General features: G+C 46.9%; 7 protein-coding genes across 15 annotated transcripts in view; 3 read left to right on the top strand and 4 right to left on the bottom strand.

The window, feature by feature from the left end:
- The window catches only part of RXFP4 (relaxin family peptide/INSL5 receptor 4), a 1228-nt gene extending 561 nt beyond the window's left edge, over positions 1 to 667 (top strand). Inside the window, exons 1-2 of the mRNA XM_036755581.1 lie at positions 1 to 502; positions 603 to 667. The exon at positions 1 to 502 is cut by the window's left edge and continues 561 nt beyond it. Of these exons, the coding sequence (XP_036611476.1) occupies positions 1 to 502; positions 603 to 667 (567 nt within the window). The remainder of the gene's footprint in view (positions 503 to 602) is intronic.
- A 3053-nt stretch (positions 668 to 3720) lies between these two features.
- Positions 3721 to 45702, bottom strand: ARHGEF2 (Rho/Rac guanine nucleotide exchange factor 2). 6 transcript variants are annotated; one of them, XM_036755146.1, is made up of 27 exons: positions 45302 to 45702; positions 39053 to 39333; positions 36975 to 37092; positions 35055 to 35169; positions 34327 to 34369; positions 32906 to 33017; positions 16705 to 16849; positions 14495 to 14562; positions 14109 to 14172; positions 13619 to 13748; positions 13282 to 13391; positions 12999 to 13145; positions 12086 to 12336; positions 11767 to 11892; positions 11405 to 11522; positions 10985 to 11233; positions 9424 to 9500; positions 9019 to 9188; positions 8631 to 8698; positions 7868 to 8068; positions 7461 to 7580; positions 6986 to 7053; positions 6787 to 6822; positions 6529 to 6579; positions 5818 to 6270; positions 5258 to 5456; positions 4534 to 4910 (listed from the first exon to the last, which is right to left on the bottom strand). In XM_036755146.1, exons 2-27 carry the CDS (start codon positions 39310 to 39312, stop codon positions 4837 to 4839), a joined length of 3573 nt encoding a protein of 1190 aa, XP_036611041.1. In that variant the 5' UTR covers positions 39313 to 39333; positions 45302 to 45702; the 3' UTR covers positions 4534 to 4836. The 6 variants fall into 6 exon arrangements, with proteins under 6 accessions (XP_036611045.1, XP_036611041.1, XP_036611043.1 ...); XM_036755148.1 differs by having other exon boundaries at positions 34327 to 34366; XM_036755149.1 differs by having other exon boundaries at positions 36975 to 37089.
- A 2912-nt stretch (positions 45703 to 48614) lies between these two features.
- SSR2 (signal sequence receptor subunit 2) lies at positions 48615 to 56692 on the bottom strand. Of its 4 annotated transcripts, none has more exons than XM_036756555.1 (6): positions 56611 to 56692; positions 54979 to 55133; positions 53009 to 53107; positions 52179 to 52287; positions 50517 to 50594; positions 48615 to 49164 (listed from the first exon to the last, which is right to left on the bottom strand). In XM_036756555.1, exons 2-6 carry the CDS (start codon positions 55131 to 55133, stop codon positions 49054 to 49056), a joined length of 552 nt encoding a protein of 183 aa, XP_036612450.1. In that variant the 5' UTR covers positions 56611 to 56692; the 3' UTR covers positions 48615 to 49053. The 4 variants fall into 4 exon arrangements, with proteins under 4 accessions (XP_036612450.1, XP_036612451.1, XP_036612452.1 ...); XM_036756556.1 differs by having other exon boundaries at positions 54979 to 55299; positions 56611 to 56673; XM_036756557.1 differs by having other exon boundaries at positions 56562 to 56672.
- A 7646-nt stretch (positions 56693 to 64338) lies between these two features.
- UBQLN4 (ubiquilin 4) lies at positions 64339 to 77620 on the bottom strand. The gene is made up of 11 exons (XM_036755354.1): positions 77443 to 77620; positions 76300 to 76451; positions 72497 to 72756; positions 71410 to 71672; positions 70187 to 70345; positions 69426 to 69651; positions 68426 to 68565; positions 68163 to 68246; positions 67571 to 67686; positions 66748 to 66931; positions 64339 to 66331 (listed from the first exon to the last, which is right to left on the bottom strand). Exons 1-11 carry the CDS (start codon positions 77614 to 77616, stop codon positions 66179 to 66181), a joined length of 1911 nt encoding a protein of 636 aa, XP_036611249.1. The 5' UTR covers positions 77617 to 77620; the 3' UTR covers positions 64339 to 66178.
- Positions 77621 to 79193: 1573 nt separating this feature from the next.
- LAMTOR2 (late endosomal/lysosomal adaptor, MAPK and MTOR activator 2) lies at positions 79194 to 81721 on the top strand. The gene is made up of 4 exons (XM_036756199.1): positions 79194 to 79387; positions 79944 to 80106; positions 81097 to 81186; positions 81522 to 81721. Exons 1-4 carry the CDS (start codon positions 79320 to 79322, stop codon positions 81576 to 81578), a joined length of 378 nt encoding a protein of 125 aa, XP_036612094.1. The 5' UTR covers positions 79194 to 79319; the 3' UTR covers positions 81579 to 81721.
- A 1893-nt stretch (positions 81722 to 83614) lies between these two features.
- Positions 83615 to 95907, top strand: RAB25 (RAB25, member RAS oncogene family). Its single transcript, XM_036757501.1, has 5 exons — positions 83615 to 83657; positions 86974 to 87169; positions 92614 to 92807; positions 95265 to 95345; positions 95780 to 95907. The coding sequence occupies exons 1-5, from the start codon at positions 83615 to 83617 to the stop codon at positions 95905 to 95907; spliced, it is 642 nt and encodes a 213-aa protein (XP_036613396.1).
- Positions 95908 to 102331: 6424 nt separating this feature from the next.
- Positions 102332 to 108447, bottom strand: MEX3A (mex-3 RNA binding family member A). The gene is made up of 2 exons (XM_036757785.1): positions 107994 to 108447; positions 102332 to 103461 (listed from the first exon to the last, which is right to left on the bottom strand). Exons 1-2 carry the CDS (start codon positions 108445 to 108447, stop codon positions 102332 to 102334), a joined length of 1584 nt encoding a protein of 527 aa, XP_036613680.1.
- Between the last annotated feature and the right edge of the window lie 16849 nt (positions 108448 to 125296).

Below are 125296 nucleotides of genomic sequence, written 5' to 3'. Positions count from 1 at the left end.
TTTCGACTGTGCCTGCTTCGCTTCCCTAGTATTCGATGGCTGGGTGCTTACCACTTACAGAGGGTTGTGTTGGCCTTTGTGGTGCCCCTGAGTGCCATAGCCTTGAGCTATCTGCTGCTGCTGGCATTTCTTCAGCAGCAACAGCTGAGGCGGAGGAACAGAGTGGTGGCTCGATCTATCCGGATAATTATTGTGTCCTTTTTCCTCTGCTGGTTCCCTAACCATGTTGTCACACTCTGGGGGGTCCTAGTGAAGTTTGACATCGTGCCTTGGGATAGCACCTACTATGCCCTTCACACCTACGTCTTCCCCCTTACTATCTGCCTGGCACACAGTAACAGCTGCCTCAATCCTGTGATCTACTGCTTCTTGCGCCAAGAGTCCCGGAGGGCACTGGGCAAAGCCCTGAGGAGGCTATGGGCACAGTTGCCTGGTAGGAGACACGCTGGGCCAGAGCAAGTAGCCCTACGAAAGAGAAGACAGCAGAAGGTGGTGGACACCCGTAAGGGCAGTGGGTTTTCCACCACTCTCACTAATCTGGATAAGGAGGGTACAGAAACAAGACCTTCTACCATATAAATTTTATCTCCCTCCCTTCCTAGCATCTACAGGACACCAGACCCTGGCACCCAAACTCTGTCAGGCCATGACACCTCGGGTTGTTTGATCTTTGATCCTTAACTTCCCTCTGGGGTGGAGTAGATGAGTTCAAAGCGCAAAGCAGGATTGGGTGCCAAGAAAACCTAGGTCTCCATTTGTTGTTGGGGTGGGGGTGGAGGGAAAGAAAAGGGGAAGAGTTGTGAATAAACTTTTTGGTTTTCTACCATCTCTGTGTTTCCATCTCACCCAGTGGCACCACTGCTCTGTCTGGGGAGGTATTCTTGACTACTTAGCCCTTCCTGACCTCTCGCTACAGCGGTACTCTTTTTCCCACCATGAATTGACCCTCAATAGAACCAGCTCAAAAGGGTGAGGTCTATGACTAGCTCCAGCTGATCATAGCCACCCCCACCTTCCTTCTTCCTTCCCACCTTCTATTCGGACTATTTTCAGCAGTTCCAGCTAAAATCCAACCCCCAAACTAGTGTCCCCCTTGTCCTTGAACATTAGCTATGACTAGACAATGCCAGGGTCATAGATTTACAGCTGTTAAGCTGTAGAAGTTGTCCAATCACCTCATTTTACAGATGGGCAAACGGAAACCTAGATAGACAAAAGTGTCTTGCCCACATTATTTAAATCCTAACTTAGGAAAACTAGATCTCCCCTAAACTCAGTGCTCTACCATACTGTTTGTGGGAAACACAACCTGCAGGCTAGGGTTATCCCTATCCCTGGGGATTCCTGGGGTTACTACAGGAAGCCTGTTGCGAATAGGAATGGCCAAGCCTGAAATCCTCCAGGAACATTAAAGTGGGGAAAGGGGAGAAGGGAACTGAATCCTTAGCTTCCCATCTAGCAGCGGTCTCTCTAAGTGCCAGCTGGAGCAGGATGGGTTTAGGGGCTGGGGGTGGAAACTGGGGGGGGGGGGAAGGAGAGCAGGAAATAACTTCTGAGGAATAATCTTCCCCTCCATTCTCTCCACATTTCCCTTGTATACCCCAAAGAAAGGTGGGAAAGATGATAAAAGGAGCTCCGAGATGCTGTTTTATTCCCTGAAGACCCTCAGAAAAGGAATGAAATGAATGCCCACTTCCTAAAACACTTGGTGGATTGTTGGGGGAAGGGGAGAGTGAGAAGCTGCCACTGAAGCTGGGAGAACAGCAGTCAGGAAGATATGAATTATCTACTGGATCACAACATGGGAGCTTGGAACCATGGAAGCCTTTCAATTGCAAAGGTCCAGGAACCGGGAAATGGCAGCATGCAAGGAAAAGGAGACTCCTTTGTTTTCTGTAGGTGTGTGACAGGGGGCCTTACTGAATACCACTTAATGGCAAAGCTCCAGAGTAAACAGATTACCTCCAGGTAGTCTCAACCAACTTCATCTCTATCTAGTTCTTGGAAAAAAAGTGCATTAAACAGTAACCTAAATTGCAACTTGTTAAGCAATACTGCCAATGAAGTATAATTGGTGTTTAATTTCCTCTTTTCTGTGTTGAAGCCCAGCTCCAAAATTATGTTCATTCTTAGTCAATTCAAAATGGAAAATTCTCCCCTGGCCCCTTAGGTATAGGGCTTTCTCTAGCCCAGCAGTTCCTCTGAGGGCTATCTATACCTAAGCACCAAGCACCAACTAGATACGGATTCCTCTGGGGGCACCTCTGGTCAATATTGACAGATGAAAACAAGGAACAAGCCATGTGGGTGTGGCCTGGGACTGGAAACAGCTTGTGTAAATTTGGTGGGAAGGAGGGGAGGGAGGAATGCAGAGGACAAGTAGCCCTAGACAGAGGCCTAGGGAACAGTTGGGCTCCTGGCTCCCCAAAAAATAGAATAAGAGGTGGTGAGGTGATTCTACAACAGTAGGGGTGGGACCAAAGGAAGCTTTCTAAAGTGTTATGAGGAGGAGGTGGAGATGGGGAAGGGTGCAAACACCCTCCTCTACAGATTATGTGACCTTGGGCAAGCCATTGACCTTCTCTTGGCCCATTTCCTTATCTGTGAAATGAAGTACTAAAAGTGTTGAAGATCCCTTCTAGCTCTCCGATGAATTTAGGGCAGAATGGTGGGGAGGATTGGAGCAAATGTCATTGAAAAGATTTCTAAGATTAGGCTTAAGGGTCAAATAAGGAAATAAAGCAGGATCCTAGTTTCTAGACTTTCAATGGTGTGACGTATTTTTCCACATACTTCTTTCAGGGCCTTTGCCAGTCCACACCTCTCCCTGTATCAGGGCATACCCCATTTGTTTTGCGCCTGTTTCTGTACTTCTGTTTTCTAGTCGACTAATCCAAGATGTCACCAACTCACTCTCCCTACAGACCACTCTTCCTAATTTCTGGCTCCTCTTTCCATTTAAATTGTATTAAGCTTCAGTTGGGAAATTTTAGTTGAATAAAGAAAACTGCAATGTAATATACCAATAGATCTTGGAACTCTGGTACTTTTAGGAAGAATACTAAAGAGAACAGGCCAGTACCCTGAGCCTCACTCAATTTCAACCTCATATTCTGGGTCCTTAAAAGGCACCAGACTATTGGGAGGTGGAGGTGGAGAAGTAGCAGGGGAGGGACCCTTCTCTCATCACTACTAACCTAGAATATGAAACTGACTAGAAACAGGAAGGTACAAAGGACCAAAAAATGAGAAGTGAAAAGAATCAGCTTCTTAGTGGGGCAAAGAGCAAATAAACAGCTCACTCTGCTTGGGGTGGGGTGGGGCCATCTTAGTGAGGTCACCTAAGGGCTTGTGGCAGGAAGGATAGGGTGCCTGAGAGGGAGCCTGGTAGCGCATCGATTTTGTACCTCCTTATATACCATCTCCCCAAGTGGAACGTAATATTGTTTAGTTTTATATCCCCAGTGCTTGGTACACAGAAGAGCTAAAGAAATGCTTGTTGATGGATCATTAAACTGAACTTGACGTGAGGAGAGATGGATGGACTACGGACGAGCCCCCTAAAGATGGTCTCCAGCTTAGCAGCTCAAACCTGGCTAAGTTCTCTTACTGGGAACTCCAACTGCCCATAAGAGAGAACCTGCCTCCAAACACAGAGTATTTTCCGGCCGAAAGCTCCTTTAAATTTTCATTTTCCTGCATACAACAAAAGCAAGTCCATGGGGTTCCTTGTCTTTAATTCTGTGTGCTTGGTCTTTTTACAATCAAATCATCAGAAAAGTGCTGGGGCCCAGGGGGGAGGGTATTTGACACTTGCTAACAATATCCCCCAAACCAAAATTCAAGATTGGTTTTCAAACCAGATCACAAGGCCCCTAGATATTTCCTACACCTCCTTGATGCATTCCCAACTGGTTGAGTGGAGACAGGCTGGCGAGAGGGGCCAGAAAAGGTCCCCCACCAGGGTAGATTATGATGAGCAAGTATTGTTGCCCAACCTTATTCCCCAAGCTTCTTCTGAAACATGGGGTAGTTGGAGTCAGCATCTCTAATTGCCTACGATCTTCTCTTAAAAATATAAAACACGTGCAGTCAGCTTTGGTACAAAAAACAAAATGAAACAAAAAAAACCACCAAAACATTGTGGTCCCAATGGATCTCTCATCATTACCACTGGTCCCACCCCAATCTCCACTCCAGACCACTCTGGGTTCCTAGAAACCCTGGATGCCCCCAGGAGCTACAATGGAGGTTGGAATGAGCAGCATTAGGAGGTCTGTAGTGGGAGGGACACTTGCCCTGTCCATATCCCTTTTTAAAAGGCAGAAGGGTTCTGGTAATTTTGGCCCCCACTTAAATATGAGGGTAAGGGGTGCTGGGCTGCAGTCCAGTAACTGAAGGGTTAACCCCTGGTTGGTCTTCCCTCTCCCCCCTCCCCCAGTAGTGTTAAAGGGCCAGGTTTTCTGTCCCTTTATGGCTTGGTTCCCTTGTCCCTGGTCCTTTAAGTCCCTCCCTCCCACCCACCTAATAAACAATAAATAAATAAATCTTTCCAGATGAGGGGGGGTAAGGGTGGGGTCTGAAAAATTGGCATCTACGGTGCTGCTTGTGGATGCCACCAGAGGGCATATCCCACAGCTTTCTGACCCCCTCAAGCAACCCTGCTCTCCCTGAGCTGGGAGGTTCTGGGGTGTGGGGGTGGGGGACACACAACAGTTACAGTTCTATTAGGTGTCCCCCTCACCTATGTAACATGGACATCCAAAGGCTACTCCCCCAACTCTTCATCCTCCAGTGATAGCCCTGGAGGGGATCGGGAAGGGGGGAAGAGCCCCTTTAACTTTCTGAGGCAATAGGTTCTCCATCTCGACTCTCGCTCTCCTCTGGGATGTCCTGCATTCGGGGGAAATCTGCAAAAAGAGAGGGTGGCCAATGGGCAGTGGCCCAGAAAGGAAATGCCCACCACTTCCAACTTTCCTGCCTCTTCGGAGGCCCCGTGGTTAACCAATCACAGACAAAACAGGAAACTCGCCTCCCAGAGTACTCCTTTCCAATCAGCACCTGAAAAAACGGGAAGACCAGCCTGCCCCCATCCCCAAGGGTCTTCTGCCTTCAGAAGAATTCTCATAAGCACTGCCATTCCAGGGACCATGAGTGAGCTGAGGCAGTCAGAGATGGAAATGAAGGGAGCCCCCCAACCCATCCCTTACTATCTTCACGTCCCAACTGCCTTCCTTTTGACCTTCCAGAGACTCACCTCGGGGGCTATGTGGTGGGGTCAATCGACTGCAACAGCTCTCCTCCTCACTGCCGGTATCAGGATCGCTGCTGTCTTGAAGCCGCTCCTCAGGACTGCCTAGCTCAGGCCCCTCTCGGTCCTCAAAGGTACGATGAATAGAGCGGGTAGACAAGGGCAGATCTAGGCGGTCGTGGCCTCGGCATATCTGGGGCACAGCCTGGTAGGTGGGGGAAGAGGATCCAGACTGACTGCCTAACTCTACATGGGTGGGTTCAGGCCATGGGCTGGAAAGAACCCTCAGACCCTACTCTGTGCTCTCTCCCCATCTTCTACCTGCCCTTGGCTTATCTGCTCCAAACACCAAACACCTTTTCAGGAAATACCTTAGGATTTCTTTCAGGCCTACCACTCAATTTCTTCTCAGTCTACTGTGATGGAGGGATGTCCAGTCCAGCCCATAACTGAGTAGGCATCCCCTCGATGCTAATAAGGCCCAGCACAACCCACTCATTTTAGATTCTCCAATGTCTGTGTATCGGCAACTTCCCATCAAAACACAAGGGAGGGGCTCTGCTCACCTGGGAAGGGGGGGTGAAGCTCAAGTAGAGGGCATCCCCTGCAGGGAGGCTTCGACGCCGGGGGTCCAGAGGCCGGCGAGCCCAGGGAGCCTCGGCTGGGAGTGGCTCAGTCTGGCCCAGGGCAGCCAGTTGCCTTCTCGCTTCTTCCGCCTCACGCTCCAGCCGGGCCCGGGCCTGCTCGCTCTCCCGAAGCCGAGCCTCTAACCCGCCTGCCTCGGCTGCCCTCTCCTCCCCCTGACGCCGGCATCGACGGAGCTCCTCTTGTAGCAAGGCATGTTGTCGCTGCAGCAGGGCCAGCTCTGTGGCCTGCTTCTCCGGAGCCACAGGGGCACCCCCAGGCCTGCCTGCGTCCCCATCTCGAGAGTTGGCGCGTGACAACACTAGCTTCTCTCGTCGCTCAGGGCCCTCGGATAACCTTGCTTCCATCAGGGTGTCTTGCTGAGCCACCGCTGCCTGGGGTGGAGTGAGTAATGAGGGTGTATGGGTCCCAACTCTCCTTCCCTGACCATCCCGACTAAGGACTTGGTATAGTCAATCCTTCCTGGGATACCCAGGCTGTAAGTACTGGGAAATATTCTTGAGAATAGTGGGTCTACCTGCATCCCACCTCTATGAACTGGCTTTCCATTCTGATTTTACTTCCCCTCAGAGTCAGACTCCCTTCTACCATGCTAGACCTTGTTCCCTATACCCCAATCAGTCCTCACTCACCTGAAGGCCATGGAGAAGTCCATACAGGTTGACTAGTCGCTGCAGGGCCTCCTGAGGATAGAAGAGGGGTGGGAAGAAGACACATACATTCAGATTCAGGGCTAAATGAGGGGTGGAGGGGAACATGTCAGCTGATCCCAGATAGGTAATGTGTCTTGCCATCACCCTAAATTAGGCTCTAATTGCTTTTCTGGTCAGGGGCCTTGATTCTCCTGATCCTTTCATCATCAACCTTATTACCTTGTCATCCCATCTTACCTCCTGAGGAGACCTCAGCTGGTTCCCATTTCGATCCTACAGTGAAGAGAAGGACAGGGAGTTAGAGACTATTCAGGACTCAGCTCCTTAGCCCTCCACGGTATTGGCCCTCGGCCCCCACAGAGAGACCCTAGATGAATAGAGGCCAGTCATCTAGTCCCCATCATGGCCAGGTCTGAGACCCCCACCGAGGACTCACCCTCTGACTTGAATCTGAGTCAGCTCTGCAGAGCTCAATGGAACCATTGAAGGTCCTTGTTTCACCATCTATCAGGGGAGAAAAGAAAGAGATGGGCCTAAACTCTTGGTAGAGTGGAGAGGGTGCTGGATTTGGAAGACTGGAAGATCTGACTTTAAACCCTGCACCTGACATGAACTAGACAGGTGACCACAGAAGAGTGACCTCTGTGCTGTAAAATGTATACTAACACCTGTAATACCTACCTCACAGACTTCCTGAGAAGCTCCAGTAAGGTGAAATAGGCAGAGGGCTTGGCACACTTTAAATGGCTGCATAAGTGCCTGTTACTTATTATAATTTCTCTCAATCCAATCTCCTTCCCCTTGGTCTCTTTCCATTTTTTCCCTTTAACTCCTCCCATTTTGGTCACCATCTTCTGGTCCTGCCTACTTTCCCTCGGAGTCCTCCAACCCCCTTAGCCCTGGACACTCACTGGTAGTGACCCCAGGGCTGGTGTTGCCACTGCTGTCAGGCTCCAAGGACAAGGCTGATTCCCGCGGTGGCAAGGGCAGATCTAGCCCAGGCCCAACTAGCAGGTCCTTCAGACTTTCCACTAGGGGAAGGAAAGAAAAGAGAAGGTCAGGGGGAAAGAGCTGGGTACTAAATAAAAAGGGAACTAACCCTAACGTCTAAGTATTGAACATCAAGGGGAATGTCAGATAAAATGAAATAAGAGGCATACCCATGTGAGGTAGGGATGGGGGAGGGGAAAGATAATGGCCATCCCAGGCACATCAGAGATAAGGTTAAGCACAGTGTATTCAGGCCTATGTCTGTGTGTGCACATCTGGATTCTGGACGAAGTGTGTCTTTGTGGTCTATCCCTGAGGGCTCTCTTACCTTCACGGATAGCGTCCTGCAGCAGTCTCTCCCCACGAGGGGATTCCAGGGACTCAGAGCGGAAGAGGCCACGAGGCAAGGTGGGCAGTGGCCCTCCACCCCCTCCATCTTCTTCTGCCTGGAACTGGGTCATCTCAGCAAAGAGTCCCACCTTCTCCTGCAGCAGCTCCACCAGCGCCCTGTCCTTCTGCTGCAGCTCCGCTGAAGACACAGGGCAAGCAGGGAGGGAAAGACAAAGGGCAAAGAGGGTGAGAGGAACCAAGCCAGAAGGCTCCAGGATGAGCAGGAGTCAGGGACAGAGGAAAAGAAGCTAGAGAAACAAAGTGAGTATCCATCAGTTGGGAAATGGGTGAACAAATTATGGTATCTGAATGTAATGGAACATGACAGCACCATAAGAAAAGATGATGGATTCAGAGAAACCTGAGAAGACTTGTATAAACTAATGCAGAATGAAGTCAACAGAACCAGGAAAACAACTTTGAAAGACAAGAGTGTAATGACCAAGATTGATGAAAGATGCTTCCCACCTCTTGGCCAAGAGCTAATGGGTTAGAGGTGCAGAGGAGACATCTTTTCAGAGATGGCCAATGTCTGGATCTATTTTTCCTTTACTATACTTGTTACAAGGGAGGATTGCTATTTGTAGGGGAGGGCTTTAAGTGAAGGGCACTTGGTTGGTAGTGATTGTGATGAAAAAAAAAAAAAAAAGGAAGAAAAAATTCTAGAGTGGGATAACCAAGGGCATGGGTATGATGCTTACTTTTGATCCGTCGAAGATAGGCCTCGTCTTCTGTTTCAATCAGGGGGAAGTCCTCTCTGGATGGACACCTATGATGGAGAGATGGGGCAAATTGGAGATGAAGGTGGGAAAGGACTTAGAGGCCAAAGGTTAAGGTACACCTATGACCTCTCATGTCTGCTGTTTCCTCTTTCCAGGACACCACCTACTTATACCATGCTCTAGACTGACCAACTCCCTAGCCCTGGTTGTGCTCATGTAGTCAATCTTTGCTTTACAAAAGAAGGCAGTAGATCTGGTCTAGGCTCTAAACAGCACCTCCCCCCCCAATATATAACATTCAACACAATAAATACTGTTGATTGACATACATGGAGAGGCAGACACGGGCCTTCCCTTGAATACTCACACACGCACACTCTGCTGGATGACACGGATCCAAGTGTTCCGGTCCTCTCTAGAGGCTGTGTGGACCTCATACATTTCAGGGGGAGCAGCACTGATCAAAAACATCCCCTTTTCCTGGTTAGCAATGTCACGAACAATCAGGTTCTGCAGTGAGATTACTGCTGGCTTATCCTGACAGAGAAGGGAGAGAGAAAAGAGGAGGGAGTTGAGGAGTCCAAACATCTCAGACTTCCTAGGAAATTTGTCTTTTCAAAGTGTTTAAAGATCTGTCAGAACTATGGGGTTGGGGTAGGGGCCTGGTATCTTGCCAACTCAAAGGAAAAAATGGACTCTGGAGACTCTAAAATTCTTTGGGATTGGGATGCCTACCTGACTGAGAGGTAGGAAAGGAGAGAGATGGTCTTACCAAGGCAGGAAAGATGTATTTCTGGTCCTTCTCCTGAAGGAACACTAGCACATCTGTCATCAGCAGCATCAGCACATCTGGCAGAAGGGGTGACAGGTCAGCATTGGATGAACTAGAAACCTGATTTTCCTTTTCTCTTATCTCTCAACTCAGACCAGTCTTGCCTCACTAGGTGATAGCTCCTAATTCCTCTCCTTCCCCCAATCTTTGCCTTTCTTCTCAAATTCTTCAAATATCCTTCCTTTCTACATTTCAGAAATGCGGGTGAAGGGCAGGGAGGAAGTGACTTGTGAAATTCTAGGTTCACCTTGGGCTGGCAGAGGACTTGAAGGCTCATTCAATTTATTCCATGCCGTTGGACAGGACAACTGATGCCCCATCCGGTCCGATGTGACTATCTCCTATAATCAAATTCTCCATTCCTTTTTAGACTGCAGTTCCCATACTTTCCAACTCACTCAAGTCCTTTTTGATACCTAACCTAAATCCCTCCTACTGCAGCATATGCCCACACCCTCTCGTTTTATAGTCAGTGGAGAAGAACAGCAGGTCCCTCTCTGCTGCAGAAATAACCTTCACAGACTCTAAGATCCTTACCAAATCTTACTGCCACCACCCCCAATCTCCGATTGATCTTCAGGTTAAACAATTCCATCTTTCTTCAGCCCAACAGCTCCCTTTTCACAGTCTTTCCAGCTCCCTCCCCTGAACTTTTCCTCCCCTCCCTCTGACTCTGTGGGGCTCCTGAGCAGGAAACAAAGGTCAATCCTATAAAATGGAGAAATCAGCTCTGGAGAGAGACATCTTCTTCCCCCTTGCCCTTAGGGACCTTACAATCCTTTGGGCATGGCAGGGAGAAGGGGAGGTGTTTTGTCAAATACTTCAGAAAATAAAGCTCTCCAGCCTTGCTATTTATAACCTCCATGGTTTATATTCTTAGCTGCAGCGTGGGAGGGATGGGAGAGAGGGGAGTGGAAGGAAGGAGGAGGTTGGTGAAGACTGACAAGATCCAAGGCAGAAGCTTGGAAGTTTTATAGAGAGTACAAAGGTCCAGTTTAGCTCTGGTGGAGCTAACTTGAACCAAGGAGAATCTATTCCCAGTGCAAACCAATTCTGAGAAGAAGGGGAGTGGGAAAACCTGCCCTCATTCTCCCACTGGAGCCACTCTGCTCTTTGTCCACTCCTGTCTTTCCACTGCCCTCCTCCACAAGCCTTCTTGCAGGAGATCAAATCCCAACAGCCTGCTTAGCACTGGGATTTTAGGGCAGACCTTTTTGTTCCATCCATCTGTGCCCAGAAGAATTGTCTCTCACTGTCTAAAACTGGGAGCTCCCCAAGGCTTCAGCATTGCCTCGGAAGCATGTGGGGTCTATAGAGGATGATGATGCTCTCATAGGGCAGTTTATCTTTCAGTTAACAATAGGAACAAGGGCCATAAATTTACTTAACTGACAAAAACTCTCTCTCTTCCTCTAAGGTTATCTTCAAGGTCGGATATGAACTGCCTGTCTTTCTTTCTGTCTGTGTCAGATCATAGGCCACAGGGTCATGAAGAACTGACCTTTGAAACGCCCTGTGGCTGTCTTCCAGAGCAGGCAACCATCATGTATCAGCTTTCGACGAAGAAGTTCTTCTCGGCCAAAGGGACCCTTGCCAGGCACTGGAGCTTGGGCACGGGGGTCTGTGCGTCCATAGATCTCCTGCAGGCGAGCTCCCTTCTCCAACTCATGTACCTCCTGGTCTACTGCTGACAACAAATCCTTCACCAGCCCCAAGGCTGTTGTCAGGTCCCGATGTTCCTCTTCATTGCCTGGGGGACAGCAAGGGAAGTCAGGAAGAAGGAGAAGGTCTCCCTCCTACCCATCTTCACTCTACTTGACCCTTCTCCCAAAGGCTGTCACTAGTCCTGTCAGCTTCCTGGGATTCCAGGTCTACCCCCATAGGCTGGTTCTGCCCCATCCTCAGGCTCTACCCTCCTTACCACGGGAATGCAGCAAGATCCGGTCGAGGAGTACAGGGTACTTGGTGATACGCTGTGTCACCAGCAAGATGCATTCCTGCACCCCATGCCGCCGAAGCACTGTGGAGCGGGTCACCTTCTGCAGAATCAGGGTCAGACCAGAAGAAGCAAGGTCAGATGGGGTGGGATTTCTGGGGTGGGGTGTGATAGGGCAGAACAGAAGGGACAGGGTCAAAGACAGGGAGATCCAAGACGGTCAATGGAGCTTCCAATCCCAAAGTCCTTAGTTCCCTAGCCAATATATAAGCTAGGGATAAAGAAAGTCCTTAGAGTTAAGAACCAATTGGAGTTCTAGGTAGAGGTTGTAGCAAAGTCTTACTCACTCTGATGAACTGCTGGAAGCGTTTATCCCGAGCATATAGTTCCTTGTATAGTTTTAGTGCCTTGGTGTGACGGCTACAGAACTCTGAATAGGCCTTACGCATTTGATCTGCACTGGAGCCTGAGAACTAGAGGCAGAGACATAGGTTAACATACCTGAGGCCCAGACGATGTGGGGCCTTCTCCTTCTAAGGGAAGTCTGCTTTCCCTAACTCTCCTCTTCTCTTGCAATCCTTGAGGTTGCAGAAAAACTTCTGTCTCCACAGCCTGTCCTATTCCCACCACCCACACACTCCAGCAGGCCCGCTCTCCTCTCCTCACCTGGCTAATGAGCAGGTCCCCTAGCCGGTGGATGACAAAGTTGCGGGTGCTGCCTGGGCAAAGGGCCTGGCGCCTGCGCTCCAACAGCTGACTGAGGAAGCGGGTGTGGATATCGCTGAGCTCGTCCACACAAGGAAAAAGGCCTTGCACCAGGGCTGGCTCCAGCTGTAGCTCCTCCAACAGCCCCGTTCGGAACAGCCGGGTCATAATCTTCAGTGTCCTCACATGGTGCAGCTCTGTCTGGATCAGCTCTGGGTGAGGCAGGCCAAAGTGTCAGGCAAGGAGCAGGGGGCAAGCCGACTGACCATTTACTATTCTGCATCACTATCTAACTGTTTCAGGCCATAATAATGACAACAATATTTACAAAATGCTTTCAGGTTTGCAAAGCACTTACATCCATTTCTCATTTGTTTCTCACAATGGCCCTTAAGGTAAGAGTTACTGTTATTTCCATTTTACAGATGAGGAAATAGCCTTGGGTTAATGGATTTTCCCAGGATCATATAACTAAGAAGTATCTAAGACTGGATTTCAATTGAAGTCTCCCTGACTCCCAGCCTGGCTCTCCATCCACTATGTCATGATGCTTTTAGCTACTTGGCTCATAGGCTCAGAGATCTTGAGGCAGAAGCAGAAACTGAGGCCCTGGGCCCTGCCCAAGGTCACACAGATAGCTCTTCAGGGAAGATCTGTATCCTTCATAGTACTGAGCACAGTCCTAGGCTCCATAGCAGGGTTCCATGAAGAGCTGGTGGTTACCCAAGTTGAATGAAAAGGACAGAAAGAGGCTAATAGGGATTTAAGTAGTGAGTCAAAGAGTCAAGGAAAGGGTCCTACCCAGAAACCAACTGGGCATTGGGGAAGCAACTGGGCATAAGGGTCCTTAGGTTCCACTTGGGCCCCTGCTTACCATAGATGACATCCTGACGTTTCATCACCTCTTTTTTGTGCTGCTGTAGGAAGCTACTGTCTACTGCCAGACTCCAGGAATCGGCAGCAAAGTCCTTCTCATCTGTCTCAAAGTCACTCATCAGCTCATTGTAAATCACCTCTGCACCTGCAGGAAAGGCATGATGGAGCCCCAGGGCAGTGTTTTCTCCCGCTGGAGCCTAGATTCCAGTTTCCTGAGGCCCCCAAGCACTCCCAGGCAGAACCTCCTCTGGCCTGGCTTTTGGCCTGTTTCCACTCCTTACCCTCATCTATGAGAGACTCCACAGACAGTGTTCGGTTTCGCATGTTGAGGGAGTCTGTAGACTGAGAAAGGATCCTTCGAAGGCCCAAGGGGGACTCATCATTGAAGTGCCTAAGGGGAAAGGGTATATGTATTTCAACTGAAAGGAACTGAGGCAGAAATACCTGGAAGCCCCTACTCTATGCTTATCTCTAATTCTCAAGTCAGGGATAGGAGAGGTACCTATCATGCCTCTCATCTTCCCAATTAAACAAGAAGCCAGGAATGCTTCTGGCATCCGCCTTCCCATTTGTCTAGACAAATACTCCTTTTCCCCAGCAAAAGCCCCAACAGCTCACCCAGCAATGTTGGTAGTGGAGACGCTCTTAGACAGGGAAAGGGAGGACCGGCCTCGTCGAGAGCCAAGTAGGGACTGGCGAAAGCTGTCGGAGGGGTAGATAGCAGAGCTAGGGCGCTCCCGGATGGTGGCTGTGGGAATAAGGAAGTGGGGAAAACCCAGCCCAGGTAGTGAGGAAAGTAGGGGAGACACATGGGTCTCTTCTTTGCCTGAGGCAAAGCTCCTTCTCTATCCTGACTCAGAATTAGATATCCCTACCTCACCACATACATCCTAAACAAGGCAGGATGTAGGTTAACTCACCCTCCCCAAGCTTCTTTCTTAACACTTATTTGGACACTAGTGTCCTCGCCATCAGCCCTATCCAGGAGGACTCCAAGAGTATCCCTCTAGTTCTGCCGCTGTGAAGGAGGAAGGGAGTGGCCTGAAGATGGCAGCAGAGCCCAACATCTAGACAACCATATGGGGAGTGGGATGTGGGTTGTACTTACTCTTGCTCCGAAGGGAGACGGACTGCAAAGCCGTACTGTTCTTGAGCAGGGCAGCCTTCTGTTGCTTTAGGTCAGCAGGGCAAACAGAGAATATCCATTACCCAACAGCTACAGAGCTAGTTAACTGGCCCCTTGGCTGACGCTCAAGTAAAGGGCCCACCTCCCTCGGGTAAGCCAGGGATGGGAGAGCACTGCCCAGAGAAGTTGTTCAGTTCCTAGCAGGTAAAGAGGGGCACTGGGGCCTCAGAGGATAGCTTTTCAACACCATGTCTGGACTTCCCCAGGGAGACTGGAGGAGTTTAGAGACTACACCAACCCAGCTCAATACCCATAGGGGCATGGCCTTCTTCTCTGGAACCCTCTGTACTTGCTCCCTGCCTTCTCACCTTCTGCTTGACCTTGGTGCAGTTGGCAAGAGCGTCTTTACAGCGGTTATGGATGGTCACGTTGCAAGCTGGAAGGACAGGATAATGAAGATGAAAGGAGGGGAAACACACACACACATTATATACACCTCGACCCACAGAAGGACAGTCTCACCCTTTACCCTCACCCCCAGTTCTTCATCTACTCCCCCTCTTCGAGGTCTCAGCCTCCTGTTTCATCATTTCATAAAGTAAAGGATAAGGAATGCCCTCACCTGCCCTTATGCCCTACTTGGCTCCTTCTAGTCAATAGGGAATAAATAGAGAAGGGAACAAGTTCTGGGGGCTTAGCTCAAAGATGCCTGGGGAGATGAAGGAAGGGGGCGGCCTACTGCTGGGCACCAGAGTTAGCACAGGGTTGGGTACAGAGCACAAAGCCAGCTGGAAGACAGAGAACTCAGAGGAGTGGTTGTTGCAAAGGCAGCAAACTGGCACCAACATGGGAATGGGGGTAGGAACGTGACCACAGATGCTTTCTTTAGGCCTAAGCAGCTCAGAGGTGAGGCTGGGGAAGAGTGTGGACCTCTAGGGTAGGCCAAGGCCCCGAATTTAGTCTAGCTCCACCTTTGGCCTGTTTCTCTTTCCTTCCACCACTTGGTTCCTACCTCTAAGAACTCAGCAGTACTTGCCCTTCCGGGACTCAGGCCCTGAGAGTCCAGTCTTCCAAAGGGGACAAACCAACCACATCTGCCCTACATCTGCCTCTTACTCGCCAGGAGCGATTTCTGAGGTGGGGAAGACCCAGGTGAACAGCAGGCAGGCAGGAGGACAATGACACTGAAGCAGGGCTGGTCAAAAAGCCAAACCTAAGAATGAGACTGACCAGCCCTCTCCTTCTCCATCATACACTCCGCCTCCTTCAGCTTCCCCTTCCCCACCCCAACCCACTGCATCAACACCGGAAACTCTGCTAACTCCTTCAGACAATACCCAGAACCCTGTTCACTTCCACAAATACAAGTCAAACAGGGTGGGGCCAGAGGGGCAGGGGAAAATAGGTGCTGGGGGAGTTTCATCCCCTCCAGAGAGCCTTCTTCCAACCCCCATCCCTTGGTGTCTCTGGATCGAACCTCCGCATTCCACCTGCTCCCAAAATAGCGCCACCCGCCTCCCTCTGTTCCCGTGGTAACAGGCTTCCGGATTGGGAATTTTCTCAGGATCTCTGGAGGGATCTAGATTGGGGATCCCTTCTCACCTCCACATCCTTCTGCCACCCCCCACCTGAACTAGGGAAGAGGTCGGGAAGGTCTCTTAAGTTCTACTTCAGTGTCCCTTCCCCAAGCCCCACGGGCATTTGATGAAGGTCCCTTATATTGCCAGACTAAAAAACCTTTTTCAGTGCATTTTCAATCCAGTCCTTAATCAAAACCATTCCTTTGGCTCCCCATATTTTTTTTTGGAGGGGGGGGGAACCTGGGAAGCAAGGTTAAATGGCTCTTCTCTAAAGCCTTTCTAGGGGTCTCAGGGACAGAGTGACCCCTCTTGATCTCATTCCAGCCCACTAGATGTGGATCTACGTGAAGGTTTAGGAGGTGGCCTGAAGCGAGCATTCACATCATACACTTGATGTGCCCTCCCTCTCTCATAATGGAGCTGGACTAGAAATTGGGGAAAGTCAAAACCCATAATCCCATTCTTTTCTCTAGCCAGAGATCTCAAGACCTGTTCCCAGCTTAAATGAATAGGAAAGAAAGGGCAAATGGATCCTAGAGTCCTGACTCCTAGTCATCTCCAAGGGGATTGACAGGGCCAGCTGCAGAGTTGGCAGTTTTCTAGTTCCACCCCCTACTGCCCCACATTCCTTATCTTCCTTCATCCTATTACCCCCACCCTTCCAGTTGTTCCTGGGACAGATGTTACAGAACTGAGAACCCAAGGAAGAGGAGGAAAGTCACTGGGGGGGATGCCAGAAGAACAGCTGCAGGGGAGATATCCCACCACATGTTTTCTTTCCTTTCCCCATCTCCCTTTGACATCCTCTTCAGACATGTTCCCACGGCTACCCACCCCTCAGAATAAGAAAGGGAAGCAAGATTTAAGCCTCTGACCCTGATAGTTAGAGTTTACAGAAGCAGGGAATCTTTAAGGTTCAAAGAAGGAAAGGAGGGACAAAGACATACAGGCCAGATAAGAGCAAGCTGGTAGCAAACCTCAGGGTCCTGGTAACTTACTTGGGCAGATAAGGGCTTCCTTGGCTGTGATGCTTTTGTTACAAGCATAGCACATCGTCATGCCTGATACAGAGATGGTGGTGAAAAGGTGCCCATTGGTGTAGCGGGCATCCTTGGCTTCCTTCATCTTCTCTTTTTCCCGGTTCTGTAAGGAAGATGAAAAGATGGAATCAAGCTAGAGAAGACCTGGGGCAGAATTCCAGAGGGTCTAGAGAGAGAGTTAGATAGACAGATCACGGTTATTGGTGATCAGAAGGACCTTCCCGGGGACTGCCAGAGAGACAGCAATTTGGAGCAGTGATTCCTACCCAAGGACGCCAAGGAAACAGCTAGCTGCCCAGAAGGGCCCTCCATTTATCTTCCAACCATCAGTGACTTGATCCCAAAAGAGTCACCTGGCTTCCCCTACCCACCTGGCCCCGACGGCTTGGCTGCCTCCGATTGCCACTCATCTTTTCTGCTTTGGTCTTCAGAATCCTCACCCACAGTCCACCCTCACCCCCAAGGCCTGGGCTCTCCTTGTCCCCTTGAGCTTCTGTGTTCCCTCTGCCGGGAGAAGATGCGCAGAGAGGAGGGTAGTGCAGGCAAGGCAGAGGATGCCAGCTCACCAACTCTGGGAGTTAGCTCCTCTTATAACCATGACAACCAGTGTCAGAGCCGCCGTCACTGTGGCAGCCACAGCAGGGGGAGCAAGGAGATTCCCCTGATCAGACTGGGTGGGGGTGGGACTCCCACCCCCAAGACCAGCAGTCAGAATCTCCAAGCTTTGACCCCCCTCCCCATTAGAGGTACACTTTTCCCCCTTCACTTCACCCTAAATAGATAGGGATTTTTCCTGGGGGATGGGGGTGAGGTCATTATGTCTATCCCCCTGTCTCTAGGCAAGATGAACCTTTTTTCAGACTGAACCAATTTGGGGTACTCTTTTTCTTTTAGACCTAGATCTAGGAAAGGAAATTCTAAAGTCTCCCTTGCTTCTGTCATAAAGTCTGTCCTGGAGTCTAACTCTGATGTCTTTTATCAAATTAACCCCTTCACTTTTACTTTACCCTTTTCAGAGAGAGGAACCTCTTTCTTCATTTCTCTTAAGTTTTTTAAGCTCAGAAATGCCCTTCTGCTGTCTGGCCTAAATCCCTTCTCCATGACAGTATTAGTTCTAACTTCACGGATATGGAAGAAAATGCAATTTCCCCCTATGTACATACATACCAACCTGAGAACTTTATGAAGTCTCAGGTGCCAGATACTGTCAACCCTCCTTTTAGCCTTGTTTCTTCTGTTTCAGTAGAGATTAAAAGTTTACAAAGCCATTTCATCACTCCAACCTTATGAGATAGGTATCATAGGTATTATCTCCATCTTTAAAGATGAGTAAATTTGAGGTTCAGAGCACAGGAATTTGCCCAGGGTCACACAGCTGATAGAGTTCAAATGTGAACTCAAATCTCTCCTGACCCCAGAAGGGCTGTTTCACTATGGCACACTGCCTTGTCCGTTTTCCAGACCCCTGATTAATTCAGACAATTTCCTAGTTCTAAGGCACTCTCCTCCGAACTATCATCTATCAATCTCCAGCACCCTAAACCTCCCCAAGAGCCCGTGAAGATGGAGGGATGAGATAACCATCATTTCTATGGGTCCATATACTCTAGGACCCTCCTAAATGGCTTCCTGAATTTGATCCTTGGATCTCTCCTTTACACTGGAAGGGAAAGGGCGAAGGGGAATAGAAAATGCCAGTCTCTTGAGAGGCATCATGATATGGAAGAAAAAACACTGACTAGACTTGAGGGCAGGAAAAACCCGGACTCAATCTTCACTGACATTTGCTAGTTATGTGACTACTGGCCAAATGACATAACAACATCAGGGCTATTTGCTTATCTGTAAAATGGGCATGGTAATATTTATAAACCATATAGTTTTTGTGATGCTTAAACCCTAAAGTATTATATAAACATTAGCTATTTTCCTCCCCCAACCTCGAAAACAGAGACTAGAGATACAGCCCTGAGTCTTCCTTAGATGGAGATATGGCCACAAACCCTCCAAGACCTTCAGTAGCTCCCTACTTAACCAGGCAAATTCAAACTCCTTTGTCTGGCATTTAAGATCCTCTGGTCTATCTTTCCAGCCCCCATCAGTGTAGAAAGCCCTCCAGGGATGTTATTTCCTTTATTAGACACAACTATCATTTGGAAATAGGTTCTAGGTTTCACTATTCCCCTTCTCATTCTGACTTTTCAGATGAAGAAATTGAGACTCCCAGAGGTTAACATACTCCCCCATTGTCCCAGAGTAAGTAACAACTGGAGGCAAAATCAAACAGAAGCCTCCCCAATTTTAAGTCCACCAGGCCACTGAACCATGTTCCCCTTAAGCACTCTACACTCTGGCCAAACTAAATGAGTTGCTCTCCTAAACCTCAATTTTCCTTAACCCCTGTACTTCTGCCCAAATTACATTCCATGCTTAAAATGTTCACCCTGCTTCCTTTATCCAGTGAATTCCTAACCTCCTTTAAAGCTTAATTCCAATGCTCCCTCCTTCCCATTAAGCCATCCCTAAAATCCCTTGTTAAAGGTAACTCTTCCATAGGTTTTTGACTTTGGTCCTAGTGCAATACCTTTATTTTACAGGTGAGAAAACTGAGGCCCAGAATGGTTAGGTTTCTCGTTCAAAGTCATAGAAGGTAGTATGTGCAAAGCTGAGGTTCAAATCCAGGTTTTAATTTTTTTTTTTTGGAATGGGTAAGGCAGGGCAATTGGGAATTAAGTCACACAGCTAGTAAGTGTGTCAAGTGTCTGAGACGGCATTTGAACTAAAGTCCTCCTGACTCCAGCGCCGGTGCTCTACTCACTGTGCCACCTAGCTGCCCCAAAATCCAGGTTTTCTGACTCCAAATTCTGCATGCCTTCTCTCTCAGACCTCACAATACTTTTATATTTTCCTAATATACTTCATATGTATATTGCAGGTAACAGTAATCATTTTATCTTATCCTCCTACTAGACTGTAAGTTCCATGAAGGCAGGGCTACATCTTATCCTAAATGGTGTCCCTCTTACATTATGGCACTAAAATATCTAAAACAGTACATACATACACGTACACATATGTACACACACACAGACCCAGGTACTTCATTATATTGCTGGTAGGACTGTAGACTGGTACAAACTTTTTGGACAGCAGTATGGCCATATATAATGAGTCACAAAACTGATCACACATACTCTTTGACAGTTAAGACTTTATCCTAAAAATACCATATAAAGAAAAAAAAAGAACTGTTTTGATGAACTTTTTATCTTCCCTAGCACCTGGCATACAGCTCTGTGCCCAAGAGCTCTGCAAACTCTAGATGAGTGCCAGGTATAATTAATGACTTAGGAATTCTAGAGGACTCAAACCCACAGTCTGGGAAATTCATTCAGAGGGATTATATAGCCCTGGTTCCCAGTCTGAATCAACCTCGCACAGAGAGGGTTAAAAGTGGGGAGAGGGTTGCCATGGTGCCTGGGGTCAAAAAGAGGAAGTAATGGAAGGCTGAGTCACAAGCAGGAGCTGTACAAGGGCACAAGACCTGGATTGGGGGTTCCACTAAGCATTCTTGGGGCACCCCAGAATTGTATCTCCCCTTCCTTGCTCTGAAGGGTCTCCCGTATTTGGTCAGAAATAAGCAGTCAGTGGTCCCTTATATCCTCCCTATTTCTTGCCTCTTTTCTAAACCTCAGTGTCTCTTCCTGCTCCATTTTTTCATCCCCTTCTACTCCTCCTATCTCCCTCTTTTTCTTTATTCCTTTCCTCCCCCCACCCCAGTTCCCATCTACCTTTTTTTTTTTTTTTAACTCTACCCACTGCCTCCGGTCCTCCCCATACCACAGTCTTCATCTACTGTATCCATTTCTTGGCCTCCGTGTAGATTAACTTCTATCTACTACTACTTTCATGATAACTGGAAATCCACCTTCCACTCCCCCATTCAGAAACCTCTCACCCCACCTGAAAATCCTTCGTCAGCAGTTTAACCTCCCTCCAGCTTGATCTAGCCTCTCCAGTATTACAGGTCCCCCCATAAGCTTTCAAATCCTTAAGGATTCCCTCCAAAAAAATCCATCCTTATCTTTCTTCCACCCTCCTTTACCTGGATCAGGGTTGGCTATATAGTTATGCCATCCTTATAGCATGGTGCTCCTGAATGGCCCCACACTCTGGCACCTCTTTCCTTCTTTTCATACTCCTGCCTCAGATCACAATTTTTCCAACCCCCAACTCCATCTTCAGACCTCCAACAATTTCACTGGCCCAGATCCTCTTGTTGTCTTCTACATTTCAGATTTTGGAGGCAAAGAACCCATGGAATTAGGGAAGGATACAGACAAAATCAAGGAAGTAAGAGGCTTAGGGACACACCTAGAAAAGGGAGACATGGGATGAATTCCATCCTTCCTCAGGTATCTATGGCCTTGAGCCCATTGGAAGCCTTGAGTGGCTAAGTCCACTGGCACGCTGGTGCTTGAGATGCTGCCTAACTCAAGCTCCAGGAACTTACCCTCTCCTGAAGTGATCCCCTTTCTGGCCCGGTAAATAGTGGGCAGCAGCAACAACACATAGCGGCTTGGGTGCTGCCAAGAAGGGAGCTGGCCCCTGGTACTGCCTAGTGCTATTGTAGGAGGTAGTTTGTGCCCGCCCTAGTGTTCTGGGTTGGAGGGGATGAACCAGACTGCCAGAGGAGCAGCTCTAGGGTAAGCCGGACAGTTTTATTATTTTTTTTTTACAAAGCCCTTCTGGTATTATCACTCCTTCAATAATAAGATGGGACCTCCTCTAACCCACTTCCCTCTCCTCTAAGACCTCCAGGGAAGGGAATGCTATTCTTAAATCCAGGGTCTCCCAGCTCTAATCATCAGAAAACCTTTCATGCTAATTTCCATCTTTCTTAATGCAATGTTCAGTCCTTTCTGCCTAGTTTGTTCCCTATGGAGTTAAAAATACATCAAGGTCTCACCCCCTCATTTCTGGTTTCACTCCCCAAGGTGTCCTCCTTGTTGCCTTCACTTCTGTTGCTGTAAGGCCAGCCCCTTCCAGACCACAGGATCATAAATTTAAAGAAGAAAGAGATTTATAAGGCATCTAGGTCCCACTCTTTCACTGTATTTTTTAATTTTTCCTTGCACAGGGTGGCCTTTATCTCACCTCACAGAAAATGCATTAAACATGATACAAAAGACTTACAGAAGTCCACAGAGCAATATAATTCTTCTCCCTAGCGAGGTCCACCTTTCAGAAACCACACAGTCCCCAGATCCTACCAGTACCCTGTGCGCCAGGACTCCCCTTGAAAGGAAGCCAGCTGGGTTTGCTAGGAAGGAAAGCTCCCAACATTCTAGTGAGTGAAAAAGAACTGTAACTGATGTTGCTAGAGTCAAACTCCCTTTTAGCTGGACCTGATGGCCAATTAGCAAAGGGCAAATTCCGGGTCTTTTGTTGCCCTGTGTTATCCCTTAAACTTCCCAGCTGTTCTTCCAGTTTCAAATGCTGTGCTCTCAATCCTCTCCTCTAAGAGGCTGGTGCTAACCAAGAACTTGCCTTTCTTTTAAAGATTAGATTCCAGAACTCTTGAACTTGGGAGTGTCTAGAGAGGCAACCACAAGACTGAGGCTAGAATTCAGGAACTCTTCCCATTTGGCCATTTGGTTCCCCCTTCTCCCAAGGTTGCTATTTATTGGACTGAGAACTTGGAGCCCAGGAACTCTAGCCACACTTTCATCTTACAAATTTGTAAACTGAGAGCTGGAGAGGTGGAGCAACTTGTCTATAAGTGGAAGAGTTGAGGTTTGAGCCTCTGATGGGCCAGAATAGTCCCCATGCTCTAGGGCAGGGTTCCATTAACTTTTTTTGTGTCTTGGACCCCCCTCTGGCAGACTGGTGAAGCCCACAGACCTGATCTCTGAATAATGTTTATAAATTCACAAATTAAAATATATGAAATATAAAATAAACCAATTATATTGAAATAATTATTTTTTTTAAGTCCCCTACTCCAAGTTGAGAACCCCAGATGCAGAGAATCTTCCTTCAGGGTCCTAGAGCCCAAGATAATATTTCCCCTTTGCCTCTAGTCCCTGGGCTTTATTTCCCACTCGCAGGTCCTTTCCTTGCTCCTGGTCCTTTCCTGCTCCTTATTGCTCTCCTACCCAAAGCCTCCTTTTGGAGGTCTTTGAATGGGGAAGGTTGAATGAAAGGGAGAGGGAATTGTGGGTTATGGCCAAGATGTTTTCTCTTATCTCCTGCCATTCTCCCTTTATGTTGTCTCTTAAAAGGGGACATGAGGAAAAGGATGACCCACAGGAAGGGAAAAGCAAGGCCAAAGCTTAGACCTTCGCTTCCTGCTCTTTACCAGCAAGCAGCTGGGGGCCTGGGGAGCCTCGCCTGGGATGTCTGGGAGACGAGAAACAGTAAAGGCCCTGGTCCCCAGCCTCTCATTCTTCCAACAGGGCACACCCCCCACCCCAACCATTGGGAGATTTACCAGGAAGTCTAATTTCCCTCTTTATTGCTGCCCCCTCACTTCAGACAATAGCCTTCAGTGTTTTCAGGAGAGACCTGGGCTTGTAAGAAAGGACTCAGGCATCCTGGCTCCTGCTGGAGGACTCTATTAGGGTCTGGAGTCACCTGTGGCTCCGCCCTATGACTACAGGACTGGGGTCATCCATTAGGGAGGCAAAGGATCTCTAACTGAAAGGATTTTGAGGGAAGGCATAAGATGATCCCAGCAAGGCCTTACCCTCCTAACATTCTAGAAATCTGATCTCTTCACTACAGGAGATCATTTGGAGGAGGGGAGAAAAGTAGAACTAAGGCATTCATTTCAGAGTAACAGAAAAATCCCAGAGAAAATGCTGGATTCAAAACAAGCACTTCATAAATGTTTGGTGGATGAATGAAGTAGAGGTCACTGGAGCAGAGAGACAAAGGAGGAGAGGGGACTTTGAAGCACAGGGGCAAAATGAGGTAGAAGGGGATGGGGAACAGGGGTCCTAAAGATAATGGAGATGTAAGACTGAGATAGAGACAGGTAGAAGAGTCACTGAAAGTCTGCTTTAAGACCCAGACATTCTGGCCCCTAATCATTCCTCAATCCAGCTGCACCTGTCAGGCCAGGAGAGAAGGCTGAGCAGGGGGTTGAGGGGGGAGCAAAGCAAACAGACAGGCATTTGTGCAGATGAACAATGGCTGTGCCAGTGCTCCCTGCCCTCCTGGCACAGGGCAGGCCCGCTGGGCTGCGGGGGGGCGGGGGGCAGCTGCTGTCTGCAGCCTATGCTCTTGTCCCCCCAGTCTCCTTCAACAAACCCGGCAGGGCCCAAACACCCCAAAGCCAGTTCACCCAAACTAACAGACGAAATGGACTACCTCTCTCCCTATCTCTTATGACCCGTCCCCACAGACTCCAAACAATTCCATTTACTTTATTCTAACTTGCGGGAAATACTGTGGTCTAAGGACTGAAATTGAGGCTGTGTGTATTCACAAACTATCTTCCATACTTAAGACTCCAGAGTTTCTACCTTCACCTCCTCCTGTACAGAAAGCTTTCAATCTGGTTGCTTCTGCCCTACCCCCCACATTTGGAGATGAGAGATCGTAAAGGCCCCCACCTGATTCAGGGAATCAAATGAAATACACACAGGTACATAAAAATACACACACACACACACACACACACACAAAATGCTTACAGCCTTGGGCTCTGAGCTTCTCATTTTAAATTCCTTCAACCTATAAAGATTCCTCCCTAACACACCTTAATTCCTCTTTCCCCAGTTGATTCTCTAGTCTATTTTCCTTCCTTTCTCCAGGCTCCATAACTCCCTAGATTGTCCAGTGTTTTTCTAGCTCCCAGAGTGTCAGCCTCCCCTAGGGAACCCCAATTTCCTCAGCCTTCCCTCCAGGACTTCCGGCCTCTTAGTCCCCTCCCCAGCTTTCCCAGCCCTCCCCCTAGCTGCGCTCAAGTCCCTATACACAAAGCCAGCCACCTCTCTCCACCACTCAGAACAAAGAAACCTTCTCTCTCCTCTTTCCTCACACCCTCAGTTCAGCTTCACACCCAGATGCCTGGGTCCTAGAAATCCTAAGAAGATCCCCAACTCCCCAGCGCCATCCTTTACATCCTGTCTCCTGGCCCCTGACCTTTCCTAGTCAGAAAAGGGGCCTTTGTCCTGGGAAGAAATCAGGCTCAGGGTTTGGGGGGCTGGGGAGGGGTGGGAAGAGAAAGAGGCTTATGGGAATTGGGGAGATTTGTGGAACAGGGGGATGTTGGGGGCAAAAACGTTGGTGATGTTCTGAAAGAAGAGACATAAAGAGTTAAAGTATTATTTAAGTGTTCCAGAAGAGAAAAAGGACAGTTGAAGAGGTAGAGGAGAGTAGCAGAAGAGGAAGATAAAAGCAGAGTTCTCCCCTCATGGGTGACCACAAAAGATGGGTAAAGATCTAGATGAAACTAAAGACCTAGGTACAAAGCACCATCTGCCCCAAACTAGGGATTATGGAGATTCATCCTTCCATCTCCCCCCATTTCCTATCAAGTATAAAATGAAAAGAGAAGGCAGTTAGATTGGAGAGAGACTTAAAATATGTTGACCAAAGGGGTCTCCTTTCTGTAACCAGTTCCCTGGAGGTGGCCCTCCCCTTCCAATAAGCCCAAGCGCACAACACTTTCTAAAGGCTCCCCCTTTTTTTTTTGGCCCCAGTGGGTTTTAGCCTCCAGGTCTCAGTTTTCAATGGGGAGGAAGAGACTTATGAATCCAGCCACCCCTATCATCCAGAAATGGGGGCTGAGGAAGGAGTAGAAGGTGGTGTGAATATAGACAACCCAGGTGACTGGCCTGCTAGATTCCAAACATCACTCATGGAAGAAGAATACTGAGGCATCTGACTTCCAGGTTCCCAAATCTCACACCCTCTCTCCTCCTCCCCCCAGACAGAAGACCAAGTAATTCTGCCTACTCAGAACCCTTTAACACTTGCCTAAGTCCTTTCCTCCCACCCTCTGGTCTTCCCCAACCCCCCCCCCCCTTCCTTTTTAGGGTGGAACCCAATTTCCGTGGTTTCAAAAAAACCTCTCCGCCCCCCTTGGCCTCACTCCAGGGTCTCAATTTTAACGGCCAAAAAAATAAACAGACTTTTGGAGCATAAGCCTGGCCAAAGTGGCTGCGGAGAACAGGGAGAGCCTGCTACTCTCTACTCTCCCTATACTAGTTTTTCCCCCAGGCTGTCCCAACCAATGCCTCTATTGATCAGGACTCAACTGAAACCTCAAGTTTTTTCCAGGATACCAGATCTTCTGCCCAAGGGTCAGGCTCTCCCCTCATCCCTCAGGCTAGCCAAATACAAATCACATTAGATTTGGCCCTTAGACTTGGGAGCACAGGAGAGGCCAGGTGTCTAGGGGCCGGGGAGAAAATACAAAGGGGGGGTTTCCATCACCTTTGGGGGTTCCCAGAGGGCACAGCATCCAAGCTTCTGAGTGATCTTGCTAAGCACCTGGGCCTTCCAGGGCAGCAGGGTGTGGGGGATGATGATATGTCAGAGATTAAACCAACTCTGAAATTTTAGTCTTGGCCCAGATCACAATGAGGCCAGTGTGAGTGAGGAATGGTGTCTGTCTACTGAGGAGGTGGGAGGATTGTCTAGCCTAGGCATGGGTCTTCCACAAGCCCTTTTCCAGGATCCCACTTACTCATGGTAGAGTCAGTCCTCTTATTTCCTAGAGGCTAAGGAATGGAGGGATCATTGCTCTTGGGAAGTGGGTCTAAGGTCCCACAAGTGGGAATTAAATTTACAGCTAGAAAAGGGGATTCTTGGGGAGACAGGTGCCCGGGTTGGGGAAGAACGGATAAGAGGCGAGAGGCGGAAGGCCTAAGTCTGGGAACTTGGGCAGTAGAGGGAGAGCCTGGGGTCCCGGAGGAGGGGGAGAGGGGAGCACACTGAGTTGGGGAGTAGGATACAGCTCTCCAGAGGGTTCACAGCTGGCTAAGTAAATGGAATACCCACACAAAAGACATTAACTCCCTTCCTCAGCGGCGTTGGGGGTGGGGAATAATGGAAAGGAGACGAACCCTTTTCCTCCCCCATCCCAGCCCAGACTGAATGTGAGTGTGAGTGGCTGTGTGGGGGGTGGGGGGAAGGTTAGAGAGGGTGAATCACAGCTGGAAAGTCCATTTGTGACCGCGCCGTGTGCAGTTTGGTCCCGGGGAGAGAGCGCGCAGGGAAAGCCCCCAGCGCCACCGGCGGGGACAAAGGTGGGAGCCCGGAAGCGGCGCTGGCCGGACGGCCGGGGTGGGGGGGCTAACGGTGCAGTGGTGGGACGGGGAAAGGGGCTGCGGGGAGACCCCCCCAACCCTGCGCTTTACCCCTGGCCCACCGCGCTGCCGCCCCGTCCCTGCCCGGTTCAACTTCCTAGGCGCCCTGAGCCCCTGCTCCCGTCCACACCCCGCCCCCGAGCCCCCCTTTCCCGTCCTGGGCCACTATAAACCGCTCCGCCCAAGTTCAGCACCCCAAACCCGGAGGGGAGGGGGCGCCGCGGGCCAGCCCACCTTGATCGCCTGCTCTCGGCTCCGGTCGATCCTCGCCCTTGTGAGGGATTCGATCCGAGACATAATCCGGGGGGGAGGGGGCCGGCGCGGGCGGGGGCCGCCCAGGGGGAGCCGGGACTCGGCCTCGGACCCAGGCGTGCAGCTATTGTCCGAGGGTCAGGATGGGGGGGCAGGGGGAGGGGTCCGCCCAGCACGCGTCTGTATCGGGGACAGGAAGTCTGACTCCCCCAGCTCAGCACCCAGCATCAGTTCCTCAAACCTAGTCTCCACCCCCGCCGGAGCTCGGGAGGGAGGGGGGAGGAGCGGAGCGGGGGGGGGGGGAGGGAGGCGGGTGAGGGGAGGGGGCAGCCGCGCGCCTGCCGAATGGGGGGCGCCCCTCGCCCGGACTCTCTCCCTCCCACCCTCGGAGCGCTCTCCTCGCCTCCTCCTTTAGCCTCCCTCAAACCCGTCCGATCACCCCCCGGCCTCTTCTCTTACCTAGCCCCTTTCCCTTCAACTTCAGGCTTTTAGAACTAGGGGTGAGGTGCCCGGGGCCCACCCCTCCGATAAAGCTGGGCTTTAGGAGACTCGGAGGGTGGTGCGAGGGGGGGGGTGGAGGGGAGAGGAGGGGGAAGGGATCCCAAGAGCTAAATATTCAGTGTTTAAGAAATGCAGCCAAAGGGTCAGGTGTGAAGCGCCCGGTAAACGTGGTCCCTTATTTTTTTATAGGCTGGCAGAGAATCCGTTGCCCCGTCACTGGGGGAAGGCATGGCCCCGAGAGTTCTGGGGCAGCCCTCATGGTCGGCGCAGCCAGACTTTTCTTCCCCGGTCCCAGCTGGGGAAGAGTCCCTGACCTCTTCTGAAGGTTAACATCCGTTCTGCTAAGGAAGTCTGTCCTTATATCTAAGTCCCACCGCTCCTGCTATAGTTTAATTAAGTCTTGTGTTTAAAACTACGAGCAAAGCCTGCTCTGTTCCCTTCACTTTTCCCTTCACAGGCAAGCCCAGGAATGGATTTTTTTTTTTGCTCTTTCTTTGTATCCTCAGCGTTTAGCACAGTACCTGGCCCATAGTAAACACCTAATTTTTTTTTTTTTGGTGGCTAAATAATCCTCACCTTTGAGAGATTCTTCCTGAAGAATTCTTTTGCTTTTAGGAGAATTCCTCTTTGAATCTAACCTCAATCCCTCACCTTGCAGCCTGTGACTGCTTCTCAGCAGGTTCCACTTTTCTGGAGGAGCCAAGAGAAGGCAATTGTATACCATCTGTGCTGGGAATTGGCCTGGTTCTGGTCCATGAGGGTGTGGCATGCGTTAAAGGGGGACAACCTGGCCCAACAGCTAGCTGCTCTCTTTTCCTGCCCCCTCCCCCCAATCCGGTTTTAGCTCCTGCCACTATTTTGGGAACCTTCATCTTTTCATTGGCTGGGTTTGGCTTGGCCTCCCCCCACACCATCAGTGTGTTTTCTCCTCCCTAGCAACCACTTTCCCAGGGTCACTAATTATCTCTATTTCCAAATCCAAGGGCCTTTTCTCAGTCCTTATCCTTCCTGACCTCCACCAAGTCTTTCACACTATTGCCCACTCCCTTCCTCCAAGGTTTTTGCTCTTCCCTGGTTCCAATTCTCTCCATGATGGTTCCTTCTGAGCACCTTAGCAGGATCATTTATCCAAGTAACACCCACTATGTCCGGTTGCAGCGCTCTTATAGATTCAGTTATTATCTATATTCAAATGACACTCAGACCCACATATCCATCCCTCCTCTCTCCCCTGAGCTCTAGGCCCACACCACCTGTATGGCCTGTAGATACGGCAGACTCAGCCTGGCCAAAATTGAATTCACCTTATTCCCCACCTCAATAGATCCCTAGCTTACTTTTTTCTGCCAAGAGCACAACAATTCTCAATTCTTGACCCTCTCAACTCCTGACAACCAGTCACAGTTGTTAAGTCGTGTTGATTCTGCCTCAGTAACCTCCTCCCTCACACTTGTCCCCTCCTGTCCATTCACTCAGCCACCACTCAGTCGGGCGCTCCCTGCCTCCACAGTGCACCTGGGCAATTGCCATCCATGCCGTTTGTCTCTGGGCCTTCCCACTCCGTGCTTCTCTGTAGCCAGTCATGCCCTCTCCACATCCTCTGCACAGCTGCCCAGTCTCATCCACATGTCAATTCCCTGCTCAAGAAGTTTTGGTAACTCCTAATGTGTCTTGCCTCTAGGATAAAATACAGACTGCTGTGTTTGGTATTTAAAACCCTTCCCACATCCGGTTTTGGAGCTCCACTCAAGGCTCCGCTCAAGTACCTCCTCCTACCAAAGGCCTTTCCCTACGACTTCCCCTGCTTGTTATTGAAGGGTGAGAATAAGCATTTCAATGGGGCCTACTAGGTGCCAGGCACTGTGCTAAGTGCTTTCTAAATATCTCATTTGATCCTCAAATATAATTATCCCCATTTTACTGATGAAGAAACTATTAAGTGACTTGCCCAGGGTCATACAGCTAACAAGGTTCCCATTTCACTGGCTGTCCTTTATGCCTGGAACTCTTTTTCCTCATCTCTGATCCCTGGCTTCCTTCAAGTCTCAGCTAAAATCCTGCTCTTCAAGAAGCCTTTCTTGGTCTCCCTTAATGCCTTCCCTCTGTTGATTCTCAACACTGTCCTGTCTATAGCTGTTATGGATATAGTTATTTGCCTGCTGTCTCCCCACTAGACCTTGAGCTCCTTGAGAGCAGGAACTGTCTTCTACCTTTCTTTATTTCCCCAGCATTTAGCACAGTGCCTGGCACATAGTAGGTGCTTAATAAGCGCTTCGGTTTTTTTTTTCCATTCCTGCTCTGAACCTAGAGGAAGGACCAACAAAAAAGGCACAATAACCCCTTACATCAACTGGACCCAAGCATCTGGACTCTGTCTCCCCCAAAGGGCAGCCAAGCCTGACGAATGAGCTAAATTTAAAAACAGCCTGCAAGAGGCCAGAGTCAACCAGCCCCTCTTTCCCCTTCCCTGCTCCGCCCTCTAAGGGGCCCAGAGGAGGGGACAGGCTATGGCTCCGAGTCTCCTCCACAGAGCTGGGCAGGCTCTGAGGCTGCCAACCTACAACTGAAGAACATATTTACGCAGACTTCCCCAAATGTACCTGAACAGAGATCTGAACCCTAATCCTAAATAAGCCCTAGAAATCAGTAAGCCCCTTCTCACCCTTGGCCCCTAAACTCAGACTAGATACGGGGAAAATGAAAGGCGCTACTCATTTCTATCTCCCACTCTCAAACTCTATCCCACGCATTGCAGTGTCCGTCTGTGATCTCTCATGGAGCCTTCCCTCTGTGAAGACAGAGGAAGAGAAGGTGAGGCAATCTGCATGAAATCCAAGGGATTTAGTCTTATTAAAAAACCTGTACTCTGGCCACAAAGATAAGCCATAGAGGTCGTTCTGTCTCTGCTCTTTCTCCCTCAGCGCCTCCCAGTCCATGGTTATTACATAGACACTGGGAAATCAATCCCAACCTACCCAGTGACGCATCTCAGATGAAATGATATGTTAAAATGCCATAGCTCCCAGTATGATGCAGTAGAAAGAATACTGGTGCTGGAGTCATAAGACCTTGGGTCATGTCCTGCTTCTAACACTTATTTGTGCGACCTTGGCCAACTCCCAGTTCCCTTTTCTATAAAATAAGGGGCTCTAGATTTATTGTCCTACCAGACTCAAAGTAGCACTACTTTCTTTATCCCATCCAACATGAGAAACATTCTATCTCCTGTTGGAGAATAGGGAAAAGGGGATCTGGATAACTGGCAACACCTGGTCTTTTAAGCCATATGAGCAGTTGGGCAATGTGGACTGTCGGCTCTGTCCCTTTTACACTGACCCTTAGTGAGGGATACGGGAAAGGAGCTAAGGCATGGGTAAGCAGAGAACGTAAGGTATAAATGAGACCCAGGGGGAAGTAGACAACAGTGCCTCAGATTTCCTCAACAGAGAAGCTTACAAGGTTATTAGAGAGCCTTGAGAGAAGAAAAGCTGACATGAAAGGCAAGACAAGGAATAGAGAGACTTCTAACACTCTTCTTTCCAACTGAGCACTCAAACGGGGTGATGTGGGTCTTATGCCCCACAACATCTCATGACAAGGTTCAGCAACAAGATGAGAGATCTGGGGGTCAGTGCTGGGGCTGAAAAGAGGGACATCAGAGGCTCTCCTACCTCCTGGGCTTTGTCCTAGCCCTCGAATATCTAAGGATGAGGAAAGTATAATTATTGCTACCAATGCAACTCTGAAACATTCCCAAAGTCACATCTTTCTCTCTGTACTTAGTAGGACTTCATCTCCTGGAAGACATAAAAGGTTCTTTCCCTACCCTATGAACCAGGACAGGAAGGGAGAAAAACAGATAAGGTTTGAAAGGGAGGCAAAGTAAATATAGACAAAAGATATATACAATGAGGGAGAGACAGAGGAAGAGAGAGAGCTGAGACAGGAAAAAGATAGAAACAAAAGGAGTAAGCCAGAAACAGAGTACCCTAGAAGGCAACTGAGAGCTAGAAACAGTGAATGTAGGGAAGTAAATGTTGGGTGGCAAAAATTCCCTGACTTATTCTATTCCCACTTGAACACCAGGGTCCCTAAACACCCTCTGCTTTATCAGGACTGGCCTTTTCAGATCCAGGCTGGGTAGGGCCAGCTTCCTCAGCCAAACGCCACCTTATAGGAAGAGAGGAATTCCATTATCTAGAACTTATCTGTCTGTCCCTGAGCCCCCAGGAAGAGGAGACAGGATCTTAGGACCTTGGGATTCCTGATTTCATTCTCTAGACTCTAGAGTCCAGAGGTTTGCATTTCCTGAGAGGAGAGAGAAGACCTCTTTTCTTAAAGGTTTTCATATTCCCCGCTTGTTTCTCTTCCTCCCTCTGTCTCTGTTTTCTTACCTCTTTCAGCCTCATCCCACCCACAGCCCTCTGGTGAGAAGATGCTAACACAATGGTTTTCTCATCTTTACTTTCCCTCCCAACTAGTCCAGGAACAAGGGGGTGCCCTGCCTAAAAGAGCTGCAGAGGAAGCTCTCGTATGTGGTTGGGAGGCACCTAGAGATGCACAAATGGCAACAATCAGACTTCTTCCCCTTCCCTGTAGAACCACACCACCCTCAATGCCCTGCAATACACACAGTTGGGAAGTATGTGTCTGAATCTACATCAGCCTGGGATACAGGATTGAAAATAGCCACAAGTATGTGTATATGTACACATGGATACAAGAAGTTCTGCCCATGGTCTAGACACCAGTTGTATCTGCCCCGAAGCAGGGCTTACGTCCTTTCCTGCCCATCTTTCAGCTCTATGGGGAAAAGGGAGAAGAGCCATATCAACCTTAAGCTTATGGAGCTTTGCCTTTCCCTTAATCCAGCTGTCTACAGCTGGCAGCTAAGGGGGAGGAAGAGTTGGGGAATAGTAGACTGGGTGGGAACGCAAGAGAAGTGAGTTGTTGGGAAAGGCAGCTTGTTTGGCTCTTTCTTCAAAACTGAACCCATGTCCAAAGTCTCTGTTTACAGGGATAGGAATTGAAGGGAGAGGGGAAGAAGAACAAAGATGAAGACCTGGGTTCCCAGTGGTTCCTACCTTGGCCTTGCCTGTCATGCCCCAAAGGAGGCTGAGGGTCCGTTGAAGGGAGTGGCCGGCCCGTTTTCCTGAGAGCTTTACGTCCAGCTGGCTGCAGCTGCCTCCCCAGAGACTGAAGAAATAAAGAGACAGAATTGGAGACGGAGACAGGATGGAAGGAACAAAGCCACCCCCAGAAAGTTAACAGATAGAGAGACTAAAGACACCATGTTGTAAAGAGAGAGAGAGAGAGATAAGAGATGAAGACACCCAGAGAGTGAGTGAGAAATAGTGAGAAAGAGAGGAGAGTCAGAGGAAAAGCCTCAGAGAGAGAGATACCAACCTCTTCCCTCCCCTTCCAGTTGTCTGGACCTCCCAGCTCTGGTTTATTTTATCCCTCTGTTCCAGAGGGTGGCTCTAAACTCCTCCCAGTTAACCAGAGACTCCCCCCATCCTCCTGAGAAGTTAAGGATCAGGGCTTGGCTTCTCTTGACCTCATGCAGACCCCAAATAGAAGCAGTATGGAGTTTGGGCGCCTCAGGGACCATGTTTTTCCTGTTGCCAACCTCGGTGGTTAGGGAACCCTCAGTGACCTATACCTGCCCCCCCTTCTTTGTTTGAGAATGGTCCCTGGGCTCATTGCCAGTCAGAGCTGAGTTTCCCGGGATTTCATCAGCCCTATCCCATGAGCTAATTCCAAAGCCCGGAGCCAGGAGGGGGCTGTGTCAGCTGGAGACTTAAGGGACCCAAAAGCAGAACTTAGTGTTTTAAAGGGCCCCTTTACAATGCTGTCCTACTAAACAAGCCACAGCTGTGGGATTCAAACAGGTGCTGATTTGCATGCTCATTTACATGATACTTATTGAAATCTTCCAGCACAAGGTTTTCTCACCCAGTGGGGCCTCTAGCCCCCTCCCTTCTCCTCTACTGTTCCCTCAGCTCCCACCCAGTCCTGTTTCTTTCCTGTATCCACTGCCTTCCCAACTCTTGCCCCATCCCACTTGTCAATTATCTGAGTCCCTTAATGTCTGACCAATGCTCCAAGGTCACTGGCTCTACCTACTCTCCCTCCCTAAAAGCTAGCTTTCCCAGCCATTTTCCACCCTCTAGCCTTTTGTTGCTGGCCTTCCCACCTCGAACCCCATCCCTGTATCCTGGACACCCCCTTCCTCCTAATTTCTCCTCCATACAGTAGTGAATCACCTAAGTCTCCTCTCTTCATCAGCCCTGGGAGAATGGGTCAAATTCCAAACCTTCCAAAGAGAAAGGGGTTTCTTGGGTGCTTGGAGAATTACAAGCATTAGAAGCAGAAGGGGTGTTGGTTGGGGAACAGTGTTTCTGAAAACAAAGTGACCCCTGAAGGTCACAAAGTCCACCACCCATGACCCCTTTGACTGACCTACCTTCAGATTTCTGAGGGGCTCGTTGAGCTCTACACTCACCCGTTGTTGAAGTCAGGGCCAGGAGATTCGGGTAAATTCTCTGCTAACACAAAAGGAGAAGAGATGTGTCTGGCTAAAGCCAGACAAAGGCACCTACAGCTATCTCCCTTCCCCCCCCCTACACCTTGGATCAGGTTCCCAGGGCTACAGGTGCCTATGACTCCATCTTCAGGGCGGGCACTGAGGACTTCCTGGAGGGAGGTTGAGGGTGGAGTCTGAGCAAAAAAAAAAAGGGGGGGGGAGGGAAGCTGAGAGCTAAATTAGAACACTTAGGAAAACTAAAAGGAAGCTGGAGGTCCAATATCTAGGCTCTTAATGTTGTTTCTGGTAATTGGGAAAGCTGGGGAGTGGATGGATGCGTAGGATCCAATTCCCCATCTTGGATAGAAGGGGAAGTGAGGATTGTACTCTATCTATGGTGAAGACATAGGCTGGAGCTCCAGATGCTTGTGTCCTGAGTCCCTGGTTTTTGATGAAAGAAAAGGCCAGGAAGATGTATATATTCACTCTCATTTTGGACAGGAATTTGGGGGAGCTCCAAAGGCAGTATGGTTAGGGATAGACCAAGTTGTAATGAAAAGCCAGGCTACGTCCCTAGTACTGCCTAGCCCTTAACTAGAGTTCCTGACTCAGATAAAATAGTTCAGTCTGGTCTCATACTTCAAGGAAGAAGGGGACACATCCATTGTTCCCTGCCTACCCCCTTCTGGCATCTTCCCCTTACTCACCATCACCATCTAGATCCAAGTAGCCATCAATACCACTCATGGATACAGATTTGGAGAGGATGCCACAGGCAGAACCATTCAAGGGACCAGAGGATGGATGGTGGGAACTCCGAACCTATAATCAGCCCAACACCCCCAAGAGGTTAGAGTTCACCATTCTACCAAACTCTCCCCACCTTACATCATTTGATTCCTTTCTACATATGGGCCTCCCGGATAGATGCTACTCCTTGCTTGTCTACCCACTTAGGATCTTTCACTTTAGATGGCTGGGAAATTATTATCGCATCCCATCCTCCCCACCAGGTGCAATCCAACTTTAGGCATCCTTAATGGATGAGACCTTTAAGAAGAAAACATTATTTTGAATGACCTAGTCTTGTGTTTCTCAATCTGATTTAGTGTATAGACAACTCTGGTAATGCCAATGATCTTGTGAATCACCCAGTCTGATTTGGGGTGGAAGGAGGGAACCTTATTAGAATCAATGAGACAAATGGCACTAATTTAATTAGGCAGAAAAGAGGAGATGGAATAGAATGCTTGGAAAGAAAGGATATGGGAAAGAGGATTCTACAGAAAGAAAAGGAGGAAAAGTGGAAGACAGCTTAAAAAAATAATGAAGAAAAAAAAATGAGCAGAAGGGAGAAAGATGGTGAGGAGAACAAAGGAGGGAGAGGAGAGGAAAGAAGGAAGGGAAGGATGAGAGATGAAAATGGGGAATATATACTCAAACACTGGTTGAGGGATGCAGGTGTCAGGGATAGCACTGCTACCTGGCTATCCTCCTTAGCCATGGCTTCCTTTTACAAATGAAAGCAAGGCTAGATTACCCTTTGGCTGTTTGGGAGATAAACTATGACAAGGCTTTGAAAAGACCTAGGTATCCCCAGGTCTGGAAGGGGAGAAGGGGCAGAAAAGTTGGGAGGATGGGGCACTTGGGCCCCAGACTGGATAAGGTCCCAATGGTTGCAGCAACCAAAGAATCTGATGTGGAAAATGCAACTAGGCTTTCCTGAAGCTGGCTGCCCTCCCCCTCCTCCGATTTAGATTTCCAACAAATTAAGCATCTTGTCTTGATGAGGAAACCCTCAATGAGCTAGATTGTTTCTCTAATTCCCAAACACTGGGTTAGTGAAGAGCTGAGGTGGGGTAGCACAGGACAGGAAAGGCTCTAGGTACATTGGCCAGACAGAGGTGGCAGAAATGATAGGTTCTCCCCTACCTAGTGGACCACTACTATTTAACTACTATTGTTTATCAGGGTCCCAGATACCTAGGCTTACCTACATAATACTCATAAAGTGCACTCATAGTTAAGAAGGAAGGCGTTTGTTTCAAAAGCAACAAGGGGACTTGGGGGTCCACAGTTGAAAGGGCCACAAAAAGGGGGGCCGTTTCATACCTCTGGGAAGGAAATCCATCTGTTTTGGAGAAGTTCCTCACCCTTCAAATTGTGGGTGATTTAGGAAGCAAAAGATTAGAGCAATCAGTAGATGAAATCAATGACAGAGAGACTCATACACAGACAGGAAGCATAGAGGCCCAGAAAGATCCAGAGAAAATAGACACAACGGAGAAGGATACGGAAAATTGCCGGGATGGGGGTGGAGGCAGGAAGTAGAATGGAATGGAAAGAGCCCAGCCCTGCTACTTAGTAGATGTGACCTTGGGCCTCTATAAAATGAGGGGCTAGACCCCAAAACTTCTAAGCTACTTTCTAGCCTTAACTACTCAATCCCTATTAGATGAAGAGATAGAGAGACAAGGTAGAGGGAGACAAATGGGCACAACCTCTGACAAAAGCCCAGAAAGGTATAAGATAATCAGTGTTTTGAGGAGGGGAGTGGGGAAGAGGCAGATGGTGCCGTAGTGGGGGGGGTAAGTGCCCAGTGCCCATGGAGAGGAGTCTATCCATACCAGGTACTGGGACTGGGGACTCTGGTCCTGTAGCTTCAGAAGTGTCTCCAGCTCCTCCTGACTTTGAAGTACTGGAATTCTCCGGGGGTCCCTGGGCCCCAGTTTTTGTAGGTTCCTGCTGAAACACATTTTCACTTTACTAACAATATTCCTTAGCACCATGCATACCCAGCACTTGGAGAGATACCAACCAGCACCAGATCAATAAACAAGGCATTTATTAAGGTCTTACATACAAAAGAAAAAAGCAAAAAACAGTCCCTGCCTCAAGGAGCTTACATTCTAGTGGAGGAGACAAAAACCTATTTAGTATACAAAAGATAGTTACACTAGATGGAGGAGGGGATAGCCCAGGAAAGGTCGGCTGCACAAGGTGGCACTTGAGCTGAGTCTTGAAGAAAGTCAGGGATTCCAAGAGGTACAAGTGAGGTGAGGGGGCACATTCTAGGCCCAAAGAAGGGGTAAAGGGCAGGTACTGCAAGAGCATGCACACAAGGCAAGCATCTTGTGTAAGGAGCATCAAGGAGTCCAGGAGTGGAGGGAAGGGAGTAATGTGTAATCAGACTGGAAAGACAGGAAGGGGCCAGGCTATGAACTGCACTGCCCGAGTTAATCCCTAGCTAGACTCTTCCATCTCATGTCTATGGCAGGGGACACAGGCTGGCCTAAACTGGCCTCTCCATTTGGCTCCTCCCAAGCAAATAGAAGACAAGGGCGGCCCCTGCTGGTCAAGAGCGAGCTCTGTCCCAGAAGAAAGTTAGAGATGGGGCTGGGAAGGGAGGGAGGGTGGTAGTGCTAACTGGGTCTCCCCACTTCCAGGCACCTTCCAGTTTTTTTTCTCGGCTATTACCTCCAAACCTGCCTCCCTGATTACCTTACAATCTCGGCCCTATATACAGATGTAACCTTGGATGTGGCACTGTGATGACTGTGGAGCAACGAAGGGGAGCATCGCATCAGCTGGGGAGGTTGCGTGCCTTCTTAGTCCCTAGATGCTGGAGACATGCTTGGTTCCCCAGAGCCTTCACTCCCACCTGGCTTAGCACAGGGATACAAGTTAGGTATCTATCTCCTCAAATTCAGCCTAATCTAGCCCTGAACCAACAGGAGATGGGTATACTTACCAAAGCCAGAGGAAATATGCCTAATCCCAAATGGCAGGTCCCTACATTCACTCTACATTACTCTGTTTCAATCTGACCCTGGATCTTTTCCTCCTGACTTGTTCTGTCTTTGGAGAAATAGGGATTTTCCAGGGGAGATGCCTCCATCTGCCTCCCTCCTGGGCCTAACTCGGGAGGTGTAGACTGTTCTCTTTACCCATATCCAAAAGACCCCTAACTCCTTAGAATATCCCAAAAGCTGAGAATTTATTCTGTCAAAATGCAAGTTTAGTCCACTAAATTTAAAATTATTGAGAAGTTACTTTTGTGCTAGCCTCAGGGGGTCAGTGGGCTGGCATATTCCTGAATGTGGGGTAGGAACTCAAGTCTCCCTAGAAATCTCCCAAACAATTTAACTTCTCTCTTTCCCTGTTTTTTCATCTGAAAAATTAAAGGAGTTAGACCAGATAAACTATAAGGTTTCTCTTGGCATTGTTCATGATTCTGTGAAATTCAAAATTAAAGACGTATGTCAAGCTTAGGAAGTAAGGGAATGAATAGCAGCTGAAAAGAGGGATGGAACCCAATACTGACAGAAAATAGCTAAGAAAGGGAATCCTGTTCTCTTCTCCCTCAATTTTCCCAGTTCTACAAAAAGCAAGAAGAAAGGATCATTGGAGGAATTTAGGGCTACTAAGAGAGATCTATCTCTGAGACCATAGGCAGGAACCCCCAGAGTCCAAAAGAGATTCTGAATTAGATACCTGGATTTTGTCCACCTAAGTCCCTTAGGCAATAACTAGAGGTCTCAGACTCCCCTATGCTACTCATCTCCTGAATCTGAGGGCATCTGTATGCAGGCGATTAAAATGCCAAGACAACTTAGTCCTTCTCATTATTCCATCTTCTTCTAGGTCTAGGGATTCCGAAAAGATAGGTGGCGAAACAGAGTACTTAGGTCCCTTGGGGGCTTACCCTCCCAGTGGATCATTTGTAACATCCTGGAATACACTGCCAGGTTCCCAACTATGACGTCTGAGAGGGTCACTAATGGCACTTCGGGCACGAAGGGCTTTTGATCTTCGGAGGGGCACTGGCTGGAAGCCATCTTCTTCTTCCTCCTCTTCTTCCTGAGACTGCCCACTAGACTCCACGGCTGATAGGCATCTCCGAGTTCTTCCTTGAGGCACTGGGTTTCCTCCTGCCAGGAAGGCCTCTGGGATTTCGTCATTCATGGAAGTAGCAGATAGGCTGGCCTAGGCAGAAGACAAAGAGAGGTTGGGGGAGGCAGGCTTGGGTCCTCTCCTTCAAGGAGGCCCCCCACCCCGAACTGGGGATGAAGAGGAGCAACTCTCATCCTTCCAGGCTAGATTCCTAAATATCTTTCATGCTTGCTTTTTTTTAAGCCAGGGCTTCCAACTTTGGTTTCTGCTCCCCTGAGACAAAGACTTCTCTCACCCTGTCAACTGCACCCTCTCTTGAATGAATGAAGAAAGCATTAAGTACTTACTATGTACCTGTCCTCAAAGAGTTTATACTCTAAGAGAGGAAGACAATACATATAGGAGAGTGGTGGCCAGGGAAGCATACTTTAGAAATCAGAGGGAATGGTGATTGAAACTATGGGGCAAACGATTGACATGTTCTTCCCAGGAATGGTAGTGTTGATATGAATACTGTTCCCAGAGCTATTGTTCAAAAGGGGTGGCGTATAATCCAGGTGATTTGTCATGGAGATGGGTTGCAAAGTGGTAAATGGGCCCATCCCACCTTCTTGGAGGCAGACACTTTGGCACCAGTGCTCATGCTAGAGTAAATCAAAGATCCATGAACTCTCCAAGGACTCTTGACATTGAAGGTGATGAAGTCCCAATCCATGAAGCAATTGGAACCAGTCCACAAAATGCCACACACCTAGTCCACAATTTTAGGCCCTTTGCTGTGATGGAGATACAGGCATCTAAGCTTCCAGGGACTAATTCTCTAAGGATTATACCTCACTATCCAGTGAGATTTCAGGAGTGGTTATGAAGAGCTGAAAGGCAGGATGTCTGGGTCATTCCTTCTGCCAGGTCCACCAAGGGAAGGAGTATGAGAGTGGGGCATAAGCTTCTCCCAAATCCATTACCCCAGGGATCTCCTGAATGTTAAAAAGTTCTTCCTATCATCTATTTTCCCTCCCTCCCAATCCAATCTGCCCACTATCCCTGGCCATACGCAGAGGCTACAGAAAAGAAGATTCTTGGCCAGTCACCAACCTTGTGACCCTTTACCACCTAAGGCAGACAGGGAGTTAGGACCTTAGACTTCTGCAGCTGGTAAGTCTTAGTTCCTGACCTGCAGTACCCAGGGATGGAAAGGGAAACTGGGTGCAGCCATTGTGCCCATCCATGCCCTTCCTATGCCAAGGAGGCAGCTAATGTGCAGCCAGCTACCAGAAGGGCCTTTCTTCCTTCTCCACACCTGGGCCTGATGCCATCTGTATAAGCTGGCACCTGATCATGTTGGCAGCCAGGATAGGTATGTCTGAAAGGAGTGAGAAAGATGGTGAATAGCTCTGGGGTCAGGGAAGGATTCTCTGCCAACCAGGCACTTTCCAGGGAAAGGTAGATACAAAATTGTGTGGAACTGTGTCGGAGAGAAAAGGGACAGGAACTAGAGAGGGACTGGAGAGGGGCAAATGAGGAGAGAGCTTTGTTATCTCTAGATTCCAATGTAAATAAGTAGAGTCTCCACCCCTAGCTCTAGGCAGCTAGGTGATAAAATAAAGTGCTAGGCCAGGAGGCAAGAAGACTGGAATTCAAATCTGTCCTCAGATACGTACTAGCTGTGTGACCCTGGGCAAGTCACTTAACCCTGTTTGCCTCAGTTTCCCCATCTGTAAAATGAGTTAGAGAAAAAAATGGCAAACCACTCCAGTATCTCTGCCAAAAAAAAACTCAACGGGATAATGAAGGGTTGTACATAACTGAACAACCACCACCACCCCTATCTCTCTCACCTGCTTTTCCTCCCCTCCACCCCATAGCTCTTCCTCTAGAATTAAAATAGGAAGGGGCATGGCAAGCAGAAGGAAATGAACTGAAGTATTTTCCTGTTTTCTCTCCCTTCCTGGAGACAAACCACCTGGTCCCCTCACCCTACAGACACAGCCCCTGATCTTGATATCATGGGCTTCCCATCCCTCTTCCTCCCAAAGCCCAGAACTACAATCAGTCCCCACTTCCCCGGTGCCAGTACCATGCTGGTCCATCCAGTGGAAGGCCTTCTAATTCCTTCTACCAGTAGTGTGATTCCTTCTGCTCTCATTCTAGCCTCTCTGAAGATGGAGTCCCCAGAAGTTCCTCCTCCCTCTCATGATATAGAGACATAGGACTTAGAGCTGGAATGAATCTTAGAGATCATAATGACCAATAGCATCATTTTACTGATGAAGAAACTAAAGCCTAGTTAGGCATTTCTCAAGCATCTGTGAGGCAAAAGCCTCTTGGTTCTACTCCCAGAAAATCCTTTCTTTTGTCCCAGTGATGTAACATAGGAGCCTGACTCTGCTCTTCAAGGGACTGGGGTTTAGCTGCCTCCCCCACAATACCAGCTCTTGGTAATTCCTCCTTGGTGCTCCCTTCCCCAGACCCTGGCCCCCTCGATGTATTTCCTTTAATGTTCCTTGATCTTCCTTCCTTCCAAAGACTCTCCCTCAACCCCTCTCCCCCCACAGGCCTCCTGAGCTTAGGAAATGGAACAAGAGAGTAGTAGCCAGAGCTGGGTCTCACACAATGGCTTTATTTAGCTTCAGAATGAGATCATATAATGTCACATCGCTGTTTCCGCTGAGCATAGATAGGAGGTTCTGAAATAGATCTGGGTTGTCAAACACTTTGGGGGGTGGGGAAGAACATCAGGAAGAGAGTAGGTCATTTCGTTCATCCCCCTCAGGACAGGATGGTTCTCCAGCCCAGAAGTGTCAACATGCGCTCCCTTTCAAGCACCATCTCTAACTTCTAGGAAGCCTTTTGGGTGTTTCACCTGCATTCCCTCTGCTGCAGTTAACAAGCAAACTAGTCACTCAGTCAACATTCTTTGAGCAATGAGCAAAGTACTCCATGTTGGGTGATAGAACAATTAAAAAGAAAAGAATGCAGAGGGGAGAGAGGCATTCACTGAACTGAATCCAGGTTGAGAGGAGGGGAACCTTGTCTCTAAACTGACCATGGTACTCAAAGAGGTTACCACCTGAGATATAAGCTTTGGGGGGGCAGGAGAGGAGTAGGGAAGAAGGGAGAAAGTGTTACTCCATGTCGCAGTTGGAGAAAGGGAGTCCTGAGGGACCTGGCCAAGGCAGAGAGAGTCAGGTATGGGAGTCTGAGCGTCTGCAGTTATTACCTGAATTACATGATAGTGAACCACAGTCTCCATCTTCATAAAGGAAAGAACAGAAGACAAACAGCCTGAAATTAATGCAAGGCAGGTGGGACAGCTACCCAGTAGAAGGAACTTTCTGATTGACTAAAGTAGAAGAGACCCAGACCATGGAAGGAACAAGAAAATAATAGGTTATATTTATGACTCTTCCCTAGGGTTTTACATACATTATCTCTGTAAGGTAGGTGCTATTATTATCCCCATTTTAGAGATGAGGAAACCAAGACTCAGAGAAATGACTTAATTAGGGTTACACAGATGGTTAGTGTCTGAGGCTGGATTTGGACCTGGGACTTCCTGATAGCACTTCCTGCCCAGGACTCTAACCACTACAGGAGGCTGCCCTGGGCACCCTGAACAGAAGACACAGTGCCTACCCACAGGAACACACCACCAGTCTGTCAGTGTAGCTTGCAGGTGTCACTGGGTCCAGAGGCAGACACTCACTGCCCCAGTGTATAGGGAGAGACTTGGGCAGTTGAGGGAGTGCTGAACCTAAGGGGGAGTATATAGAACCAAAGCATGACCAGCTTCCAATCCCCCTCACCTCCTCTCTCCCCCGTTATATAACTGGAACGAAGAATCATCTCCTAACAAACCAGGAGACAAGTCCCTAAAGAAACCAAGCACGTCCTAAAAGAAAGCACATAAAGACAGCCCCTCCACTGACCAAATTTGAACTTTTTTTTTTCCTGCTCATCAATTTCCCTAAAAAGCTGGGTGGGGGAATGAGTGGAGGAACTGAGAGAGAGAGAGAGAGAGAGAGAGAGAGAGAGAGAGAGAGAGAGAGAGAGAGAGAGAGAGAGAGAGAGAGAGAGATGGGTGTAGGTATAGAGAAGAGTGGGAAAGGAGGCAGGGAAACACAGGAGAGTAGAAAGATGATTGTGTCAAACTAATAACCAAGCACTGTCCAGCTGTGGGCAACTTTGATCTTTTCTCAGGCCTAGGAGGCTCCTAGGGGCTGAGTTTTAGGTTTTTAAATCTTTTCAAAGGAACTTAAAAAAAAAAAAAGATACCTCCTTCCTCTCCCCCTCTTCCCCCCATCCCCTCCCTGCTCCAGAAGAAGGAGGGGCTGGATGTTATGGTTTAGTGGCTTCTCTACAGGCCTTATAGCACTGGGGAGAGGGGCCACAGAAGGTCCTTTGATGGTTCAAAATTTAACTACTACTCCTCGTCTTTTTGGGTAAACCATTAATCCGAGTCCTAGTGTGAGGGCTAAAACATGTACACTTAAGACTCTCTCCTAAAACACTCAGTGAGAAAGGTCCCAGTAGATCCTGTATTGTCTCTCCCACCTACAGCACATGGTTACTGTCCTAGCCTAGGGCTGATCCCAGGAATCCAGGGCTCCAGGATTTCCTCATTACTCTGGCAGTTTTACATCCTGAGATTACTAGGACGCTGGGCTTTGTACTCTCAGGTCACAACCCCATCTCTGAGGACCTGAGAAGAATTTCTGACAAATCTTAGCTCTCCACCCTGGGTATCCTGGCACCTAATTAAGCACTTAGCCCCAACCTCTCAGTCAAACACTGACAAGAAATGCAGACCCAATTCTGAGATAGGAGGAAGAAGGAAACAGATGTGACTAGAATCCCTAAATCCAGAAACCCAGCCACCTCCTGACACACAGAGACCATGAGATGGGGCACAGGCACTAACTCTGGAAGGCAGCAAGGCTGGGGATATAGCAAGTACCCCTGCCATCTGCTCATACCAGTTTCCAGGTTTGCTTCCTGCCAGTCACCCACTCATATAGTCCAGGGCCAGTCACCAGCTCTCCAGCAATGATCCCCAGAAATTCAGTTCTATTAGGAAGGGAGCCTCTTAAGACTAACCACACATTCTGTTGCTATAACATCAGAAACCAAGGCATCTCAGCTTCTTCCCCTCCACGATAAGCAGCAGTTTGGCAGGGTAAAAAGGCTGCTGGACTTGGGATCAGGAAAACCTGCTGTGTTCAGATCCCATCTCTGACAATTGCTGAGTGACCGGGGTAAATCACTTAATCTAAGCCTGTTTCCTCATATATAAAATGAGGAATAGTAATTACAGTACCTACCTCACCAGGATGTTGTGAGGCCCAAATGAGTCAATGTAAACTATTAAGCACTGTGGGTATCAAGTTTTCTTATGATCATTAACCATTACTATTCCCACCATTCCAGAGCTGCCTTTACCTTGAGAGAGCAATTCCCTTGCAAGAAGCTAAGAGACAGGTATGGAGGTATTCACCGAAGAGCATATTAAGCTGGGGAGAGAGGGGAGAACATCTAGTCCTCTTTGATCCAAGGCTGCTTTCTTGGCACTGATTCCAAGTACAGTGGTAAACAGGTAGGGCAATCTGAGGTTCAGTAGGACACACATGAAGGAAGAGACTTTGGCCAGGGAATGAGTAACCCTAGAATTTCCACCACCCCCAACAAAACATTTCTGGAGAACAACTAGAAACAGGGCTGGCATCCCCAAGTCATAGGGGCATAATAACATGGGAGCTGGAAGGCTAGCGTCCCTGTTGCCTTCCCCACTTATACCCAGGGAGGAGAGACAGTATTTGCTTGGGGGGAGGGGAAAATGGCTTGATGGCTGATTGAGGAGCTCCAACAAGAAAACATACATCACAAACATACTCCCAAAGACATCATAGAATGTTAGACATGGGTGAAAGCCAATGAGGAAACAAAGGGTTTAGTGATTTATCAGGGGACTAGAGAGGCTTCTTTCTAAAGGCTGCCACTTTTCTGGTTACCCCTGCTTTTGGACAAAGAGCCTGGGTTGGAGGAAAGGGAGGAACGAACTCACCGTTGTTGGGGAACCTACTCCAGCCCCTTCCTGATGAACTCCTTCAGGAGGAAATTCTCTTCCCAGGTGGCCTAAGCAGGTTTCTGTCCAATTCGGCACCTCAACTGGGGATCTTTCTCTTGAGCACAGTAAGAGGGTCCCCCATGGTCCAAAGAATTGCCCAGAACAAGGGCAGAGAAGTGGGAGACTTGCTTGAGTCCAAACTAAGTGCCTATTCAACTCCTCCTGTCCTTACAATCTTCACTTACAAACACCAGACAGTACTGTGCCTGACTCCTTTAACCCCTTGGATTCCACCACTACACTGAGAACTCCGTAATCCACAGCCCTGGGCACTCCCTGGGCAAAGGGCAGCTCAAGGACCCTGCCTGGGGCAGACTATACATAAAGCCACGAAAAGTTTACCTGGGGCGGTGAGTGGATAGGAGATTGCCCATGGGACTCACTTTCCTGGGGTTAGAGGTGGAGCTTGCAAAGGGGAGGCTGAAGAGGGGTGGGATTAGAAGTGGTGATCTCAGGGAAGGGAGCCACATCTATATCTCACTGCTCAACAACAGGCAAGACTTCAATATGGTACAGATGCATGCCTCTGGCCCTACCTCATTTGGTTTAGAAGCCCGGTCCCTTTAAGAGAGAGATTATGGCTGGTGGAGGGGAAAGATTGTGCTTTCATCATTTAAAAAAAAATACAGGGAGGAGCAGTAGCTGGGGCTGCTACATCTGGGCAAGGCCCTAGTTCCAGCCAACAGGAATTAGGATTGACCTAGTGCATGGTCACATAGCTTGTTGTGGATACTGTTGGGAGGATGTTTGACTAGCTCCCCTCCCTGATAACAGCCTCTCCAAGGGGCTGACTCACTCCCCCACTCCCCACCCTAGGCACATTTTGGACAAGTTCTCCTGGGGGAAGGGAACAGTTGATGCCTGACATGGAGACCTCTTGCTTCTTTCCCTGGGCCACAAGCAAAATCTGGGGTTGGGGGTGGGTGGGTGGGCAGTAGTGGCTGATTCCCAGGCTACAGCCACAAAGGAAAGCTCCTGCTTCATCTTACTGACCTGGACCTATGAGAGGGAAAGGGCACGAGGTGGACAGAATTGCAGTGTTCAAGGCGGAGATCTTAAACACTAGTCCAATGTTCTCATTTGGTAGATGAAACTCCACCACAGAGAAGCTGAATGTCTTGTCTAAGATCACATAGTTAGGACTAAACTCCAATCTCCCAGGTCTGGTATTTTTTATACCCTACTGCTTGGTGTCCATCTCCACTCGAAGATTACCTCCCCAGCACGTCCAGCTCCTTGTAAAGTTTTGTCCATACTTCCCTTTTACCCCCAATTAGGCATGGCTCCAAATCCCAGTAAATAATGAGGGTGGAGGTCCTTAGACCTCTCTCCTCCTGATACCAGTGTTGTTGCGTGGGTGAGGAGATGCCAACTGAAAGGACGGATGATGTAGTAGTGAGGATGGGGCCCTGGGCTGACTTCCAGGGGACAAAAAAGCTAGAGATGGGCTGCCAGCCTCACTGCCTTTTAGGGAAGGGCCCTTTAGTTATGGCCCCCCTCTTCTACAAAGGATAGGCACTGTGTTAACAGCCTTTCCTCCTCCCCAAGCTCCTAGCTCTCAAGAAATCAGGACTCAGATCTCACCAGGATGACTCTGGGTGTGAATAAAAGTTGCTTCCTGCCTCCTTCCACCTCAAACAATCTCAAGTAGCTTTGAGAGCTCAGACCAAAAGCCAAGAATTCTAAGTTATTCTGTCTATAGATTTTAGAGACTCTTAGGTGCTCCACCTCACCACTCAAGGGAGTTTTAAATTCCACTCTGGCTCTGAGGAAGCTGACTTTTCCAAAAGATGAAGTCTCACTATGACACTGAATGCCGACTTCCCTCCCTTGACTGCCACCCTGGTCATATGCTTTCAATTCCCTTTTTATCATCTCTTTTCTGTCTAAGAAGGGTTAAGTTACAAAGTACTTTAGGCTCTTCAAGGAAAGGTACTTATGAAAGCCTCCCTTGGTTTTTAGGCAAGAAAGGACATCTAAGTTCAGAATGACTTAACATTAGAAATGTTTCCCTGCACCAGGAAACCTGTTCTAATGTCTAACCAGAATTCTTCCTTCTGTAAGGATGCCTCTCATTATGCCTTCTGTGAAGAAGGCAAACAGCAGATTATTCCCTCCTCTTTCAAACCTAGAAACCATGATAATTCTTCCCTTAACTCCTATCGAGACCCCAACCCTGCTCCTCTTCTCTCCCTTTCCATTGGACTACACTCACTTTTTGTCATTCTCCTCTAAACATCTCCCACCCTCCCATCTCCCCATCTTCTGGGAAGCCCCAGCAACTTTTGATGTCCTTCTTTGCTGGTTAATTGAAGAACCAAGATAATAACTGCCAAAACCAAATCCATGCTCCACACCCCCTCTGACCTGGCCATTCCTAGGGTGTCCAAGCTGCAACCCCTGGAAGAGGGAAGTAAGCTGGCGGAGAGCTATTCCATTACTGGCCTCCCGTTGCCTCCATGTTCTTTTCATCCTTCCTGGGTCTCAGAATTGAGATTCTCTGGTTGCTGGGTGAGTGAAAGGTTAAACCGGTTGAGCAGGGGAGAGGGGGAGCAGAATCTAAACTGGGAAACTCAGTGGCGGGAACAATGCGGGTTTTTGTTGGGTTTCCCTCCCGCCTGGGAGGTTGTTCTCGGACCACGGCATTCCTGGGTTGGACAGAATCAAGCTGGGGTGGCTTCTCCCCCTTTGCTGCTACAGCAAAATCCAGCTTCTTCGTCACTCTTTTACCCTAAGATGAAGTTAACAGCGTGCTAACTCAGGGGGCTTCAGCACTTTTCCTGGCCCTGGCTCAGATCAATGAGGCATTACAAATGAAATCACAACTCAGGAAGATCAAGCCTTGGACAAGGGGATCTAGAAACAGTTGGGCAAATGGGGAACAAAGCTACCATCCTTTTAACTTTTCATTAGCAGGCAATCAGTTAAAATTAAATGACATCTGAAAGAACAAAGCTCAGAATCTGGGGTAATGAAGCTGGCTGATATCTGGACCATCATAGCCCTTACTTCTCTGGCTAAGAGGAGGGACACTAATGACAAAGAAGGAGAAACAGGAGCAAGTGATATGAGAGAACAACAGGGAAGAAAGTAAAGGGTGAGGGAGTATTCTGAGGAGGAGAAATCTCGGGGATGAGGCTCCACAGCTGCAGGCACTAAGCAGCTCAGCTTGGCTAGCAGCATGGTTTTCAAGGCCTGGGGCTGCAATCGAAGCTGAGGTCACCAAGCTGGGGGAAGGGAAGACACACAATTGAGGTGGAGTTTGTTTTTATTAGAAAACCCATTTCAGTAAGCGCTTCCCTGCCCCCAAACCAGGAGGCCTCCAAGAGACTAGTGAGTGGTTCTGATTTCCTCTTTCCAGAGGTGGTCAGGCAGCCTCTGAAGTTCCCCCTTCTAAACCCCTGAGAAAGTCCTCATTGCCAGCTTTGCACCGAGCAGCCCCAAAGTGAGGAAAAGGCCACTTGGGCTCAAGGTCAATGCTGGGGTGTTTCTGTTTATATAAAAACCCAACGGATGGCTTCAAAACTGCACCAAGGAGGCTCTCTTGGGCCCCTAGGCCTGTTCCTTTGCTCTGTGTGAGAGCACGGCCATGGAGAAGGTGGTGAAGGACTAAGGGAAGAGATTGCATTTTGAGACATCCTTTGGAGTCTGGAAAGCACCTGGATTTCTTGGGAGGGGAGGGTGCACATTCAGTTCTTCTTGGTCTTGGGAGTGTCATATTTTCTCTTGCTTGAGTACCACAGGAGCAGGGGAATCCCAATGGAAGGAAGAGTCATCACACCGAATGCTGCCCAATCCAGCTACAGAAGAAAACAGACGTCTTAGAGCCTGAATTAAGAGAAGATGCATCTAACAGGAATAGAGCAGACTAATCCGACTATCAAACCAGTCTTTGTTTTTGGAAGGGGGAAGGCAAGGCAATTAGGGTTAAATGACTTGCCCAAGGTCACACAGCTAGTGTCAAGTGTCTGAGGCTGGCTTTGAACTCAGGTCCTCCTGACTCCAGTGCTCTACTCACTGTGCCCCCTAGCTGCCCCAATTTTGAGCAGAAAGTTTCTCAGGCAATTCCAGTTGGAGCCTCTCTGGAGGACATCTTGTCCTCTGTATCTGTAAGACTGCATCTAATACAACCTTGGTTAGTGGAGAAATTATGGCTCTTCTGAAAGACCTCTGAAGAAGTGATGCTGCCACTACCTCCTGACTCCTTAGGTCCAGTGTCATGGCTCTAACAGGAGATTTTCTTTCACCTCTCCTCAATAAAAACCTTTCCCATAGTCAGTCAACCATCAATCATTGGTTAATTGCCTACTATGTGCTAGGCAATATGCTATGTGCTAAGTATACAAAGAAATGCAAAAAACAATCTTTGCCATCAAGGAGCTTGCATGAAATCCCCCAGTCCTCCCCTCTCTAGTCTCCATCACATCAACTTTCTTCCTTCTGGGGCTTTTGAACACAGCACCACTGTCTCTGTAAATTTTTTAATCTTTCTGCCTCAATGCTTCTAGAATCTATGATTTACCAGATGTGGGTACCAATAATGCAGGCTGCAAACCCTACACACCTTAGTAAATATTCTTCATGTGTTTTTATGGCCAAAAATATATCACCCTCTGGCCAGCATTCAAATAACAAAGCCTTCTTGGGTGAGCTGGTCCTTGGGCAACAGATCCAGTCCACTTAAGCCTAACTGCGAAACTTCACTAGCCTGCTGGAACCTGCTAGAAACTATGCTGCACTGGCACCAGCTTGGAGAACTCAGAGTCACTTCCACACCGAGATGAAGTCTTGAAGAACTCTAAGGAAGGGGATATCATCCTACACTCTTCATAAAGCATTGAATCTCATATGGGATCCAGGATTCTAAAACCACAGACTATCTAATGATGAGGAAGAAAAAGGAAGCTTCTTGGTTAACGGAGTTAAATTCTTATTTTTGAAATTTCCAAGCACAATAAAGTCTGTAACAATCTTGGTGGTTCTATTACATCAGAAATCAACCAATAGGTAGATACAATAACAGTCAATCCAAGAGAGGAATTCTAACAATGAGTCTTGGGAACTATAGTATGGGGGAACCCATAGCCAAGGTTGGATATCTTTTCATGCCAGAGTAAAGACAAAGTATAGAAAGGGGTATTGTGAAACTTACAAAATGGGGAGAGAATCTCCTGTCAAATTCTCGCTGGGCCAGAATTCCTCCCTGCCCAGGGGCACTGGTGAAGCCAACCTGAAAACATGAACAGAGGAGACATCATAGCACACCTCTGAACTCACCTTTTCTAAAAAGGCCATTCCCAACCAATCTAGTTTCTCCTATAGGTATTGACTCTATCAGTGGGATGTTACTGGCAGGGGACCAGGGCCAGAGATCTGGGAGAGAAACATATGGTGAAGAACATGATTTAGGTCTGGAAAGGGGCTGGATTACTTCTCCTGGGAGGAAGAATGAGAATGAATTGGAAGCCAGTTCTAGGATTCCAAATCCAGCTCTGCTACTGCCCTTTAAGCTCTGCATCTAAAAATATTGCCTTTAAAGAAAAACAGTCAAAAAATGGCTGGGCAGACCTTATTAGGGCCATATTGATTCACTTTGAGATTGTGAAAAGGATTGTCAGCAGTGGCCTGAAACTACGATCTTGGGCAAGTCACTTAATCTCTGTGGGCCTCAGTTTCCTCATCTGACAAGTAGAGATAATCTTTGTGCTACTTGCCCTGTCCACAGGACTTTTATATGGTTCAAGTGAGAAAATGAAGGTGAACTCACTTTGAAAATATAAGCCAATTTACAAATATAAGCTGTTAAAGAAAGGGCAAGGCCTAATTCACATTCCATTCTCCTGGAGAAAAGGCAAAGTTTGGAGCACACTGCAAACAACTTTGTTAAAAGGGACAGCACGTGAGACTTTATTTTGGCTCTGAGGACAACTGTCAATTAACTCATTATCTGGAAGAACTGAAGTATAAAACAGATTTGGAGACTGTACCACAAACAGTGTCCCTGGGTTTTATCTAATTTTCTGGGTGGCTCTAGGCAAGTCCTTGCCCTTTTCTGCACTCAGCAAGTTGGCCAAGACCCCACTTTTCAATTAACGTCAGCTTGCTTTGAACATCAATAATTATTAAGCACGTACTACCTGCCCTTTGATATGAGACTTAAGAGAAATACAGAAAATGTACACTCTCTACTCTCAAAGGAATTTATATGAAGAAATAGGAGATAAGGCTGGAGCGCTAAGGTCACTGTTGGACTATGAAGGCTTTTGAATGGCAGGGAAATTTTAATTTGATATAATAGGCAACAGGGAGTCATTGTACATTCTTAAGCAGGGAACTATCATGATAAAATTGGGCATTAAGACAACTTATTAGTGAAGGGGAGTAATTGGAAGGGAAGGACAAACTAAAAAAGTGGGGGATTATAGACTAAGATGCTATTGCACTAATCCAGGTACCAGGTGATAAGGGCCTGAACTAAGATGGTAGCAGTAGGAATCAAGAGGAAGAACAAGGTTAGAAATGCCAATATACCCTCCTTCTATGACTTTAGAATGTTCTCTTCTGAGCCTTCAGAATCTAAAATGTTCTTTGAATCAAGGCCTCCAAACCCCTTTCACAACACTTCTACTTCCCCTCAAAATTTATATACTCTCAGCAACATGAAGTCAGAAGCAGAATAGAAATGTTACTTTTAAGGGACAGCTTACTGAAATGGGACTGGGACAAGGAAATTTTGGAGATCAGAGCCACATCTGTTCATCTTATTAGGCACTGTCCCACCTCACACTTCCCCCCAAAAGTCAAAACAACTTACCACCACCGGCCCTTCTTCCTGGGCAAGATATGTGATGGTTGCAGAGGTAAAGTTAAAATAGCCAGCCTTGAGTGGGCGTAGGACCACAGTATGAGACACATTGCTGGCACTGACCCAAAAGTCAAGGAGACACATGGAATACAGCCCAGACTGCAATAACTCTCTAGTTCATCCTCCTAATTCATTGCAGGTACACAAAGCGGACCTGTAAGATTTCATACCTCTAACAACTAATGAATGAAAAACCAAGTATTGTTCACTATTCAATGGAGAAGTCTTGTTCTTATAGTCAAAGCCTAAAGGGTACATGCATACCCTAGCCTAAGTTTGGAAGTAAACTTATAGAACGGGAACTATTTTAGGGGTGACATGCTGTAAGGGAGGGGTATTTACTTACAATGTTATGACTTTATCTGTGTGTTCCCTCTTATGCTTTGGAGAGCAGGGGAAAGGAGACATCCAATTCAAATCCAACTAATGAAGCATCAATCAGAATCAGATTAATAGACCTCAAGAGGTCTTTTCCCACTCATTTTCATAAAAAGCATTAGAAGAGTTTGTATGGAATTTGTATTAAGGTCTTACATCCCAAACACCACAGAATCCTTCCTAATGTTTAACCTAAATTACCCTCACTGCAATTTCAATCCATCCCTTATCTTATCCTATCCTTACTTAGTGAGGCTAGGAGAAGAGCTAGCTGTTAACTACTATAAAATGATGTGTGTAGGGTGCATTACTCCCATTATTGCCATCTTTCTCTGTTCCCCCATATTCCCTGCACCAGCCTTTATTTGAGTAAAATAAAATAAAAAGCGCCAGCAGGATACGGAGCAATTCGGTCCCATTTGACATTGAGCATTCCTGAAACAATACCAAAGTCTTCTGGGGGAAAAGAATCATCAGATAATTCCACATCTAGGGCTGCACTAAAAAAGAGAAGAGATACAGAAAGGATTAAGGAACAACAAAATTAAGACAAATGAAAAAACTTCAAAGCTGCTCTCCTTGAATTCAAAATCTTCTGCAGGGCAGACACAATAATGTGGCTCAGGGACCAACACCATGTTAAAACTCCTAGAACAGAGATTCTTAACCTTTATTTTTTTTTGGGGGGTGGGGTGTCATGGACCCCTTCTCAGAATCGTGTTTTTAAATTCAAGAAATAAAATACATGGGAACGTACAAAGCAAATCGACTACATGTATTGAAAAATTACCAAAATATTTTTTAAAACAAAGTCAAAAAATATGTTTAATATGAATGTATATGTAGCGTCTATATCAGACTGCATGCTGTCTTGGGGAGGAGGAGAAAATTTTAAACCCCAAATCTTATGAAAGTGAAGGTTGAAAACTAAAAATAAATAAATACATTCATTAAAAAACATCATCATCAACAACAAAAACAAAGTCAAAGACCTGGGTTAAGAAACTTCTATTCTAGAAGCAAGAAGGCCCGAATTTCTCCTGATTTCCATCTCTCCTCTCTAAAGAATGTGCACGTGAAGGAGAAATATGACCTATAAACAGCGGAAGAGATTCTACACAGCTCCAGCAAGGAGTAAGAGGCACCTCATTCTTAAAAGTGCATAAAGCTGGAATGACACTTAGAAGTCACATAAATGATTCAAACCTCTCATCTAACAAATGAGGCAAGACAACAGGTGTAACAGTCCAAGGTCACACTACTAGTTAACAACAGCAAGAACCAGGGCCTCAAAGAGTATATAATTGCTTCCATGTGCCAGGAATTGTGCTAACCATTGGGAGGATGAGGGGTGGGTGGGAAGGAGATGATACAAAGAGAGGTACAAACAGTCCCAGTTCTTAATAGGGGGAACAATATATAAATAACAACAACTAGGCACAAAAAGATACATATTAGAATACTTGGGGGGTTGTCTCAGAGGAAAGGCACCTGACAGAAAGCAGGATTTGAAGTGAAAGAGATTGGAAGGAAGCCATTGAAAGCAAGAGGTAGAGGTGAAGAGAAAGTTTTCCAGACACTGGAGACAGAGAGTGAGACTGGATAATAAGGAAAGTAAAGTATAAGAATACTAGAAAGGTACAAAGAAGCCAGATTAGGAAAAACTTTAGATGCCAAATAGGCAACAGGGAGCAACTGGGTCTCACTGTATGTGTGTGTAGGGGGAGGAGGGATGTTAATACAGGAAGACTAGAAGGAAAATAACTTTGGTAGCTGAGTGGAAGATACATTAGAGGGGAGAGACACCTGAATTATCAATCAGAAGGCTAATGCAATGGTCCAGGTACAAGATGATAAGGGCTTGAACTTGGGTGGTGGTTGTACAAGTGGAAAGAGGGGGGCATGTAGGAAAGGTGCTGTGAAGGTAGAAACAACAGGACCTAGAAATGAACTGAATGTGGGGAGAGTGAGCAGTTGAGAATTACAGAGTTGCTAGACTAGATGAATATTTATACCATGTTTCCTGATCCTCTCCTTTTAGAATTCTTTAAAATTGGAGATGCTTAGGTTACTTTTTTCCAGTAGAGGAAGAACTAGTTTTCACTTTGTATCTCTAGGGGCTAGTACAATAACTTGAAGATAGCATAAATTTAATGAATGTTCATTAATCTGAACTGAATTCTACTCCTCGGAGTAAGATTCTCCTCAAATCCAACCTGGGGGAGTCCAAATGTGTGCTCTTATGTACCTGGTATTAGAGTCCTACACCACACCTATAAGATATTGTTTCTCTACATCTTCTCTGAATGCCTACTGTGACCAACTAGAGATCTGAAGATCCAGAAAGTTCTTCTGGTGTCTAGTTTATTACCTTGAGCCGACATTGTAGATGTTGTATTGCAAGGTCAGGTCCTTTCCTTCCACAGCATATCTATTCAGCAGTGACTTAGAAGCCAGAAGCCTGGCCCCTTCTTCACTTTGTGCAGCAGAGAAGAGACACAACACCGCAAACACAAACAGCCTCATCTTTGGAGTGAGACAGGACCATTAGCTACTTAGATTGAATTGAGGGATCAAGATCCAATCACCAGACCTCTGGAGCCAGTCACCCTCCTCAGCCCGTCTGCAAAAGAGGCTCTACAGCCATATCTCTTTACACTCACCAAAGCATTGGGGCATAGTGAAAAGAGAACTGACTCCAGAGCCAGAGGATGCATTCACATTTTATCTCTGATGTTTGCTACCTGTGTGATCTTGGGCAAATTCTTAACCTCCCTGGGCCACAGACTGCTCATCTGTAAAAGGAAGGAGCTGGCCTAGATGGACTCTGAGGGTCCTTCCATCTCTACGTCCATAATCCTAAGCCCCAGCACCTTCGACAGTAGGATTTCTAATGTGCCACATCTGGGATATCCAGGGGATTATTCCATCAACTAAACTTGATGATAACAACGAAACTCATAGTTTCCCCTAACCAACCATTGCTTTCCTAAATTCCTGAAATGGGAAACAGGCTGGAACAAGCTCTGTTCAACTAGCTTTTTGACTGAGGGATGGTCGAAAGGGAGACAGCCTGCAAGTGGCTAGAATGGAGGGCTCTCTGAGGTAGGTGAATGCAGTACAATCCAGTTTCTAGGGTATCTGACCTTAAGACTCTCAGAATATCTGGGCTAAGTCCCAGTTCTGGCAAATCCTACATTTGTGACTATGGTAAAGTCACATAACCCTTTTGAACTAGTTTCCTCACCTGTAAAATGGTGACAGTGATACTCTTCACTAACTCAAGGGGCCGTTAGAAAGAAAGCACTTCCCAAACCTCAGACCATTATGTAAATATCAGTTACACTGTGTCAGGAGAGAAGCCTCAGCACCTTGATGCTTGTAGCAAGCGCAAGTAAGGGAGGCCAAGGATGAGAATGCCACAGGATGAGTAGTTAAGGACGGGTTGCTCTCTACACTTTTTAGGGGAGTGGGAGGGGAGGACAGCCACACCCAACGGGCTCTGGGATATATTCTGGAAGCTTGAGAATTGCTGTTCCCATGAATGATTATTAAGGTTCCCATCACAAAGTACAACCCTAAGGAGCCTCCCTGCTTCCATCGCTACAGTTGAGACCACTCGCCGCCGCCCCCCTCCCCGCCCTCCTCGGACCACTCCTCATATACCCACAACTCTGTCCCCCTCGACCCTCCTCGTACCACCTTCACCTCCCCCAGAGTCCCCATGCCACGCCCCCCACCCCCGATGCCCAGAGCTCGTCCCAGCCGCGGACCCCTCGCAGTCGCCCTCCTTTTCCCTCTCACCGTGGCTCCCGGCCCCACTGCCTTCGTGGCTCCAGGGGCTGTCAGGTCGACGTGTCTCCTCCCCCTCCCCCAGCCCCCCGCGAGCCGCAGCAGCAGAGCTGGACCAAGGAAAGAGAAGGCCGGAGACACGCCGCCCACCCCCACGCCTACCCTGACCCCACTCTATCCTTCCTGTCCGCTCCCGAGGGTCCGGTCTCACCGCGTGTAAACTAGACCCACTTCAGCGCCACCAGAACCGGAAGACAGAGTCAGCGCCGGGAGGACCGAAAAAAACAATTTCCGCCGGAAGCCATTGGGTGGAAGGAAGTCCTCCCACGCGATGTTTTGTGGGGATTGTAGTTGTACCACCGGCCCCATCTTAGACGAGGGTTACCTTCACCTTACAGGAAAAATCTTGTTTCGGGTGTGTCCGCCTCTGGGCATACTCGTTCTCGACCCCTTTTGCCGAGGTTCTTGCAGTTTGTTGTGGGTCACCAGCCTTGGAATCTGGGGAAATCTTCCCTTCTCTACCAATCAAAATACTACTCGTCATGGGACAATGAAAAGAGCACCGACTTCGGAGTCAGAAGACTTGAGTTCAAATTAAATCACACAAGTCACTTCCTGGGCTTCCGTTTTATTTTCCCTAAAACAAAACTAAAATATATGCACGGATCTGTCCATCTTTGAAACAAATAAAAACTGCACCTTCTTTTGCTTCCTTTGCAGAGTCGTCTTAACATATGCGAGTTGCTCAAAAAAAAAAACCTTACTTTGATTGGATGCATGGTGTCGAGCGTGTGCATTTCTTCTATTGATGAACCATAGAACTACAGAATTTCAGAACTGGAAGGGCCTTCACAGCATAGGTACATACACGTATATACATTCTTGCGAGAGAATTCTCAAGTGGTTATACAGCCTTTGCTTGAAGATTTCTAAAGAGGGAGAGCATTCTGGTTTTTGTATAGCTTTGCTAAATTTGTTGATAGCAATCCAATATTTGCCTCTGCTTTCTATCAGTTGCTCCACTTCTGCCCTCTAGAGCCATCGGGAACAAATCGAATCTCTTTTATGTGACAGCGCTTCAGATACTTGAGGATATCTTTCATGTTTATCCTGAGTCTTCTCTTTTCCAGCCTACACATTCCTATTTCCTTTAACATTATAATAAAGCACAGACTTAAAGCCATTAGCTGTCATTTTGGTGAAGACCCACCAGCTGGTGGGATCTGGCTGCCTCAAGTCTCATTCCCCACTCGAATCCATGCTCAATTTATCGAAGTGACATGGAGTGAAGGTCATCTTGGCTATCAAAGTGATTTTCCTTCACCAGGAAAATCCTTTCATCCGCCACCTCGACCGCACTACTCAATAAAGTCCAGTGACTCCCAATTGCTTCCAGGATAAAACACAAAATCCTTTCAAAGCCCTTCTTAAATGAAACTAGCCTTTCCATACCGGTCCAGTCTTCTTACACCTGACTCCCTGCGTGTGCTCTGGGATACAGTATCTGATGTCAAGGACTTTAGCCAGTAACAGGATACAAGATAACATATAACTATATATAACAATTCTTAACATGTTACATATAACAGTACTATTATTATATATGATAATAATCGTTCACATTGTTTAGCAAGCACTCTAAGGTTCACCAAACCAGTGGTGTGCTGGTAAATATTTAAAAACCAGCCCTCTGAAAACACACTAGCCATTTTTAAGTTTGATGTGAATTAAAATTTTCTTCATCATTTTCTTATGTCAAGGCAATCCACAGAATAATAAATCAAGTCCTGACTTGTACCATTTGCCTATTTCCAACGTGTAAAAGAAAATTTGCCAATCATACCAAGCTGGCTTCTGTATACCCCTGCCAACCACTTTCCTCCCAGTGACCTTAGGCAATGAGACTATTATTCATCCCATTTTATGGATGAAGGAAACTGAAGCTCTGAGAATTGTCCAGGGTAACCAAGCCAGTTTCAGAGATGCCATACAAATCCAGGTGTTTTTTTTTTTTTGTAGATTTTCCCAATACAGTGTTATAAATGGCACAAGAGGTAGAAAGTACCATGGGATCCAGAGTAAAAAGGAGGTCATTATCTGTGGAAATGAGAGTATTTCATGGAGGTAACATCTGAACTGTCTTAGATTTTGATAAGCAGAGATGAGGGTGAAGGATAAAGGCAGGCACTTGTAGAATTACAGGACTTTTGAGTTGGGGGGGACTTTTAGAGGTCATCTCATAGTATAGTATCATAGATCTGCTGCTGGAAGGGTCTTCAGAGGCCATCTCATCTGGTCCAGGCCCCCACTTGGCACACAAGGAATCTGAAGCCAGGAAGGCTAAGTGCTTTGCCCAAGATGAGGCATATAGTAAGCACAACCTGAAACATTCTAGGTCAAGAGAATGCCTTGAAAAGGGAGGGGTATACAGGCAGAAGTTTGGGGGAAGTTTGGCTGGTTTGTTTAAGCCAACAGTAGGATATAACATTTCATGTAGAGCTTTATATGCCAGGCTTGGGAACATGGGGACTATTTGGTAGGCACTGAAGAGACAGATTTTTCACAGGAGATTGATGGTGTCAGAGCCCGCTTTAGAAATAGTTATCTAGCAGACTGGTGTGAGGGATGGATTAGATGGAGATTGGAGGCAGGGAGACCTGTAAGGAGGCTATTGCAATCTTTCAGACAAGAAGAAATGAGGATGTGAACCAGGATGCCAGCCATGGGAACTGAATGGAGGAGATAGCTGGGAAACACTGGAGAGAACTGAGAGAGGGCTGGCATAGTACAATAGAAAACGCAGTATCTCTGGAGCCAAAAGGCATGGATTCAAATCTTGTCTCCACTATTTGAATGACCTTGGGCAAGTCTGCCTGACCCTGTTTCCTCCTCTATTAAATGAGAGAAGACTGGAGGTTCCTTGCAGCTCTAATTCTAGGACTACAGGTAGCCAGCTGGATAGGGGTGGCAAAAGGAAGTTAAGGAGGATTAAAATTTTAAGGTTTAGCTGGCAGCACTCATCAGAAAGAGAAGGAGCAGCTCCGTTTGGTGGAGGGATTTAAGTTCAGTTTTGGACATGTTAAGTTTGAGGCTCTGGTGGGACATCCAAATGGTCCCTTAAGCAGATAGTAGACATTCGGGACTTGGCATCTAGAAGGTAGGGAATGGAGAGAAAAACAATTTTGAGGCATCTGTACCTCCACCTCTATATCTATATCAGGTATGTGAACTACTGTGAACTGCCAGGGAGGGATGATGTAGGAAGACAAAAAGGGACAGTGAGGAAAGGGCCTAGCACAGATATTTAATGAAAAGGACAGCCAGAAATAAAATTTTAGCAGCACACCAAGTCAGGGATACTTTCCAAATCATTGTATTGCTTGAGAGACTAAAAAGAAAGATCCTCCTGGATCCCTTTTTAGACCCACTACCCAAATCTTTGGGGTCTACTGCCTGCTTAGCTTCTTCAAAGGATTGTCCCGAGGAAAGCACCTTGAAAACCACAATGAGCCACATAAATTTGAGTTCTCATAATTATCATTATTTCAAACAGTCGTGACACAAGTTGTTTGAGCAGTCTATGCCTTTTGTAGCTGAATGTCCCTTTGGGTTATGGACTACTTCCTTCTGATTTTCTCAAGTTTGTCTTATCTTCCAGAAAGTTTGCCTGGCCAGGAGAGAGAAGGGAAAGGGTGAAAGCCCCAAGGGACAGGGCTCATTAAGCTGTGGAATCTGCCCCCTCTTCAGAGAAGAGTCCTTGAGCTCTGTGGAACTGCAGACCCCACTCTCATTGCCATGACAACTGCTTCTGTGAGGCCATGGAGGACTGAAGAACTTTAAGTGTGGGGGTGTAAAGGGAAAGCAGGGGTACCATGTCTGGGTCTCATTGTTTCCAATAATTATTTAACTTGAGACTTGAATGAAGAAGACAAATAGTTTGATCTTTTTGTCAAAGCAACCCAAAGTGAGAGTGAGATTTGGGAATGGGGCAGTGATTGGCGATATGGGCAAGGGGTTAGAAGCCAGACCTCTGGGGTTCCTGGTTGAACTGAGAGGGCTTTCCTCTTAACCGTTCTCCTCCATCCTCTCCCTTAGGAGCCCAAGGAGGCATGGGGAGATCTAGATACAAAATCATGCCTCTTGGACAACTTTTCTACATCACGGACTTCCATCTACAACCTTGGCAAAGATCCAGGCTACGTCAGTAGTCAAGACAAGACCACTGTAAGAAACTTTTTCATTCAGCCACTCTCCCCTTCCCTAGTGCCTCTCTGCCAAACACAGTAAGTGTTCCTTCCCCCTTCAAGAACCAACATCAGTGACTTTTACCCATAATCTCCATTTTCAATGCCCCTCGACCAGTCAACTCTATTGGGTCATCCTCATTTCATTTCCTGAGGTCAATTTGCTGACCAGCTCCCCTCTAACCTCCCCCTCCCCCATCCTGATGGCCAATAACCAGCTCCAAGCTTTTCTACAAGCCATTCTCCTGTTGAGATGACCTTCACTCCATATCCTTAGTGCTCTTTGAAAGCCTGGTTCAAAATGTTCTTCCTCCAGGAAGTTTGGCTTCGTTCACACATTTATAGTGCGTCCCAGCACTTAATTCTTATCACATTTATGTCCCACTCTTTAAGTAAGCAGTAAATGAACCCATATTTAGAAAACTCATCAAATAAGGGATGACTATGGTCCTAATTATGCTACTGTATATTTGTGTGACCTTTTTTTTTGTTTTTCAAGGGGGGGAAGCAAGGCAATTGAGGTTAAGTGACTCAGCCAAGGTCACACAGCTAGTAAGTGTGTCAAGTGTCTGAGGCCGGATTTGAGCTGATGTCCTCTTGACTCCAGGGCTGGTGCTCTACTCACTCTGCCACCTAGCTGCCCCTACTTGTATGATCTTCAGCAATGGTTCAATAAACATTTATTAAGTGCCTATTACATGACAGGTATGGGGCCATACAAAGACAATAAATGCTACAATCTGTACACACTTTCTAATGAGAACAAATCACTTCCTCTTTCTGAGCCTTAGTTTATACATTTGTAAAGGGGTTGAATAAGAAGATTCTGCCCAGTGTGAACATTCTGTGGTTCTAGAAGTTTTTAACAAAAGGATTCACCATGGGATCCACCTAAACAGTGGATTCCTCTAGTCACTAGAGTCTAGCGCATTTAAAATTATTCATTTTTCAGAAACCTGAAGTTATGCCTGTATGTTCATCTAAATTGTTTTTAAGATTCTTCACCCATTACATGTAGTTGTCTTGTTCCCCTAAATAAATGGTAAACACCACAAGGGTAACTGTTATTATCATTATTATTTTTCATGGCCTTTTCATGTAGCCTCTGCATAGTACCTATATGCAGGAAGGCAGATGCCTCCCTGTATGCAGGAAGAATCACTGAAGTTTCCAGTGATCTCAGACTTCTTCCAATGCTACTTAGTCCTTTTCATATTTAGGATAATAGATAATTTAGACCAGGGAGAGACTTCAGAGTTCATCTAGCCCAACTCCCTAATTTTGCAAATGAGGAAGCTGACCTTCAAAGATGGGAAATGCCTTACCCAAGGTCATCTATATATTAAGTAACAGCTGAGATGTGAAGCCAGGCCACCCTGACCTCCAGGTTACTAAATCTTGACCCCCAGTCTAGGTCTCTTTCCATTGCACTATGCCACCCTAACTTAAAAGAAGGCATATTTAAGTATGGTGGCTGGACAGGTTGAGGCCTCATCCCTCACTCTTAGATTACCCCCAGGAGGAAGATTTCATCCCACCCATTCCTCCTGTGCCACGGAAGCGAAAGAGGAACATGTGTGCCAAGACTCAGGCGTCAAGGACGAACGATGAAAGTAATGCTCAACGCCAAATGCACTACCAGTCCTTCAGGCCACATGGGCCATCCGTGGCTCAGAGATCAAGTCCAATCCGGCAGGAGAATTCTATGTTCTTCTGGAGTAAGAGAAAGCATATATGGGCTCACAAGGAGCAGAGTCATCCTGGCAGGTCATCCAATCGCCTCTGGAGAATGATTTCATTCTTTAGATACTTATGCAGGTGTGGCTATACTAGTCAGAATCCAAAGGAAAAAAAAGGCATTCAAAGGCAAGAAGTTTCAAGCTAGAGTGCATTACCATGAGACTTGGCTGAGAGCCAGAATAGGAGCCAAAGATGATGATGCCTTAAGGACAGCTGGGGCTGTCTAAGAACTCCCAGGGAAGAGATGTTTGGATGTTGGAAATGACACTTCTCCTGGTTGGAAATAAAAGCAAATTTTTACTTTTGCCATTGGTACTTCTTTGGGGCCTACTAATTCTACTTTTTAAAAATATTTGCTCTTTCTTTTTCCTTCTTTTTCTCTTATCTCCACTTCACCTGCTGTTAATTTCTTTACCTTCCTTGTGTCTCTCTGTACCTCTTTTTCACATCTCTATATCTTTCTACCTGTTCTTACTTTACTCTTTGAGAAAAAACAGCATTCAAGCCCTTTTGCTAATCCTGCAGAGGTTGGGGGGAGGGCAGGAAAGAGGAAGAAAGGCATTCAACTTTTATAAGTGAGGAGTTGAAAGCCCAAAAGGCTGTTTTGATTCCCTTCTCCCCAACTCCTTTGTCATCCGTGGGGAGGTAGAAGGATCCCTAATACTATGGTCACATCTCTCAAAGTGAGGGAGGATGCTCAGGGGGAGTTGGCAAAGGATCAGAGCTGAACCTTTTCCCAGTAGCTATTCAGATTCATAGAATTTTAGAGCTAGCTAGAAAGGAGAAACCATCTAGTCTAATCCCTTTCTTTTACAGATCAGGAAAGTGAAGACCCACAGATAAGTCTTGTCTAATCAGAATTCCAGAGATGGAAGGCAGAGAACATGTTGTCTAGTTCTAGCTGTATTTGAGCAGGCCTCCCTTAATCCTCATCCCCAAGGGGTCATCTAGCCTGTCCTTGAACACCTCCAGAGAGGAGAACCCCTCAAAGCAGTTCATTTTACTCATGCATGGCTTTAAGTGCCAGGAAGTTTCCCCCCAGCATTAGGCCTAAATCTAAATGTATTTCTGCACCTTCAGGCCATTGTTTCTATTTCTGCCCTCTGGGACCAAGTACAACTAGTCTAATCCTTCTTCCACACAAACCTTTTCCAAATAGTTGATGACAGCTATTATGTCTACTCTGGGTCTTCATTTTTCCAGGTTAAAATCTCCCAAGTATCTTCAATCAATCTTTGTATAACACAATCTCCAGACTATCCCATCCTCAGGGGTGGAGAACCTGTGGTTCAAGGCCACATATGGCCCTCTAGGTCAAGTGCAGCCCTCTGATTGAATCCAAACTTCATAGAACAAATCCCCTTAATAAAATGATTTATTCTGTAAAACTTGGACTCAGTCAAAAAGCCCAGAGGTTGCAGGTTCCCCACCCCTGTTCTAGACTCATTCCTGCCTGTCAAAGTCCCCCCTGCCTAAGACGTGGAGCCCTGAACTGGATCCAACATAACACTGGTCCAAAGAGTTGTCACTGGAATCCAAATCTGGCTAACCATTGCATTAGGTCCCCAAAGGCTGCTGGCTGTGATATGCACAAGCAGACTTCCTGGCTGAGGCAAGAAAAGGGTAAAGTAATGACAATGACTTTGTTGTTTCTTCCAGGCTTCCCTTCATCTTGCTCCTTAGCCTGGCCAGAGCTATAAGGAAAAGTACTTCTGTATTCCTGCAAGGATGACATCTCAATTTCAAATTTCTCCTAAGATACTGTGATAATCAGAGAGTTCCTTACTGTTGTCTAACATTTACTTATGATGTTACTGCAACATAAGCCTCTTCTTCCTCCACCTCTCGAAGGGACAAAACCCACCTTTCCTGCCACAGAATCCCTTTCAGAGCCTCAAACCATAGGTTGGTTTCTGCCAGTTTTCTCTCTCCCAGAAAACAACACCAATACAGCCTCACGACAAAGATCACGCCATTTATTTACATGGGATTGGGGGAATGGGGTAGGGATGAGGCGTCTGTTCTCTACTATCTTGGTCTCCAACCCCAGCTCAAAAAAAATGACTTCATCACCACTTCCTCCTTCAAATAGGGTCTTCTGGCATAGAGGACAAAAGGAAGAACTTGGAAGGGGGGAATGAACACAGAGGTAAGAAAGGCATAGGCTCAGGATGCAGAGGCTAAAGGCCCCCATCCCTCTTCTATCCTATGATCTTAAAGCACTTACCAATATTCAGAGATTGGGGTGATTATGTACATGTGTTTGTATATGTATAGAGTGAGTGAGTGAGTGAGTGTGTGTGTGTGTGTGTGTGTGTATATGTGTGTATGTGTGTGTAGGGGGAGGGGATGGTTGGGTGATATCCCTGCCCCTTTCCAAAGGGGCATGCTCATCCTTATTCGGCATCAAGACTTCTGCATACCAGCTACTCCCATCCCACCCCCAGACTGGCAAACCCCCATTTCTCTTTGGGGGAGATGGTTCTGAAACAAGAACATAGGACCCTCCCTCCTGCAATATCCCTGAGGGGCAGGGAAAAAATCTCAGCCCCTTCTGGGACAAACCCTAATTCCCAGGGGAGGGCCAAAGGCACTGGTCACTTCAGACCTGGACAAGCCCCTGGTGGTCTTGAGCACATGGAGAATATGTTTGTGTCTGTGTTGGGGGTGGGGGGAGGGAGAGGGTAAAAGGGATGGGTATCAACATTCTGTGCTTGGGGGTTATGTAGTCAACAGGGACCATTATGGGTATTGAGAATTACCCTCTCTCCCTTCTAATTCCAATCCCTAATTAGGATTTATAAGTCCCTTTTCCTAGATTCACTCTCCATCCCAATCTAGCAAACCACAATTTGCCCTTAGGGTTGCTGGCTTTTTCTAGCTTCTGACTCCTTCATTCTGACCTGCTCCAACAACTGGGACATCCACTCTCTCCTCCAGGAAGCTTCATTGTGCCCCACTCTGTATCTGCAGCACTGATGTCAAGATCCCTATCTGGTAGGATCATCCCACCTTATTTCTGTATCCTGAAAGAGTGATCCATCTCCTTCCCCAACAAGGAAACAATTTCTCCTTCCTCTCTCACAGAAGAGCCCACAAAAGAGCTGTGCACATAAATGGTGCTCAGAATAGAAGTATATACTGGGTGAATGGAAAGGGGGTGTCTTAAACAGACTAACTGCCTTCTCCATCTGCCCTCTCCCATTTGGAAGCAAAACTCACAACCCTTCATTAGGGAGGGCGGGGCGGGATTAAGGTTGGAGATGGGACTGATAGGAAGTATTTGGGAGGGTTCTGATAAGAAAGCTGGGGGATGGCCAGAATTAGACACCAAAAGATTCCATAATCAACTAGGAGGGGCAGACCAATATTCCCTGATAGATTAAGCCAATCAATCAGGTCATCCCATGACTCAGTTCTATTAATGATAAGTTATGGAGAATATGGGTGGCAGTCAGGGATGGAGTTGGGAAACCCCCCAAAAAAGTCAGAATTGCTTAAATATCTCTTGCCAAAGGTCAGGCAGGGGCAGAATGGAGGAGAGATGTACAATTAGAACCAAGAGACTCAAGAAAGAGCTATGGGGTAAGGTTGCCATGCCCCAAATGCCTCTCCCCTCACTGTCTGAAGAGGCTTGAAGACCAGAGAGACAGGGGATGAAGAGTCGTAGGAGATAAGGTTATGGATTTGGAGAGGTTGGGGAGCTGTCAAAGGAACCAAATGATGTAGGGGAGGTCAGTGTTTAGGTGTGCATATGTGGATGGGGGTGTGGGGTGGAGGGGATGGACTTAGGGATTAGGAGGGCTGAGAGCCCAGCAGTCTCTCAATGGCTGCATTAATATCCCCACCCGTAGCGATCAGGGCCTGCAGGTTAGCCTCTCGGTTGATGAAGCCCATGGCATTGAGCTGCTCCAGCTGTTGCTGAAATCGAATCTCTGGTGTCTGCACCTGGAGGGAAGATACCCTGATGGTAGGATTCATGCTGCAAGTTTATGTTCTTGGGGACTGCTGGCCAAAGAAAAGGGCTGGATGGGAGTCAACTCCCTTGAAAGGAACACAATTTGCCTAACAACACAGAATACTGCTCTCGAAATCTTGCCTTAGTTTTCTGAATCCAGTGGGTGTAAAAATTAAATGGAGCCTCTGCTGGGATCTCAAAGAACTGTCTGGATTCATGGATTCAGAGTTGGAAAGGACCTCAGAGAATTAACATCCAGTCCAACATTGGCCTCACAAAGCCCTCTTCTCTGGAATATGGAGAAGTGAAGCCTATAGCTCCATAGCCAACATCCCATGACTCCCTTTATGCAATTCCCCTGATACATACATACAGACACATGAAACCCAGCCCAGCAAATACACACCTGGGAATTTCCTCCTCCAGCCAAAAGCTGAATCATTTGTTGCATCAGCTGCTGCTGGGGGCTGGTGGTGCCCCCTCCTGGAGAGGCACTAGCTGGCGTGGATGGGGAAGTGATGGGGGGCTCTGGGCCGCTGCTACCTCCTGCAGGGGGAGGTGGGATCCGGGGTGCCCCAAAGTTGCCAAGGCTGTGGGCAGGAAGAGATGGGAATCAGTCCATGGCAAGCTGAGAGATGGAAAGACACCAAAGACACATGGATGGAGCTAGAATGAAAGTAAGACAGAGAAATACAAAAGAGACACAAAGAAAACGCAAGAGTTCGATGGAGACAGATACACAGGAGCCAAGTAGAACAGGACAGAGTGTAAGATTTGGAGCCAGGAAGACATGATTCACGTACTGCTGCAGAAATTGACTATGGGACCTTGGAGAAGGGGCAGGGGGTGTCTCTTAATGTCTCTGAGCCTCAGTCTTCTGGTCTGCAAAATTAGGATAACAATAGTACCTACCTCATCTGGTTGTTGTGAGGCTCAAAATGAGATAAATACAGTAAGTGATTTGTAAACTTTAAAGTGCTCCATAGCTAACAGCCACCATAGCATGACTGAGTAGAAACAGCCCTGGACTGGGAATCTCAAAACCTGGCTTCTACTCCTAGATCCATCATTAATCTTCTGAGTGAATTGGGGCAAGTTACTCTGGCCCTCAGTTGCAAAATGGAGCGCATGAAGCAGGAGCGGGGAGGAGATGGCCTCTAAGTTTTATCTCCCAGCTCTAACATCTGACGGTGAGGAGATGGGCTTTCTGAGCTGCACAGCCGCCTCACCTGGGCACCAGCCCTGGGGCCTCCGTCTGCAGCGTCTGCAGCCCCTGTTGAATCTGTAGCAGGGCCTGCATGGCCCGGGGATTGGTGAGAATGGACAGCGAGTCTGGGTTCTGCATCTGGTGGTGGGAAAAAAAAAAAGAGGAGCTTGGGAAACCCCTCCCCCCACCCCAGAGAGAAAAGGGGAGGGAGAGAGGAAGAAGAGAGGACTCAGAGCATCCCTAAGTCTTACACCCTAGGACAGGTGTCAAATTCTTTGCCTCAAAACTCCCCAGGAGTTAAATTACATTAAAATGTAATTGTAATTGGGAAATGTTTAACAAAATAAATAAAGATACAACATAAAAGACAACATTAATTTGTGGTTTCCTGAGTCAATATGCTATCCCAGGGATCCCTTTCTATTTGAACTTGACAACATTGTCCTAGGAGCCACCTTATCCCCACCATGCCACAAGGCACCTCCTCTCCCACATACACACATTTTTTCCACTAGGTCCTCTGCCCATATCATTGGAATTCCTCCCCCTAGCAATTTAAGTCTTTCCCTTCAGGGATTCAAACACCACCCCTTCCTTAGAGTCTCAGATCTCACCTGCTGTAGAAAGACAGGGAGCTGGAGCCTGAGCTGCTCCTGTAGCTGGGGGTTTCCCGCAAACAATGGGACATTCACCATCATCTGCGGAGACAAGGAACCTATTAACTGGGAGCCCAGACATTTGAGTTCTACACAAGCACCAAGGAGGGAATGGGGAACCAAGGCCTTGGAGGAAGCTTGGATGATGAGTCCTTTTCAGCTCAGATACCAGCTCTTCCTCCAACAAAGCTCCCCTCCTCTCCCCCCACCCAGTTCAATACCTGAGCAGCAAAGTCAGGGTTCTGGGCAAGCGTCTGCATCATACTTCGCATGTATGGGGCAGAGATCATATTTTGCATTAGCTGGGGATTCTCTGAAATTTGCTGGAGAAGACCTTGCATCTCAGGGCTATTAAACATCCCTAGAATGCGGAGAAACCACAGGAGGAGAAAGAACTCAGACATGAATCAGAAGTCGTATTTCATTTATTTCTCATCACATCTCTATGTGCACAGCTCAAAAAGACCAATAAGATAACACTCACTTGCAGAGTTTTCCTCCCTCCCTATCCCCATTCAGAGCTAGAACATTTCCCTGCCATTTCACTAAGGAAAGACCAGTATTCTCAGGGGATCTGAGTCTGCTCCACTCTCCAGGAGCAGAGAAAAAGAAGAAGGGCCAAATGTAAAGTGAACATATCTTCCTGTCTAGTTGCATAAGGTTGCAGTTACTGACTGAACATAAGCTCCTTGAGGGCAGGGCCAGAGCCACCATCATTTTGGTGTTTAGCATAGTACATGGCACATAACAGGCACTTAATAAATGCTTAGTGAATGACTGATCTGGGAGCAGATGTGTCATGTCAGGTGTTCAGTATTTCCCTTCTCTTGGAATAATTCCAGGAGATTCCTAACCCCTTTGACATAGCCAAGGGAAGCAAACCCACTGGATTAGATTCCCCCCAGTAAAATGTAAGATCCTTGAAGGTGGGGATAGTTTTCTGTTTTGGTTTCCCCCCAGTCTATCATTTGCATGTATTAGGTACTAAATACTTGCTGGATTGGATTGTTGGATTAAATTGAGAGAAACCAGGATGGGATGGGAACCAGCTGCTTTCTAACTGACTCCCATCTCTACCCCACCCTACAGGGACTTCATGTCACAAGGCTAATAATCCAACCGCAGATGTGAATATCTTTCGAAGGGGTGAATAAACTTTTGTTCCTGGGCAGGGGGATGCTGTGTTGACCCCTCTAAACTCCCCCATCCCCCATAACATACCTGACCCCAGGCTAGCTGCATTGATCCCAAAGGGGTTGGAGACTGTTGGGTGCACCTGGCTGGTCCCTGAGCCTCCGGTGCCTTCCCCAGCGGGCCCTGGGGCCTGGGAGGTGGGGGCTGAGGGACTCCAGGGGTTAGGGAGGGGCTCCCGGTTCTCAGTCCGGAGAGGCTGGGAAGAGGAGCTGTCAGAATTCCCCGCCAATGAGGAGAAGGGATTGTTGCCAAACTGGGAGGAGGGAAAAGTTTCATATTAAGGAGTGAAAACAAACCTCTCCCTAAAGCTTCCCCCTCCCCATGGAGAAAGAAGCAAGATGGAAATCTACTGAGTTAACTGTACATACTAGCAAATAAGAGCCTAGAGATAATCCAGAATCAACTGTTTCTATGACTGGCATCAACATTTCTGCTCTTCTTCTTTCTCTTGCTGAGCCACCATCACTGGGTCTGAATCCATAGCCTGTAAATTCTGTCTCTAGCACCTGGCATAGTCCTTCACCTGCAAGGGCCACTGAGGACATGGGGTGCTAATACATTTTCTTATCGACTGTGTAACTTTCAGCCTGGTACATACCATACCCTCATGTACCCTTACTGGGACCATCTCCTGGCTAATAGAGTTTTGGGGTATGAGGGATGAGGAGAGATGATCACCTCAATCATCTCAGCTTCATGTATGAAAAGTCTTTGATCTTTAACCAGCCCCTCCCTCTAAGACACTGAGGTCATGGAGTCCCTCAGCCCCACTAGTCACTGGCTCCCACCTGTTCCCGAGCGGCACTGAACATGGGCTCCTGGATGTCTGTGTACATGCGGCGCAAGGCATTGTATCCCCCAGGGATGCTCTCTAGGTTGCTCAGGGCCCGGTCCTGGTTTCGCATCATCTCTTGCATCATGGCAGGGTTTCGAGCCAGTTCCATGGTCTGGCAGAAGGAAGAAAAACAGTATAAGACCTGGAACCAGAGGGAGCTGAGGATGGGGCGAATCTACTCTAAACCCAGCTCCCCATCCTATCCTGCCTTTCTGAGGGAGAAACACTAGCAGATTAGGAAGTAAGAGGAAGTGGAAGTAAGGAGAGCAGATATCCTCCTTCAGGGCTGGTTATGTCAACAAATCATTTAGGGGCAATGGGGAGACAAACATATGATGGGACTGGGCAGAAAAGAGCCAGGGTTTTGGGAGGAGCCTGGCCTGAGGTCAAAATGAACTGCCAAGAAAATCCAAGTAAGAAAAGTCAAACTGGTTCTATGCACCCTCTTCCTTGCACCTCTGGCTAGAAGGATCAGGGATAGGGGCTCCTTTGGAGCCAGATGGCTTCCCCCCCTCCAGGTAGTCTTCCCAAATGGACCTCAACTTTATGCCACCAACTCCTTCCCACCCTCCCACCATACATCTTCCACCAAACCCAAGCATCTCAGCATTAATTAGGGAAAGAGGTATTAAACCATCTGCACAGTCTGTGAATAGACACTCTCTACTCCTCCACATCCAGTCTCCACTCCTCTTGTGCTCCACATTCCCTCTTCTGAGTAACAGTCCCCCTCCCCACTTCCCTCCCTCCCATCCCTGGCCCAGTAGAATGTAACTTCCTTGAAGGCAAAGATTGCTTTTCATCTTGTCTCCATATTTCCAGTGCCTTACACATACTAACCACTTAATAAATGCTTGTTGGATTGAACTGAATTGGATTAGAAATCTTCCCAGACTTCCCCACCTCGACCCACTTCCTTCCATGATAACATCTAATAGTCTGTCCAGCTGGATTGGCAACTTCTGTCTCTGGGTTGGTGATTGTGTGTGCTGGGGATGCATGTTTTCCCTATTAGACCTGAATCTCTCCTAGGGTAGGAACCATTCCTCTTTTTGTTCCCACTGAGGGGTCAGCATTGGGAGAGAAATCATCTGTCAAGGAAGTGATAGTGACGGGAAGGTTAAGGACAAAGGGGGTGAATGGAATTCCATCTGCTTCCTGAAAATACGTACACACCTGCCTCATTAACTCTGGGTTATTGAGCATATGGCTGATCTCTGGATTCCTCTCCATGAGCTGCTGCATCTGTGGGTTGGCCATGATCATGTGGCGCATCAGGTCAGGGTTGGACATCATGTCTTGGACAAGGGGGTTCTCCATGATCTGGGACAGCATCTCAGGGTTGGACATCAGCTGCCTCTGCATCTGCTGTTGTAGCTCCATGAAATTAGCTGAGCCAAGGCCTAGGTTGCCCAGTCCTAAGATGCCCCCAAAGCCAGCTGCAGGAAGGGGAGCTGAGTCATGAACACAGTACAGACATGCTGCCATGGATCCCACCTCCTGTTCCTACCGTGACAATACTAACTCCTTCTAGGTTTGGTAAAGGCTGTCGGCTCAGAATTGCTCCTTCTCATTCCTTTTAACAAGGCCCCATAGTGGTCCCATCCCTGCATTCATGGAGGGCTTCATTACACTGCTCCTCAGCTCATCCTTGAATCACTTTCCTTAAGAGCTCTTCTATTTCCTTATCCTGCTCCTTTACCAAATCATTAGAGCTTCCTTCTTGCCAATATCCAAACCTAACTCGGCAGCCAAGGCCCCCAGGATTCTCTCTCTTTATCCTGATTCTATCTCAGGCTCCTCCTTCAGAGCAGAGGCTGTTTTTGCCTTTCTTTGTAGCCCAGTATTTAACACAGTGCCTGGCAGACAGAAAGTACTTAAGAAAAGTTCGCTACCTGATCTCTTAGGAACCCTCAGCCTTGGTCCATCTGAAGCACCTGAATTTCATCCCCACTTTTCCCTGTCACCCAACCCTCCCTTTCTAATCATGCTTAATTAATACTTCCCTCTTCCGAGAAGCCTTCCCAAACTGACCCCAACCTTACCCCACAAATTCCTTTTTGATCATCCCAGCATTCACAACCATGAGAGAACTCTGACCCCAACCTAAGGGTATATTACATTTCCCTCAGTATACTACACTGGGAGTTCTTTAAGAGCAAGGGACACATTTCTGCCTCTGGATTTCACCCCCTTCCCCCCCAGCCTAAAGTGCAACATAAGCATCTGAGTACACCCTCCCCCAGTTCCTCAAGTGGCTTACAGAGTATGGATGCAGGCCCACTAGAAGGCCCATCCCCAGCTCCTGGGGTTGGACCACCTCCACTGTTCCTCCGGTTTCCACTAGCAGCATCAGGGACAGTGCTGCTTGAGGTGGATGGTTGAGCAGGGGCAGCAGGTGAAGCTGTTGTGGGGGCTGGAGCAGAAGCAGCATCCAGGGCAGAGGAAGCAGCAGTAGCAGCGGTGGCAGCAGCAGCAGCAGCAGCGGTAGCGGTGGTGGCAGCAGCAGCAGGATCTTGAGCCCTGAGGACAGAGGAGGGAAAATCCTAAACTGGGAACCCAGGAATCAAAGAATTATGGAAGCATGGAATGTTAGAGCTAAAAGAGATCCTGTTGATCACAACTTCACACCCCTCTCCCATCCCTCATTTTCAAGGAGGCTCAGATGGGAAAACAGTGCTAACTTAGGAGGACTAGCCCAGCATTCAGGAGACCTGGGCACCAGAACTGGCCCCCTACCAACCTGCTACATGACCACAGGCAAATCATTCAGTCACTCTGAGCCCCAGGGGGAGACAGAGAGAGAAAAAGGATGAAGAGGAAAAGGCATTCCCTCCCCATTGGAAACGTTTCTTACCCAGGGTCACATAGCCCCTTGGGGGCAGATTGTCTTGCTTTTGTGTTTCTAGCCCTAGTCCTTAGCACATAGTAGGGCTAGGGAAAGGCACCAGAGCTGTGATTTCATTGGTACTCTCTAGGTGAAGAAACTCCCTCTAACAACTTAGAAAACAATTATTTATTAACACCTACTATGTACAGGGCACTATGCTAAGTTTTTTACAAATATCACATCACTTGATCCTCACAATAACCCTGAGTGGTAGATGCTCTTACTGTCCCCGTTTTACAGATGAGGGAACTAAGGCAGACAGACCGTTTAAGTGACTTGCCTAAGGTCACACAACCAGCAAGTGTCCACCATACCATCTAGCTGCCTACCAACATAAATTGACAACTTCTCAGTAACTTAAGGGTCTTAAGAGAACTACCTAGAGCAGTGAGAAGAGACTTGCCCAGGGTCACACAGCTGATATGTATCCTAGGTAAGACTTGAGCCCAGGTCTTTCTGGCCTGAAAGCCAGCTTTCCATCCACTACAGCACATAGTAAGTGCACATTCCTCCCTCACAACTTCCTGGGGGATGCGATGCAGCATATACACTATTCCCATTTTACAGATGAGAAAACTGAGACTCAAAGAGGTCAATGATTTCATTGCCCATAGTTAGTAAACAGGAGTTCCAACACTGGAACTCAGAGCTTTCAGCTCACCACTCTCGGCTCTTCACTCATGCCACCAGCATCCCTAGACCGCCACGGAAGACAATGCTCTCTTTCCCAGCACCCTGTTGTTCTCCAGGTCACTTTCAGGAAGTCCTTTCCTTCTTACTCTAACCTCCAACATCAGTGCTGGAATTCAGCTTTAAAAAATGTTCTTTTTAACACTACTGATTCTTCTCAACTCTCAGGGTCCCAGAAAAGAGCCAAAAGGGACAAGAGAGCTAGAAAAGGGAAGTCTGCCAAGATACAGAAGGAACTCAGACATATAGACAGCTAGGGGGAGAAGATTCCTGGACAGGGAGCCAAGAAGACCTAGGTTCAAAACCTGCTTCAGACTTTTACTACCTGTGGGACCTAGGGAAGTCATTCAACCTCTCTCAATCTGTTTTTTAATCTGTGAAATGGGAATAATAATAACAGTATTGACCACCCAAGGTATGGGTGCTTTACATTTAAATAATATACGTATATGCATATTACAGGAATTTACACATACACACACACACACATATATAAAAGAATTAGAGAAACTTCTCAATATATAAAATGATTAAAAGCCATGGGCAGGCAGTTTTCAAATGAAAACTGCAAACTATTGACAACCACATGAAAGAATGCTCCAAATTGCTAGTAATAAGAGAAATGAAAGTTAAAAGAACTCTGAGGTTTTACCCTACACCAGGCACACAGGTGAAAATGACTCCATGGTAAATGGTAAATGTGAGAAAATATGAGGGAAGATGAGTACATTCATGCATTATTGGTAGAGCTGTGAACTGGTCCAACTGTTCTAGAAAGCAATTTTGAACTCGGCTAGAAAAAGTCACTAAACTAACTCTCTCATATTCTCTCTCTCTCTCAATCTCTCATATTCTCTCTCTCTTTGCCCCCCCCCACCCCCAGTAATACCAGTATTGGCCATATACAGTATTGGGTCTCCTCGTTCCACCCCTGACTACACTACTCTGGTACATCTGTGACTTCCCAAACAGGCCCCAAGAAGCTCATTATTGGCAAAATCTCATCATCCTGAAAGATCTTTTCAGCCCTGGGACTTTACTTCTTTACTACCCTCTGCCCTTCTGACTGAAAGGTGGTGCCGTGAACTTTCAAATCTCTGTTTAAGGGGGAAGCTCAGCTCAGAATATCCTATTTCTCAACTGGCTTCACTCCTCTGGAACTTTTCTGACTTCTCCATCATGTTCCTGAATCAGGTATCTACCCCTCCTCCTTCATCTGTCTTTTGTATATTATCTTCCCCTATTAGATTGGAAGCTCCTTGAGGGCAAGGACTTTTTTTCCTTTTTGGCACAGTGCCTGGCATATAGTAGGTACTTAATAAACGTTTACCGACTTAGAGACTGATTTACTGACATATCCTAAGGAGGTCAAGGACAAAGGGGAAGGGCCCACATACACAAAAATATTTATAACAATACTTTCTGAGATAGCAAGAAACTGGAAATAAAGAAGGTGTCCATCAATTAGAGCATAGGATCATAGATTTAAAGCTGGGAGCCCATTTTTCGTTTTATAGACAAGGAAACTAAGGTCTGGTGAGGTTAAGAGGTTTGCCCAAGGTCGAAGAGGTTACACGTGTTAGGCAGGGTTTTAACCAACGTTCTGACCCTAAATCCGATGCTCTTCTCAATAGAACCATGAATGTAATAGAATTGTGCCATAAAAAATGACAAGTAAGAAGGGTTCAGGGAAACTTGGGAAGACTTGAATTAACTGATACAGAGCAAAATGAGCAGAACCAGAAGTTTATTATGATCATTTACTCAATGACCATACTGATGTAATGGAAAACAATGAAAGCCATCAGAACATTAGGCATCTAGGTGGGACAGAGGGCAAGAGTACTCCCAATGTTGAAGATCAAATGAGGTAAAATGGTTTATAAAACTTAAAAGTGCCATAGAAATGCTAGCCATCATTACCTGATGCAGGCAGTGACCAGTATCAACTTCAGAGGACTGAAAATGGCCAAAAACACTTTTCTCTCTTTGACAGAAAAGTGAAGGACTACAAATGGAGAATGAGTTATCTGGCTGAAACAGCCAATATGATGGTTTGTTTTGCTTTACTATGGTTTTTTTGCTACAGAGAAGAAAGACTACTATTTTGCAGGAGAGGAGGATAGAATTACTGGAAAGTAACACGGAATGAAAAGAAAAGTCACCAATAAAATTTTTTTCAAAATATATTTTTTTAAGAAAATAGAAAGCTAATAAGGGATTGAGCTTCTCAGCAAGGATTTTAAAAGGAAGGGTAAGACTCTAGCCTCCATTTTTCTAGGAAACTAATGCTATACCAGGAGGATATTAAATTAAATTTTAAGCACTTAAAAACCCCCAAATGGCAATCAAGACTATAGCATCTCCTTCTCTGACCTCTAAATGAGTCCCACTGGATTAGGATGAGTAAGAAAGAGGGACACTGACCCCGGTAGCCTTTCAAGGACCATTCAAAGGTCAACTCCTATTGGTTATCCCAAACTTACTTCTGTGGGGTCTTGATCACCAAGTGGACAGTGAGCCCATCCTTGATCCCATGCTGATTTAACGTGTCTCCATCTTTGAGAATCTTGCCAGCGAAGATCAGGACAAGCTGGTCTTGCTGGGCCTTAAACCTCCGGGAGATCTCCTCTTTGAACTGTGACATCAGGTCAAAAGTCCAGGGTCAGTGTGGCCTGCCCCACAGCAAGACTGTCCAACAGCTCAGATTCTTCATTAGAATCCTTTTACTCCCTTGATCCAATTTCCAATCCTCAGAAATCTTTCCTCCAATCTAGCATCTCTATGTGCTGCTGTATACTCTCTCTACTGAGATGAAGTCCATAGGGGCTAGTCTCCTTTGATCACAGGATCTGGAGCTGGAAGGGACCTTACAGATCACTTAGTCCAACTCCAAAAGATGCGTTAACTGAGGGTGTGAAAGGGCTTGTCCAAGGTAAGCACAGGAGCTTAAATTAAAACCCAGTTTCTCTGACTCTGGGTCTTTTGTCCCTAACACAGCATATCACACCCCCTCCCCAAAAGTCCTTGCTACTATCTAACCTTGGATCCAAAGCCCACGTCCCCCCTTCAGTTTTCTTACTCTCTACCTTCAAATGTGTGTGTGTGTGTGTCGGGGGGCATTACCTTTAAACTCACTCTAGGACGGAGGCAGTGAAGGAGGAGACCAGGGCCAAGCCAGCCTACACCAACACCCGGTGGGGGCAAGCAAGGCCTTAAAGACAAACGTCTGAATGGGGGGCTAGGGGCAGGGGCACATCCTCCCCTCACCCTTTGGGCCAGCTTCGGTCCTCTCCGAGCTCCAGGACTGGTCCTGGGGCCACGCTGCCCCCTCACTTTCTCCCCTGCCCCGACCCTCGTGGGTCAGAGTGCCCCCCAACCCCACTTCTGCAAACCTCTCTTCGCCCCACCCCCCCGTCTGCTTCCAGGGATGGACGAACCTCCCCCCTTCCCTTCCCACCCCACCATGTGCCACAGGCTCCCTCCCTCCCTGTCCTCCCCCCAGCCTTTCCTCCCCGCCCCCTCCGGCCCTCCCCGCGCGCGCCATTGCCCGGCGCGGCCCGGCCCGGCCCCCAGCGCGCCGCTCCTCCCGCCTCCGCGGCCCGCAGGACGGACAGCGGCGCCCGTACCTCCTTCACCGAGGCGCGATCACAGATCACGATCTCCTCCTTGTCCTTGGGGGTCTTGACGGTGACCCGGATGGGGGGCCCCGGCCCCGGCTCGGCCCCGGTTCCGGTCCCGGCCCCTGTCCCGGTCCCGGCCCCGGCCCCGGCTCCGGCTCCAGCCCCGCTCGGCTCCGCCATGCCGCCGCCTCCGCCCGCCCGCCCGCCAGCCCGGCTCCTCCTCCCCGCCCGGCCCGGCCCGGCCACGGCGTCCCCAGCCCTCCCCCCCCCCCCACCCCAGCCTCCTGCCCGCCCTCCGTCCCTCCTCCCCGCCTGCCACCCGCCCCGCCCCGCGGGTCTCCGCTTTCCCTCCTTCTCTGGCTCTTAGCGGCTACAGCGCCCCCAGCGGACCGGGGGGCGTCACGTCAACGCCGGGGACACTGCTGTGCCGGGAAGGGAGGAAGCTCACTAGACCGGACAGTCATTGACTTTAATGGGTCCTGAGGGTCGCTGGATGACGAGCTCACTGGACAAAGAGGAATCAAGAAGACCTGTGTTCATTACGGCCTCAGATGTTTACTGTATGGATGGATGGATGGATGGATGGATGGATGAAAAAAAATTATTAGGCATTTACCCTGTGCAAACCCCGGTATCTGGTCCCTAGTAGGTGCTGAATATTTATTGACTTACTGTTATGCCCTGTGGAAAAAAGAAAAGAAAGACAGTCCCTGATCTCAAGGAGCTCAGGTTCTAATGGGGGAGACAACGCACAAGGAAGATTTCAGCCCAGAGAAATAGGAAAGCAGTCAGTGAGGCAGTTACTCCTCATCCTGGGAAAGTCAGGGCCCAGAACAACGCTTTTTCTGTATCTTGGCCTTATAAGCTTCTGCCCTTCTGATAACATTATTTATTATTATAGGTTAGGGGTCTTGCTTCCACTTCAGAATCAAATAACCTCCAGTCCCTCCATCTTTTTGGAATCCTGTGTAAAGTGTCTCCTAGTCATCTAGGTTCTAGAGTCTGGAAGATCTTGTACTTAATAGGAATAAGGATGGGTCCCTGTGATTTCTTTGGTGCAGGGAACTCCTGGGTGAGGACATTCCTTTTACCAATGCAGGCCAGCACCTTCTCTGCAATTTATACCCTTAGTTGCCTACAAGAAAGAGGTTAAGTGACTTGCTCAGATTTACCCAGTCAATGTATGGCAGGGGCAGGACTTGAACCTGGGTATTTTTGGCTTAATATATGCTTGTTGATTGATTGGAATCTAAGGCCTGATGCCTTATGCTAAATTCCCTCTTCTTCTGACCCTCTCCCTTAAGTAAACAAAAGCAGTATGTTGTAGTGAAAAGAGCACTAGACAGGGAAACAATAGCTCAATTAGAAGCTAGCTGTGTGACCTTGGGCAAGTCACAACTTTTCATCCCCATTTATATAAAATGGAGATTAAAAATAACTTGTCCTTTCTACCACACAGGGTTGTTAGGGGAAACTTGGGTTTAGCACAGCGCCTGGCACATAATAAATGCTTGTTGATCTAGATGAAAGTGCCTTGCAAAGTGCAAAGATTTGCGCGCACACAAAAATTAAATGAATGACTTATTACATGCGAACCACACTACTCCCCTTTCCCAGAACGGGTTAAATGTCCTCGGGACTCTTTACTCCTCACAGGCTTGACTACAGCCCCCAAGATGCCTCGCAGGCTGAGGAAGAACTACAATTTCCAGGGTGCCCTGCAGCGGAGACCGGCGAGAATCATTCCTCGTGGAGACTACAACTCCCAGTGTGCCCCAGGGGAAGCGGCCAGGGCTACGGGAAGCGTCCGACAGAGCCCAGCGGGGGGAAGACCCTAGGGAGCCGGGAGGGAGACCGGTTTGCGGGGATTCGGAGCCGTCATCATGCTTCGCCCCAAGGCCCTGACGCAGGTGCTAAGTCAAGCCAACACCGGAGGCGTCCAGAGCACACTGTAAGTGTTGGGGTGGGGGTCCCCCTGAGGAGAGGGGGGCAGTATGCGGTGCATTCTTGCTGGGATTGGGACAGCCCTTTAGTCCGGCCTGGGAGCGGGGAGGGGGAGTGGAAGCTCGGTGTACCCCAGGAAAGGGGGGAATGACCCCAGGAACAGGAAGGTGTAGGAGGAGAAGGGGCAGGCTATCAATCAATCCATCATTCGTCAACCAGCATTTATTAAGGCATCCCTGCTAGGTGCCAGACACTGTGCAGGGGTCTGGGGGTTTCAGAGACAAAAATGAAACAAACTTTGCCTTCCTAGAATTTGAGCTATTGGGAAAGTGACACTTGGATGAGGAGGCGGTGGAGGGAGGGAGGGAGGAAAAGAAATTTGGGCTGGGTGGGGCAGGGGAAAGGGGGAAGAAGAAGGCGGTGGTTTTCAGACGGTGTAGTGGGGGAGGCTGATAGCTTTTAGCTCGGGGCCCCACCCCCTGGGGAAGCACTCAGGCTTCTCACCCCTGGCACATTCATAGGACTCTCCTGTCAGTCATTTTAACCATTTCCCCTCTCATCAGGCTGCTGAATAATGAGGGCTCCCTGCTGGCCTACTCTGGTTATGGGGACACCGATGCTAGAGTCACCGCTGCTATCGCTAGTAACATCTGGGCTGCCTACGACCGGAATGGGAACCAAGCCTTTAACGAAGATAATCTCAAATTCATCCTAATGGACTGCATGGTATGAAGGGAAGGAGGGGATGAATTTTGACTAAATTACCCTGGTGGGTGGCTCTTAGGGTCATTGATTTAGGGCTGGAAGGAAACAGAGATCCTCTAATCCAATCCCCTTGTGTCTTATGGATGAAAAAACAGAGCTAAATGATGTGCCCAGGTCACAAACGTAGCAAACGCCCAGATTAGACTGTGTTGATAACGGAATGAGTGCTAAATTTAGATTTAGGGAACCTGGGTTCGAATATTGTCTATATTACTTAAATGGTATTCTCAGGCAAGTAACTTAGCCTCTCAGAGCCTCAGTTTCTTCATCTGTAAAATGGGAAGTTTGGACCCATTGACCTTCAAGGCCGATTGCCCTTGCAATTCAATTCAGTTTGACAATCATTGAGCCCCAGACCCTGTGACTAAGAACTGGGGTTACAAAGACAAAACATAAAACAATCCCTACTCTCTGTGAGTTTACAATCTTCTGGATCTTTGGTCCTCTGACTTCAAATCGGTGTTATTTCCACTGGACTCTGATTATCTTAATTCGGTGGATAGACCAGAGCAGATCCTGGATGGTTGGAGGCAAGAGGAGACAGAAGCTCCCGAGTGCATCATGGGGATGGGATCCCAACAACATTCTTAAGGCAGAATCTCAGACCTGAAAGCAAGGATCTTTAATTTTCCACCTCATCCGAAGATGCCTGGGTCTCTGCTCTGACAGCTTATAGTTTTGCTGAGAATTAAATAACATCAAACTGAGAACAATACATGAAAGTATATGACAGTATATGATCATAAAAAAGATCATAGAATCCCAGATTTAGAGCTGGAAGATACCTCAGAGTTTGTCTATTCCAACTCCCTAAGGAAATTGGGGCCCAGGGAGTTTACCTAAAATCACACAAGGATTACATTATTCCAAAAAAATGGATTCTAGAAACCATGATGGTGGGGACACCTGGAGCCAATAAGCAGTCATATATCACATTTCCTACCCCTGCAGGAGGGCCGAGTAGCGATCACTCGGGTGGCAAACCTGTTGCTGTGTATGTACGCCAAAGAGACTGTGGGCTTTGGAATGCTGAAGGCCAAGGTGATCCCTTATCCCATCTCCTTTAAAAAATAAAACAAAAACCTCTCCTGTTATTGCCATGCCATAGGGTTACCTTTTCTGCTTCAGACCCCCACCCCTTCATGCCCTCCTCTTGCTAGTTCTGAGCTCTCTTCCCTATTCCCAACCTTTCTCTAGAGCAGGTAGAAATGAGGAGCTCAGATATTTATGTCTTATTCCCTGGGGAAAAGAGTGTATGGGGTTTAAAAGCTTATGATGATGGGGAGGGAGGGAGTGGAACTGGGAGTCTGAATGTCTCAGTCCCTGACTCTGTCAGGTGTTGTTTTTGTGGCTAAATCAACCTAACCCTCTTACAGGCCCAGGCCCTGGTCCAGTACCTGGAGGATCCCCTCACTCAAGTGGCAGCGTCATAGCAGTTGGGGGATAATGGTCTTGAGAGTGGGGATGAGGGTGGAGGGCTAACCCTTTTGGGGGGGCAGGGCCCCCAGGAAACCCTTCCTGAGGTCTGAAGGGAAAGTTTTCCAATCTTATTGAATAAACTATTTAACACTTGTCATATGTCTTAGATTCTTTCTTGATGGGCATGTTTAGTGGGGGAGGTACAGAGAATTAGATTTGTTCTGTTTGGCCCCATTGAGAAGTGAATAAAAGTTTTGGGGAGGCAGACTTAGGCTCCCACAGGTGAGGGAAAACAATTAGAACTGGCCAAGAGCAAAATGGGCTGCCTTGAGAGGAGGTGGGCTCCCCCTCCTTCGAGGTCTTAAAGCAGAGAAAAGATGACCACTTGTGGGGTCTGTTAATGGGAGATTTCTCTCCTGTATGTATGGATTGGACTAGAGAGCTGCTGAAGGCCTTTCTAACTCCCAGATTTTGAGATGGATAAGGGATCACTCCCAGGGTGCATTTTTAATAGATCCTTTCCCCTCTCATCAGGAGCCAAATGGTTTTTGGCTTCGGTTTCCCACCTATCATCCATAATCTGCAGTAAGCCTGGATGGATGCCTGAGTTTAGAGGGGAGGGACATAGTGAGGGTCACATTTTATACATGGGGATCTCAGTGCCCGAAGTCCCATTCCAGGAGAGTCATGTGACCATTTTACTTCCTTCCCCCAACCCCCATCTTCAGGCATACCCATTTTGAATCTATTTCTTAGTTTGGAAGATGAGTAAGAGCTACCAGGGACATTTGGCTTCCTTTAAGGGTTTAACTGCCTTCCCATCCCCACCAGGCACAAAGATGTACACAGTCTTAACTTGGAGTCTTCAAGCTCTTTTCACATGTGTCTGCAGTGTGGGGCTGGGAAGAAAGCCCCAGGCCAGAGAAGGGGGAGCTCTAGAGTCCAGGCAACCTGACTTCCAGGGCAAAGGTTGATCAGAGACCTCAGGTCATGGTGCCACAGCTCTAAATCCTCCTCTAACTCACGTGTGTGCACACATATATACACACCTCACGGGACCTGTTTCTTTTCTCGATACCTTAGTCCATCTCTTTCTTTACCTTGCTCTTCCCCTTTCCCAATGGTCCTCTGTTTCTTTCTCCTTAACTCAGAGCTCTCAATTGGCCTTCTAGAGACCCCACCTCCAAACTACCTAGCCCCCATGCCACTAATCTTGTGGTAAATTACTCAGTTTCCCAAAGTGGGCAGGGCCCTAAATTCCAGCCTCACTTCCTGGGGGGAAAACCCACCAAAAAAAAAAAAAAGGCTGCCCAGCCTACTGTCCTGGGTTCCTTGGGAGGGGTTGTTACCATAGCGACTATACCTAGCTAACTTGCTGCTTCTTTCACTGCCAGAGCAGCAAGTGCTACTAGATTGTAAGCTTCCAGCCCACACTGACAGCCCTTCCTCACTGGGAACGCTCTCGAAGCCCCCGTAGCTTGCCTGCTCTGTCTACTTTCGAAGAGTGGGAGCCAAGGACCGGATTCTTTCTGTTTTCCCACATGGTCGTTGCAGAACTTAAGATCAGCCCAACCAAAGACCAGGAAAGCCTGGTGATGCTAACTTAGTTGGCCCAGCTCTGTTCAGCCTCCTGGGTCCTATTTTCCTCCCCCAACCTGTCCTAAGAAATCTGTCCTCCTCCCCACCCAGGGCCAGGGCCTGAGAGACACCCAACCTGTCCAACCTGTCGTGACGTCATCGCTCTCTCCACCCACCTGGGCCCCAGGTCTCCAGCCGCCTGGCTCTTCCTGTTCTCTGCTGCTTCCGTCCTCTCCTTGTGACCCGGCCCCTTTCTAATTAGTTGAGACTCCCCAGCCCACCAGTAGTGACCAAGTCTGCCCTGGTTCCTTCCCACTGCAAAGGCCGACTGTCCCCAATGAGAAGAGAGTCAGGTCAAGGCCTCCGGAGAGCAGAGGGTTGAGGGGCACAGAGCCAACGCCCTAGTCCCATTTTCCACCCACCCCTCTCACTACAACTGCACTTATTCATACACACTCCATGCGGGACCAAGATGGGAAACGGAGCAGAAGAGGATTATAACTTTGTCTTCAAGGGTGAGTTGGGGTCTGTGGGGGAAGCTGAGATTTAGACACTAAAAAGACTAGGATGAGAGGCCCCCCCCACCCCTGCTTCTATTTTCTACTAGAGCCCGTCTATAGCCAATCATTCCAGCAGATGACAAAGGGCTCTACAGTGAAAAGAAGCAGAGAAGGTTCCTGAGTCTGTTTGTTTGTTTTAGTAATAATGATAGTTTCTTAATGGTGGGATCATTTACATTCAGGAAAAAAAAATCTAGCCACACACCTTTGCCCCAGACTCTGTAGTTAAGTACTGGAGGTTAGACTTTAGGAAGAACTCCTCTGCTCACTGAAGTCCCCCTTCTAAAGAAAGAAAGGAACAGGGACATAGAGGCCAGGAAAGGAAGGAAGGGATAGAAGAGGGTGGATCTCCTTATTTTGTGTTGAAATAGAGACAATGGGAAGGGGTTCAATACCCTGAAGGAAGGTCAAATTTTTCTGTTAAGGAGGGGAGTTTATTGGAAGGTGATATTGGGGGCAGCTAGGTGGTGCAGTGGAGAGTGTCAAGCCTGGAGTTAGGAAGACCTGAGTTCAAATGTGGTCTCAGACACTTACTAGCTGTGTGATCCTGGGTAAGTCACTTCACCCTGGTTGCCTCAGTTTCCTCATCTGTAAAATGAGCTGAAGAAGGTAATGGCCAACCACTCCAGTATCTCTGCCAAGAAAACTCTCAAATGGGGTCATGAAGAGTCTGACACAACTGAAAAAGACTGAACAACAGCAGCAGTGGTGTAATGGAAAGAACACTGGGGTTTAGAGCTACAGGACGAGGGTTCTGCCACTTAGCACTTTTGTGACCTTTGGCAAAACATTTAACTTTTTGGGGCCTCAGTTGTATCTCTGAAGTACTCTCAAGCTTCAAGTATGAGATCTTCTGACTTGGGAAGTGAGCTTCCGCTAATCAGTCCATCAACAAGCATTTATTAAGGACCTACTAGATACCAGGCACTGTGCTAGGTGCTGGGAATACAAAGTCTCACCCTCGTGAAACAAGAGCATCTGGGTTCTGGGCCCCCACTTCCCTCCCCTGTCCTCTCTTTTTCCTCTTGGATGTCTTCCTTAGAACTCCAGCTGCAGACTCTGTCCCCTTTCTGTATTTGCATGTGTGGCCATCTCCACTGGTCGCTTTCTCTTACACCCTACTCTCCCTTTAGGGCAGGGTGTACCATGTGAGACTCAGCTTCCCCAGTCCACTCCACCCACCAAGCCTCTCCCAGACCCAGCCCTCACTCAGGCTCTAACTCCCTAGAGGGCAATGGGGCATTTACTCTGGAGCTGGGGGAAGCTGCACCCCTTCTGTCCTGAGAAAGGTGGGGGTGGAAAAGAACAGGGTAAGGAGCAGCAGTGCTCTGGTGCCCAGGAGAAGGAGAGAGGAGCCCATCTTCTTAGCAAGGATAAATTAGCTTACAGGGCTTAGGGTGAGGGCTATAGAAAGAGACAGAGACATACACAGAGAAACAGAGACAGAAGGACCTAGATACACATATATACATGAATATTCTTACGTGTAAACTTGCCTACAAACACACATGCCAGTAGATGTACAGACATGTATGCGCACAGACATGCAAATACATGCAAGCCTGATACCCTCACGTACACGCACGTACGGCACACATAATACATAAAAGTAAGAGGCAGTTAGATGGCACTGGGGATAAAGTCCTGGACCTAGAGTCAGGAAGACCTGAGTTCAAATCCATTCTCAGATTTGCACTAGTTGTATGACTGTAAGCAAGTCACATAATCTCTGTATGCCTTAATTTCCTTATCTATAAAATGGGGATAATAATAGCCTCTACCTCCCAGGGTTGTAAGGATAAAATGAGATAATATTTGCTACGTGCTTTGCAAACCTTAAGGTGCTATTTAAATGCTACCTTTTAAGTATCCATACAGAGAGAGACAGTGTGGTGTACTAGAAGGAACATGGATGTATAGAATCATAGGTTTAGCCTGCAAAAAAGACCAACTAGTCCAAACCCCTCATTTTACAGATGAGGGAACCAAGGCCTAGGTAAATTAACCCTAATTCCAAAGTGACACAGGCAGTGATGAAAAGAGCCCCCTTTTTCTTTTAAAGAGTCAAAGAACCCAGCTTCAATTCCTGATTTTACCACTCCTTTGTGGTGTGATTGGGTAAATCACTGCCTCCCACAGGTGTCTGCATCTTTTAAATGAACCAGATGATCTTTGACCCCCTTTCAGTTCAAATCCTGTGAATGACGAGTGGCACTTAATAACGGTTGGTTAAATTCTAGGACCCTATTAGCATGTGTGTGTATAAACATACATGTACACACATATAAAGAGCACATGGTACTCCTCCTTTTCTGCATATACATACAAGTGCAAGCAGGCAGAAATATCCATGCTCAAACATTGCTAAAAATTGTAAGAAACAGGTACAATGGATTGAACACTGGCCCTGTGTGACCCAGGGCAACTCATTTAATCCCACTTGCCTCCAACAAAAAAAGAAAAAGAAACATACATACACAGGCCCAAACGTACTATATTTCTTTTGAAAAATTAGACATTTTAGCACTTAAAGACACTTCCATTCTCCATTATGGTTTTCTATATATCATAGTCTGAAGCCAGAAGGTAAAGACCAAGCCCCCCCAGCATACACCAGGAGACTCCTCTGCTCTGCTCTCAGCAATCCCTTCTCTCCAGTCCAACCTTTTTTTCCTGGGCTTTATTCTTCCCTCTCTGCCTCCTCTGGTCCCCTCTCTGACCTTTTTAGCCCATAGAAGAGGGAATCCTCACTTGACAATCAGTCTGACATTTTTGGTCCCTCTTTGCCATGGATAAGACCATAGTATCCCCTAGAACCTAAGTGCTGATTCAGCCTCCCTGTAAAGGGTTTAGGGCTTTGTTCTATCACAGGGACAGGGAAAAATAGCAGATTCATAGACAGTTAGGCAGGCTTTGGGTAGGAATCATTTGTAATGGAGACAGAAAAAGAGTTATGGGGTGTTTAGAAATATCAAAATTGAGACTGCCTATACTGGGGGCCAGACCATCCTCAAATACTCCAGTACAGTGATGGCCCTGCAGAGACAGAGAGAAAAAGAGGAGTAACATAGAAACAGAGAATACTAGAAACAGATACAAAGAATAAAAGGCAGAGACAGACACTAACTGAAGAAGAGACCAAGAAAAAGCAGAGATGCAGAGAGAAAATGGCAGGCTATTCAGTTCTTTACCTAGCAGGTGGTTAGCTAGCACTCATAGCTGCATCACCATTACCCTTTTAACATTTCTCTTCTTCAATATCTCTTCCCAGTGGTGCTGATAGGGGAATCTGGAGTGGGGAAGACCAACCTGTTGTCAAGATTCACAAGAAATGAGTTCAACCATGACAGTCGGACAACCATTGGGGTGGAATTCTCTACTCGAACTGTGTTGCTAGGGACAGCAGCTGTCAAAGCCCAAATATGGGACACAGCTGGGCTGGAACGATACCGTGCCATCACTTCAGCGTGAGTCTGGGGGCTTTGAGGGATAGGAGCAAGGAAGAAACACATAGGGGGACTATGTTTAGTTAGGAACAAGGAAGCAAGAGAATGAAATGAACTATAACAATAGCTTCTGTCTATACAGAGTTTTTTTTTCTTGCCAACACCCCTATTTATATGTAGCAGTAGTAGGAAAGTATAGAGAGCAGAGTTGCTCAACTGTTCCTAATTGCCCCCGCCCCCATACACACCCTACTACAGATTATTTCTTAGATGGGTTTCCTGATATGTTCCTTCTCTGCTCTAAAAGTTGTGTTCAAGAATCTGTAATTTTTCTCTTGATGGTTTGTTTTTTTTTTTTTTTTAGCTCTGATCCCTCAACCAGAGGCAGGTCTTTGACAAAACACTTTAATGTCTGACTCTCTTCTCTGGGGGTGCTCCCCTTTCAACTGCATCCTCCCAACTTCATTTCCAATAAGTAAACCTAGACTAGCAAAGACCTGTGGTTAATTCTGTTTATAAAGTAAATCTTTAAAACAAAGAAGGTAAATAGACTTTTCTCATGCCCGGAAAGGTTTCAGGTTTCCACAAGGGAACCCAATGGAAGAAAGCAGATAAAAATGACTGAATTTGGGTCTTTAAATTGGGGATGGTTTCAGCATTTCAGCGTCTGTTTGGACACTCTACATGACTGATTAACCCAAATATCCTCCCTCCCTCCCAGAGGCTTTGCCTTCATCTTTTTGGCAGTGCTGGCTCTGCCTAGACTTCCACTCTCTCAGCTCCATATAGCTTTTCATGGACTTCCTGCATCTTAATCCATGCATCTTTTATGTGTCTCATCAGTAGCTGGGTTCCTCTTTGGCTTCTACCTGGATTGAGTTTTATACTCAGGGGTGTGGCATATTATTCACTCATGGAACTTGGTCCCATCTCAGACAGAGATTATCTGGCATAGCTGCATTTTTTAGTTAGTTTAACAAGTTGTTATCAGCCTCTTTTCTGTGAAACGTCCTGGGCTTTCAAGAACCATCTCCCTTACACTCTCTTAGTTAAATATTTACTGTCCCTAGCAAATCAACTGGAGTACAGTTGGGCATATTTGTCCATAGTTCCAAATTCTGGATAGAACTTTAGTAACTACAGGTTTAAATTATATGCCAGATATATTATTATATGCATGTGTAACAATAGTGCATGCATGCATATCCATATAAGCAAATAGGCATAATTAGCAAAAATACATCAATGCAGTAACAAACAACACAAGAAAAGAACATGCCTAAATAGCAACATACCTGCAAATAGACAAGTCAAGTCAAGGAGCATTTATTAAGCAACTACTCAGTGCCAGGTAATTATGCTAGCAAAGTTGGGAATGTACAGGAGAGATGTTAAGGTAAAAATGATGGGCCTTGGTAACATATTGGATATGGGTACTAAGAAAGAGTGGGGAGTCGAGGCCGACACCTAGGTGTGAGCCTATGTGACTGGGAGGATGGTGGTCCCCTTGAAGTGAGAGGGAAGCTCAGGAGGAGGTGAGGACTCAGGGGCAAAGATAATGAGTTCAGTTTTGGACGCGTGAGTTTAAGATGTCTACTGGACCTCCAGTTCTAGATGTCCAATAGGCAGCTGAAAATGTGAGTCTGGAGGAGAATAGAGGTTAAGGCTAAGTAAGTAGATTTGAAAATCATCAGCATAGAGATGATCATTGAATCCATGGAAGTTGATGAGATCACTAAGTAAAATGATAGAGGAGAACTCAAAACGGCGCAGGACAGTCCTAGGGGACAGAATCCATAGCCAGCAGGCTAGAAACAAGCAAAATTATGCTAATATGTATAGCACAAAAAATGTGACATGATTACCACGTACGCCAGTGAACATATGTAATTACATGCAAGACACAACTTATGTTAGCATTATCTGGTTAGAAATATAACCACTTCTCCAGTTTTCCCCTGAAACCTCATGGGTCAATCTGGGCAAAAGTCAAACAGACCTAAGTGTTGTGTAATCTGCAGACCTTTCTGCCCCTATACGTGAATCGTTGATGTTGTGGGCCAATCATAGTCATCATTAGAATTATAGTACAGTTACCCCTTCCACATCGTGACTTTCCCATAGCAATTTTGATACATTGTGGGTTGGCATAAGAAATTAAATGGGCATTTTGAGAGAGTTTTGCAGAAGCCACAGACAATGCTTGAAGGCCATAAGACGACACAGAGCCCATGACCAAATACTTAACCCAATTTTTACAATAAGGTGCAGTAAGCACCCAATAAAAAGAAAAAATTCAGACTTATTTGGGATGAAGAGAGAGCCAAAAATTTTTATGCATATTTTCTAGATCATGGGGGTACTGCACCCCTAACCCCCATGATGTGGAAGGGATAAATGTACTACATCCCTAAAACTGAACTCATGAACCATACAGGCTGGCCAGCAGTATTACTACACTCTGTGTAGTAATATATATCGATATCCATATAGATAGATATGATGGATATATCTTCTTTCTCCCTCTCTCTTTCTCTACCTACCTACCAATGATACATCTGTGTCTTAGGAGTCTTTACAGCTGAAGATCTAAGCAGGACAGGTGGTTCAGTCCTTTCCCCCATTTGGACTGGTTGTTGAGTTACAATATACTGAGTCTTCACTTGAAACATATGTTTTGAGCCATTGTTTGGTTCCGCTGGTCATTGAAAAACTGATAGGTGGTCTCTTTTACTTAGAATCCACTGAGGTAAGTGCCCATCGATCTCTCCCTGCCCATCAGGGAGTCTGACTAACTCTCTCATAGGCAAAAGTGGTTGTGATGGATTGTCTTTTTAGGGTTTCCACCAGTTTCTGGGGCTATTCTATAAAACAGGAGAGTTGCCCAGTCTCTCCAAAACTATGAAGAAGCAAGATTTCTCAGCCAAACCATCCTCTTGTTTGAGGTCTTGACAACAAATCTGAGCATCGTACCATTGTTTCTGACGGCGCTCTTCTGAGCTGGCGTTGTAGCTAGGGGGTAACCTTCTTCCAGCATCATTCTTGGCCAAGAGAGGTCCTGGTTGTTAGCATCTGCAGTCTCTCCATCTCAGAAACTCTAAAACATGAGTTAATAGGTCCACGTGATTCTTGTCTTAACAACATCAAAAACCTTCAAAGACTCCCCATTGCCTTTGGAATAAATCATAAACTCAGGGTAGAGTGACTTGCCCGTGGTCACATGGCTATTAAGTGTCTGAGGCTGGATTTGAACTCACTAGGGCCTATGCTCCATCCACTGCGCCACCTAACTGCCTGTCCTGGTGCCTCCCCGCCCCCGCCCAATTCACTCATTAGTCGGAAGATTAATTTGACATCTAAAGGGAGGAAAGACTTGAAGCAGAGGGACCGACTGGCAGGTTATTGTAATAGTCTAGTCATGAGGAAATGTGGGCCTGCACCAAGATGGTGGCAGCATTGGAGGAGGGAAGGGAGTGTATTTGAAGGCAGAATTGATAAGCCTTGGTAACAGTTAGGACATGGGGGAGTGAGAGACGATGAGGAATTAAGGATAACACCTAGGGTTGCAAACCTGGGTGACTGGGAGGATAGCGGTAACTCCCATTCCCAGTAACAGGGAGATGAGGAAGAAAAGAGGGAAGAAATGTGAGTTGGGAGGTAATGAAAGACCTTAGGACTGGACAAGCAGATTGAGAATCGTCTGCATAGAGATGATCATTGAATCCATAGAAGTGGATGAGATCTCCAAGTGAAATAGTGTAAAGGGAGAAGAGAAGAGGGCCCAGGACAGAGTCCTGGAGGACTTCTTCCTTCAGTGGGAGTGACCTGCATGGAGAACCAACAAAGAGGCTGAGAAGGAGCGGTCAGAGTGTAGAAGGAAAACTAGGAGAGTGGTATCATGGAAACCCAGAGAGAAGAGAAGATCTGAGGAGAAAAGGGTGATCGACAGGGCCAGAGGCCACAGAGGGGTCAAGAAGGTTGAGAACTGAAGAAAAGGTCATTAGATTTTTCAATTAAGAGATAACTTAGGGGCAGCTAGGTGGTTCAGTAAATAGAGCACTGGTGCCAGACTTAGGCGGACCTGAGTTCAAATACAACCTCAGACACTAGTTGTGCGACCCTAGGCAAGTCACTTAATCCTCCAAATAAATAAATGAACAAATAATTTTTTTTTTTAAAAAGAGAGATCACTGGTAACTTTGAGGAGGGCAGTTTCAGTTGAATGAAGTTAGAAGCCAGTTGGGAGAGTTAAAAAGAGAAGAAAGGAGATAGAAGCATCTATTTTAGACAGTCTTCTTAAGAAGTTTAATCACCAAAGAGAAGAGAGATATGGAATAATCGCTAGTGGGAATGGAAGGATCAAGTGAAAGTTTTTCTAAGGATGGAGGAGAGATGGGCATGTTTGTAGGTAGCAGGGAAGCACCCAGGGGACAGGGGGAGACTGAAGAGGAGAGAGAGAGAGAGAGAGAGAGAGAGAGAGAGAGAGAGAGAGAGAGAGAGAGAGAGAGAGAGTGGGGAAGATGGGCAAGCCTTTCCTATTCTCCCTCACCTCCATCCCTCCACTTATTAGTGTTCTCTCAGGTCTCAAGTGGCCTTGTATTTCCCTACCTGTGCACATATTGTACCTGTACCCAAAGAAGAACACAGGCTACTTGAGGGCAGGGATTTTTTTTTTTTTGGTCTTTGTATTCCCATAACTTAACAAAGTGTCTTGTAAGTAGGCTGACTCAGGTCAGCTGGGTGGTGCAGTGTATAAAGCACCGGCTCTGGAGTCAGGAGGACCTGAGTTCAAATCTAGCCTCAGACACTTACTAGCTGTGTGATCCCGGGCAAGTCACTTAGCCTCGATTGCCTCAAAAAAAAAAAGTAGATTGAGTGCATTTAATATATACTTGTTGAATTCCCAAGATGGAGATTCTTGCATTCCTGAACTTAAAATAGTAATAGCTGACACGTATTTTTGAAGTGTATTATGTTGGATAGAGGGGCAACCCAGGAGTTAGTAAGACCTGAGTTCAAGTCTTGCCTCTGGCACGGTGTCCTAAATAACTAAAATTGCAAATTATAGAGCAGCTGCCCAGCTGCATTGTTAGAGGGAGTTTCCTCATCTGGTTGTTCCCTATATCAATAAAATCATAAGTCTGGTAAAAAAAAAATTGCTAACATCATATTGTGTTTTAGTTTATGAAACACTTTTACATTATATCATTTGACCCTCATGAAACCCTGTGAGATAGATGTTATTATCCCCATTTTCCAGATGTGCAAACTGAGGCTGAGAGTGGTTAAGTCACTCGCTCAGGGTCAAACAGCTAATAAGTGTCCGGGGCAGAATTTGAACTCAAGTCCTCCTGGATCTAAATCCAACCCTTTTGGCCAAACACCAAACCACATCATGCCACCATGCCTTTCTGCGTGTCTGGGGTTAGCCTAACTGTAGTTCCCTCTTCCCCTCTTCCTCCTAGGTATTACAGAGGGGCAGTTGGGGCCCTTCTGGTATTTGACCTAACTAAACACCAGACCTACGCCGTGGTGGAGCGCTGGCTGAAGGAGCTATATGACCATGCAGAGGCCACCATTGTTGTCATGCTGGTGGGCAATAAGAGTGACCTGAGCCACGCAAGAGAGGTGCCCACCGATGAAGCTCGCATGTTTGCTGGTGAGGGCCAGGGCTGAGTCTCTGTGTGGCTCATATGGGTTTTGTTTGCAAGTTTATTTCTAGTCATATGGCACTGATTCCCCAGGCCAACTTCTTCCCCCACCCTACCCCCCCACCCTCTCCACACACATCCCAAGTTCTAAAAGAGTTAATTCAATCCTTGGGAATCTGTGACTTCCTCAATGTGTGCTCCTACCCTGATGCGCATCTTGTCCCTTCCTTGTCTTAGTCCGTGCTCTTCATGAGTCACTATGGTCCAAAAAATTCATCACTCCCTGGTGATGAGCCTTCCAAACTTAGTGAGGGCTCAGAGAGTAGTGTGAACTTTTAGACCTTTCTAGTTTGGGTTCTGCCAAAGTTTATGCTCTACTAGCCTAGCCCTGAAGGGTGAAATAATCAATCAACAAATATATATATATATACATATGTATATACATTTTTATAAGGTATATATACAAAATAAACACCAGGAAGTTTGGGGATGGGGACACAAGTTCAGGGATTCTTAACCTGGGGTCCGTGAACTTGTTTTTTAAATATTTTGATGACTGTATTTCAATATAATTGGTTTCCTTTATAATCCTACATGTTTTTATTTTATGCTTTTAAAAATACTATTCTGAGAAAGGGTCTTTACCAGTCTGCCAAAGCGATCTATGATGCCAAAAATGGCTAAGAATCCCCCTACTAGTGTTTCATTGGATCAGGAAGGTGCCTGTAAAAGATGGTGATTGAGCTGAGTCACTAAAGAGTCAAAAGGATGGAGGGAGAACAGCCGGAGCAAAGGGGTGTAGTGTGAGAAATACTGAGAATTACAGTTCGGTTGGACCATAGAGAAGAGGAGTAATACATAATGAGTCTGGAGAAGTAGATTGAATGAATGAGTGAATAAAACATTTATCAAGCACTTACTACATGAGGAGGGGCAGGTAGGTGTGCCCATAGTGCACAAAGTGCCAGGCCTGGAGTCTTCCTGAGTTCAAATCTGGTCTCAGACACTTACTAACTGTGTGACCCTGGACAAGTCACTTAACCCTGTTTGCCTCCATTTCCTCATCTGTAAAATGAGCTGGAGAAGGAAATGGCAAACCACTCCAGTATCCTTGCCAAGAAAACTCCAAATAGGGTCATGAAGAGTCAGACACAACTGAACAATATTAACAACAATATGAGAAGCACTGTGCAAAGTGCCGGGGATTTGGGACCAGATTGTGAGGGACTTTAAAAAACCAAATGAAGTGGTTTGTATTTAATAGTAGAGATAATTGAGAGCCACTGGAGTTTGTTGAGTAGGGGAGTGAGGTTTTCAATCAGCCAACAAGTATTTATTAAGCATCTTCTATGTGCCAGATGCTGTTCTAAATGTGGGGATACAAGTACAAAAAACGAAATCATCTCTAATTCTAATGAGCTTATCTTCTAATGGAAGAGACCACAAGTACATGTAAAATATATATTCAGCATAAATATAAAGTTTTATGTTGCTGTTTAGTCATTTTTTTTCAGTCATGTCCAACTCTTTGTGACCCCATTTAGGATTTTCTTGGCAGAGATACTAGAGTGGTTTGCCATTTCCATCTCCAGCTCCTTTTACAGATGAGGAAAATGAAGTAAAAGGGTTAAATGACTTGCCCAGGGTCACACAGCTAGCAAGTGTCTGAGGCCAGATTTGAATTCCAGTCTTCCTGACGCTTGGCCCAGCTCTATCCACTGATCCACCTAGCTGCTCAATGTAAAATTAATAAATACATATATATTTACACACACACACACACAAGTACTTAAATACAAAGTACCCTCAGAGGCGAGAGAATTAAAAATTGTAGAGGTGAGAAGAGAATCAGTAAACGCTTCATACAGAAGATGCTTTCTGAGGTGCATCTTAAAGGAAAAGAGAGGTTCTAGGGGGCATTGGTAAGGAGGGAGGGCATTCCAGGAATGGGAGACAGCTAGCACAACGGTATGGAGGGAGATAGGAGATGGAGTGTCATGAGTGAGGAGAGGAGAGAAGGCTGGGCTGGCCGGATTGAAGAATGCTACAGGGTGAGGAATGTCCAATGAGGCTGGAAAATGGCCAGATCTGGGCTTGAGGAAAGTCTCTTTGGGAGAGCTTACTTTATGATCCAGTGAACAGGTGTCAGAGGAAAATGTTGTATGCCATTGTGTGATGCTGTTGTTAACAAAGGCATTAATTTTGTTTATCATCATTGTTTACCGATACATTAACATTTGAGTAGATTCACAGAATGGCCTATGGTAGTTTAGGAGCTCATTTAAGATTAAAATGATCATTTTTGTCATGCCCGTTCCCCCTGACGGTAAGTTTATTATTATCTTTGTCATCAGGGTACTCACTGTCCTGACAGCTTGATTTCAGTGGGGATGACCAGGGTTGTTAGGCACTTTCCCCTGATTATCAATATTAATGCCAATTACTGATTTCCCTTTTTGTGTCAGAAAATAACGGACTCCTGTTTATTGAAACCTCAGCTCTTGACTCTACTAATGTTGAGCTGGCCTTCGAAACTGTCCTCAAAGGTTTGTATGATTCTACAGGCTGCTATCCCTTCCCATTGCCCACTCCCAGGACTTTTCTTGATGTGGTGATCTCTTGGGTCACAGCTAGAAATTCAGAGACCTGAGTTCCCTCTGCATCTCACCAAGATCTCAGCCCAGTCCCCTGCTATACTCAGCTTCTAGGGCTCCTAACCTCTGTCTCTCTCTGTCTGTCTCTCTCTTCATATACGTATCCCTTCCTCTGGCATATTCTTCTCAAAACTTGCCTATTAGTTGGGGGAAAGAACTCAGGAATCCTGGTCACTGTAGCTCTCAGAGATGGAACCCAGCTACCCAAATTCTTCTGCTTCTTTGACCAACTTCCTTTTAAGTCATGCTTCTCCCTGTGATCAAGAAAGGGAATTAGGTGGTGGTGAACTGACCCGACCTTTGACCTCCATCCTTTGCCTTCCCAGAGATTTTTGCCAAGGTGTCCAAGCAGCGGCAGAACAATGCCCGTGCCAATGCAGTCACTCTGGGCAGTGCCCAACCTGGGCAAGAGCTGGGGTCTGAGGAGAAAAAGGCTTGCTGTATCAACCTCTGAAGCCAGTTGGTGACCCAAGTGTCTTGGCCTGGAGCTTCTCCTGTTTGACCTGAATTTCCTATCATTCTCTTCCCTTGAGTCTCAGCCCTAAAAGATGACCCCTTCAGTTGCACCCTCACTGAGCAGAGGGAGAGGGAGGGACCCAAATGTCTAGAAAGCCATCCCTAGTTGGCTTTGGGGGTCCGTGACTGATCACTTTCTCAGCCTGTTAGGGGAGTTTTTATAGCCCAATTCCACATCCTTTCCCTATTGCTCCTGTATGTCTTTTCTCCTCTACACAAGATTAATTAGCTTCTGGGATATTTCTGTGCCCTTAGAGAAGGTCACCTGGCCCTAAGCACCTTGCTCTCATTCACCCAGGAATCCAGGATTCTATTGCCTGCCTTTTTAGCTCTGTTCCCCTGAGCCCCTCCAGTAATGCCTCCCTCCCCCCAACTAGATCCCACCAATAAAAACTGTTTTGTAACAAGGGCCACCTGTTTCTGCTCCTCTGTGTTTATCTCTTTCCCCTCTCTCCCCACCCACCCATGGGCCCTCGGCATCCTTCCTTCTCCCTCTAGCTCAGGGCCCCTCCCTAAAATCTCTTCTTTGAAGTCCCCAAGCCTCTGTCTTCCTCCCCATGAGCCTTCTGCCCCCTGTGCCAGCTGTCTCTGGAGTCCTATGGTCTGGGGATGGTGCCAAGGAGGCGGGGAGGTGCCCACCCTCCCCTCTGCCAATCCTCAGGGCAGGTGGGAGAGAGGGGGGAAGGGGACCTAGAAGGCAAGACAAAGGAAACAGCATTGGCAGGAACCATCTGGTGCCCTGGGCATTGGTGCCAAGAGCTGAGGTCACCTATACAGCAGTGGGAGGAGTAGGGAAGAGGGTTCTGGGGGGCCAGGCACCTTAAACCTCAGCTGTAGGTGGGCAGGAGGGCAAAGGAGGTAGATGGGGCACCTAGGTCCTTATCTTTTGGGGTGGTGGGTAATGACCTAAGGGACACCTAAACTTTCTTTCCTCAACAACTAAAGAAGACAGCTAATGGCTTTGGTGCATGTGGGGATAATTATTGTGTCCCATCTCCTGCCTTTTCTTCCCCATATAGTCAATCTTCTGTCCTCCTGAATGTAGTCTGGAAGAAGCTGGACTGGGCTTTTGGAAGTTAGGGACCACTTCCAAATGTCTTTTGGTGCATGAAAGTCCTCTCCACAGGTAGGGGGTAGGAAGTTAGCAGGTGAGGATGATTAAATACTTAAAAATCCAAAGGAACATAAACCCAAACTAGTGAAGAGAGGGCAAGGGCTCAGAGACAGAGACAGAGACAGGGGAAGGGAGAGACAGAGAGAGAGCCCAAACTCCCACTGGGAGGCAAAGGGACCCAAACCAAAACGTATCTAGAACCCACCCCTCAAATTGTTTTCCTGCTCTCCCCAATAAACACACCACACACACACACACCCACCCACCCCTCTACCTGCTGGAGCAGAAAAGAGACAGGGTCTTTAAGTAATAATAATTTTAATAAAATTAAGTTCTTAATAGCACATTTAACACACTAACTCCCCACCCCCTTTCTTGGTTTCTCTGCATTTTGTGCAACATCGTCCTGACTCCATTATTCATGGGTTGGTTTTTTGCCCCTATTTATTTTGTTTCCTTTTTCCTTCGCAAATTCGAATTCGTCTTGTCTTCCCTAGATGCCTCAAATTAAGTCTGACCACAATCCTACTTCTACATTCTACAGTGGGAAGACACCCCCTCCCCCCCTGTCCTGGGAGTAAAAACCCTACCATCCCATACTATTGGGGGTTCCCAGGACAAACAGCACAGAGTGGATGGGAAATCTGTTCCTGGTGGAAAGGATGGACTAAATGGGAAGGTGGGGATGGGGATGTGTGAATCTGGGCAGTAAGGAGCAACCCAGCATCCCTTCCTTCCCTCTCAGGGTACAGGGAGGGAGAGGGTTACTCCTTCACTTAACCCCATCCTGGGAAGGGGAATTTCCCCTGTGGTGGAGGAGGAAGGGAGGAAAGGGGCCTGATTTGATTAGGGGTAGAGGGGAGGCAAATACTAAAGAAATCAGTTTCCTCCTTGATGCAAGCCTCAAAGGGTCAAATGAACCAGGGCCCCCATTTTGGAATGTAGGGTAAGAAGGGTACTTTTGAGATTAAGGAAGCAAGACTGGCTTTCCCCAGATGGGTCACTCCACTGACACCCCAACCTAAAGTTCATAGATATGGCTGAACCAGAGGAGGGTGGCAGGATCCTTCTGAGGTTATAATTGCCCTTCACCTGCTTCTGTACCGGTTGGCTCTGGTTCAGCCCATTTAGGGTGTGGGTGTTGTCAGAGATCCTTGATCCTAATACCCAACTGGAAGTCCTTCCTAAAAATTTAACATCCATTTGTCTTACTGCAGGGTTGGTTCATTTTAAAGGGTGTCGGTAGGGGGAGGATCTGAGGAGGAAGGGCATTCCAGACCCAGTGGAACTTTGCAGTTCCTTGAATCTCACAAAGACAAAGGTGGAGTTAGAGATGACCTACCAGGCCTTGAAGTGGAACCTTTGGGACTGTGATAGATGGGCAGGTGGGGGTGGGGTCTGCAAGGGGAGATGGTGATATACTGGGGAAAGGGTCTAAACTTAAAGCAAGCGAGTCGGAGGTCAAACTTTCAGAAGGACTTCCCACATTTGAAGTTGGGAGATGCTAGCACTGAGTGGATTTGGGCAGCGTTTTCTTCTTCCAAGATCAAGGAGAAGAGAGATCCTTTTGGAATGGGCTAATGTAATGGCCTGCCAGATATGAGAACAAAGAGCAGGACCTACACAGTTTCAGGGGTGGGGGACTAGAAGAGTGAAGGAAAAACTAAAGAATTGCCTCCCCTGTGCTCCTCATCCAGTCCAGCCTCATCTAGTTCCAAGATCAATTTCTATCCTTTCAAGGATCCTCCAAAACTTCCTTTACCCCCAAACCCCAATTTACCCTGCAAATGGAAAACAGGAATTTTCAGAATTAACTCCCTCCCTTCCCTACCCTCCCCCCCTGAAGTCCTAAGTCTAGCCAGGAAACTTCCCTCACTGGGTATCTGAAGATGGGAGGGACTCAGGGTAGACATGGCCACCTCTCCCTCCTTCTCATTTCCTTTTCTTTACGTCTTTTATACATTCTACTGGACCCAGAGGTCCTCAATGCTACTAAACTTTAAGCTATCTGTATATCATCTACTCAGTAACTAGTAATTCTCTCTCTCTTTTCTCTAGGATTATATGAAATAAATTTGAATTATTATTAATAATTATTATTTTGTAGTAATTTTTTCTTTTAAACCCCTCAGCTTCTCTTTCTTCTCTCTTGTTTTTTGGTTAAAAAAAAGTCTATTTCTCTTGAATCTTCTCACCCTTCTCCCTCACTCAGGGTCCCCCCCCTCAGCTGGAATCCCCTCCTTTCCTGCATTGTTCTGTAACCCCCTGGTCAGAGTGTGGGGGTACACTGGAGAGTTCCCTGTCTTCTCATTCTCTATTTCTTGTTCATCCCCTACTTTGTCTGGCTCAGCCTGGCTAGCCCCGATGGAGGGGTGGGGGGAGGTATGGGGTTGGGAGAGCACACTGAATGAAACTGAATCACCTGCATCAATTGGTGACTCTCCCAGAAGAATGGCCAAGGAGAGGGGATTAATTCCTCAACCTAACTTTCTCCCCTGCCTCCTTTCTCCCATGTTCTGGGAGGGGTCAGGCCTGCTTTAAACACCTCTAAAACACCCCCTGGAAAACCAAATGACATACCCCACCCCCTGAAAAAAATGGGGAAAAGAAAAAGGAACATAAACCCAAACATATATTAAAAACACTTTTTAAGCTTTAACTCTGAATACAAATGTATTATTTTTTTCTTCTTCTCTCCCTACATATATTCTAAACCTTCTAAAGTTTTTTTATTTTTTTAAGGATCACTTTATCATAAAATAAAATATCCTTCTCATATAATAAATTACCTAATAAAAAGTCTTTTTTTTCCATATTAGCCCAGGTTCTTTGCTACATTTATATGGTAATAAACGCCTTTATTAAAATAGAATATTAAATTATAAAGAACTGCTTTTTTTTTTTTTTGCTATTTTTGTTTTCTCCTCTGTATTGGACATCTCTCTCACTTGCTCTCCCGCCTCTCCTGTTTTGTCTCTCTGTGTTTAAGTTTGTTTCTAGGTTTAGCTCGAGAAGTAGGGGGGCTGGATTGGGTTTTTCGAGCTCTCTAGATTAACAGTCTTCTGCCTTTATGGGATAAGGAATGGAAGGGGGCAAGGGGTGGAGACAGACAGCCCTTCTTCCCACCCCACCCCCAACCCCCACCCCCGATAACCGAGGGTCCCAATTTGGTTTTGGTTGCTATTGTACAGACGCATCTTGGGATGGCTCATGACAATGAGAAGGATGGAAGTTATCACAGTATGGATTTTTTTTTTGTACATCTTATTCCTTTCCTTTCCCTGACTTGGGGAAGGAAAGGGGAGAGGAGGAAGAAGATTAGTTAATTCATGATAGGGGGAAGGGGAGAAAGGAGTTTCTCCCTGCCTCCCTATCTTTCCACCTCCTTACAAAGCAGGAAGAATGGGATTCACATTCTCTCTAAGTGCTTAGAGATCACTCAATAGTCCCACCCCATTATATACAAGGGTCCCTGGGTTCACCTAGGACTCTCACTCTCCTGCCCCTTCCCCAGCCTGGCCAGCAGAACCAGGGGAGTGTCAAGAGGTCAACAGCAGCCCTGATGTGGGCAAGAAGGGAGGGGAAAAGATGATGTATCAAATCCTCTCTCCCAACCAGATAATCCTCAGAACAGCTCCCAGTGAGAGGTCCCCTCCCCAACATCCTACATGGCTCTCTCTTCAAGTCACCTTCCCATGCCCAAACTGTTGGACGGGGACTTTGAGCTCAACACAATGAACAAAGATAGAAAAACATGGCAGGACCACATATCCCCACAACTGGGTAGGGTTCTCACTCTTCTTCCACATAGTTTCCTGCCCCTACCAGGTCACAGAACAATTAGGATCCCCAACTATAGGGCATCAGCTTTCATTCCTTCCCCATCCAGGCCAGTGCCAACCGATCATTCCCCTCAGATGAACACCCCCGCCCCTCGCCACAACAGATACACAAATTTAATGCCAACAGATGGTCAAGGAGTAGAGGTACCTCCCCCTAATGCCCCTCAGATGCCTGGTGATGCTGAAGAAAGAAGGGTGAGTTTCTCTTGGGCATTCAGAGAATTTCCTTTGTAAGAGGGGAGAGAGGTGGAGGCTCTGAATAGTGGCAGGGGTGGGGGTGAGAATGGAAAGCAGTTGGTGAGATCTAGTAAATGTGAATGTGAAAGGGTCATGGAGGTGTACCCCCTCCCCCCACCCCAACTCCCTCCAGAGGAACATGGCTTCCCAAAAGCTGAGCTTAACTAGAGGAAAGGAAAGGGGGGGAGAGGAAAGAGATGATAGGGCACAGAAGGAAAGGGGATGAAAGAGACAGGAGAGAAAGAGTGAGATAGAGAGGAGAGAGTGACAAGGGAGATGGGGGCATACAAAAGTGGAGCAGAAATGAAGAGAGGAAGGAGAAACAGTGGAGGGATAGACTAGAGAGAAAAGGACAAGTATATGAAAGTAAGAGCTAAGAGACACAGAGAACATCCCCACTTGTTCCTCTAACTCAGTGCTTATTGTAGGGGATACCTTAATTCCCAAACCCTAGCCCCTCATTATTCTTCTCTCCCCAACAATCTTCTGAAAATACTGTAGTGGAGAGAAGAAGAGGGGAGAAATGGAACTCCCATGACTTCTGCCCTACCCCAAAACAAAGGTCACCCAAAATGGGATGGTAGGAAAAGCCCAGGAGTTGAGATTCCCTAAATGTATGTGTGTCTTTTGGGAGGTAGGGGTGGGAAAAGGTGACAAGGGTTAGGGCAGATTAAGAGGTCAGAGGCTGGAAATCAGGAATTATGGGTTAGGGGAATTAAAGCATTCTGGGTTCTAGGGGTTTAGTAGCCCTTTAAGATTCAGATGGTATCTTTACTTCTCATTCCCTGTCTTCCCAACAATCACCGAGGAAAGGGAAAGGGTGGTTTAGTGAATGGAGGGGTTGGGGTGATGAGATCTCGCCCCCTGCAAAATATAAAAGGTTCTCTTAGCTGCTTCCAGATTTGAGGGTCTATTGAGGTATAAGAGTTGTAACTCTCAAAGGGAATGTCATTCATTCCCAGTCTGCCCCTCCCTCATCTCCTCACCATGAGGCCATTGGGAGGGCATAAGACCCACGTCCTACCCCGAGCAAGTAGGACTTCCTCCTCCCAAATCCCAAATCAGGGATCTTTAAACACCCTGCCCCCACAAGATTGCCAATTTCTAAAGGACCCTGGTGGAAAACTCAGTCCAAAGCAGGGAGGGAAGCCAAAACCGGGGAGGGGTATTTAGGAGAATATTCGGATGGCTTGTGTGGCTGTAATGTGACAAACAGGACACTCAGGATCGGTTCTCTCGCAGATTCGTACAGCACACTCCATGCAGAAGAGGTTGTGTCCACAAGGGACCAGGGCTGCCGTGACCTCACTCTCGAAGCACACCATACAGTCCCGCCCACCCCCTGCTCCAGCTGGGCTCCTCAGCCCACCTCCCCCAAGTTTGGAGAAGCCCTGGAGGGGTTCCCCAGGTGGTCGCCTTGGAAGCCCAGCCAGCTCTGGGACAGCTGACGATGCTGACGCTGGGGCTGGTGAGCGGTGTGACCCTGGGGGACCAGCCCGGGCCTTGGCTGAAGAGGATGAAGATGAGGAGGCAGAGGAGAAAAGGACGGAGGTGGGGGTGGCATTCTCTTGGCCAGCCCAGAGTGGAGGACTAGTCTCAGCCACACTATAGTACACATCCTGCTTGCCAACCCCATAGCCAGGGAACAGGTAGCCACCATAGCTAAAGTCACCCCCTTGTTCCCCGAGCCGTGGCGCCTCGAATCCTGACTCAACACCACACTCTCCAATACAACCAAGGCTGTTCTGTCGGAAGGTGGAGAGGGGTTTGCAACCTGGTGGATGGACTCTCCAGGCCTCGGAATAGCGGCTCTCCAGAGCAGGGTCAGGGCTACCTGATAGAAAGTCATTCTCATTGTTGTACTCAAGAATCTTGCCAGTGCGAACAGCAATATGGGTCTCAATCTCCTCTCGAGCTCGTTCCACGTTGCCTGGCGCACCAGTGATTTCAAAGACAGGGTCTCGGTCCCGGCTGGGTGTGATGATGTAGGTGTTAGTCTGCTGCTGGATGCGCTTGATGGTGGCCCCCTTGGGCCCTACCACTAACCCCACCACACGATACGGTACTCGAACCCGAATAGTGACCTGGCCAGGGAGAGCTGGTGCTACTCCAAAGGCAGCACCTGACTTGTTTCGAGAGGCCCGGATCATGGAGAAGTGCTCAGCTGCTGAAATGATCTCTCGTCGGGCAGTGGCCACATCCTCCCGGCGTCCTGTCACCATAAATACTGGCTCTTCACCTCGCACAGGGGTCTTGATGTAGGTGTTAGTCTTTGCTCGTAGGGCCTTGATCTTGCAGCCTAAGGGAAAAGGAAAAAGAGAATAGAGAAGAAATATAGGGGACCTCTATTAAGACAGAAAGTTAGGATTAATCTGAGCCAAGAATAGACCACTCAGTGCGCAGTGACCCCTTAATATTTTAATTTGTCCCTAATACATCCATAGTCTCTCCCAATCCATTAAATGACCCCCAATCTATTTACTCTTCCCCAAATCCAACAATTGATCCTAAATCCATTGATCTTCCCAATCCACTAATTAACCCTTACCTAACCAATGACCCCCAAGTCCATTCAGTAACCTTTCTAAACTACCCACTGACCCCTTATCTTCCTAATAACCCTCCTAATATATTCCCTGTCTTCTCAAATTACCCACAGACCCACTGGACCTAAAATCCCCACAGTGACCTCTCTCATAATCTACACACTAATCCACCCAAGCCTACTCATTGGGTCTTGGTGAGTACTCACTGATCCTTCAGTTTGCACGATGGATCCCCAATCTACCTATTGACCCTCAGCCTATTTAATGATCCCCCCAAATACTCACTGATTCAAAATCTACTCAAACCACAAATCTACACTCACACACATGCTTCCAATCTATTCACTGACCCCTAAAATACTCATGACTTCCAAATCAGTTTACCTACTGGCTCCCAATCTACCCAATACCCCTCTGGACCACTCACTAAGCCTCTAATCTACCTGATTTTCCCATTTACTTACTACCTACTGACCCCCAATCTACTTGCTGATCTTCCAATCCACCTGATAGCTCCCCAAACCTGTTCAATGAGCCTCTAAAAAATCTATTAACCTCCTATATCCACTCACTAATGCCCCAATCCATCCACTGACCTCAATGAAAGACCCCTTGCAATTCACTCAGAGCCCCCCCCCAATGTACTCACTGTCTCTCCCTGCTGATCTTTGTCTACTCTCCTTCTAGTCACTTATGTTTTGATTTAACTCTGATCCCTGTATATTCCCATGTCCATACAGAGTTTGCAGAAATAAACAGACCCAGGCAAAGGAAAGAAATAAGACTAGGCCACGGGTGGGGAACTGGTGGCCTCGAGGCCACATGTGGCCCTCTAGGTCCTCAAGTTCAGCCCTTACTAGTTACAGAAGAGTGGGAGAAGTGATAAAAGATGTTATCTTGGGCCTATAATTCCTGTCCACTACCCCTCTCCCTCATGAAGATGAGGGGAGAGCAGGGGCCAGGATACATGTATGTGTGGTAGGGGTAAAGTAAGGTGGATGGATCCCTGCCACAACTCTTCACCAGCTTTGGGGTTGGGGGCTAGATGAGAAGTGTTATAGCTGTGAAGCTGGGTACAAAACGGGGGGAACAGGAGAAAGGCAGAGACAAAGAGAGAGATGGAAAGGAAAAGTGAATGAGTGTGTGTGTGTGTGTGTGTGTGTGTGTGTGTGTGTGTGTGTGTGTGTGTATGTAGGGGGTAGGTACTTAAACTAAGGGCCCACCCTCCACTCCCATTGGAGGACTAGAGAATCTCTTATCTCTTCTCCCCGTGAACCACCTCCTCCTATGTAGGAGATATTGACACGAAGTAAACAAACAGGACACTTGATATGAACATCTCAGGCAGGGATGCTCCTCTAGTCCCCTACACAAATCACATACAGTTCACTACACCAGTTGGCAAGCTACACACATAATACACACTGACACATATATAAACATACATGTATAGAAACACAAAATTCACACCCTGATCCCCCCATGCACACATATACATACAAAATACACATGTTCAAACAACCCACAGTTATCAACTATGTATCTGAGATAAAGCCAAAAGACGCTCTCACAGACACTCTTGTCTCACACAACATCCACACTTACCTTAGACACATCCACATTCTCCCCCATCCCAATGCAAGCACATCACATTTTGAAACATATACAAAATTTCCCACACATTGATGCACTAGGGCTGTGGGAGAACCAGTACTTGTGGACTTCAGGGAGCCTAGATAGACCCTATGAACCCTTGTCCTACTGCCTTGACTTTCCCTGACTTTTCACTGGCTGCTCCCCATGCTTTCAGTTGTCTTCCTCCTAATCTCCACCTCCTGCCTTCCCTAGCTTCCTTCGGGTCCCAGCTAAACTCTCATCTCCTGCCAGAAGACTTTCCCAATTCCCCTTAATGCTAGGCCCTCCCTCCTTCGATTACCTACAATCTACCCCGTCTATAGTTTGTTTGGACATAGTTGTGTACGTGTTGTCTCCCTCATTAATCTGGGAGCTCCTTGAGAGCAGAGACTGTCTTTTACCTTTCTTTGTATTCCCCAGAGCTTAGCACAGTGTCTGGCACATAGGAGGCATTCAATAAATGCTTTCTGATTTGACTCTCTCTAACTAATATCCCCAGATCAAAGTCTTCTATTACCTCCCAATTTACTGGTTCTCCCACAGCCCTAGTTCATAGTTCTCCTGTCTCCCCACGTCCTACTCCAGACAAACTCCTCCTACAAGCTAGTTTAACTGGGAAGACTAGAAAACAGTCGTCTTCTTTATCCTACTTGCTACTGGGCTCCCCATCCCACCTACTTTAATGTCCATAGTTATTTATTCTGTATGCAGGGAGACTTGGGGAATGGTGAGGGGTTTCCTTCCTCAGCACCTCTGTGCTGCAAAGACCTCTGAAGGAACACTTGTATCCAAGTTTGGGACATAGAACTTAAGTGGGATCGGGCACATTATAAAGGGGCCTGGGGAAAAAGGAGAAGCAAGGATCTAGGAACAAGAGGTAGAGATCCTGGGGCTCGGAAGCTGTCGGAGGTGGGTAGAGGTGGAGTGGAGGGAGTAGCTGAAAAACCACATGAAGGGGATTCTTTGGATGTGGAGACTCACTTTGGGTTCAAGGCAGACAGGAAAGGATTGGTGCTACAGCAGGAGGGATGGAGGTTAGACTGAAGGGAAGACTTCCTGACTGTCAGGAGTTGAGTGAATCCCCTATCCTTCCTTTCAGAACTGGAGACTTTCTCCTGGTCCAACTTGAGGATTGGCCCACATGATATAGAGGCAGAGGAAAAAAAATATCTCATGGGGATCCAGCCAGTCTGAGGAGCTTCTCAAAATTCCCCCTCTCTGAGAAAATGTGTCAGCCTCCCAATCCTACAATCCCACTTCTCAGGATATCTCTGTTCTGAAGACAACAGAAAATTCAACTTTCTAAACCAGCATTCCCAAAGAGATAGCACCTGATCTGGGGAGGGTGGGAAGGAAAGCAACTTCATACTTCTACTTAGTTCTCCATCACAAATCTCCCCCTTAAACCCTCACCTCTAAGGGTGGAGTTTTTAAAATTAGCACTAACTAGGACTCCGGTCCCTTTGCCACCCCCCACCCAGCTCCCAGTCAGAATCCTACCCCTCTATTGTTTCCAAGGCTTGGGACAGCCCCACCTTCTCTCCTTCCCCCTCTCCCTTTGCAAGTCCCTTTGCAATTTCTAGATCCACCCCCTCCCTCCCTGAGGAAAACCTGCAGAAGGAAGGATCCCTCAAGACCCCTGTTTGCTTATTCTGGGACTCTTCCTACCTCCCAACTCTCAGCTTAGGGATGCTAGAGAGGAGGGTGTGGTAGAGACACACAACACTAGGTTGATTCTGCAAATCGACCCCCCAGCTCAGGTTCAACTCCTCCCCCGAGCCCAATCTCTCCAGACATCGGGTCTCTAGCTCCCGCTTCCCAGAACCCCCATTTTCTCACTCCACCCGCAGCAAACCCACTCCTCAGGCTCCTCCTGTCACCCCTGGGCTTGCCAACCCAGAACAAAAGCTAGAGCAAGAGAAGGAGAGAGGGAGGAGGGGTGGGGGACAGGACCAGGATCCAAGGCCCAGGACCTCCTTAGAGGGAGCCCCCACCCCATGCCACCCCCAGCCCAGCCTTCGAACTTTGGTGGAGAGGTGATCTGAAGCCCCCACCTCCTATAGTCTATACACCCCCACCCACCCTTCTACTGCCCCTCCCCCAGGTTCCAGCCCTTCCCCCCCAGCCACACCCCCTTCCATTCCAACACTCAGTCCAACAAAGAGACACCCAGTCCCAGCTTCCCAGGCTCCATCTCCCCCAAAAGTATGTAACTCCGGGGGCCAGAGCGATTGCAGGGCACCCCTCCTCTAATCCCCGCCCACTTGCCAAGGGGGAGTAGGTGCAAAGGAGTGCCTATCCCCACATTCCTCTAGCTTTTCCAGCTCAGAAGGGACACCCCCTCTGAGAATCCAGTCTGGGTTGCAAGACCACTAAACCCGACTCCCTCGTTGTTAGTATTTCTTTGTCTTAGGGGAGAATCTAGGGGGTGCCCCGGAACGATCCCAGTGGGGATCAGAAGGGAACTTTATGTCACTTGGAAATTGGGGGCGGAGGCGGGTCCCCCTTTGTGGTGAAGGGATGGAGCTAGGGGCTGGTGAGGGGGGAATGAACTTTTCCTGGCCCGGGAGAAGGAGGATGCTGGAATGGGCGGGAGGGGAGCAGGCGGGGATGCCAGGGTCCCAGTGCCTCCCCCCTTTCCCCCACTTACCTTGTCTGCCCACGATCTCCGCCACGTGTTCCGATGTGGGCACGGGGACACACTCCGTGGTGTTGCTGCTACTCTTGAGCCGCAGCTCGGCCTCTTTGTACAGGGCGCAGAGCTTGGCATCGCCTGCCCCTTTAGGGGCCGCCGGTGGCTGGGGCGGCTGGGCCGGGGGGGCCGCCGGCGGGGCCGCCGGGGGCGCCGGGGGTGGCGGCGGCGGGGCAGGCTGAGGGGGAGCAGTTGGCGGGGCGGAGGCGTTGCCCCCCCCACCTCCCCCGTCCTCACCCGCCGTGGGGGCGGGGGGCTCCCCCAAACCAAGGAGGCAGAGTTGATCCAGGGCGAGCTGGAGGGCCCGCTCGTCTTCCAGGAGACCCCGGTCCTTCGCGCTTCCTCCGAAACATCCCAGTTCCCCAAATCCCCCATTTCTTTCCATTATTCCAGATACCACAAGACTAGGCATGGCGAAACAAAAGCTGAGAGAGAGGGAGAAAGGGAGAGAGAGGGGGAGAAAGGGAGGGGGGGAAAGGGAGAGAGAGAGGGAGAAAGGGAGAGGGAGAGAGGGAGAGGGAGAGGGAGAGGGGGAGAGAGAGAGAGAGAGAGAGAGAGAGAGAGAGAGAGAGAGAGAGAGAGGTGGAAGGGGAGGGGAAGGGAGAGGAGGGGGTGTGTGGTGTGGGGAGGGGGGAACAAAGAACTGGGGAGGGGGTGAAGAAAACAAGATAGAAAGATAGACCCTCCCCCTGCGCCCCCCTCCCCAAACACCCTGTAATCTGACTCCCCTCTCCCCCAGCCCCCGGGGGGGGGGGTTGGGGGAGTTGTAGCAAATTCAAGAGAGCTGCTTTCTTCCCCTCTCTGGGGGTGAAGGTGGAGGTAGCAGGGGGGCGGGGGGGTTGCGGGATCTCTGCCCCCACCCCACCCGCTTCGGATCCAGAGTCTCTAGACACTCACAGTCCAGACGCCCCCCCGTCTAGGTTCCCAGCACCAAGCCCCCCAGCGGCTCTCCGTCGCCCCCAATAGAGCCCAGCCCCTTCCAGCTCTCAAACTCTTTTGTTTTAAATGAACTGGATAGAGCAGCATGGGACTGACTGGGGGAGGGGGAGGGGGCGGAGGCCCCGAGGGATGCTGGGAATTGTAGTTTTTCCAATCCAGCTCAGCGCGGGGTGGGCGGGGGAGGGACTGGGGGAACACATTTCTTGACCCAAGCAAAAGAAAGATGCGCCCCGCAACCGCAGCTCAGATGCCGAGGAAAAGAAGCATCTTTGGCGGGGTGGGGTGGCTGAAGGCGGACCGAAGATGGTGCTATGATTTTGCCAAGAGGGTGTGTGAACAGCTTATGTTTGCAAAAGGCAAACGTTCTCCCCCTCCTTTCTTCCCAACACCCCCTCCCCATCCTCCTCCACCCCAGCCCCAGGTCCATCTTTCTTATGGAAATGAGGGAAGGCAGGAGGCAGGCCTGGAAGGAGGGAGGGGGGAACTGGGAGCTGGGAGCGGTCCGGCTCCGTCACTGCGGCTTTCTCTCTCTCCCCTCTCCCTCTCCCTTTCTTTCTCTCCGTCTCTTTCTCTCTCTCCCGCGCTCTCACTCACAGAACTAGACCTCGGATCCTGGCCTCAGTTCCACGTTCCCTGCAGAGACAAAGCTGAGATATGGAGAGAGGCGGACTCCGTGGACTGTGGGCAGGGGGAGGGAGATGCAGAGTGGGCCAGGCTGGCTGGAATGGGGGACCACAGACCAAGGACGGGGGACCCCATAGTCTTCCGATTGTCAGCTCACATCTTCCCAAGTTGGGGGGCTCAAGAGAAGTCATCTACAAGCAGAAAGGTGAGTTGGTCAGTTTCCTCGGGGGACCTGATTGTGTTTAAAATTTGTGGGTTCCTCTTTGGAGAGCCAGGAACAAGCTGAAAAGAAATTGGGGGGGAGTTAAAGGGGAACTGGATGAGGAGAGATGAAGAGAAAGAGAGGGAGTGGAGGATAGAGGGAAGCCAAAGGTGTGATAGCTTGGCACCCAGGCTTTCAGACCTTGATCTCGAATAGAACTGAAAAGCAGAGATCTGCACCTTCTTCCCCACCATTGAACCCTTAGTCCTCAACTTTTCTTCCTCCTTCGCTGGACCTTGAGTCCGAAGTCAGGCCTTTGAGTTTCAGATTCTGTGGCGATTTGACAGAATTCGGTAGGGGGGGGGTTGGTGGGGGGGATGGGATCTCTTGCCCCTAGCACTCCCCTATTTTTCTTTCTGAAAGAACTACCAACTCCCCTAAAAAAAAGGCGGGGTAGGGGGGATGTTGTAATTACAGTATGAGGGATCCAGGTTAGATAGACTTGAAAAGAACTTCCAAACTGGGTAACTCAGAATTGGTCCAGGGAGGAATGTTTCTTCTGGAGGGCTTTAAAAATAAAGGTCTTCTCAGATGATTGGCGAGGAATAAGGTAACTACGTTAATTCAACAATAGATATTTATTAAATGCGCTGTATCCAATTGTGGCAGAGATTCAAAGTTTAGATAAGACACAGTCCCTGGGGGAACCCATGGAGTTTATAATCCAGAAGAGGGATAATAGCTAACATTTGTATAGCACTTCAGAATTTACAAAGCACTTCACATATGTTATCTCAGGGTTGTGGAACCTGTGGCCTCCAGGCCACTTGGGACCTTCTAGGTCCTCAAGTGCAGTCTTTTGACTGAATCCAAACTTCACAGAACAAATTCCCTAGAAGGATCCCCTAAAAAAAAATAATCCTCTAAAAGGATTTGCTCTGTGAAGTTTGGATTCAGTCAAAGGGCTGAATTTGAGGACCTAGAGGGCCATGTGTGGCTCTCAGGCCACAGGTTCAGATCCTCTTGACCACCCTGTGAAGTAGGTGCTACTAAGATGAGGAAACCCAGTGGGAGAGGTTAAAGTAACTTACCCAGAGTCACACAAGCCAGTAAGTGTTAGAGGTGGAATTCAAATTCTGGTCTTTCTGATGATGCTAAGTCCAACATTCTATCCACCACGCCAAGACACCTTTCCAGAGGACACCAATACAGATACATGAAATATCCATTATACGATAAGCACGTTAGAGTGTTGCAAAACAAAGTGTTATACGAATGAGAGAAAAGGCTTCTCTAGTGTTGTGTAGTGGGGGTGGTAGGATGAGACAGTGAGAAGGTGAGTGAAGTCTTAGAATCTGAGTTGAAAAGGACTCCAGAGGGAATCTAGTTATTCAACCTCCATTTCGAAGACCAAGAAGTAGCCCATTTCACTTTCGCGGAGCACTAATTGTTCATAAAATTTAGGTATACATTGTCTCTCTGCAGTTTCCACTCATCGCTCCCATTTCAACGGTCCAAGGCCAAACATTTGCACAAGTCTCATCTCTCGTTCATACAACAGCCTTTCAAGTTTGAAGAGAGCAATCGAGTCCCACTTACGTCTTGTCTTCTCTTGGCAAAATATCACCAGTTCTTTTATCTGTTCCATATACAGTATGGTCTCCAGGCTCCTCACCATCCATTCTTGTTGCCCATGTCTGAACAGGCTCTGGTTTGTCAATGTCCTTTCTGTAAAGAGTTATTATCCACAGGACGGGTAAGGGAAGGCTTTGTGGAGTAAGTAGCATTTAAATTGGGCTTTAAGGGATGAGTAAGGGCAAATGGGCAAAGAGGTGGAAAGAGGGCATTCCAGGCACAGAGGACAGTAAGAACAAAGGCACTGGGGTGCCTAAGTGCAGTGAATTTTCCGGAGGAAATAACACTGATTTGATTAGAGCATAGCATGCATGAAAAGGAATTTGAGACTGAATAGAGTGGCACCACTTTGTGGAGGGCCTTGAATGCTAGGAAAAGGAATTTGAACTTTACTAAGTAGACAATAGCGAACCATTGATTTTTTTTAAACAGAAGAGGGAAATGATCAGTGAAATCTAGACGTTCCCTTTTTGGTACTTCCCAGGACATGGAATGGGACTGGGTCAGCTGGGAGTTTAGCAACCCGATGTCTGGATCTCTTTTGGATTTATTTCAGGATGGAGAGAGTCAGGGCAGTATTCTGCCGGTATAGAGAGGGGCTCCAAGAATGGATCGTCTGTACTGGTTGCCTTAAAAGAGAATAAAAACGAGCACCTGTGGAACTCAGGAGTAATGGGAGAGATTAGCACAGGTTGAGAGACAGAGGGAAGGATGTTAGTAGCTGAGGCTAGAGTCTTGAAGATCCTTGGTCTGACAACTCTGGCTCACTCGACTCAGAACAGGTTGGGAACAGTTCACACTGGAGGAAAGACTGAGGTTATGGAGGAGGCTGGGAGAGGGTGAATGTGATAATAGAAAGAGTTGAGGGGACAATGATGGGAATGGGACAGTCAGGTAATAGGGATTTGGCATATACAGAAGGTGAAGGGATCAGGCTAGCATCACTTTAGAGTTGCCAGGATGTGTTAGGAGCCACCCCAAATTAAAGTTGGTCTCTATATGTGTACACATAATGCTTTTTTATTATAGCGCTGTCTACAGAAAGCCTCAGAGCTTGTTCTGGTCCATGGGGCAAGAGTGGGAAAGAGGAAAGGCCTCTACAGTTAGTGGGACCCACCTTTGGGCAGATGGAGCTAATTGTAATTGTCCAGTTGTCAAATCCAGTCCTGCCTCCCACCCCATCTTTGGTCCCTTGAGTTTCCTCCAGATTCTTGCTCTGGAGTCTCAACTGCCCTCAACTTTCCCCCTCCCAAGCCAGTTAAAGTCTGCAGATTAATGACAACCTCTTGGCAAACAAAGAGGGGAGGGATGGGAAAGAGAGAACACATCTGCTGAATCTGCTTCCTCCCAAGGAGGAGAACTGCAAAAGCCAGGGGGTCTCTGGACATATGCAGGGACAGGGTCCTTCTTGGCAGGCAGTTCCATTTTAATAATAAGAGGGGACTGTCCCATAGAGGTAGACTAGGGGCACCTTGTTGGCATCTGCGAAGTCCTTGTACAATCTGAACACTGAATCAATGAAGGTATTCCTATTAAAAAGACTAGTGGGAAAGGCGTAGGAATTTGGTGGCTTGTTTGCACACATGAAAGCACATGCCTATAATGTATATGTACATGTAGATGTGCCCATGCTTTGTGTTCACACACACATTAGGGGTATATGTACATGTAAATATATTTTACATGTATGTGCGTGGGTACATGCCTTTGTGGGCACATGCAAACACGTGTGATTTTGTGCTACATGTGTGTACATGTGTAGGTGTGCATAATAATAACTCATATTTAAGTACTTGAAGTTTTCTGGAGTATTTTCCTCACAGACATGGGGGAAGATAGCTAAAGCCTTTCTTTATCCATTTCCTTCTCAAAGGGTCTTGTGTCTATACATGTACCATATTCCCCTAGTAGAACATAAGCTTGTTGAAGACAGGGAAGGGAATAAGCATTTATATAGTACCTACTATGTGCCAGACGCTTTATAAATATTATCTCATTTAATCCTCATAATAACCCCGAGAAGTAAGTGCTGTTATTAACTCCACTTCACAGTTGACGAAAAGGGCATTCAGTGATTTGCCCAACATAACACATCGAGTAAGTAAGTGTCTGAGGTCATATTTGAACTTGGGTCTTCCTGATGCCAAGCCCAGCACTCTCTCCACTGTGCCACAAGCTGCCTGACAGGAACTGCTTTTGTTTGTTTCTTGAATTTACAACATTTGGTCTGTAGGAGCTCCATACTTTTTGTAGAATTGAAGTACAAGGTATAGTATTCCCATTTTGCAGATAAGGAAACTGAGATTAAGGGGGGGCGGGGATTGATTTGCCAAAGATCATACAATTGGGAGGTGTCAGAGCTAGGAATAGAATCCCAGTGGCTCCTAATTCCAAGTCCAGGAGACTTTTATCGGAAAGAGAATTTTTCCTCTTCTATCACATTCCTAGATATTTCATGCATTCATACGTGTAGATTCACATGTACATATACACATCAGCTCATTCAGTGTGTGTACATGTATTGCAGGCATATGGAGGCAGGTTGTGTGTGTGTATGTTTGCATGCATGCACTGGTGTGTGCATGCTATATATGTGTGTGCAGGTGTGCAAACGATCTATTGATATGTAAAGCCCTTTGTAAACTTTAGAGTGCTATATAAATGTCAGCTGTTGTTGTTGAATGGGAATGATAAAGTACAAGGTGTCCCAAAAGTTTTAGTGCAGTTTCAAGCTGTTACAACTGCATTAATACTGTTGGGACATTGTATTCTAGGTCAGCACTGCCAGTTTGTATGGTTGGGGATGGGTCTGTGGTGAACCCCAGCCAAACTGTCACATCATCATTGTTAATAGGAAAATAGGATTCAAAACTGGAAAGACACCCCCTGCCCCCAGATCATCTAATCCAGGAATTCTTAAGCTTTTTTGTGTGTGTCCTAGACCCCTTCAGCAGTCTGAGGAAGCCTATGGACCTCTTCTCATAATCATGTTCTTAAATGCATACGACAAAATATATAGGATTACAAAGGAAACCAGTGATATACAATGAAACAATTATCAAAAAAATTTTAAGTTCACATAATCCAGATTAATAACCCCTAACCTAGTCCATCCCCCTCATTTAAAGGTGAGGAAACTGAGGCCCAGAGGGAGAACTCACTTGCAAGATACCACAGAGCTAGTAAGCATCAGAGCAGGGATTGGGAGCAGAAGCACTCTTTTGAGAGATGGCTTATCAAGTAGGGTAGGCTGAACGAACAGTAGTATCAGAGTTTGTCTCCTAGCAAAGTTAAATGACCCAAACCGTTGGTTCTGACCACTTCAAGCTGACTTTGGGGGAGTATGTATAGGCACACACACACACCCATTCTTTTCAGAGTTCTGATGAAAGCAGAGGTCCTTACACAAAACTCTTTGTGCAGATTTAAGCTATTAAAAGCTACTAAAATTAAATAATTATTAAATAAAATTAAAAGCTATTAAATCTTAAAACCCCAGTAAGACTTTTGGGACAGTGCATAAGCAAACAATTAGCCCTGGGAATAGAAGGTTAAACAGAAACTCTATACTTTCTTTTCCTAATTGTTCTCTTCTCCCTGCAGACATTAACCAGTGTACTTTTAGCTCAGAACAAAACAACAATTAATAGAAAGTGTAGAAAATACCAAATAGAAGATAATCCTTGAATTGCTTATATTTAGCTTTGAAACACAATCATAATCACACGTACATGTACATATACATATAAACATAAAGGGGAAATTCGGGCATGGAGTACCAAGAGAAATCCTGGAGCCCTAGCTTTTTAATTTTGATCCTGATTCCTGATTTAGTCAGAGACCAAAAAATTCTGTTGAATGTGTACATAGATGTTAATTGTAAAGGGAAAGAAAGAAACAAGCATTTATTAAGTGCCTACTATGTGCCAGGTACTTTATAAATATTAACTCGATCTTTACAATAATCCTGAGAATTAGGTACTATTGTGATCCCCATTTTACTGATAGAGAACTGAGGCAAACCAAGGTTATGTGACTTGCCCAGGGTAACACAGCTATTAAGGAAGTATATAAGTCAGGACCCGAACTCAGGTCTTCCTGACTTGAGGCATCATCTAGGTGACTAGATGAGCAGTAGATAGAGGGTAGATGGCTGGTTCTGGTTGTGTGTGTGTGTGTGTGTGTGTGTGAGTGTGTGTTATATCCCTTCCCTCTTCTGTCACCTGTAATTACTGTCTAGATACCAAAGTACCTAAGGAAGTGGAAGAATCCCCCTTCTCCCATCTGGAGACATCATGCTCAGAGGCTCTTGAGAGGAGAAAGACAGAAGCATTAACAACTTGCATCACAAGCCCTACCTAGAAAACTCTCCCTTTGAAAGGTCATTATATCCATCCTCTTGCTTCCATTGATCTTAGCCAGAAGAGGCTTCCTTCTCTGTTTAAAGAGTTTTCTGGAATTCCATCCAGTTGTCCAACTTTTATGTCTTCTTAAGGTTTCCTCTTCAACTTACAATGGAGATAGAATATAGGGCAGCTAGGTGGTGCAGTGGATAGAGCACTGGCCCTGGAGTCAGGAGGACCTGAGTTCAAATCCAGCCCCAGACACTTACTATCTCTGTGACCCTGGGCAAGTCAGTTAATCTTGATTGCCAAAAACCAAAACAAAAGAAAAGCAAACAGCAAAGAACAAAAAGATAGAAAATGCACCACTAATTAATTAATGTCTAGGGATATTCATAGGATGGTAGATTTAGAGCTGTCGGGGACCTTAGCAATCATAAAATCAAGCCCTCTCCTTTTATAAAGAAGGAAAGTAAAGCTCTTGAGAGGAAACGACTGGCCTAAGGTCACGCTGTCAATAAGTAGCTGAGTCATGAATCATACCTTATCGGCTATCTAGACCTATACCTAGACAAGAATCCCAGCAACAATACTCTGTCTTTTGGTTTGCTTGAAGGACTCCAGTGAGAGAGAGTCTACTGCCTCCCAAGATTGCCCATTCTACTTTGAGATGGCTCTAATTACTACAAAATTTTTCTTTACATCAATTATGAATGTGCAACATCTGCCTATTGTTCTTAGTTCCAATCTCATGATAACCCTTCAAATAATAATACTAGCTAGCGTTTGTATAATGAATCCTTATTCAAACCTGGGAGTCAAGGGCTATCATTATTCCCATTTTAGAGATGAAGAAATCAAGGCAAACAGAGGTTAAGTGATTTTCCTAGGGTCACACAGCTAGTAAGTATCTGAGGCTGAATTTGAACTCAGGTCTTCCTGACTCCAGTCTCAGCACTCCATCTACTATGCCACCTAGCTGCCTCTCAAATATTCATTAGTCTCCCACTACATACAAGGTACTGGGTCTACAAGGACAGAACAAAGAACAGTTGCTGCCCTCCTGGAGTATACCTTCTATTGGAAGTGATAGAAGACTTAAAGAAATAAGTATATGTGAGATACATTGAGGAAGGAGAAAGCAGTGACATCTTACCTTTTTTGTATTATAGACCTCTTTGGAAGTCTGATGAAGCCTACAGACGCCCTCTAAGAATAATATTTTTATTTTTTGAAATTTAATTAATTAATTTTTAGTTTTCAACATTTACTTCCATAAGATTTTGAATCTGAATTTTCACCCCCTCCCTCCTCCCCCCTCCCCAAGACTGTGTGAAATCTGATATAGGTTCTACATATACATTCATATTAAACATATTTTCACATTAGTCATATTGTAGAGAAGAATTAGAACCAATGGGAGAAACCACAAGAAAGAAGAAACAAGAAAAAAAAGAGAGAGCAAATAGTATGCTTCAATCTTCACTCAGACTCTGTAGTTCTTTTTCTGAATATGGATAGCATTTTCCATCATGAGTCTTAAGAATAATGTTTTTAAATGCATAAAATGAAACGAAGGACAGCAATTTGATTGGAATAGTTATCAGAATATATTAAAAAAAATTCATTGATCCCAAGTTAGAAACCAGTGATAGGAAGAGCTTACATTTTGGGTGTGACACCCAGCTTAGCCTCAAAGAAAGTTAGGGATTCTAAGCTGGTGTGGATCCAAAAGAAGGGCTACTTAAGCTGGGGTCTCACTAGTAAGCACGTGGATAGAAAATTGAAAATGAGTATTCATTCAACAATAATAATTATTATAGCTACCGTTTACAAAGCACCATGTGCCAGGCTAACCTTAATAGTATCTTATTTGATCCTCGTAATAACCCTGGGAGGTAAGTGCTAATGTGATCTCCATTTTACAGATGAGAAAACTGAGGCAGACAGAGGTTAAGTGATTTGACAGCTAGTATGTGACTGAGGTCACATTTGAACTCAGTTCTTCCTGAGTCCAGTCCTGGTACTATCCACTGCAGCTCCTAGCTACCCCAAATTCATACACTGTGAGAGAAGCAAACAATATAAGTGGGACTCATGCACACGAAACAGAGCTATAAAAAGCAGCCCAAGACCAAGTAGGAAAATGAATAGGTCACTTCACACAGACTGGGGGGAGTTGGGGAAGGGAAGGAAGAGAGGGAGAGTTTGTGCCTGTCCAAAGTTTTTAGAGAAGGCTTAGGAGCGTGATAAATAAATGAATTAAAACAAATTTGTTAAGGACTTACTATGTGCCAAGCACTAGGCTAAATGCTGGGAATGAGAACAGACAAACAAAATGGTAGCTGATTTCAAGAAACACATTCTAAAAGGGGAGGCAATGGATTTTAGTTGTAGTTCTGATGGCAAGGATTGAAACACTGAGAACTCATAGGGACCTTAGAGTTCAGGTAGTCAGTTCAACCATCACATTTTACATGTAAGAAAACTGAGGACTAGAAAGGGGAGGTGATGTGGCCAAGGTTACATGGGTGATGGATCTTCTTGGAGGATGGGTTCTATGCAGGAAGAACATATGAACAAAGAAGTGGCAATAGTGGGCTGGAAAGGAGCCAGCGATGAGCCTGGGAGGTTAGGATGGGGCCAGATTATAAAGGGCTTTGAATGCCAGGATAGAGAGTTTGGGCTTAAACTGTTAGACATACATATTCATTCTCTCCTTATCCTTCTCCACTATGTAGCACCTCCCCCCATCCTCCAGTTTCCCAGAGGAGTGCAGCTCAGAAATGCCAGGGGCAAGACGGCCAGATCCCCTCAAGAACAGCTGGTTAGCGAGACCCCTCTCATGAGAGAGGAGGCCAGACCCGGGTGCCTCAGCGTCAGTAGACACTGGAGCTGTGACAGTTGGTCCCTGGATTCCTCACCCAGTGGAGCCAGCTCTGGTTTCGGCCTAGGGGAGGGAGAAGGGCAGGGATCTAGGCACCTGGATACCTGGTGCCAGCTGGGGATGGGGACTCCCTAGGGGAGGGCTAACAGGGCTGGAATTAGAACCTTTGAGTTAAGAGTCAATAAGTTAGTCAGCAAGTAATGTAAGCTCATTGGTGAATAGGGATTGTTTCATGCTTTGTACCCTAGTACATAACTTAGTGCCCAGCACAGTACTTAATAAATGGTTGATTGATTAAAGAAGTATTATTGAGCACCTACTCTGGACCTGGGACTAGACTAGACACCATGGAGAGCTATTAAAAGGTATAAAATATGATCCCTACTTTTTATTTTATTTGGGGAGACAAGATACACATGGAGAGATGACATACAACATAGTATGTGATAAGGACCAAATAACTGGCTTCAAAGAGAGCAGAGATAGGCATGGGCTGGAGGCATTGAAGGCTTCTTAGAAGTGAGACTTTCCTTTGAATAACAAAATCAGGTAAAGACAATTGGAAAGCTAAGGCATTCAGTTAACACTTATTAAGACCTGCTATGGGCCAGACACTGTGCTAAGCACGAAGAAAGGAAGATAGTCCCTTACCATGAGAGGCTCACATTCTAATGAAGGAGACAGCAGGCAAATGAGTACAGGGGTGTTATGGACAGGAGAAATAGGAAATGATTCCTGTTACAGGGAAGGCACTAAAATTAAGAATAATTTGGATGGGCTTCCTGTAGAAGGTGGAATTTTAGACTAGAATGAGAGAAACTGGGGAACCAGGACGTCTAGATACACATGAGGGAATGAACTCGGGTTGGGATTGGCAGAGGCTGGCTCAAATTCTGGGGAAAGGTGGGAAGGAGAGTGTTCTCTGAATGTGTCCACCAGGTGGCACTGTAGGCCAACAGGTGGAACTACTGAATGCCAGAGCCATTGATCCATGGCTCACTTCTGTTGTAATGTGTATATGCTGATTTCTTCCTCCAGCATCCTGTGTTATTCCTTTTGAGGATATCTGGTCACCATCCCAAGTCAGTCCTTCATCTTTGGTGGTTCCCACTGTCTGGGTGTCATAGACTCAGGGAACTCATGGAAGGGACCCTAAGAATCTATTCCAGACCTCCCCCTGCTAGAGATAAGGAAAGTGGGGCTAAGGAGAGGTGATGTGACTTTTGGATGCCTTTGAATTTGGGGAATAATAAAGGTCATATTTTATAGATCTTAGAATAGAGATAGAATTGAGGCATATGAAGGTTAAGGAAAAATCTCCAGGATCTCACGTCTGCACAGGGCTCTATATAAGCTCTCCTCTATTTTCAGTCATCTAATTATGTGCCTCCACTTCCATTTCTCCTCTACTCCATCCCCCATACAAGCCACCTTACTCTATTCATTCTGCCTGACCAAAGCTCTTGTTGAGAATATGATCTCCTGATGCTAACTCATTCCTCCCCCAAGAGACCAGGACAGAGGACAACATACCAGTGCTTAGCACATTGACAGCACTTAGTACACTGCCTGGCACATAGTAGTTCTTTAATAAATACTTTTGGATTATATTTGACAAGATTAAGGGTTCCTATGCCCCACACCCACACATTAGCATTTAGGAAAAACATGTTCCTTGCCTTCACTGAACTCCAATAGATTTTTCAATTGTACCCTCTCCTTATCCTTCAATTTGCCTCTCTTCCCCTCCAGCTTAGGTTTTCTATTCCAGATAGATAAATCTGTTCTATTCATACCATTGACTACTTATAATTCAGGAAGAATAAGAATTTTTCACAGTTCTAGTGTTTTTAAAAATAATTTCATTTATCTTTTGTTTTTCTGCCATCTAAGTTTCCCTTACTCCTCCCTCTTCCTCTTCCCAACTAGCCATCCCTTATGCTATAGCAGATTTTAGGGTTTTTTTTTTTTTGAGGGAGGAAGGCAGGGCAATTGGGGTTAAGTGACTTGCCCAAGGTCACACAACTATTGTGTCCAGTGTCTCAGGCTGAATTTGAACTCAGGTCCTCCTGACTCCAGGGCCAGTACTCTACTCACTGTGCCACCAAGCCACCCTTAGGGTTTTTTTAAAACCTTTTTTAGCATCACAGATCCCTTTGGCAGTCTGATGAAGTCTATGATTCCTTTCTCAGAGTAATGTTCGTAAATGCATAAGAAAAAAACACATTCCATTACAAAGAAAACCAATTCTATTGAAAGTTATCAAAACATTTTAGCAATAATAATAGCATTTATGTAGTGCTTTGAGGTTGGCAAAGTGCTTTACAAATATTATTTTATTCTCACAATGACCTGGAAGGCAGGTGATGTTACTGTCCCCATTTTACAGAGAAGGAAACAGGCTGAGGGAGGTTAAGTGACTTGCTGTAGTTGCACAGCTAGTAAATGTCTGGGGCTGAATTTGAACTTATGTCGTCATGACTCCAATTCTAGCACTATCTACTATGCTAGTGTGCTTTAAAAAAAGTTCACTGTTTCCTGTTCTATAATGTTTTAAAGTTTCCTTAGAATAGCCCCGTGAGGTGGGTAGTACAGATACCAAACCCATTTTACAGAAGGGAAAGTAGACCAGGAGAGGTTAAGTAACTTGCTAGTTATTCAGCTAGTCCTCCTGACTCGAAGTCCAGTGCTCTGTCACACCATGGTATATATTTCTCCATTTTTTTCAATTTTCTATTACCTAGCATAGTGCTGTGCCCACTGAGTAGGTGCTTAAGAATGTTAGTTGAATTTCCGCAGGCCTTTCTCCTGCCCTCCCTCAACCACGGAAACCCATCCTATCCTCTACCCCGGCACCATTCCATCCGCCTTCTCAACTTTGCTTTATATTACTCTCCTCCAGGGACCCTTCCTCCCACGTTATATCTAATTCCTATCCCATTCTGCTATCCCAAACACCTTTCTGTCCCCCCCAACCAAGATACATATAGCTACATCTAAACCTGTCTTCGTTTCTATTTTTGTGTCCTGTCTGCTTTCTCAGATTATGGGCTCTCTAAAGATAGTGATTGGGGCTCCCCCTATTAGACTGGTAACTCCCCAAGGGCAGGGATTTTTTCCTCAGACTATGAGTGTGATCCCTTAGAGCAAGGGCTGTATCTCTCCCATCAGACTAGGGGCTTCTTGAAATCAGATATTGTGTTTTCTTCGTCTGAGTTCCACCCCGCCATCAAGCACATAACTCGCCCACAGAGGGCAGAGGATTGAGAAGAGCAGACAGGTGGTTTCACTTTGTGTGCTGGATGAGTGTGTGGGGGTGGAGCCAGGCTGGGGAGAGGCACTAAGGTTTGAGCCCAAGCCGCTAGGTGGCGTAGTCAATCTGGCTGCTGGCCAAGGTGCTGCCTCTTGACTGAAGAGAATTGAGGAGTTGGGGTGTTGACATGAAAAAGGAATCCAGCCCTGAGTACTAAGATGAATGACACAGAGTGCCATAAGCAAGACAGTACAACTGGGGCTTCCAAGACAAGTTTTCCTTCTTCTGTGCCTGAAGGTCTCAGAAGGCCTCAGAAGAGAAGAGAGGAGCTGAAGGGAAAGTAGGAGAATGGGGCAGTGGCGTAGTGGTCAGAGGGATGCTGGTAGATAACTAGGAAAAAGAGAAGAGAGCTTGGGTGATTTTTAAGGAACTCAAAAACACTATGAATATGATATTCAAATAAGATTTCCCAATGACTCAAAAGCTAAGACCAAACAAAACTCATTACAAAAAAAAAATAGCTAGGAACCCAGACCACCCTCTGGGGAAACAGTGTTGGTGGTAAAGCTCAGTCACGGAGAGGGAAGGAAAGAGGCCCTGTTGCTATGGAAATGGTGGTATTTGTGGAGAGGAGGGGACTCCTGGGTCCCTTGGGCTGTGGGGCTGTGATTCACTGCAGGAAAGGAAGGGTTGCCAGGGGCAGCAGGGTGTTTGGGGGAACCCAATGTTTTTCTGGCTCCTTCTTCATCCTCTGCATTCTCTATTCCCTTGCCTCCAGCTACTAGGGAAGGGGAGGAAGAATCAGGTTTGCACACAGCCTCCTCATTTTACAGAGGATGAAGCTGAGGCCCAAAGAGATTAAATGATTTACCCAATTTCACACCAGCAGGAAACAGAGCCAGAATTCATACCAAGGTACCCTGAAATCCAAAGCCTTTTCCACATTAATACCTCTTTGCCTCGATGGAGGATATGGAGGACATCTCTTCCTTAGCTACTCCCACAGCATTCCTTACCTGTTTAAGCCTGCCAATTAGAGTACAGTATAGAGGAGTTCAAATTACTAGGGACAAAGCAAAAGTAATTAATTTTTTTGATGTGAACAATGAATCTTACAACTTTTTACATCTTTATAACTTCTTTTAACTTTTTACATCTTTAAAAAAACTTTAATAACCACTTGCTTTAGGTAATTTGACATTGAGTTCACAAGATTTTGACATGTATGCTTAAGTCCTTCACCATGAAATTGGTGGCAAACGGTGCATTTTCCCAAGTCTAACCTTGATTATATATAGCCCATAGGTTTTCAATGAAATTTAAATCATATCAGTTCCTAGGCCATACAAGTATGTCTATTTCCATCTCTTGGTTAAACTTAACTTTTGTGATATGTGGCATGGTATAAAATTGTGTTATAGCATTCCACTTTAATTGTGGGAATTTCTGTAATTCTGGAGCAATTCTGATCCATATTATTGAAATGCTTGGTAAATATTCTGATAAAAAAACAATGTATTTATCAGAGTTTATCATTACCTCAATGGAGACAAATTTTCTAGGCCCACTAGAAATTTTAAAAAAAATTCTCCAAACTTGTTTGTAATGGATGTTTTATAGTCTGGTGAAGATGCCCAGTTTTTAAACATTCACCTGGATTTCTGACAACAGCTTTGATATAGCCTTGAATGAAGAAGTGAGTTTCATTACTAAAAATTACCTTTTCCCCAATCTTTAGCATACCAGTCTTTGTATTATCTTTCCCTTAACAAGTATGTTTTCTTCACAGCAATAATTAACAGCAGGGTTTTTGGTTTGGTTTTTTTTTTACTGGTCTTCTTACTGTTCTTCCAACTTGAAAAAGCCTATGCCATATATAGGAATCAATACCATAAATGAATCAATACCCACCCATTAAGTTGCAGGTTCCTTTGAAGATCTTTTCTTGTTTTTTTTTTTTTTTTTTTGGAGGAGGGAAGACAGGGCAATTGGGGTTAAGTGACTTGCCCAAGGTCACACAGCTAGTAAGTGTGTCAAGTATCTGAGGCTGGATTTGAATTCAGGTCCTCTTGACTCCAGGGCCAGTGCTCTACTCCCTCTTTTCTTGTTTTCTGAGAATGAATTAGATTACTTTAAAGAAATAGTTAAGTTCTTTATTTTAAACCATACTTGAGTGTGAGTGCTTCATTTCATTGTGGGCTTGAATGATCCTTGAAATGCTTTTCTGCCCCACACCAACAGCCACTGCAATATATCTAACAGTCACTGAAGTGTACTCTATAAAAGCAACTACTTTTGTACCTTTCCCTGGAGGAATATACATTCTTAAAATCCACAGAATTAAAACAAAAGAGAAGAATGAAACACAAATGGCATGAAATCTAGCACTGACAGACAGAGAACTAACTAAATGTATGGAAACCAGCTCAATCTGGTATGACTTGATCAAGGTCTTATATTGTGTCATAGCACACAGGAATGACCACTGCTCTCACAGAATGAAGGAGATAGGGACTGGACCTGTAATTTCATTCATAAAGGGAACTTCCAAATGAGTAAACTCCTTTTACTAATATAGGTTAGCACCTTTCCTGAAACATGTAGTTTTAGAGATATGTCTTGAGTACTGAGAGATTAAATGATTTGCCCAGGATCACAGAGCCAGTATGTGATATATGCAGGATATAACCCTCTAGCCACTACACCATAATGCCTCTCTACATAACATGAAACCGTATCAAAAGTACCACTTGTCCCAATTAATTTGACATTCCACCATAGATCTTACCTAGAGAGGAGTTAAAAAAAATAGTGGTGCTCTCCTGCCTGATGCCCATAGGGCCAACTGTAGAAAACCATGTTTATCTAACATTCTGGTGATATTCAGTGGGTTACATCTCAGCAACATTGCATCTACACACATCCCCTTCTCTTTTTCCTCTGGGCAGGGTTATGAAAGTAGGGGGGCAAAGTAAGGGGAGAGTTAAGTCTCTGCCTTCCTAAGAATTTTGGAGTCTCCACACGGCCTTATCATGCCACCACCATCTTCAAAAAGATTGGTTTCATTCTTCCTCATCCACTGAGCTTCTATCTACCCCCAGTTTCAAGAGGAAATGGGGATCCCCTCCTCCAGGCCTTTGTGGCAGGTGCCATGAAAGAGGAAAGTCCCTACCACGCCCAAGACTTAGAGAAATATCTTTAGGCTGAAGGATTAGAGTTAATAAGCTCTTATTTATAAAGCACTTTAAGCAAAAATACATTATCCTGTTTCATTCTCAAAACAATTTTCTGGACAGGTATTTTCTAGGACAGGTATTATCATTCCCACTTTACTGATGAAGATATTGATGGTGACTTGCCCAGGTCTTTTGACCCTCA

This window comes from Trichosurus vulpecula, chromosome 4 (genome assembly GCF_011100635.1).
Source record: "Trichosurus vulpecula isolate mTriVul1 chromosome 4, mTriVul1.pri, whole genome shotgun sequence".
NCBI lineage: Eukaryota > Metazoa > Chordata > Mammalia > Diprotodontia > Phalangeridae > Trichosurus > Trichosurus vulpecula.
The sequence above is the reverse complement of the archived record's forward strand: the minus strand, read 5'-3'. Positions and strand labels throughout refer to the sequence as shown.

Bases quoted from the DNA above. Each gene is read 5' to 3' on its own strand.
- ARHGEF2 (XM_036755146.1), bottom strand. From the start codon at position 39,312: ATGAATGACGAAATCCCAGAGGCCTTCCTGGCAGGAGGAAACCCAGTG. The intron at 16,850-32,905 runs GTAGGAACCACT...TCTTCCTTACAG, and splicing joins GCATGACAGGCAAGGCCAAG to AACCGGGAAAAAGAGAAGAT. The intron at 13,392-13,618 runs GTGAGCTGTTGG...CTTTCCCCTTAG, and splicing joins TCCACTACCAACATTGCTGG to GCACTTCAATGATGAGTCCC.
- SSR2 (XM_036756555.1), bottom strand. From the start codon at position 55,133: ATGAGGCTGTTTGTGTTTGCGGTGTTGTGTCTCTTCTCTGCTGCACAA. The intron at 50,595-52,178 runs GTAAGTTGTTTT...TCATGTTTTCAG, and splicing joins AGGAAGAAGGGCCGGTGGTG to GTTGGCTTCACCAGTGCCCC. The intron at 49,165-50,516 runs GTAAGTTTCACA...TTTCTTCTGTAG, and splicing joins GGAGATTCTCTCCCCATTTT to CTGGATTGGGCAGCATTCGG.
- UBQLN4 (XM_036755354.1), bottom strand. From the start codon at position 77,616: ATGGCGGAGCCGAGCGGGGCTGGAGCCGGAGCCGGGGCCGGGGCCGGG. The intron at 72,757-76,299 runs GTAAGTTTGGGA...CTCTGTCCTCAG, and splicing joins GTGATCAAGACCCCACAGAA to GGCTCAAGATCCTGCTGCTG. The intron at 66,332-66,747 runs GTGTGTATTTGC...TCTTCCCTCCAG, and splicing joins CTGGAGGAGGAAATTCCCAG to GTGCAGACACCAGAGATTCG.
- LAMTOR2 (XM_036756199.1), top strand. From the start codon at position 79,320: ATGCTTCGCCCCAAGGCCCTGACGCAGGTGCTAAGTCAAGCCAACACC. The intron at 79,388-79,943 runs GTAAGTGTTGGG...CCCTCTCATCAG, and splicing joins GGAGGCGTCCAGAGCACACT to GCTGCTGAATAATGAGGGCT. The intron at 80,107-81,096 runs GTATGAAGGGAA...CTACCCCTGCAG, and splicing joins TCATCCTAATGGACTGCATG to GAGGGCCGAGTAGCGATCAC.
- RAB25 (XM_036757501.1), top strand. From the start codon at position 83,615: ATGGGAAACGGAGCAGAAGAGGATTATAACTTTGTCTTCAAGG. The intron at 83,658-86,973 runs GTGAGTTGGGGT...ATCTCTTCCCAG, and splicing joins TTATAACTTTGTCTTCAAGG to TGGTGCTGATAGGGGAATCT. The intron at 95,346-95,779 runs GTTTGTATGATT...TTGCCTTCCCAG, and splicing joins CTTCGAAACTGTCCTCAAAG to AGATTTTTGCCAAGGTGTCC.
- MEX3A (XM_036757785.1), bottom strand. From the start codon at position 108,447: ATGCCTAGTCTTGTGGTATCTGGAATAATGGAAAGAAATGGGGGATTT. The intron at 103,462-107,993 runs GTAAGTGGGGGA...CTTTTCCCTTAG, and splicing joins GGAGATCGTGGGCAGACAAG to GCTGCAAGATCAAGGCCCTA.